Raw genomic sequence first — 102,392 nt, 5'->3', positions numbered from 1 at the left:
AGAAGCTCTCAGCAGACTTTGCTTTTCGGAGTTTGATGTCCAAAGCAGAGGCTGAAAAGGCCTTGTTCAGACTGCTAGACTGAATCAGTTTTTGGGCTTGTCCTGATTGCCCTCTGGATATCAGTCTTTCTTCATGGCATTGGCAGTACATGTAGATGCAGCTGCCAGCAGTTCCTTCAAACTTTGATACATTTTTGTTTTATTCTGTTTTGTTTTGTTTTTTTGGCTTATACTGCTGAAACATGTATTACCTCTCATCAGCTAACCACCAGCACATGTTGTCACATGAATGTATTCTGAAGTGCACCAGCTAATATGAAGCTATATTTATTATTTCCATTATTTGTAATTCCACATTGGGCGCTATTTGGTCCTAAACCAACAGTACATGGTGGCAGAATATCTGACCACCCTGACTGATGAGACAATAGAGACACAAGACATACATTTGGTACACTGTAAATTATTCTTTCCACAATTCTACACAGATATCAAGAATTTGAAACACTATCAGAAAAGGATGAATTCAAACACCTAATAGGTGAAAAACAAACTTGCCCAATACTCTTTATTTGGCCTCTTATCCCAACAAGGACACGCATTTAAATCAGCCACAATTTCAATATTGTTTTTTGTGCTCACATTGACTATTTGTCTGTTGATTGACTGTCATATCCGAGTTGCTATTGTAACTATTTATATATTTGTTTTTTCAAACTGTTCATCATTTATAACTAATGTGGTTATTATTGCTATTATTATTGTCAGAATTTATTTTCTTTGGTAATATGAGCACTTTTCTTGCTTTTCATGTAATTTCATACCAATAAAGCTTATTGAACTGAAAAACTGTCATCCGTCATTATGTGCAGGGCTCTTGTTTGCAGACAGTAATGCTGACCAAGAGCAACACCAAGCATCACAGAACCTCGTTTCATTTCAGCGCCCATGTTAACAGGTGAAAGCAGCCGTACAACCTGTGTATGCAGTCCGGCTCGTGTGGCTGTGGTGATGCTTCATCTAGAGACTCGATGTTTTAAGGTTGTGGGTTAAATCCTCACATGAATCTGTCAGTTTTGAAGTGGGATGTCCAAAAGAAAACATGAAAAGCTTCAAGAGTCAAGTAAAGTTGTCTGTTGAGGTCAAGAGTCCAGTCCTCATGAGGCGGTATCAGATCTGAAGTGGGATGTTCAAAGGAAAAAGTGAAGCGCTTTAAGAAACAGGGCCTTAGTGTCTTGGATATGATGGTTCAGAGGGTAAGAGGACTTCTCCTCCAATCAAAGCTGTAGTCACCTGTACATGTGAGTCTTTGTGTGTGTCTGATTCCAACACCTGAAGTGTAGTGTAGAGTAAAAGCAGCTGTAAAAATTGATAGCCTTACTCCAGAGATTCAGTTTCTCCTGAAACTGGACTGAACAATTCCCTCATTTAATTCCATGATGACAAATAATCAAATATTTTAAACTAACAGCGTGAACAGTGTGAGTTGAGTATGTTAGATGTAGAACATGTTTAGTTTCTTGTCTCACCACCAGAGGGCATCAAAGTTCTCTATGACAAGTGTATCCTGTCCTGTCTGCAGTTTGGAGTATTTACACCAGAATAATTACTATTATTAAGAAGCAATGTGAGGTTTTCTTAGATGACAGTTTGATTTCTTTTGTGTGTTTGTTATGAATGTGACATAAGTCAGTGTTGTGTCTTAATATGTCTGCTCACATTACTACTATTATTATTATTTACAGAAGGAAAAAACATCAAAGAAGTAGTTCCAAGCAAAAAAAGAGAAAGTATTGTTGTACTGGAGTAACTATTCAGATCATTTACTGAAGTAAAAGTACAAATATCACACTGTAAAGATACTCTGGTACAAGTAGAAGTACTGTATTGAAAATGTTACTTAAGTAAACCTATCAAAGAATAATTGAGAAAATGTACTTAAAATATGGGTAACACTTTACAATAATCATCATATATAAATGGTAAAGAGACCATTTATAAATGATTAACAGATAGTTTATTAATACTTAATAATCATTTATAAACAGCATATAGACCATTCATAAATGGTAAATACATCATTTATTAATGTTTAACAATCATTTTTAAATGGCAAATATTTATTTTAATAATGTAAGTTAATAGTTACTTTACCACTGACAAACAATTCAATTATAATTAGTAATGTTTATTAATTATTAATGGACTATTTATTAACGGTTTATAGTTACACTCATTATAACATTTTTAACACTATATTAAGCATTTGTTAATGATTTATATACCTTTAAGAAATTGGTTGTAAAACATCTATAAAGATTAAATATATAGAAGACATTTTATTTGTAGCACTTTGTAAATGGTTAATATTTGGTTTATAAACCATCTATAAACATTACTTAGCTGGTTATTGTAAAGTTGCAACTGATGTTTATAATAATTGTTTAATGATTAACAAGCTGTTTGTAAACCATCAAGTAACATTTATTTGACTTTTATTGGTTATCTAAAACAGAGTGATTATTTTGCATTGATAAAAAAAATAGGGTCTGATCATTGTATTGAACACATTTATGAACAGAGGGTCAATAACATGCAACACTATACAACAGATAAACATGGTGGTAGACAAGAATGGTGGGATTACAACACAACAATGACAACTTAGTTTTAAAATCAATTAACGATACAATATTCAGGCATACTGAAAATTAAAATATTTCATACTAACCCCATATATTCAATGAATTAACAATAAACAACAAAGCACTCTGGAATGTCAACGTGTTGCCTTCTTGGCATCATTTATTTGTCTATTTGTATTGCTCTGCAATATCATGGAGCAGGCGTCCCAGTGGACCATTACAGTGTTTTTTACCCAGCCATTCATTCCACTCAATCATAATCAGGTGATCTCTTAGTAGATCCTCGGTGCGATTCCCCCGGAGTCTCCCGATGGTCTCCTTGTAATTCCTCCAGGCCTTCTCAATGTGTCGAGTGTGGCAGCCTGTAACAGCATTGACACACTCCACACTGTGGTTGACTGTATAATGTTTGTATCCAAATTCAGGCAGAGCCTGACGGTAAGCCCGCCACTCATCAGTCAGTATTGTGGATCCCGTCCAAACGTGGTGCAGAACCAGTGGGATCAGCTCTCGTCTGGTCCGTCTTTCCACCAAGCGGAGAACAGGCATCGTCTTCTGTCCTGTGTGCTTCACACCCAGAATTCCAAACACCCACTTTTTCCGTGTCACCCACCAACCATTCTTTCACGTCCATACTGTCAAAATATTCAAATAGAACACATTAAAAATGGTAGTTATTCACATGATGATGGCTGACTAATATATGGTAATCATTTGACCATTAAAACATCAGATTTGAGTTATAAAATTATTATATCCCTGTAAGTATGGATTCACCCCCACCATTGTATCAGCAAATCCTAGTTTTCTCATGACAATGTTTTCAAATTTGCTGTCAGCATTAGTGAGTCTCCTTACCTCATATTCATACAGTGACAAAACCCACAGATACAGCTCCAATCTTTTCCTACTCATACATCTGTCTCACCCAGTATTAAAGCAAAATATATTTTTCCTCTTGCCCAGAGTGCTGTCTGTCCACCTTGATAGTTTTGGTGTGATTTGCCGTTTTTTTTTTTTTTTAGATATCTGCCATATAGATGTCTGCCTCCACTCCAACACGACGGAGCTGAAAGGTGCTGGGTTTGTGGCACAAATTCCCACAGAAATTTTAGGTGTATGGCTGTTTCCACTTACCCTCCTTTAGTGTCTGAAATGGCTTTCATCGATAACCACAAACTCTTTCTGCCCTCCCAGTCTCTGTCCTTTTCTTCTCTTCTTTCTCTCCATTGCCTCAACACAGACATTTCATAGCTTTTTGTCCATCTTTGACAGTGTTCTTCAACTCCCAGTAATGTCCTCTGTCATCATGTCGATTTGTCTCAATCGTAGGCCTTGTGCAAACCTTAAAAATACATAAAATGAAAATGTTGTGGCCTTATGCAGACAATACTTAAACAATTACACTTGGGAGGGCATTCTTTACTATGACAATGGGCATGACAGTGATTCAAGGTACAGCCCAGCAATGTCAGCATTACCGATGTGCCAAAGTTTCATGATGATGGAACAAACTGCATGGAGCTATGATCAATATTGCCTCCCTCAGTAAAATAAATGAAATAGACAATAATTGGAATAGAATTCATCTGGAAAGAAAGCACATCTTCTCTATACATCTCAGAGGGGGCCTCTACGAAAACGCTCTGGAATGGTTTTCTTTTAACAGACTGCTTATGCTTAAAGCATATGTGACTATATACCATAACCCACCTCTGGCTTTTAGAATAGGACATAGGAAATCTAAATCACAGGCAATGTGATTCTTTCTGTTAATTTAGATTATTTCTATGTAATTAAAAAAAAAACACATCCAGTAGATATTTTAGCATTACTTCCATACCTGTACAAGAATCGCATCCAGTTGAAAAGGCTCATCTTGGATTTGCTGAAGATAGACTTATGCTGGACTGATTTTGTGACAACGCCTTTGTGGTTGGTCCTCTGTTGACAAACCAGCATGAAATTCAAAAGATAAACCATTATTGCTGTGATCTATGTTTAAAACCTTTCCAAAAATTTGTTACAATGTGATGACTATCTAAAAATGAACATTTCTGAAGAATTAACAAAATATGTAGATAGATAGATAGATAGATAGATAGATAGATAGATAGTAATATTATTATAGATAAGGCAGTAAATACATAAAGAATAAAAAAAATAAAAACAAACAAACAAACAAACAAAAAATAACCTAATGAATTCATACTGTGATGTAATCTGGTGCAGATTAAGTTAATTCAAGGGAGATTGGGTAACTTTACTTACCATTTACATAAATCTCCCGACTGCAGTCCTTCATCTTCATTTTGTGTTGGCAAATGTTGCATTTCATTTTCTTTGTTTTGAGAAGCTTTCTTTTTTGTAGCCATTTTATACAAGAAGTGTATATTTTAGATTAATTAACTCTCTCATTTCAGTGGCTAAACCCGGCATTTTTCCGTGAGCTTGAGGTATTCAGACTTCCTGTTTGCACCAAAAATGTGCCATGAGGTCACAGGTCACAGGCAAAGCACAGGTCATGCTGCGTTTGTTATAGTCAGAGGTGGGAAATACGTCATCATAGTCGGAGGTTGAGGTCATTAAAATTCATAAAAACTCATAAAATGTAACATTTTCTCACCGTTTACGATGTGGGCGGCCATGGTAAAATTACGTCATATGAAGAACTGGGGTTGAGAAAACATACCGGCTGTTATTCTATTTTTCCTACTCAGAAGTGGTAATTTATGACCTCTGAGTTGTACTTGAACGCAGCATCACTTTTCATGCAGATTCAGACCGATTCTGATCTGTCTCTTGCCAACAACAGCCTCCTTTTTGTCTTCTTTTGTCTCACCATGCCCAAAAGACCTTTCACCAGATCTGGAAAAGCCGTAAAAGAAGACATGTTGGTGACACCGCCGTCATGGAGAGAAAAAACGCAGCTAACAGCACCTGACACTAGCACCATGGCGGCCGACAGTAGCGATGGCGGTGAATGCAAGAATTTGACGGAGACTATCCAAGATGACGAAGAGGATTTTTATATTTCCAGCGACACCCTTGATGCCGATAGGAGAGACGAATCTCAGACTGTCGGTAAGTTAGCTAATGTTGATTTGTTAGCACTTGTTTTAGCCTAACTAGCTTAACGTTAGCTGCTGATGTTTATTTTCATATCTGGAGGTTTGCGGTAAAAAAAAGGAGAAAATTACACTTTGTTGTAAATTAGTTTTGTCCGGTTCACACTGTTCCTTGTTAAAGGTAGGGTCTGGAGGTTTGTTTGATGCAGTTTGTAAACAAAACATTCATTCATTCATTCATTTTCCATTGAGGTGTGTTCTCAATTGTGTTCTGTAGACTAACAAATGTTGGTACGCAAATGAGCCTTTTCATGTGTTGTCTGGTGCACATTTTTTATTTTGACCACTCATGTGCCCCTGCACACCAGTTATGTGCACCCCTGGTTGTTATTATTGTTGTTATTGTTGTCATTATTATTATTTACACTACACAATTTTCTCTCCTTTTTAGGCCATGCCAATGCTGTAGTGACTGAGTCGTCATCATCATCTACAACCCCCTCATCACCCGGGATTTACACCAGGTGCGGAACGGCACAGCCGCACAGTTTTGCTCCGTCATGCACGCGACTTCAATTTACACCAGCAGCGTTTCACGGGACTTTTATTTTGAAAATTAACCGGATTCTCCTCTGTTTTCCTTCTGTTTTCTTTCTGTTTTCACTCTGAGTGCTTTTCACTTGAAAAACCATTATGGAAGTCGGAAAATTGATAATTAATAAAATTAAATGTAGGATGTTAGAAATTCCGACCCTCAAGTACACCTGAACGCACCATCAATGAGATCAGGAGAGCTGCGCCCCGAGGAGCTCCTATCTCTTGTATTGAAGAGGAGCTACTGCACCTGTACAAATTATAATGAAGTCTATGGGCAAAGATTTCTCCGCCCCAAGGCGTAAACACGTGAGCGATTGGTAACTTTAGACAATGGAGAACATGTTTAATCTACATTTTTATTGAAGGTGACACATTTTACTATTTTGGAAGTTACATATGTTATCCAAAAAGCTTAAACATGACCACTAGCCACTGTACCTTATTTATTAATACAGAATAGTAGGCTACTGTTAAGTCATTTTCACTGTTATTTTTCCTTTGATTTTAAGACAAACATTTGTCAAATTAGAGGTGCACAAATTCACTTCTGATGTGTCTTTTCCTTTTATCAGGCCATAATTTTTCTTTCACATTCATGTTAAATATTTTAAAAATTATGTTTGCATGGCAATTGCAGTTTTGTAATAAAAGTTTTACTGATTATTTGTTGTTGACTTTTTACGTCTCTCTCTTTCTCTCACCCTGTTTATTTGTAGTGCAGTGCTGCAAATCAACATTGACTTTAAGGTTTGTTCAGAAATGTGTTCAGAAAAGTTGATCATAAAAATTAACTGCAATTCTGTTATTGATGAACAAATGAGCTCTCTAAGAGATCACCAATAAAAGTTTTAATGGAGTCAAATAAATGTTACTTGATGGTTTACAAACAGCTTATTAATCATTAAATAATTATTATAGACATCAGTCACAACTTTACAATAACGTCTAAGTAATGTTTATAGATGGTTTATTAACCAATTAATAACCATTTACAAAGTATAACAAACATCTGTTGCACAAATTGGTTGTTTTACAACCAATTTCTTAAAGGTATATAAATCATTAACAAACACTTAATATAGTGTTAATGTTATAATGAGTGCAACTATAAACCGTTAATAAATAGTCCATTAATAATTAATAAACATTACTAATTATAATTTAATTGTTTGGTAATGGTAAAGAAACTAATAACTTACATTAATAAACTAAATATTTGCCTTTTATAAAATATATCATTAATAAATGATCTATTTACCATTTATAAGTGGTTTATATGCAGTTTATAAATGATTATTAAACATTACTGAACTATCTGTTAATCATTTATAAATGGTCTCTTTACCATTTATAAATGATGGTTATTATAAAGTGTTACCAATGCTTTGGAATATCTTCTGTGTTCATTTCATTTTAAGATCTCTGGATGTGCACAACCTCGCCTTTTTTATGACATCATTTGACCTTGTAACCATTTGCTTTCGTTTTAAAATATACTTTAACCCAGATAGCACACATAAACTGAATAAAGTTGCATTGGTGAGACATCTTATGGAGAATATTTGCTAATTGGTAAAATGAGACATCGGCATTTGGTCAAAAATGCCCTCCAGACAATGTTTGGAAGATAAATCAAAGCTGCACAGCAAATATCTCACTATCTATGATCCAAATTAACATGTATTTACTTATAATGTGATAGGAATACGGCAGTATGACAATAAAAAACAAAATGCATGACCATCAAAACAGCTTCCTAATTTTGTGTGTGAATAAAATAAAGAGACACTTATGATTCAAGTTAATGATCATACATTTATTTGGGACTGCATAGTCAAAAGAGCTCCAGCACAGAAAAGATAAGACAGAACAGATAAAAATATACAGGTGGCTGGTCGGGAGACGCACACGGACAGCACAGTCTGGAATGCTGGCAGACTTATGAACCTGCAAGGGGGAGAAAAAAAAGACAAAACACATGAGCCCAGGTTGTTCAATTAACTTATACTATATCCATACTTCACAAATAAACACGTACAAATAGACACACCAAGGAAGGAAAATGTCACTGTGCCTTTTTTCTGGCCGTTGTCTGAGCTTACAGAGCCACCGTAGATTACGAGAGACCTATGGCTAATAGTGTTAGCCCTGTGCTCTTTAGCTATTAAACATGTTAAAAAGCACCACAACAAGACCTCCAAATAACCCATGTTTAATACAGTATCACAGGCAACACTGTATGAAGCACCAGCAGAAGTATGAACCACGAAAAGTTCCCGTGTATTACTTTGTGGTGTGGTCTGACAGCCCCGGCTTGACTGCAGGTAGCTGCTGAACTCTGGCCAGCTCTACAGGAGAGGCAGAGGCAGAGTGGAGCTTTTCACCAAATACACATCATTTACAGACTTTAGGAGCAGAATGCCGACGCACCATCTGAGGCTGACGTCGGTGAGAAAATATTCACATTTAAGAAGCTGAAATAAGAGATTTCAGCTTGTTGAGCTCAAACCTCTACAGAGGCCTGATAACAACCTGTTTATCTGAATGAGGTGTGTTGGAGCAGGGAAACACCTAAAATATGCAGAGCAGAGGGTCCTGAGGACCAGGAGTGGGAAACACTGAGTCAATGCAACTTTATAAAAGTACTGTAAATGTCATGATCCAATCAATTTAAGACCTGTCAGGATTCTGTTTAAGATGTTTTAAGGTCTAAAACTCATATTATTGGATTATTGACTTCAAGACTTTTTGAGGAGCTGCAGAAACCCTGTTAATTGTTCAGACTGTCACAGCCTGTGTCAGGCAGCACAGCAAAAACAAGACGACAAGAACGAAGCAGAAAAGGCAAAAGACTGGCACAATACTGTCCTGAAAGTCGCCAGAAGTCACTAAATGATGTCATTGCCTAATTTGCATAACCAGCAATTTGCATGCAACTGTAATGGACACTGTAGGAGAGAGGAACAACACTGTGGGAAAGACAAAAGTGAATAAAAACCACCCTAAATAAGTTTAGAACTACAAATGAACGTTTTTCTGTTATATTTTGGATTTTTTAATTTTGCCATTGAAATAGGCCATCACTTCTCAAAATAACTTGACATGACTTAAATGCTTTGTCTAGACCCACATTACATGAATCAATGTTGTCCTACATTGTTAAATGTTAGAATATCAAATTTAATCAAAAGACTGTTATGTGGGGTGGAATTGCGAGCTCTACGTCCAACCCTCCTCTTTTATCTGGGCTTGGGACCAGCAAAGTGACCCAAAACAGACACTTTGGCAGAGTTACTTTGACCTTTTTTTTTTTTTTTTTTTTTTCAATATTTTAATTAATTAATAATAAAATAATCATCATAGTAGGAGTTGTTGGATCTCTGAAAATAATATTATGAAGAAACCATATAGAACCACTGAAATTAAACTTTTGTTGAAATTTGGCACTGAATAAAATTGGCAACACCTCAGATTGTATCTCATTGGTTTAATCCATACACAAAACAAATTTTGATCTTCAGCCCACATAGATTCATTTGCAAATGTGATGATCATGTGTTGCTCTACTGGAAACTCTTGGAGCCACACCTCTCTTCCTCCTGAAATCGTTTTCCAGCTGCTCAAAAGCTCTAATGAATCTGCGCGGCGGGTGTAAACCTTTAGTCCATCTGTGAATACAGACTTCACCTTCAGTTTGACCTTCAGAGATTTGGTGATTCTTTTTGGGCCACCACACACAGGCATGTGTAAGCCCTTGGGATAAACAGTTGACTCAGTTGGCCTCTCAGATCTGAGCACAGGAGGTCACAAACAGGCTGTGACAAGTCGCTTACTTTCACAGCACAGGTGGGTTCAGTTCAAGACCTGCTGTGGCTGCAGCAAAGAGGTTTGAGTGGAGGAGCCATGAAGCGTGTAGTTATTGTTTTTTGTTTTTTTTCATTATTTAAATTTCAGTTATTTCTGTGATTTATTTATGTAAAATTCCTTTTGACTGCTTAATGAGATTACAACCTGATCATCATCAAATCAAAAACCATATAACTTTTGTTAAGGTTCAAAGATTAGGGGTCTATTGGCAGAATATATCAGAAATGGAATATAATATACATAAGAGTACATTCATTAGTGTATAATCTCCTGAAAATAAGAATTGTTGTATCTTCATAACCTTGAAATGAGTCCGCCCTCTTCCATGAAGACCGCCATGTTGTACTGCCATGTTTCTGCAGCTGTCATGACATAGTGATGTTTAAGTTTTTTTTTGTTTTTTTTTTTGTTTTGGTTTGGTTTTTTTTAAAGATTATTTTTTGGCTTTTTTGCCTTTATTGTGATAGGACAGCTGAAGATATGACAGGAAATGGGGCAGAGAGAGAGGGGATGACTCACAGTAAATGGGCTGCAGGCAGCAATCAAACCTGACAGACCTCAATACATGATGCACACACTCTACCAACTGAGCTATAGGGACGCCCAGTCATGTTTAAATTCTTTTGTCCATTGTTTCTTATCACTTTAAGCTGCATATTACATATAAGAACACATTTACAAACACTGAATACTAAGCAACCAAGATATGACCCAGGTCTAAAGACAAGGAAATAACAGACACAAGTCATCTTGCTTTTATTTGCATTTTTCAATTTATTTTTCAAGTGTCAGGCAAAGGTAAAAAAAAATGTTAGCAAAATGTTACTAAAGAACAGACTGGCTGTAGTGTATGGCAAGGCGTTTTAACATTAATATCTAGGCTGGACAGTGGGTGAGAGGCGGGGTTCACTCTGAACAAGTCGCCAGTTCATCGCAGGGCTGACACATAGAGACAGACACACACTCACACTCACATTCACACCTACGGGTAATTTAGAGTCACCAATTAACCTAAAATGCATGTTTTTGGACTGTGGGAGGAAGCCGGAGCACCCGGAGAGAACCCACGCAGACACGGGGAGAACATGTGAACATGCACACCACCGTGCTGCCCGTAATTCAGTTTCAATTAGTCAAAACTGAATTACATATACCTTTTGTTGTCAACTGTCCTTTGACTGGTCAGAATGAGAATATAGTCAAAATGAAGTTGTTGATGTCTATAATGTTAATTCCGGATAGTGAAGCTGAGCCATTAAATGTTAAAACAGTTTGCCATATGTGGAATTGTTACTGGGGAAGACAGTTTTTCAATTTAGGAGATTCTCTGTCATCAGAGATTATGGAAACATTCAGTACATACAAATAATGGAAAAAATCTTGATCATGATCTGCAAGTCACAAATGAGGTGCTGGTGGTGGACAAGTCAGGATTTCCAGAAAGGAAACCAATGTCTTGCCCTGCTCTTTTTGCACACATCTGCATCGAGTTCATCACCCACAAGTCTGATTTTAGAAGCGCACTCTTCTGGAGTGTCATTAATGGACAGGCTTTCTCTCTGGACGACCTGGTCTTGATGAACATTTTTCATCTCCTCAGCTACTTTTTGAAGAGCTTCATGCTTTTGTTTCATGTCTCCTTGTCTATCATGCAGCTTCTTAAGGTCCTTGATTTCTTGTGTCAGGGCCATATTTTGCTTTCTCATAAATATGCCTTCATGGTTTTTGACATATTTATGTTTGAGGTCTTTCAGAGTGTTTTTGAGCTCCTGAGCCTGCTGCTGAAGAGCCTCAGTCTCTCGTTTACTGGCCTCTTGTCCATCACACAGCTTCTTGGTCAGGTCCTTGACTACGTCTTCCAGGTCCTTGTTTTGTTGTTTCATAGACATAATTACATCATCCTTGACATCATCGTTGTCTGTGAGGTCTTGCACAATGGATGTGAGCTCCACAACCTGCTGTTGAAGAGCCTCATTCTGTAGTTTACTGGGCTCTTGTTCATCACACAACTTCTTGGTAAGGTACTGGATTTCTTGTACCAGGGCCAGGTTTTGCTGTCTCCTGAATATATTGTCTTTGTTTTTAACATCATATTTATGTTTGAGGTCTTTCAGAGTGTTTTTGAGCTCCTGAGCCTCCTTGGTCAGGTCCTTGACTACGTCTTCCAGGTCCGTGTTTTGTTCTTTCATAGACATAATTTTTTGTTTCGTGGCATTATCGTTGAGTCTGAGTTCTTTTGCAATGCTTTTGAGTTCCCAAGCTTCTTCTTGAATAGCCTTGTTTTTCTGTTTCATGGCATTTTGTTCATCACTCAACTTCTTGTTTACCTCCTCAAGTTCTTTTTCCAGGGCCTCATTCCGTTGCTTCATAGACTTGTTTATCTGCTTCAACACATTATAGTTGTGTTGAACGTCTTTGAGGTCTTGCAGAACATTTAGTTCCATGGTGGTGATTTGTTGTATCGCTTTTTGGGTCATTGCAATATGGCTGTTTTCAGATTCTTGCAGAATATTTTTCATTTTCTGAGCTGCTTCTTGAAGAACCTCAGTGTTTTGTCTACTGGTCTCTTCTGCATCACAAAACCTTTTCTTCATCTCCTCAAGTTCTTGTTTCAGGGCCCTGTTTTGTTGGGTAATAGTCTCATTGTCAGGATTGGTTGTTTGATATTTGTCCTGCATGACACGACGCTCTTGTGCATTCAGCTCTGTCTGACATTTCAGACTTTCATTTAGCTGCTGAACTTGCTTCTGCAGAAGGTCTTTTTCTTGCTCCATGGCCTCTATTTTACGGTGCAAGGTCTTCTTCTCTGTTTCCAGGCCCCCATTTTCCATGCGCAGAGAGTGGTTTTCACTGCGCAGGGTGTCAACCTCCTGCTGGAGTTCCTCTTTTTGACGGCGAAAGGCTTCATTCTCTATTTGAAGAGCTCTTTTGGACATATTCTTAGAGCGGTAGACTTGTTGGCGAAGTCTCTCAATGTCTTTGAGGTAGCCCTCACTTTGTCTGGTGAGGTCGCTGTTTAACATGTAGAGGACACTGAGCTCGTTGTTGAGGGCTGCAATTGTCTCCTGTGACTCCTGCTCACTCATTTTTTAGCTTTCTGTCAATCCAAAAAGTCTGTATCAAAGTAAAACTGTGTTGTGTGTATTACACGGTATATTCTCAGATGTATTACGTCGTTATGTCTCAACCCTACTTATTCTGCACTACTGGAAGACTGATGGATTCTGTGCCCCCTTACAAACTAAAAGTGATGATGTCATAGAATGCAGTGATGTCATCACAGACATCAAAAGCAATGTGTCATGCCCCCATGCAAATTCAGTATGATGTCATAGAATGCAGTGATGTCATCACAGACATCAAAGGCATTTGTTGTCATTTGCATATAACAATATGCAAATGAGTTGCTCTGTTCAAAACTGATTAACATTTTATTTATTTATTTATTTATTTATTTATTTATTTATTTATTTATTTATTCATATAATGTCATTATTCTCAAAAAGGATGAAACAAGTTGTAGCAGTTAACAACTTTTATGCTTAAATAATGAAAATAAATCTGTGTAGCTGAGACTGAAGAGCAGTTAGCTAATGGAAATGACAATTAGATTAGCAAAAAAAAAAAAAAAAAAGACTCCAAAAATCATCTCCAAAACACCAAACATGCACAGAATTACTGAGGTCAATAATTGTAAAATTAAAATTGAAAAAAATCAACTGACATTCTACATGAATTATAAAAGGAGCAAATGAAACCATTCAGGTAGCCTGTAAAAATAAAATACACTGTCCAGACTGCCTTAAAATTTTAAGTTGACTGAACTTTAAAAGACAAGTTGAAATAATTTTGTAATGATTCAAAACAAAGTCAAATATGCTGATCATGTTTCTGCAGAAATGTAATTTAATGAGTTAATTAAACTAAACAGTGCATTCATTCAACTCATCATTTCAAGTCAAAAGACTTCAGCTCAAGTTTATGAGTTTTGACGTGTTCTGACTGTAAAAACATCAGCAATGTTAAGTTTAAAAAACTTGAACAAATAAAATTGAATATTGAATATTTATGTTTAGTTAATGAGAAAAGATTAGTTGATTTTTTTTTTTTTTTTTTTTTTTTTTTTTACAGTGTATAGTGTTTTGACATTCACATGGTAAAAGTGTTAGATGTAGTTTCATTTTTTAAAATACATTTTGATGCTCATGGCACCATTGATAATTTCTGCTCTGGGTCCAAAGCATCATCAGAATCTTTTGCCCTACAAGGAGCTGCAACAGGTGACATAAAGCAGATGTGTGATAAAGCGGGACAAACCACTGACCCCACCCCCGTCTCCCATCTAGGCCTATCACTATCCTCGAAACCGAGGACAGGCAGCACACCTCTGGACTCATCTCTCAACACGTGGCCTGTCTGAGATCCCCACTGTGTTTTCTACCTCTTTCCTGACCATGGCGTCATCAGCTCTAAGGATGGTACCCAGACTCTCTGTCTCTATCAAAGGTAACGGTGGGACCCCAACTCCTCTCTGTCTTATCAGGAACCATTAAGATAAGGCAAGAATGTGCAGAAGTACTGTAAGTCAAGTCAAAACTCCTTCAGGCTCATTTCCTCTGACAGTTTGACTTCCCATCCCATAAAAAAAGGACAGAACATACAAGTATAAGCAAACAATGTCCACGTAGGTTTTTCAGTGAGATGCTGAGCAAGGCTTGAACATACCAGAACACTTGGTAACACTTTACAATAACCATCATTTCTAAATGGTAAAGAGACCATTTATAAATGATTAACAAATAGTTTATTAATGTTTAATAATCATTTATAAACTGCATATAAACCATTTATAAATGGTAAATACATCATTTATTAATGTTTAACAATAATTTATAAATGGCAAATATTTATTTTATTAATGTAAGTTAATAGTGTCTTTACCATTATCAAACAATTAAATTATAATTAGTAATGTTTATTAATTATTAATGGACTATTTATTAACAGTTTATAGTTGCACTCATAACATTTTTAACACTATATTAAGCGTCTGTTAATGATTTATATACCTTTAAGAAATTGGTTGTAAAACATCTATAAAGATTAAATATGTAGAAGACCACTTATTTGTAGCACTTTGTAAATGGTTAATATTTGGTTTATAAACCATCTATAAACATTACTTTGATGGTTATCATAAAGTTGCAACAGATGTTTGTTATACTTTGTAAATGGTTAATAATTGGTTTATAAACCATCTATAAACATTACTTAGACGTTATTGTAAAGTTGTGACTGATGTCTATAATAATTATTTAATGATTAATAAGCTGTTTGTAAACCATCAAGTAACATTTATTTGACTTCATTAAAACTTTTATTGGTGATCTCTTAGAGAGCTCATTTGTTCATCAATAACAGAATTGCAGTTAATTTTTATGATCAACTTTTCTGAACACATTTCTGAACAAACCTTAAAGTCAATGTTGATTTGCAGCACTGCACTACAAATAAACAGGGTGGGAGAAAGAGAGAGACGTAAAAAGTCAACAACAAATAATCAGTAAAACCTTTATTACAAAACTGCAATTGCCATGCAAACATTATTTTAAAATATTTAACATGAATGTGAAAGAAAAATTACGGCCTGATAAAAGGAAAAGACACATCAGAAGTGAATTTGTGCACCTCTAATTTGACAAATGTTTGTCTTAAAATCAAAGGAAAAATAACAGTGAAAATGACTTAACAGTAGCCTACTATTCTGTATTAATAAATAAGGTACAGTGACTAGTGGTCATGTTTAAGCTTTTTGTTTGGTATAGCCCCCCCTGGAGAAAACTTCACCAGCCACCACTGCTCTTACATCATCACAAGTATTTATATTTGTATGTATATCTAACTGCTATGCTTACTACTGCAGTAATCTAATTTAGTAGTAAAAGAAATTAGCTCAAAACTATTATGACAGTCATCTTTGGTAGAAAATAGTTCTCTATGAAACTGCTCACAACAATGACTGTGGATAATCTTGAATTACCGGGTCATGATTTCTGTAAGGAAACATTGCCTTCAAGTTTGTCCAATGTATTTTTTCACACTTCAAGCACAATGCCATTCAACTCCATTGTATTGGGGTGATAGTAGACGTCTCTACGGCAGATGAAGAGGAGGAGGTGGGTGATGAGGGGGTTGCAGATGATGATGACGACTCAGTCACTACAGCATTGGCCTGGCCTAAAAAGAAGAGAAAATTGTGTAGTGTAAATAATAATAATGACAACAATAACAACAATAATAACAACCAGGGGTGCACATAACTGGTGTGCAGGTGCACATGGGTGGTCAAAATAAAAAATGTGCACCAGACAACACGTGAAAAGGCTCATTTGCGTACCAACATTTGTTAGTCTACTTTACTGAAATAACGTCATCACTACTGTTTACAGACTGTCTGTGAACACAGAATTCAGAGCCGCACCTCTCCAAAGCGGCAATGGTCTAGCGAGGCAGACGATCAGTGGAGAGAGCATTAACAGAAAGAAGCAGTGAAATCAAAGAAATCAAACTTTATTTTCCCCACTGTTTCACCGTGGTTACGTTCTAAATCATAAATTAACACGTGTGCACCTCCACACAACCTGCAGGCTGAACGCACCACACTGCTGAGTCTGTTAATTCAGTTGAAACTGTCGCTGTTGTTTCTCTGTTTTGGATGCGCGAGCGCCCACATGCGGGTTTGTTGTTCGTGAGTATGTGTATGACCACCATCACGCACACACATGCAGACACCTTCAGCTCTTTATACATCTATGGCACAGACAGACGTGTAATATGGTTGCTACAATTTTTACAGATTCCTGCACTCACAGCCTGTGCATTATCATTGGCTGGTGGCTACACACCTGCTGCTCAGAGGCTGACACCCAGAAACATCAATGCCAGTTAAAAAAATATTATGAACATTAATCTATTCTAACAACAAGTACTGAAGTATCATATTTAGGGCTGTCAATCTTCCCCCCAAATCAGATTCAAATTTCTAATGCTTTTTATGTTAAATATTCAAATTATATTTGAATTTTTAAGAACGTAGAAAGTAGTTTTTTAGGAGAAAGAAAAACACTTACCTGCAACTTTTTGACGAAGGGAGGCCGTCTCCTTGTTCAATTTCAGGATTTTCAGTCTCAGCAGATGTTCTTTTTTCTTAGCCTTTTTGATCATGGCATGACACAGAAAAAGTGGGTGTTTGGAATTCTGGGTGTGAAGCACACAGGACAGAAGACGATGCCTGTTCTCCGCTTGGTGGAAAGACAGACCAGACGAGAGCTGATCCCACTGGTTCTGCACCATGTTTGGACGGGATCCACAATACTGACTGATGAGTGGCGGGCTTACCGTCAGGCTCTGCCTGAATTTGGATACAAGCATTATAAAGTCAACCACAGTGTGGAGTGTGTCAATGCTGTTACAGGCTGCCACACTCGACACATTGAGAAGGCCTGGAGGAATTACAAGGAGACCATCGGGAGACTCCGGGGGAATCGCACCGAGGATCTACTAAGAGATCACCTGATTATGATTGAGTGGAATGAATGGCTGGGTAAAAAACACTGTAATGGTCCATTGGGACGCCTTTGTTGTTTATTGTTAATTCATGGAAATATGGGGTTAGTATGAAATATTTTAATTTGCAGTGTGCCTGAATATTGTATCATTAATTGATTTTAAAACTAAGTTGTCATTGTTGTGTTGTAATCCCACCATTCTTGTCTACCACCATGTTTATCTGTTGTATAGTGTTGCATGTTATTGACCCTCTGTTCATAAATGTGTTCAATACAATGATCAGACCCTATTCTTTTATCAATGCAAAATAATCACTCTGTTTTAGATCACCAATAAAAGAAGTCAAATAAATGTTACTTGATGGTTTACAAACAGCTTGTTAATCATTAAATAATTATTATAAACATCAGTTGTAACTTTACAATAACCATCTAAATATTATTTATAGATGGTTTATAAACAAATTATTAACCATTTACAAAGTATAACAAACATCAGTCGCAACTTTACAATAACATTTAAGTATTATTTATAGATGGTTTATAAACCAACTATTAAGCATTTATGAAGTATAACAAACATCTGTTGCAACTTTACAATAAAATTTAAGTATTATTTATAGATGGTTTATAACCCAACTATTAACGATTTACATAGTGCTACAAATAAAATGTCTTCTATATATTTAATCTTTATAGATGTTTTACAACCAATTTCTTAAAGGTATATAAATCATTAACAAACGCTTAATATAGTGTTAAAAATGTTATAATGAGTGTAACTATAAACTGTTAATAAATAGTCCATTAATAATTAATAAACATTACTAATTATAATTTAATTGTTTGTTAATGGAAAAAGTAACTATTAACTTACATTAATAAAATAAATATTTGCCATTTAAAAATGATTGTTAAACATTTATAAATGATCTATTTACCATTTATAAATGTCTATATGCAGTTTATAAATGATTATAAAGCATTAATAAACTATCTGTTAATCATTTATAAATGGTCTCTTTACCATTTATAAATGATGATTATTGTAAAGTGTTACCAAAGTACGTATAAAAGTAAAAAAAAAAAAAAAGAAAAAAAAAAAAAAGATAATGTCCCCTGTCACCTCACAGCAAGAAGGTCCTGAGTTCGATCCCCCAGCTCCCCGGCTGGGTCAGGGCCTTTCTGTGCGGAGTTTGCATGTTCTCTGCGTGTCTGCGTGGGTTCACTCCGGGTTCTCTGTCTTTCCATCCGTCTTTTTCACTTCAGTCAACGTAAAATTTTAAGGCAGCTCAGACATATTTTTACAGTGTGACTATTCATTCATCACTCATGTGTTTCCTACAGCTGACATCCAGCCTACATCATTTTCGTTTGGTTTGCACCTTAAACACCTTTATAACACATCAAACACACAACCATACACAGCTTTCACTGCTGATATTGCTGCACACATTGTTTGTTAAAGTTTAAGGAGAAATCTGTAATATTTGTACTGTTATAAATCATAAAATGATCACAATGTATCATTAGAGATCAAGGAAACATCATGAGCTGAAACACTCGCCTCACTTGACATGAACGCTACAGCTGCGATGTGCCCCTTTCAAATTTCAATTCCGGACTGGAGTAACTGTTTTGTATGGCAGTTTCACATTAATCAGTGTTCAAACTAATGCTGAAATTTTGCTGAATGAGTACATGTCTGTTTATGAGTCAGAAGAAATTATTAAAAGTCTTTTAGAGAGTACAGATGTTTGTAACTGTTAAATTGAGCAAAACGAGAATGGAGTTTGGCAGCAGTGAGACAGACAGCCACTTAACTCATCATCCAGAGTGTGTTATTTCAGAGCAGTGGGCTTTAGTTTTCAGGATGACAGGCTTAACTTTACATTGATAGACCATCGACAGTCAAAAGCAGCTGATCAACTTTATGAGGTTGAGTTTCTATGGGGAGGGAGTTGGGGGAAAGAACTTGCTTCAACCATATATTGTATATTAAAAAGCATTTCAGCCTATTTTATACTCAGTCTGTGGCTTCAACTTGCTACTTGACTGCACCAGTTTTGCATGTGCAGTGGCTATATATTGCTCCATTAACCTGGGTTTAAATTTATTCGATTTGCCCAAGTCTATCTTTTGTGTGGACTCCCTCTGCGGCTCACTGCTTGAGGCAATATAAATCTTATTTTTTTTTACTGTTATTTTTTTGCCATATTTATTTTATTTATTGTATTATTTCCTGTATATATTTACATGCAATTAAGCTGTGGACGTAGGGCAGGAAATAAGCAGCCACCTTTACTTTCTAATGTGTTTTAAATTGAGCTCAGTTGAATATTTTGTTTCTGGTTTCACCTCAGAGACTTTGATTGTTGCCACAAACATGTTTTATGACCTAGTTTTTAGGCGGCAATCTTCCTCCACCTGCCTTTAGTTATTCACAGCAGTGCTTCTTGAACTGTTTGAAAGCACGGTGCCCTTCCATGCTGCAGTTTTAGGGCTACATCGCTGTGCACATTTACATATCAAGTACAATCAAGTAAAATTAGTTACATTTTTAGGTGTCAAGGGTAAAAAAAACAAAAAAACAACATCATGCATTAATTCAGTTTTTCATATAGTCATTTGACCTATTCTGTATGTTTTCTACATACCCCTATGGGTTATAATATATATATATATATATATATATAAAAAAAACTCAATCATGCTATATAAAGAGGGAAGTACATCACACTCCTGATACAATGATGTGTAATGATAAATAAAACTCCTTCTATCCTTTAATAAAATAAAATAAAATAGCCAACTATGACCTAAGTATACCTAGACCGATATATCAGTCGACCAACATACCGTGCCAATATTTACCTATCACAGCAATATTGGCCTATTTTGGTATTGGCAAAAAAGTTGTCCAATATGTGCCGATATGAAAACTTTTTTAAAAACTTTTTTTAACAGCACATAATGCATTGTGTTTATTTGTTATATTTATAAGCAGCATTTTATGTCTATTTTATCATTTTTCTTAATTCAGGATTATGTATATATTGCTCTATTTGTTTTTTTTTAAGTATAGTTACTTATAATTGTTAAAAATATTGGTAAATGTTTACTGTGTCAGTGGCCTGATATCATTTTGGATAATGAGGTTTTGTAAAATATACTGACTCCATTATGTATCTTTGTCATACAGTACGTGTCAAGCACATTTGGGGGATCATTGCAAAAAATGTCTATATGTGGATAATATAAATATGTATATGTATATGTATATGAATGGCTATATTTTCTATATTCTTTATAAAGAATATTGGCCAGTACATCCATATCAGGATTTTTTTTTTTTACCTACTATCATTTAGATTTTTCCAGAAGATGCTTCTCATTGCTCTCTCCCTATTTGCTCCTGGGATCACAGTTCTCCTATATTTCTCCTGATTTATGACTCACTTTTTTCCCCTTTTCACTATCACAAGCTTATGACCTATAACACAACCTCTGTCCACTGTTTCCACTCAGAAAACACAGCAACACCAAATCAGACCAAGAAGAATCCCCGTTTCTCAAGGAAAGTTGTACAGGAAGGGGTTGTGCATTTTTTAAGATACGCCACGTCAATTTTCATTTAGAGGCAGGGAAAAAATAAATGAATGAAAGAAAACGGATTCATTTTAGTTCATGCCAGAGAGACAACTAATTCTGTATTGCCCCCCCCCAAAATTACAAGCAAAATTATAACATAAAAACATATTCTGTTGCTGTGCATTATTTTCTTATTTTCATTCTATAAAACTTTTCAAAACAAAGTCTCTGAAACTCAAACAGGGAATCCTCCTTATTTTGGGGGTCTCAAGGTTGGCATGTATGTCTAATATCAGTATTGACATTGGTCAGTCAGGTCCTAATCCTAATGAAAGTCTTAAATATGTACAATTGCAAAACACAAACAATAAAAAATAAGTTTAAAAATATTTTTTACAATTTAAAAAATAAATTAAGTCAATTTAAGAAGTAATTAAAAATTCATATTGTCAGTGAAGATCATAGTTCAATAGTAGGATAGTAGAATAGTTCCATGATCCACATCACCGTGAGCAGACAGTGCACAGCGGCGGACTGATACCTGACAGCTGCAGCAGAGGGCGCAATAAGACAGCGAGGCGTCAGGAGAGAGAGCGGGTGAAGGAGCGAGAGAGGAGGGGAGTCTGTTCTCCACTAACGCACCTTAGCATCCTGGCTCTCCGGCTATGCACCTGCAGCCTCTCCTTGCAGCCCTCCTCCTCCTCCTTCTCCTCCTCTTCCTCCTCCTCCTGTCCTCCTCACCTGCGGTCGGGCAGCGGTAGAGTGCGCACTGAGCAGCGGGAGTGCGCAAGGCGGCCGGCATGCACCTGGAGAGAAACCGCCCCGCCAAGCCGTCCAAGGGCTCAGCCGGAGACGCAGCAGCATGCAGAGCGATGCTCTAACAGCAGGGACACAGCGGCACAGCACAGGAGCTGCAGCATGGGCGTGGGAGACAGGCACAGCCGGAATGAAAGCGATGTAATTCCGCGGACATAAGCAGGGTGGGTGGGGGGAACCCGAGTAGCGTTTGGATCAGAGTTGTCCCGGGTGTATTTTGGAGCTTGGTTTGGTGTCTTGTTCTCTGAAATTCGCCAAGCACAGTACTTTTTTTTTTTTTTCTGACAGCCTCCTCCGGAGATTCAAAGGATGGAGAAAGGCGCGCAGCAGCAGCCGCAGCTGTCCAAAAGCGCGGAGAGTCCGGCTGAGGACATCTCCAAAATGAACGATGAGGAGCTGCTGAAGTGGGGCAAAGATGAGCTGGTGCGGCGGCTGCGGAGGGCAGAGGCGGAGAAGAGGGGTGTGATCGTGGAGCACGGCAATCTGATGCGGGAGGTGAACCGGAGACTCCAGCAGCACCTGAACGAGATACGGAGTTTGAAGGTGAGACATGGGCCCCGTGGAGCCGGGTTGTAGCAGGTTCTCTGGGGCTTTATACCCGGTGTGTAGGCCATAGAGAGCGTGCTGATTTATACTTGGAAGCCTTCTGAGATATGGCCAAATATACAGATTGTCAGGTAAAGGCAAAATGGTCACTAAATAATCAAATATATAAACTCATTAAACCTGTTGCATATGGACAGAATACAGAATGATGGCTATAACTGTAAATTGATTTTCAATATGTTCATTACATAAGATGTACATTTAAATAAATTGTAATTTTGATAATTGCATTTGCCTTATCATTTTAAAAAAATGATGAAATTTCACCCATTTTGTCAAATAATATGGAAATATTCACTAGTGGAGCCCTCAAACAGACAAGAATGGATGAAAAATTGATTGAACACAATGGTGTGTAAGCAGTCAAGGCTGCAACTGATGGTCATTTCATTTAGAGCTGAAATCTTTAGTTGATTGATCGATTAGTGGATCAACAGAAAATTAATCAGCAACTATAACAGTTTCAAGAAAACTGACTAATAGTTCAGTCATTTTTTAATCAAAATTGACAAATATCTAGAGCCACAATGAACTAAGTAGTTCCACTATATTTAGCTAAATCAAATATTAGTTAATTATTAAATTAACCACCAACTATTTTGATAATTGATTAATTGGTTTCAGTCATTCTAATTCTAAATTTAATCCAGTGATTTTAGCCAGCATCAGCTTGGCATGTCCCTATGTTATAATATTGATTGTATTGTTAGCTCATTTGAAAATTGTTTTCTTGATCAACTAATTAATTATTATGCCTACAATATGTCACAAAATGGTATAAAAGGTAGGGCCCTACCTGAATAATGATATTAGAGAGTAAGAAATTACAATAACAATATATCAGCAGATATTCTTTATATATATGGGTAGTTGACAATTCAATTCTTCCAGTTGTTTTTGAACCATAAATGTCTCTTATGGTGTGATATTAAAAAAAATGAGAGAGATTTATCTTCTTCATTAGACTTATTTTTACATAGTGTTATTTATTTCATATGACATTATGAATTACTATTTTTCCCTATGACTTGTTAGACTGAAAATTATACCAATGTAAGATGAGTGATGATTATATCTCCCATAAATAAATACCCATACCGTTTTTAAAAGATATTTTACATAGGAAGTTATATATATACATTCTATTTGAATTAAGAATAATCAAATATACATAAAAAGCTGCTTACAAAAAAATAAAATGAAAAATAAATCCAATCTGCATTATGATCTTTAAAAAAAAGTTTTCATATCAGTGCATATAGACAACATATACACAGATAGCAATAATAGGCCGATATAGCTGTGATAATATGTGTGTTAATATCGTCCAACTAATATATCAGTCTGGCTGTAATAAAAGGCCCATCACATTTTCCCACAATCTAATGTGACATTTTCACATTGTGATTTGTTTTGCAAACCAACAATCCCAAACCCCCAAAAATATTCTGTTTATTATACCTTCATATTAGACAAAAATCCTCACATTTGACAGGCTGGAGCCAGAGAATGTTTTGTAAGTTTGCTTAAAAAGTATGCAAAAGTGTAGTTGCAGATGAATATTCTGTCGATCTGTCAATAATCATTTCAGCTCTACTTCAGACACCTCTCATATAAACACAACTGCATGATGGGAAGATCCTTCACACTGATCAAATGATCAGTCCCAGCAGGGATGTGCATGTAATCCCTCACTGTGCTGCTCTGTGTGTGTGCTTCTGTAAACCAGGACGTGAACCAGAAACTGCAGGAAGACAACCAGGAGCTGCGGGACCTGTGCTGCTTCCTGGACGACGACCGGCAGAAGGGGAAGCGGGTGTCGCGGGAGTGGCAGCGTCTGGGCCGCTACAGCGCCGGCCTGATGAGGAAGGAGGTGGCCATCTACCTGCAGAAGCTGAAGGAGCTGGAGCAGCGGCAGGTGGAGGTTATCCGGGAGAACCTGGAGCTCAAGGAGGTGTGCCTCATGCTGGAGGAGGAGCGGGCTGCAGCTGCAGGGGGAGGAGGTGGAGGCGTGGGCGTGCAGGGGGGGCCCAACCGCAGGAGCTCCATCGATAGTCAGAGCAGCTTGTCTCAGCTCGGTGGAGGTATCCCAGCACCTGGCCTGCTGCGGGATGTTGGCGACGGGAGCAGCACCTCCAGTGCGGGGAGTACGGATAGTCCTGATAACCCCCACCTTAAACCCCCTCCCGTGGGCTCCAGTGCCACCCCAGGATCTGGGTCAAGACCAGGAGAGGTGTGTGAATCCATGGGCAGGAGGCACAGCTCCACCCCGGAGTACCACACCTTCCCCCAGTCCTGCCGGCCCCGTGGGGGGTCCCTTACCAACCTGGACCCTCGTGGCCTTCGGGGACACAGCCCAGAGAAACACAGCAAGTCTCCCACCAGGCCACCATGTGACTCCCACCCCAAACCCTGCAGCTCTGACCTACTAGCCCAGAAACAGCTCTTGATGTCAGGGCAGGCATCAGCAGGCTGTGGGAAGGGCTCCGCCAAGTCCAGCCCAGAGCTGAGTCAGAGACATCGGCCGGTTCACACGGTGGGGGCAGGCTGTGGGAGTCCTGAGGCTAAGCAGGTGGTGATGGGGACGCCCGAGCACCTGAGGAAAGGCAGGGTGATCGTGGGCAGTCCAGAGTCTATACGGCGCCACCATCACTATCAGTACAGTCCTGGGGTGGAGCATGGCAAGGGGAGGTATAGCAGTGGCTCTCCTGACAGGGACGGGGACCAGAGGAGGGCAGCAGGAGAAGAAATGGCCCCCCACCACCAGAGTCTGTACAACGGTAGGCACAGGGTAACTTTTATCTTGTATTTCAATCCATAACACATTCATGACCCAAAAAAAGGAACGTTTAGAGAAAGTTAAACCAGAGTGTTGTTTTAAAAATATCTGGGCTGATTACTTTACTTTTATCATAGAACTGATTTACCTTATTGTCTAATGGCAAAATGTAGCTTAAATGACTTTTTGATCAAGAGAGGAAAGGAAAGTTCTGATATTTTTTCATTGTGGGTTTTATTACCTGAATTTTGCCATTCACTGTCTCTCTACGATGGCACAGTGCAGAAGAAAGAGCTGAAACTTTTCAGTCTGCGCAGCTAACTGAAAAAACAGAGAGAAAGGTTGTTTTTTTTTGCTTTCATTTTATGACTTTTTAGGTTGATTATTTTATCCCAAAATGCAGGTACTGCACTCTGCATTTTACCACACGATTTTGTTCACTCAGCTGATCAATAATAACTAGATAAAATTTTGCTTTCTAAATTTCTGGTTTACAGCCGGGTATTAGTGTGGGAAAAGGAGATGTGTAACATCTTAGATGCAAAAGTTAACTGATGTTGTAGTTACATTAATAAAGTATTTATTTGGCTGTCTAGTTTTCCTGGTGTTGACAAGCAAGTTGCTATGTTTAATTGACTAGCTAACTAATCGTGCTCATTTCTAGTCTAAAGCTTATAGGAATCAAATGTTTCTCGACATGGCCAAGGTTGTATCTGTCTCAGTTCTAATAATATGTTGAAATCAATACACTACAGAAATGTATGATTTATGTGGTTTATTGGTAAGTTAACCACCCAATCGACGCTAGCTACCTTAAGAAGTTCAGCTGTTTTTTTCTTCATCATTAACTGTTGATGGTTTTAACACCATCCTCCTCTTGAAAACTACATTGGCTATGATCTGTCTGACTTCCCACTTCCCAATGGGGATTGCATATGTACTTGCATATGTAATATATAAAAAATGGACACAGTCTTTGTGCCATCTTTCAGGTTTGTGAGAAGCCATTGTGAATCAGTGACAGAATCTGGCAACTAATTATTCATAATTTTAAGCCTTAATATAATTTAAACAAGTGAGTTATACAAGTATTCACTCTGATGCAGTTGTCATGAGTGGGGAAATAAGCTACAGAGACCAAAACCAGGCTATAAACATTTATATTTCTGCTGTAAAAGTGTGCATTTTAATATAGGAGTCTATTGGGATTATCTTGTTATTTTTGCACATCCGTGTTGGCTTAATTTTTCAGCTCTGGAGTAGGGCTGGGCAGTATACCGGTTCGTACCGAAAACCGGTCTTTATTTCCGTTATGATGTGAATTTTTCATATACTGCCATACCAGTGAATAACCCAAACAACGTCCAGAACGTGCGCGGTGGGAAGGTGTTTCAGCAGGGACCCATTTCACTGCTGCACACCAACACCACAGGCGCGCTTCCTTGAGCGTGTGCACTAGGGATGTTCCTGGCAACTAATTTCCCTGTCAATTTAGACCAGTCAACTAGTCCAACACTAAGAAAACACTCAGAAGGCAGTTAAAACTTAGCAGAATTTATTAATTTAGCTATAATGTTAAATACTGTCTGAAAAAAATTGTGTATTAAGAGCCATTTGAAGACGTTAATCACAGTCTACAATGGCCAAATCGTACTTTAGATGCTGCTGAAATGCTACTTTGCGCTGTGCAATACAAACCTTACACATTAATGTACAAAACATGACAACTCAATAAACGCTTCACCTTTTTTAGACCGAAGAGGGTCACAGTGTCTGCAGGTAAAGGACAGAGCTAATGTTAGCTGCCAGCCTGACACACAGTGTGGCTAACGTTAGCAGCTAGTAGCAGCAGCAGCAGCTCCGCTTGCAGGTTTATTTCTGTGTCTGTGCTTAATGTGGTCACGTTTCTCCAGTCGAGTGAATATATATCAGCTTATTCTGTCACAGTCTATATTAATCTGTCCGACTTCGCTGATATAAACATCCGGTGTTGCCACGGCGATCGGTTCACACGCGCTGGGTGAGAGGGGCTGCTGACAGTGCTGCAGCCCCGACCAGTGGCGTGCGGCTGCACAAAATCTTAGAGGCAACAGATAGCTGGCATCATGCATGAATGAATTATTGATAAATATTTTATTTTTAAATATTTTAAACGAATAGTATTTCTGGTGCCGACTAGTGTGGGTGGGGACATTTAATTGTAGAGTCGTCCCCACCGTGTGATGGTGACCCTTCTTTGAAGGGGTCATGCTTTTACCTGTGTCTGGACATGAAAAAAAAAACATGATACAGTCCTTATGACAGTAAAATGGGCTATTTAAAGCCAGTCAACTTCTTTTCTCATTAGAAGAAAATGTGGGTAAGAACACTGTTGCATGAAAAAAAAATACCGTCAAATACCGTGAAACCGATATGATTTTTTAAAAAAACGTGATATGAAAATTTTGTCATACCGCCCAGCCCTACTCTGGAGGTTGCCTCATCTATGCAGATGAGTGGCAGAGTCAGAGAGTGAAAGTGGGAAATGGAATTTTCACAGGCAACCAACTGAGACTCCAGCAAGTCACCACACCATGGCCAAGAAAAAGTCGGGCACCAGCAAAACCAGGGGCAAGTAAAAATTGACTTTAGGCAAGTAGATTTCTGACCCACTTCCTTGACAGGGCAAGTAAAAAAAATTTTAAATTAATGTTGAACCCTGCAAGTATGAAAATGCTATCAATCTTTTCTTTGCAAGGTAGCAAATAAGTGTGCTTCCCACCACTGTTTTTGTGAAACAAAAATCTAAAATGTCTAATATGTCATTCTATACCTTGGAAATAATAGTGTGGCAAAGTAATGTTAAAGGGACAAGCCAACAGCTGACAGCCAATATCACCAAAGCTCGGCAACTCACATCAAAACTATCTAGATGGAAAAATAGCACTACAGGTAAGAGGAAAAATGTATTTTTGATTTGAGGGCAAACTGTCCCTTTAACTCAAGGCTTAAATTCTAGCTTTTTCTCATGTTTAGATGACCTTGGTTTAATGTACGGGAGGAAACACAAGGTCAGGTTCACCCACACAAAGTCTCAGGAGCTCAGCTAAGCTTAGACCCAGCTTAGGAGCCAGACATACAATCGCACGCGTATACACACAAGCGCACACAGAGCTCATGTGGATTCAATAGTGGTAAGAGAGTGAAAGAGATGTGTACTCGTGTTTGTGTGTTTGTAAGCAGGGGAACGTGGGTGATGCAACCCAGGTCTCCAGGGCGGATGGCTTACAGAGGTACCCTGGAGATGTATTCAGGGCCAAGATGCACGCACATACACACACTTACACATGCATCCACTCCTTTGAGAAATAGAAGTGAAAGCAGAGACGGTATTTCAAAACACTTGCGAGAGGCGGTTTGGAACGTGCGCGCACATGCGTGTAGAAAGACAGGTCAACACACAAATGTGCAGGGTGTGTGTTTGTGTGTGAGGGCTGTCTCAAAGCTGCCCACTCCTTTTAATTAGCTCACATTTGACAGTCACTCAACTCCTCTGAAATGCTCACATCGATTTTTCCCTCATGCACGCTATAAAAGGCTGCAATTTGACAGCTGAGGCGACGAGACGACAGAGGACACGTGAAACACGTTCACTTGGCTTTTAAGCCTTACTAAATTTTGCTGGCATTAAATATTCCAAAGCGCTCCCTTGTGGTGTTTCTGGTGTAGTTGTTACTCTCTGTTTATGTGTTTCTGAGCGTTTACTTTGACGAGTGTGACTGAATTAATACGCTGCATCTGGGGACCGCCTCAACTTACTTTACCCATCTTTTGAACTGTGGAACACATATTAATTTAGGACTGTTTTTTGGGGCTGTTATCACTCAGCAGGCTTGTGTGAGAAAAGCTGTTAGTGTATAAGGTATTTGAGAACCAGGCTTCATGCATTTCTTTCTTTGTGCATGTTGTTTTTTGTGTTATCATTGGCTCTTCATGTGTAATGCTTTTTGCAGTATGCAGTGGTTAGAGGAAATACTACGCAGTAGAGCCCCAGAGCCCTGTACAAGGGAAATCCAGTGTGCACTCATTAACAGTAGGAGTCAAACAGACGTCAGCCAGCTGCAGGCTGTACTGTAGCACAGTGCATCCACATAACAGGAAGATAATTGTCAGGGTTTAGTAGGGCTGTGATGATATGGCTTTTTTCTGACCATGGTGACAAAGGCTATAGGGATAGTGGTTTACCGTGACTTCCTTAATAATTACATTTTATTGGACTTTATTGAAGCAAACTGTCATCAATGTAGCATAGTTCCTTTAAGGAATTGGGCAGTATGCAAGTGTGTGTAGCATGCAGTGAGGTAGAGTGAGTAATGGATGATTGACGGCGCTGCTCAACTTTGCAGCAAATTGTCAATCTGGCAGTAAATGTACAGTTTAGGTTACAGTGTGTCAGTTAATATACACTGCACTGTCTGAACACCAAGAAAAGTTTTATCTGTTATTTCCCAACTGCTGGAAAAGGTACAGTAAGCTGAGCTGGGCTCATGTTAAGCTAATTATAGCCCCAGCATCATTTACAACTCCTTCTCTTAGGCGATTGTGTCCCTTTCTGGAGCTTTGTAATCCAGCTTTGAACTGCAGCATCTTTTTTGGAGACATGGTAAAATAAATCCATAATAATAAATCCAACACCTAATGTCTTCTGTAGTTTATTTATTGAACTAGCTCTAGTTTGAACACAGGTCTATGTATTTCCAAGGATCACTTGCAAGGGCACATTCTCCACTGAACACATTGTTGATGGGCTCCCCATCCCCTAGGCCCCAGTACAGCCACACTGTCTGCACTATCTTTATTTATGCCCCTGGCTACTGAATATATTTGTCGAACTGTTATTAATGTACTGTATTAATTTTTGCTTCAGTATTTTGGCTATGGGGTTATAATTGCATTATTTAACATTAATAAAAACAACAGACCATAGAATCTGTAACTGCAGATGGATTGGTGGTGTTGGTACATGAAAAGTGAAATACGACAGTATTGGCAACCGATACCAGTATTGGATCAGATCAGGCCTGAGACCTCATTTATCAAAACATGCATAGAAGAAGAAGTTCAAAATGTTTACATAGGAACTAAATAAGCAAGAAAATTGTTTCATCACCTGCCGCCTCCTGTCTGTCAGGAAGTTTGTGATCCACTGACAGGTGGAGGCTGGCACAGGGAGAGTTTGGAGCAGAGTCAAGCTCTGGCTAGCTAATGATACTGTCATTGTGATTGTTTCACAGCAAAGGCCTACCACTGTCATCACATTAAAAGACATTCATTGTGAAGCAGATGTTCATACTGTTGTGTTAGCATGAACACTTGCTTCATCTTCAGCTCCCTGTGGCAAATGAGCAATGCAGAAGAAAATACTGTTACTGCTGTAACAATGCAGTGGTTAATACTACGCATAGTGGATCACCATGCTGCCACACCTGGATGAATGTAGTGAAAACTGTAAATACACAGTATACAGCCACATCAAGTACTGTAAAACTGGAGTTATTGGCTAAAATCTTATTATCCACAAGCCGTCGACTTTGTTGAAGTTGACTCCTCCGTGATCAATGCAGTTTACAGCCCACTCAACCCACACCCTGCTCTGAGTCGACCACCACAAATACTCCTGTGGAAACAGTGCAACACTTAAATAAGATGTTAGTTCTCTCTTCTCTGTGTTAAAGTGTAGTGCAGACAGTTTCTATTCAGAAAATGCTTGATTCGAACAGATAATCTTGTCTGTTTTGATTTTCTGCACTCTTTGTTGCCTAAAGGTTTTGTCATAGCAACCAATATGTCTCCGTTGATGTCTAAACCATGAACTGTGTTGACTCTCATGACGTCAATAGTGAGCTGGAGGATATTTTACCACTTGGATATCACATTGGGTGCAGTAGCGAAATCAGATATCCGTAAAATCGTTAACTTGCAAAATGTTACTTTGTGTAGCATAGCAACCAGAATGATATGATGCTCTTTTCATCCATGAAACTCTTTGCAGCTACTGTACCATGACTCCACGTTTCCATATGTCCTGCTGCATCACAGGCTGTATCTGATGCTGTTTGCTGAAACGTGAGCCTGGCGGTGCTGTACTATGGTAGTCCAGCAGCAGTAATGATTTCTATAGTGCTGAGTGGAAGCGCTCTATATTACAGCTGAGGCCATGGGAAATAGCTTTGTACCTCGCAGGATCCCTGACTCAGCTGTTACCTGAAACAATAGTGGCTGGATGTACTGTACCGTAAACTGAGACGATACATACATATACATCTTAAAACAGTTGCAACATACTATAGGCTTTCAGTGGAAGTCCATGTTTAGTAAGTCCCCAGCTCTCAGAAAATTTAGGGAGTCTTGAAAGAAAGCACAGCTTCTAGTTCTGTAGAAAGTAGATGCATAAATCAGCAAATGACTCAGACTCCTACATACGTGGAGAACAATTTGGATTTTAATGGTTTCATTTATAAGTCAGACGTCATATGCTTTTGTCTGTAGAGGACCAAATTAACATCTTCATGAACAGAATGGGTGGCAGAAACATTAAACTTAATTTAGTTTAATAAGATGTGTCACTCGCCATAACTTAGCCTTGGTGAGTCCAAATGTAATGAGCTTTTTTTTAGCAGAAAGCTATTTAGAAGCCATCTATAAAATAAAAAAGGCATTAAGGATCGATATTCACTGATTGTTCTATGTATTTGTCAACCCTCGTGGTCAGAACAGTTTAGTTACAAATGTGAAATAATGCTCTTGGCTAGAGAGGTGCTTCATGTAGTCCATCTGCACACATCTTCAGTTTGTTTCTCCTTCCCTTTGTTACTTAGTAGAAAGCTAATTTCAATCAAAATCTTTATAATTTGCTTCTCCACTGCAGTCAGACTGGAAAATACTTTGCATTTACTTAGCTGATGCTTTTATCCAGAGTGACTTATAATAAATGCATTCGACCATAAGGATAAAACCCCAAAATTGCAAGAATCATGCAAGTTAATGAACCGCTTCAAGTGCTACATTCAGCAACAGTAAGAGACAGAGATAGAGTTGTTTTATGACTTAAGGTGCTGGAGTATGTGTAGAATATCAACAGTCTCAGTCAGAAAGAGTGGCAAGCCAATCAGCAGTAGCAAAGTGTGGTGGATGGGCTGGGATGAATGTTTTGACCATGTCCTGGATGTAGGATGGGCTTCAGCGCGCTTGAATGAGTGTGAATGAGTGTGGGTGATATAGCCATGCTTGTCCAACTCAGCTGGCTCCTTGCAATGTGAGGGAGCAATCGGTTCTACTCCAAGATCTCCCCAAATGTTCGAGTCCCTCGACCTCTGATAGTTGTTGTCCTACTTAGAAATCCTAAAAACTGCCACACCGACAAGCTGACCTGCACATTTGCACACTGTTGTCTCACATGTCACTCACGCTGCTTGTTGTCTCATGTCTGTGAAGCAGCTGAACAATACATATTTGCCAACTGCATGTTGCTTCTAGCACCTAGGGATATGAGTGGCTGTTTAAAAGCCAGGGCGCGAACAATTGTGGGGTTTGTCTGTTAAATGATTGGCATGTCACTCGTAGCTGACTCCTTTATCACGGGATATGATGCTGGTTATGAGTGTATTTTGTGCCGTCATGGTTTGTCGTATTTAATGCATTCAAGTGAAACTATCAAACATTTTATTGAACTACTTTCTTATTGCTGTTGATGACGTGTCTACCACTGACAGATATCACTATTGTTTTATTGCCCGGGCCAAGTCTTGAATTGGATTTGAGCAGCCACTGGTAGCTGGTGCAGGGTGTGGAGGAGTGGTGCAGTGTGGGAGAACTTTGGTAGGTTGAAGACAAATCTGGCTGCTGCATTCTGTAGAAGTGCGATGGAACATGCAGATACAGGGATGAGTTGCATTAGTCTAGGCACATTGTTAGAACCTGTGCTGCCTCCTGGGTGAGGAATGGACTAGGGTTGGGCGATTAGATGATTATATCGTCTATCGACGATGGGCTGAATTCATCGCTGATTGCTTTTTGTGCCTGATTTTTAGGGTGATATTTGTCATTTTATTTTGCTAATGTAATAGTCTGCAGAGTGACAGCCTCTGTTACGCATGCTGCGTATGTTCACTATGTCCAGTGGACAAAATAAACTCACAAAGTGTCTACAAATTACATGTTTTCACACTTATTTTCCATTTTAAACAAAGAAATACAACCATTGTCCCTATGAATTCAAGTTTCTTTCTTTTAACGAACTAATGCAAACTTAATTGGCTCGTAATGCCAAAAATGTAAAACTCACCAAAACCGTCTTTGTTAGTCTGTCCACTCTTCCAACAATCACTAACTCTGGTTTGGTCAAAATAAATCCTCACTTTACCGCATGGAAAGAGTTTAAAGAGTCTGACTCTACAGGCTGTTTTCCTCTCACTCCTCATCCAGCTCAGCGCACTCATGGTCAGCTGAGTGGGTGTGTACTGTGCCGCTGGATGAGAGTGTGGTTGTCTTAATGGTGATTGTGGTGAAGGGCAGCTGGTCATCTAGAGTCACACCAGCCAGGTTCCTTGCAGAGTTCTCAATGGTATTGTGAGGTCATGAACGTGAGATGCCACCCGAGGAAGGAAGAGCAGCTGAGTCAGCTGAGATCTCAGTCAGGCATTAATTTTCTCACTTTGAAACCAAGAGAACCAACAGAAACTCCCAGTTAACTGTCTCTCACATCTGTCAGTCTTGTTTCGACTTTCTCAGACAAACTCTAATAAGAACAGATTTGGGTCGACCTTGTCATGTGTGAGTGCTCAGGAAGTGTTTTTTTTTGTTGTTGTTAATTTCTCACTAATTGGTCATCTTTCTCTTCATTGCATCTGACTAAGCTGCTGCAGTTAGTGTAGATAATATCAACTGATGCACTACTGGGTTACTGGTACTCCACTATGCTGACCTTATTTTAGAACTATAGCTTACATTCACTTAGTTTTAGTGACGGAGGACATTGCATCAGAATTGTGTTGGTGTTGATGTTGTTGATGTGTTGTGTGTGTGTGTGCTGGGTGGGATCGAGGGGTTGGGGAATTTGGACTGATACCAGGGGTAAGTCTAGGGTTAGTGGAGATCCAAGGCTTAGTCCTGAAATTTTTGAATGAGTCTTGAATCACACAATGTATCGATAAATAGTGGGCACAATATTGCAGCTAGTGCTATATGAATAAACAATGATCATTAAAATAGAAACCCAGTTAGCACAAGATTAACCCAAAATTCAAAATCAATAGAAATTAGCTTTCAATTTCAAGCATTGAATCAAAATGTAGAATTCTCAATTCTACCAGTATCTGTTTTTCTCTGCCTACTTGTGGCTCTGGCACGCATCCAAATTAAAAAAACAAAACAAAACATTGACACCATGTGGCTTAATTTATCACATCTGATATGACATGTACGTCTTTTTTAAATAACATTTAAAAAATGTAAATGACAGCAGACGTGGTATTATACTATTGATCTAGAAACCAATGATTTATGAATCAAAAAAAGTATAACATTGACATAACTGTCATTGCAAAATTATAAAAATGTTTAAATCAAAAAACTGAATCATGACCCTTAAATTGAAAGTTATGTTGAATGGTGGATTTAGGGAATCGTGACACCTCTACCCCTGACTAATTTTAGGATCTAGCTGAATTACCATGAGACCAAGATTCAAGGATTTATTTCTCAGATTTCTCAAAATGCTCAGTGAAATGTGGAGGTAGCATACTCTGAAAGAGATGTGCTAAAAGGTTAGTATGCAATAATAACAGTAGAGAATATAGAATGGAGATCTGCAATTTTAAAAGCATGTCTCAGTCTGTAGGACTTTATTCCTTCACATATCAGCAAGTCCTGAGCCGTAAGCAGCAGCAACATGGATGAATCCATCAACCCACGTTTCCTGGTTTAGATCTGACTGCACACCCACCGTAGGGATGATATGGTTGGCCAGCGTTTCTATGAGGCACTGATGTTGTCAGAGTTGGACTGGATCATGTTCAAGTTGATGTCACTCAATGTGTCCTGCAGCGTAGCAGGACAGCCCAGCGCCTGACCTCTCTCATCACCACAGCTTCTTGTATCGTCCTTTGTTTATATCCTTGTGTCGGGAAGATGGCAGCGTGAACTGACTTGCTGAATGGTGCGAGAAAAATTGCCATGTAGCCATCCTTGAATGCAGAATAGCAATGGTCCAGAGTCCTACCCCTCTGATGGGTCACATGATGTGTTGAGAGAAGTTCTCATCTGTCTACTGAGGTTCAGTTTGATGGGCTTTTCAATGCCGGATTAACTGCTCAAATCATAAAGCATCAGAAAGCTTTATTGGAATTGACAATTGTCATAGCAAAGGCCCCGTGCTTCTGTTCAGTGATTGGTCAATCCAAGCATGCAGGGTCAGTGAAGGAGGTGGCTTCACTCATATACTGAGTTCAAAGCCTGAAGGGTGTGCTGTGGACATATTTTACTTCGTTGAAAATAAAATATGGTGAAATGATTAGTCAGTAAGTTGGTCACCAGAAAATCAATCAATCTTGATTAGCATGCAAATCAAAAATACCAGACAGGGTCTAGCTGTCATATATGTGTTAAACTAAACAAGACAATAAACCCAAATAAACAGACTGGGAAGAGCAGTAGAAGTTCAACTAAATTTAATAAAGAAAACAAATCCAACAAGGGCAGATGAGGAACACAAAGTCCAAAAAACAAATCCAAATGAGACAAAGATCCAAAACACAGGGGAAGACATAAAAGGGCGAAGATGAACTTACACAGGAACAGAGAAACATGGGGACTAAATAGACAAGGACCTATTCAGACACGGGTGAAACAAACCGTCATCAAAAATGGCAGGGAAAGGACAAAGACAGGAGGTAAAGTCAGAAAGAGGGAAGGACAGAACTAGAAAATAAAACAGGAAATGACTGACAAAAAATGGCCCGTAAAATGTGCAGATTTGCTAATTTTATTCTACTTTACTTGGTCCTAAACTTAATATTTTTGGGTTCTGGACAGCAGATAGGTAGTTGTAATGTAGTTTTCATATGCGAGGGCTGTCCAGCAGTCGGTGGTCAGAGCTAGCTTACCAACCCTGACTAGCTTGACTTTCTTCTTTCTTCTTCTCAAAGTGTTTTTTACTGCATTTAGTCACAATAGCTCTTGATAGCATAACTTGGGCTCAGAGGTACCAAGCTAGCACTTGGATTCCCTTGCCTTGTAGCACACTGACTCGCAGAATAATGCTGGCATAACTTTCATCACATTCTCCTCCTGGCTAGCAGTGATGTAATTTTTGGCTGCAAGGTGTCCATAACAGCCGGATGCTCCTTCTAAATATGGTACAGCTACTACTGCTACTAAACTAGTAGCGCCAGTAGCATCACACAGTTTACATTTGACTTTGTTGTTGGAGAAAATGTACCATGGCATGAGTAACAGGTCAAAAATATTATTGGTGGTTTCATTTCATTTATTAGGATTCCCATTAGCTTTAGCTAAAGCAGCAGCTATTCATCCTGGGGTCCACACCAAATGCAATGCTCGTGATCACATAGTCACAAAAACATCCCTCCACCACTACAACAACGACATACAAAACACAATACAACACAAGACAGGACCAGAAACAAAGATTTCTATGGATAAATTACAGATCTCTCATATTTAATTTATCGCACAGGTCATGGAATATTATAAATCAACATCAATGTCAAAATCAAAATGGCCACACAAAAGAGCCTCCAGGCACTTCAAAAACCTCTAAAAGGGTTTTATAGGTGGTTAACTGATTAACAGTTAACTGTTGACATCCCTACTCTCCACCTCTTGCTCCAGCCCCCCAACACAGCCAGTGTAAATTCATTAATTCATTAAGCTGCCTCCACCAAGGCCAGCACTTTTACAAATTGAGGTCATTAACTTCTCTCTGCACTGCTGCCTTAGTGCACTAAATAATTGAAAAGGCCCTGTGTGATTTTGCCCTTTTATATTAGTGCTAGTAGTATCAATACATGCTGTTTCTAAAACTAATGCGACCCTCAGGCGGTCGGCCTGGGTTTGACTGGGCTTAAGCTGAAGGTTCCCTTTTCACAAGCTACTTGTGCATCATTGGTTATAATTCAGGATGGATGTACAGTACAGTGCACAACATATTAACAGTACTGCGTTTAATAGAGAGGTCTCAGTACTGAGTTTTCTACAATGGCTCATGCACTGTGCCAAAAGAGTTCTTGCTCACAGCAGTCTGTTGTATGTAGTCAACATTTTCGAGAAGTGCTGTGACTGCTGTGTTTCCATGCCAATTGGGAAGCATTGCAGAGTCAAAAGTACCATCATCAGCAAGTGAAGGACAAACCTCCAGAGCAGCACTGGGCTGTGTGGCGAGTTTGCATCAGTGATGACAGAACTAGATGATATAGTCAGTGTTTTTGCATGATGTTGATAATGTCTAGAGAGGTGCTGATCATGTACATATTAACATATGATAGTCTCAGGTTAGCCAAAAGATTAAAGTCTGTGTAAAGGGAGAGTTTTTCTTCTGTACATGCTAGAAATAGTTGCTGAAGACTTGAAAAGACTGAGAACTGTGTAGCAGTGAAATGTGATTTTAGACCGTTAAACTGTTGTTCATATCTGTGTGATTTTTTTTTGGGTGGACCTGAAACATGGCTCGGTGATGTGCTGGAGCCATGGTCCCCCAACACTATATAAGCCCTGTGAGCCAGCTCACGAACAGTACTGCCTCCGCTCATCCATTACCCTCAATAATGGTCCGCTATGAACGTACCTTATTGACTTTCTCAGTCCAAATCAGCCCAGCACTTCACTTCAGCTCACTTCATTTTCAACAACCCAACATTATGGATACATTATGTCCAAGAACATCTCCATATATATATCAACAAACATCTTAACATTTGAAAGGGATGATAAAATTGATAAAAGCTCCTACAGTTTGTCAAAAACCCCTTGAAACAAAATGAGGGGACACGCAACCTCAAATACAAAAGCCTTTTCACAATGTTAAGATTGTTGGGCTCAGTTGTTGGCATGCAAGTGAACTCTTGATTTAATCTAATGACATCTAGTGATTTTTCAAGCAAGATTTAGCTACTTTTCATTGAAAATAGTTGTCAACACAGCTTCAGATGGCAAGCTGGCTGCAGCTATCTTGTAGTGAATGTAAAGTAGAACTGTGTAGCTTACATGTGCTTGAGGAATAGACTGAAAAACAGCTCTTGATCAATGTATTATTTCTGTTAATGAGAGGTGGTCCTAATGGATATCCAGGCCAAAACTTCCTCTTCTGTGTGTGGGCCATTGTTTACAGCCCAGTTAGCAACTTGAGATGTAAGAATGGAGTTTGAGGCAAATCTCTAAATAGATATCTACACATGAATTCAGATAAAAACTCACAAAGCTTAATTGTTGTGAGGCAATAGGCTGATGGGTTCCAAGATTGCATTTCGTCTGATGCATTCTGCCTCTTTTGCTCTCCTCACGGACTGTGTACCTGCACTTGACTTACCTACAGATTCTGCATTCACATATAGATGTCTGTTCATGGAGATTATGCGAGGTGAAATGTTGGGTTTCAGCTGAATGGTGAAGACACTTGACACAGTTTGCTTTCCCTTTGCGGTGAAGCTGTTCTCTTGAGCCCAGCTGGTGTTGTTGCCAGCCCTGGGTGGATATGTGCTGAATCGGATGGGATGAATTAGTGTGCAAACTTCATTAGGCCATGGATGCAGGCTCAGTATGTAGTAGTAAGTCTGCATGCACACACACATCCACATGTCAACATAAACAGTCAAACGCACTCCATGAACATCATGCACTTGCACATGCTCACATACATAGGGGTATACACACACTCCTATGCCGGTGTACTCATCAGCAGCATACACACTCACACACACAGTCTTCACATGTATTCCCCGAGGGGGGGAAGCACCGTACCAAACTCCAGGGTGCTCATTAGATGGGTGAGGATGTGATAGGTTGTGACTCCCTCTGACTGCTTGTCCCATGCCAGGCGAGCTGATCTGGAGCGGTGACTCGACTGTGTCTGCTGCTGTGAGGCTTTTTTCTGTATCATCACCTCTCTGTCACGGCTGTGAGACTGGAGAGTGCAGTTGTTCAGTGACCGGTGAACATTTGCATTGAATTTATAATGAAGTTTGAGGATATTTAGTTGCTGTGTCTACTTGGACACTTACAGCAGTGTAGCAGTTTCTGGGTTACTGACACACAAGGTCTCCTGCTTCCAGGAAGTTATGATGTTGCTGTTGCAGCCAATAACACAAATTCAACCAATCCTAATCTGCACAACCTTGCAGTCTTTTCCAATCAGTGCAACTTTTTTGCAAATTTGACCAATCATCATAGTTTCCTGTGATCCCACCAATCATAGCAGTTCCCTACACATGTTATACATGTATGTTTAAGTGAACTGCCCCAGTGTTTTTATTATTTTTTGTAATTTTTTGTAAGTTTTGTCATTGCCATGTATCAATTTTTGCAATGTTTTTTTTTGCAGCTTTGCAGCTTCATTAAAAAAAAAACCAAACTATCTCAGTGTTTTCAAAGCTCTCAAAGCTGCCATGAAATCAGGCATTTTAGGCCACGGCAATCACCAAATAAGCCTGCGAAATCCTGCAAAAGCCTGCAACAGTTTAATATCTAGAACTGCTTATGTATTTCTGTTAAAACTTGGTGGGTGTTGGTTGGAGAGTTCTGCTTTTTGGGCTTTATAAAGCATCCTGCTGATGAAGAAAGTCAACAGACATACAGACACACACTGTACTGGGAGAGAGAAACAGAGAGAGGCGGGGTGGGGTGACCCCTGGTGTGTGTGCAGTAACAGACCAGAGTTGTGTGAATGTGGGGAGAAGAGAACTGAAGAGAAAAGCAAGATGAACAGATTAAAGTAGAGTGTGTAACACTTTATAATATGGTGCTTGTAATAAGAGTTAGTTATTAGGTAATAAGGCCCTTATTAATGTTAATATGCATTAATAAGACTATATAAGTGTTAATAATAGCATAATAAACCTGTTTATTATTAGCTTATGAAATATTTATAAACAGTTGTTAACAATTTACAGTCTGCTTAAGAATGCTTATAAAAGCCTTATGAGTTTCTTATAATTGTTTATAATAGCATTACAAACATTTTAATCTATTATGTCATTGTTAAACCTTTACTAAGCTTTTGTTCTTCCTTTAATAAGATTGTTCATTATATTGTTCATCTTTATTATATATCTATTACTGTCTAACTATGCATTTATCAATGTTAACTACATACCTGATCTAAAGTGTGAACATTGCTTATAAAAGTTAATTAATCCTTTATTACGCATTTATTAACAGTTAACATTACATTTTTGGGGTGCCACATCTAACATGTAAACAGTACTTCTTAATGTTAATTAATCCTTTGTCATTATTAATATTATTATTATCAGTAGTAGTATTAATACATATTGTTGTTAATAAGCACCTTACAAGACTATAACGCTTGTTACAAGCAAATGTGATTAAAAACTTTGATAAACACTGAGTACATAGAACAAATCTGATTAACATATCACATCAATTGCTTTTGTAATAGATTTTTTAAATTGTAAAGAGACTCTGTGGACACCCTGTACATTGTCAATACTCATTTATTACAATTGAAGTGACATTTTTGTACCACAGACAGTAAAGTACTAAAAAGAGGCACCATAGGGTATTCTTACTGAATTCCAAGTATTGGTATCAGTTCAAATGTGAACTGTGCCCAACCCTGCTGATCATGCATTTGCCACATCTGAGTGTTTGTAGATCCGTAGTATCTGTGCTGCTGCAACAGGCAGAACTGAACAGTAGCAGCTTTTAGCATCTTACTGGAATTGTAACCCCAGCAGCAGCAGCAGCAGCAGCACAGCAGCTCCATAAACAAAGCCAATAATGCTGCCATAAAAGGGTAGGTCAGTTAGCTGTGAGGTGTGAATGGACAGAATCATTCTGCGTTCATGGTTTCCTATTAACACTGAGGATTTGACACATTACATGCCCCCTCATGCCAGTTCAGATTTTGTGGTTTCTTGCTTTAAAGCTTTCTCTCCCTCTCTCCCTCTCACACACACACACACACACACACACACACACACATGCATGCGCGTAGGGCTTAAGGGCTCCATGTAACAAGCTCCCACTGTTCAGATAAGCCCATTTAGGCGGTGCTGGTCTAATTGAATTTGTCTGCTCCAGACTGAAATGAGTGTGATTTGTGAGGTGTGTATGTGTGTGTTTCTGTGTGTGTCGGTGCATAACGTGAACCTCAGCTGCTTTGGTGTCAAACTGGAATGTAATTTGTGCCCTCCAGAGATCCTGACTGTCAGAGGGAGGGAAGGGGCTGGCAGTGAAGCGCTGCGTTCGTCCATCTACAGACTGACATTTTCCATCCATCCACTGTTCAATGATAACTTCCTCCTCCTGTCATGTTTTGCCCCTTTTCTATAAATCAGCTCATTTTCCTTTTGGCATAGCCCTCTTTAGGACAGTTTATTTTCTCTCATGGTGCTTTCTGTCAACACTTTGGCTATTTAGATTTTTATGTTGTATTGTCAACTGTGCAGGATTTGGTGAGTGAATTGGGGATTTTTCACTGTCACTTTTGGCCATGCTGTGTCATAACAACACACCAAGCTGTGCCGAGTTGTGCCTGACATCAATCGGGTTTCTCTTTCTCCCTCAAACAAGACTTAAAGACTCTGTAAACCCAAATCCATTATAGTCTTCTAACCATGTAATTTAGGGTCTCATAAAAACTATTAGAAATCACATTTAATCCAAATGAGAAATATTGTCATTTAAATATTTGCACACTTTCCTGTATTGGGTTTGAATTGGGTGTGTTTGTGCTGAGAGATTTATTACAAAAATTACTCAATTAATGCCACAAACCAATCATAAAAAATCCATGTCAGTTGCTATGTGGATGCTACAAAACTTATCTTCTCCCTCTGCTGCAGCTGTTCTCTGAGTCTGAGCCAACTGAACTACGTTACATCACTCCTTTAATACAAATTATGATTTAATCTGAACAAAATCAACATCGGATAGTACTATATTTAGAACATTTCCCCCGCTTCACTTTGCCGTTAGACAGTCTGAACCAACAGGAAACTGAAGCCACCCATCTGTCACCCATCTCACAGCCCCAAAACTCCAAGAAAAGTTTTCCCTTGCAGGACACAGGAGTTGCTGGTTTACTGCGGCCCACAGCAAGTGACCCTAGTGCAGACCCAAACAAACATGTTAAAACACCTAAGTCACACAGTGAAGTCAAACAATAACACAAACTAACTAACAAACACAAACCCCTACAACTCCCATGTCCTGTAAGTCTGTTTCTACCCATGGAGTCTGGTGGTTGTAAAGACAGCAGAGATGGCAGCTTCAGTTCCCTGTTATAAACTGCTGTCTGATGACAAAGTAAAGCAGCAAACATGTTCTAAATGCAGCGTACATTTACATATAGATTTTCTCAGGTGCTAAAGTACTTTTTGCTGCTGCCCACGTGTACAGTGGACCACAGCAGGACAATATTTAGCTTCTGTGTTGGGACACCTGAGGCAGCTGTCAATCAAGCGTGAGCTGACACGTCCATACATTCTTGAAAAATGGTCAGCAAAATTAGCTGTTTTTGAACCAGGTTTTCTAATAAGTATGAATGTTTACTTTCATTCAGATCTTTGTGGATGCTTAATGAGAAACTAAACTTTGATGTCATATCTGTATTTTTACTATTTCAAGCCAAGTTTTCAGAGGCTTTAACTCATATATGTGCAGAGAGGCCTTTCAAAAAATCTCTGTGTTCACCTTGCAGCACTTTTGTAACTTCTAACTGAACCTCTGTGGTTTGAAGTTTAGTTTCTTCCCCTGTTTACACTTTATTTTACTGTTCATGTTCGCTTTCAACTGGATAGGAATCATGTTCAAGTTACCGCTGATGAGAACCAATTCCAGATTTTGCTGCTTGATAATCAAAATACTAAGAAGTATGTTAGAGGAAAGACATACCAAAGACAAGCATGTGTCAGTTAAAAGACGTGCCTTCACTCAGGTACCCCTGTTTTAATTGATATGTAAATCTGTGCCATGCTGGGCTTACATGCCGAGTCATACGGAGTCAGGGACGGCGCTGAAGTAGCAAATGCATTTGTAACTTGTCAGTTTCACCTTGTATAATACTCTCTAGACTATACTATGATGATGATTATTTAGAGCTGCAGTAATTAGCTGATTAATTGATTAGTTGTCAGCTACTAAATGAATCGCATACTATTTTGATAATCCATTAATCATTTTGAGTGATTTTCCTTTTTATAAATATCCAAATTCTTTGATTTAAGCATTTCAAATGTTAATATTTTCTGGTTTCTTTGGTCTTCTATGACAGTAAACTGAAGATTTTTTGGGTTGTTTTAGGATGTCATCTTGGGCTTTGGGAAACACTGATTGACATTTTGCACCGTTTTACGGACCGACAACTAATCGAAAATGATCCACAGATTAATGGATAATGAAAGTAATCACTAGTAACAACCCTGTTATTGCTATTATCATTATTACTATTATTATTGTTATTATATAGTTTTTCTGCTCTTCTGTGGACAGCTCACCTACTTCAGTCCCGATTCCCATCCCTGCTCATCGCTCATGTCCTTCACTAACATCACTCTTATTGCCATTATTACAGCCTCCTAGAAGAGGCTTGAGTCCTGTCTGTTGTCCACAGATGGTGTGAAGCAGCAGACCTCTTAGCCTCCTCTTTACCTTGTACCTAGCAGGTAAAGTTAGGTCACCAAAAAGTACTTGATTTATTATAAAGAAATATGTGTCATTACATCTAAAATTCCAGCAAATGGCTCAGGGGATTTGTGGCTCTTACATCACACCCGGACAGTATCAGTCTGACAGCCAATTTAGGAAATGAGAAAGGCCTCTTTTGTCATCATTCATCTGCTAATGGAGCCAGAGTTAAACAGGCTGAATCCTCCACAGTGGCCTGTGATTACCTTTGCTACTGAGTGTGAGTGGCGTGCGTACATCCTTGGTGTGCTGTTGTTTTCTTCACAAGGGTCAGCAATGGTGTTGACTGCAACAGATGGCCTACATGCATGTTTGTGTGAACACAGCAGTTTCTGTTGGGCTCAGCTGGTCCGAGTTCACATTACTGTGCATAGGCAGAAAGTATCTTCAAGCTGAAAACACACACGCACACACACACACACACTTTCACACAGTCAGTCATCTAGCCTCTGTCAAGGGAGCACATAATGTATTACACTGATGCTGCTATTAATAAACATAAGCCACATACTTCTGGATACCTGCAGCTTCTGCACTGTCACTAAAATAAACCTGAGCACAAACACATTTGGAGATGCACTGACCATTTGAACTACTTAAGCAGATCTCTCTGCAGTATTTAAAATGTCACATGTAGCATTTTAACATTTCTAAGTCATTTCCATATTCAGTTGGAGACATCAGTGTCACACCACAAACAGTTGGAGAGCCGTCACTGAAAGGTTGGCAGTCTGCACAGCTGTTCTGTTGGATGGTTCTTCACTACAGCACAGAAACAGGACACCATTTTTCCAATGCAAACTGATTCTTTAAACTTTACAGAGCCAGTTCACCCAAATCACAAAAACTAAAGGTGGACTTGTAGTACTGTACTTAAACAGCATAGGGTAACTTTATTTCAAGAGATGTGCATAAGACTGTCATAACAATGTCACGACAACCGTCATGAACATGAAAGAATCTTTATGAATGTATGTGACTGGTATCTTAATCAGTAACATTCTGAATTAAACACATCTTGTTTTTCCAGAGATGATTATTGAAGTAACTGTGAGTTGCACTAATGCAGTACCGATCGTTTGGCACTTTCGCCCAAGCCCCAGCCATACAAGCTGACTCTAAGCAGACTCAGCGAACATGGCCGATGAACACAGCCTCTGAGGCCAACAGTGGTCAGTTTGATGACGGGGAATGCAGTACCAAGGTGTTTTTTTCTTGCCAGGTTTGGCTCCTGGAATAGCTCCTGAGACAGCTACTTAGGCCACTAACTTTTTGGCTAATTGAGTACCTAGCTAACGCCAGCTACAGATAACAGCAGACATTGGTTAGCTTACTTGAGCAACAAGTAAACTAGCTAACCATCAAGCCCATCAGGTAACTCTGTAAGTTGAATCACCTTGATACAGTAGTCTGTCGTCAAACTGGCCTTAAAACATTTAATGCCATCTTCATGACAAGTCCAAAATCTACCACTTTTGAGGTCAAGGAAAATATTTAATGTCAGCTTTGCATGAAAAATTACATAATTGAGCAAATAGCACTCAGTAACAACAGTCGTAAACATTTGTGAAGACAGTGACCTGTGTAATGAGAGTCTACACATCTCTTTAAAGTAAGTATTACCCAACATAGCATACGCCTGCATCTGCTGTTGCTGCTATACATACATTGACACTGTAACCCACAGCAACAGAGATGGGATATGAAGCCTGCATGAACTGTGATTGCTCATCTCGAGCTGCTTGTAATTTCCTCATCAAGTTTCTGATGCCAGTGGAAGAAGCTGAGAGGGAAGACGACAATAAAGAAACTGAAGAAGGGCTCAGTAATCTTCTCATTTCCAGCAACACACACATACATTTCCACTGACTGACTGCAGTTGCCACTAAGGTTCAAGTTTTCAAGCACCTAGTGGTCTCCTGTGTTTTCATCAGTTAATCCATTTTTGTCAAGATATCATTCACTGTTTTATCTGATATACAGTATAATTGTATCACTGTATTTCATTGCATCTCTTCATGCTTACATTTATTCATTCGTTTTTATGTTTAGTGGTGATCAGTTGTGGGTGTAGTTAGTAGTTTCCACTCTGAAACTCTGTGTGCCTCTCTCTGAGGACATCAGGAAGAGGGCTGCTGACTGTTTCCAGAGGTCAAACCAAACATGGAGAAGCAGCGTTTAGTTACTGTGTGCTTCAGAGCTGAATCCACCTTCCAGAGGATGAAAGATGAAAGATCTAGGCTAAAAACTCATTGTTCCACAGTGTCTTTGGCTAAACTTTAAAGGGATGATTCACCCCAAAATCAAATTGGCATGTTTCTCCTGGCCTGTAGTGCTGTTTATCCATCTAGATAGTTTTGTTGTGAGTTGTAGTATTCTGGAGATATTGGCTGTAGAGATGTCTGCGTTCTATCCAATATAATGGGACTAAAGGCACTGGGCTTGAAAAAAATTAATCTGACAGTGATGTTGTTTTCCAAACATTATGATCCGGTTGCTCAAGATAATCCTCAGAACTTTTTGTGGGCAATTTCATGTAGGAACTCACTTTATCTCTTGGAGAAAGACATTCTCGTAGATTCTAAGGTAGTTCCGGTTGAGTTTACTGCAGAAAGAAAGTTTGATTTATTTTGGTCCAGAGATATTGTGAGATTTCTAGACAAGCAACAGTACATGCAATAAGAAAAAGTCCAAAAAATACCTGTGCTGAAGTAGCATGAGTATAATAACTATTCTTTGTGTTGTCAAGAGTGGACTGAATATGATATAACAACATATAATATAGATATGCTAATACAGTTCATGATCTGTTCTGTCTAAATGTTGTTGCTTTACTGAATCTGAGAAAATACCAAACAACATATCTGAAACAACAGGCTCCATCTTTCTTTCTCATTAGTGTCTACCCCTGCCAACACTCTGACAGCCAGGCTGATTCTTTTCACCACAGTCTGGCACAGCAGCTTCTGTCTGTCAACCAGGCAATTTGCTGTTTTTATGCACAGGTTTTAGTTCATTGTTTAACTACATGTTGTGTGCACACAATTTAGAATGAAACGGTTGCAGTATGTTCAGTGTTACTATCTCATATTGGAAAAACAGCTTCTTAATACCATTTATTTTGGTCCAATGGAAGAATCCCTAAAATGGAATAAAACCACCAACATAATGATTCGGGTGCTGACCTTCTTCCTCCATAATGCATTCCTGCCTCAACGAGCTCATCATACAGATAAAACCATATCTGTAAGACGAGCCCTTTAGTGGATTGAAGAGGGCGGCCACAAGCTAAATCCCTCAATAATCAAATGGTCATAATTGTCCAGCAATGGTAGATATCTTTAAGTGCCTCTGAGACAGCACGGCCCCGTGCCGTCATAAAAATTATTTCTCTAAATCATGTTGTAATGACAATGAGTTTGTCCTCCAGACAATGATGCCAGACAGACATATCTTTGACTGCTGCAGTCGTGACCAGTCATAAAACAACATTGCTGTGTCTCAGTCAGCTGCAGCTTTGTTATAAAACTGCAAATGAGATCATGATAGTGACTTTTCAGCTCTATCGCCCAGGCCTAGCTTTTATTCCTCCTTGTTGTTCTGTATAAAACTACTAAACAAGTAATTGGGGGGGCATACCACTGTTGAGCCAGCAATGGAGGTAGCACCAGTGCAGAATAAACATCTGTGAAAAAATGAGGGATCTTGCTTTTCTTTAAGTTTTAAGAAGTCATGACAAAGTCGTGACTGATTGAGTCTACATTAGGGCCAGGTATCAGTGTTCCACACCTTTAAGGTATCGATTGAAATAACCCAGTATCAAGCAGTATCACAACTTCTCCAGTCAGACGATACTTGCATTCAGTTCTTTTGGTACCCACATCTATGTTAAAAAAGGTCTCTGCACACCGGAATGTATGACAGGTGCGTCGGAGGAAGATTCAACTTGAAGAAAATCAGAAAAGACACCCGCACACTGTCTCTCTTTTTATCAAAATTTCCAATGCAATTGTTAAAAATATGTAAAAAAATATAATTTTTTACTTAACAGGTCATTAGATCCTATTTCCTGTCTTTAAATAATTATTGCTTAAAAATGTTTTCCCTTTAATATTTATCTGACATAGATGGTTATCTAGATATTGATATACCTATTTTCCTTCTTTGGAGATTGATACACTTTGTAGTATGATGCACAAGTTAATATTGATACGTGTTAGGCTTCATTTGTCTATATGTATATATATATATATATTTATATTTATATTTATTTATTTATTATTATTTTTTTTTTGGTTTTTTTTTTTTTTGTCTACGTGTGAGGTGTTACATGACAAAATGTTTACTGTCATCTCTGTGGGCTTTATGTCATTCGATGAGTTTCTGGCCCTGATGCTGGGCTGATGACACCTGAATCCGTTTCAGGTGTTGATCAATCTCAGCAGTCCTCTGATTGGATGTTTGTAAATGGAGGCAGTCTTTGTTTTTATATATGTGTAGAAATGTTTGTATGCTGCCAGTAAACCTGATGAAGGTCGTCCAGACTGAAACGTTGGATATTTAATAAATGAACAGAAAGCAGGAGTCTTTTCTAATTTTCTTCAAGGTACCCACATCTAGAAAGAAATGACCTGCAAGCGTTCCTCATAAAGAAGAACCTTTGAAAAACAATATCAAATTAAGTACTCCATTGGTATTGGTATCACTTTAAGGGTACTGGTTTTGGAAGGGTTTGAACGATATCCAGCCCAGTGTGGACTTGTGGATGCATGCCAGGTACTGTAGTTGGGGTTGTCCACCATATCAACTCCAACATGGTGTGACAGTTGTGGTTCCCTTCTATTGCATCACATCCATGTGAAATACAAAATGCAGTTTTTTATAACATCAACCACAATCATTTTCTAAACCAAGTAGTAATATTGCCTAACCACACCCAAGTAGTTTTTATGACCAAACTTAACCAAACTGCAACCATTTTATAATGTAAATAATGTGTTTAATGTCACATGACTTACATAACATAATTGTGCTCTGGTAAGCCTGTCGCTGCTTGTGCTCTCCATTGGTAATATATGTAACTTTGGGAGTAATTGGCAATCAACCTATTCAGCCATGTTGGTATGATAATTTATGGTAAACAGTCTGTGTGGAGAGCAAAAGAGGGAAAACACAAGTGGCCAAAATGCAATTTTAGAACCCATTGGCTATGGTCTGAAGGTAATTTAGCTTTTTATTAGTTTTTTCAAAATTTCTCTGCAATAATATGCAGGTATCTGTTTATAGAGATTAGACTCCAATTCCATTATTGCATCTCAGGTTGCTAATCAGACTGTAAACAATGACTGGCCCAGGGAAAAGGAAGTCTTGGCCTAATATCCATTATCTAGATACCCACTGGCTACACCAGGAGCCCGGAAACTTTGGCTGTTGACCAGAGGCTAAAATATTGTCAGACAATAGCAGATGGGCATAAAGATTGTGCCTTTTGAGCCACTGAATGTCTTTTATTATGAAACACCTATCCAGAAAGTATTGAGTTCAACTAACTGCTTAACATTGAAGAAGTCTGTGAAAGTGATTTGGTGAATGAAAACATTATTTTTCTTGGTTAATAAAAACTCAGCAACAGAGTGGTGAGAATTACATGACAACATTACATGATGTTTCTGTACATGTAAGTACAAGTAGCTCTGTGCGAATATATATTACACTAAATTTTCTAAGACGATAGGAAAACATGAAGAAAGTGTTGGACCTGCATCAGTAGCAAAAGAAAAGGGGCAGATCAGAAAACATGAAGAGGCTTCTTACAAAACTATGATGAAACACACTAATAAAGCAGGAAAATTAGAAATAAGACCATTAAAGACTTTTTTCTCTGTGAATCTGAGATAAATATAGGCCCCTGGCCAGTAAGTGAGAATTTACATAAGGTTTCTAATGAGTATTAATAGAAGCACCCTGAACTGTAACTAAACAGAGTGATTCAATGTTCCAATAAACATTCATCCTCCAATATTACTTTTTTCGGTTCATTTAGCTTCAGAAGCTTTAGCTGTGTTGTTAAGACGAATTTGAATCACATCAATTAAATTCCAGTGATTATAAAGCAACCGGCAGTCTCATTCCCAACTCATCACATACCAACACTTTGTCACTGCCCCTTGGCAGCTCACTGAGATGCACGTGCACATGGTAGGTTTTTCAAGTGACTTCAGTGTAAACCCATCTGTGGCTGTATAAGACGTCCCAGGCTGTCGACATAGTATGAAGTAGAGGGAAACACCGGAGTGGATTTTCTCTACTGTCCTGTTCCAATCCTGGAAGAAGAATGCCATGTCCCATCTCGTTCCCATCAACCCACTCTCAACACACAACATTACAGGCTTTTATATGTATATATAAATTGACCTATTGTTATTATGATTCCCACTCCCGCCCACAATTTTCCCTGTCCTATTCCAGTCCTGTGATGAAAAGTGAAATTGACTCCAGTCCCACAGGAATCCCAAAAAAATGTCAGCCTCTAGTATAAAGAGGGAGAAAGTTCACACATAAAGGTGGAGGGGTGGATGTTTGGCTCAAACAAACACACGACTTTCACCCAGGAGACTGGGGTTCATGTCCCATTTGAAACCAAAAAGTTATTAACAGTGACATATGTAACATAACGTACATATTGTAATATAATGTACATAATGTAACGTAACAAAACATAATGAAGAATTATGAAATGAAATATGAATGAAATGAAATATAATGTTAACCTAAAGCGACATCTGCAACGAAATGAACCATAATGTAATGCAATGTAATTTAACATGATGTAACGAAACGAAATGGATTGTGTCATAATGAAACGGAATGGAACACAACAGAATACAACGTAATGTAAAATAGATATTGTGACCCCAAACATGGTCTTATTCCAAACCTAGCCAATTCATTTTTGTGCTTAAACCTGACCAAAATTGCGACCTTCTCACAGCATTAATCATGTGTTAAAAAGGTTTTCTGACCACGTCCGATACAGCCACTAAACTGTACCTTATGCTTCAGTATCGGACGGCATTCAACGGTAACAAATCATTGGTATGTGATGAGCTGGGATGAGAAAATGGCATGGAAAATAAGTTGTGTAAATTGTTTATGAAGAAGTAGGAAAAAATGGTTGATGCTGGTCTAATATTGAAATTATTCGGGTCCTAAACATCCATTTCTCTTCTGTTATCCATTGCTATTTAGTTTCAATTAGTTGATTCCACGATTTAACATAAAATCTGCTGCTCCAATGATGAAATTTCCCCACGGGCATCATTAAAGTTACATCTGATGTCATCTGCACCATGTGGGTGCGTGGTCCCTCATCCAGCAGCGGGCTGCTAGGATGGCGGTCCGGCAAAACAGAACAGAGGGAGCGTTCACTGGCGCTTACCTCAGCTCGAATCCCCTGTGGTTGGGGGTTTGGAACAGACGCTCATGACCCTCGATGCCAACTAAGTCCCTGCAATCTGTTCCCACAGCTAGAGACAACTGGTGTGTCTGCATGTGCGTTTGATGGAAAACCGGAAATCAAATTTGGTGCGTGTGTGTGTCAATATGGTACTGTACGTATGTGTGGCCAGAAGTATGAGCTTCTTGGTTTTACACCAACAGAGAAAGCAATATGTCGTGTAACTCCACTGCTGAGACTTTTGAATTGAATAGAACTGAATAGGGGGACTGTGGGACGATCAACAATGTGTGTGACGCATGTTGACAGGCTGACGCAGACTATGAGTGTGTGTCTGTGTGTGTGTGTTTGAAGAACAGTGAGTATTTACCTTGGTGATGTGTCATAACAGCGATGTGCCAAGCTGAAGGTCGCTGCGTCTTTCAGGATCACTGTGAGTAACTCTGGGTGAAGCACGTACATCCCTCCCTCCCTTTCCTCTTATTCCTCTCTTCATTCTTCTTCTCTTTTTTAAAACCCTTTTTATCCATTCCATACCCCTCTTTTTGTCCTTATTCAACAACTCTCTCCCCCTAAAAACTCTCAATTCACAGACAGACACGCTTTTTTCCGTCTTGTCAGAAATGGAATACAGTATTCATAAGTATGTTTTCATTTAACTGGGCATACACTGTATGATTTTAGAAATGTTGTAGTATCTGATTTAAAGGCAAAGCTCATGATTTTGCTCACACAGTATGGTCTGATTGTCAAGTGCAGAGACTAAAACAGCCTGGCCTCTGCGGGTTGTTCTGTCAATAAAGATTTGTCTGAATGCTCTGAGGCAGGGAGGTGGACATCCTGCCATGATCATCTGTGTCAATCTGTGTGCCCAAACCTCTAAAAAAAAACAAAAAACAAAGCAAACAAACAAACAAAAAAACAGAGGTGCCAGCGAATTGGAGAATTGGTTAGCTATCTGCATTTTACTGTCCGTATTTCCAGCCCAGTTGATGCATCGTCTTGCCGTGGCAATTTTGGATGCTCTGTTTGCCACTTCACGCGGGTGCAGTGAGAAAAAAAAGGCGCTGACCTTGGGAATCAGCTCTGCTTCAAATGTGACCTTTCCATTCCCGTTCTTGTTCATGTGATATCTCCGGAACACATGGATGGAATTCATTCAGATTTGATACAGATGTCCACTTGGACTCAAGGATGAACTCAAGGATTAGAATCAGGAAGTGAAAAGTCAAGGTCACTGTGACCTTACAAACCACATCTTTGGCCATAACTCAAGAATCCATACGCTAATTTCACACAAATGTCAGTCCTCTGTACTGGAACACAGAATAAGCACTAGAATCTCTTTTTCACAAAAATAGACTTTATACCTTTTATTAAATTCCTTCAAAGTCTTCACTACATATATTACATGAGTCCGGACAGACAGGGATGTAAACTGCTATTTGACTAGTTAGCAGAAGCATATAACCATGAGGCTGTATGTCTAGTTTTTTGTCAAAAAAAAAGAAAAGAAAAGAAAAAGAGAATACCAGTTTCTATACATTTCCAGCTGTCATTCTTGCAAGCTGCTTACAGTATGAACATCCAGAAAGACACTTTCCCCTGTGCACCAGGTGCCAAACATGTCAACAGTAACTAAATATAGCAGTCAGGGAATATTTATGTAACATGTCTCAATGACAAATGCCATCACTTTAACAGACACATGAGGCTGGCGATGTAATTTTTAAAAAATGTACATGTATTTATTGATTTCTGTCAATGCTTTTCTTTGTTCTCCTTCATACCGAAACAAAACTATAAGATCCAAGTCTCACTTCATCTTCCCTACCCAATTAACAACCATGGCACATATAGAGGGCACACACACTTTAATAATAGATGACTTCAACAGACCTACGAGTCACAAGTTCAGGCCTGTTAGCATCGTAAAGAAGCAAGCAGTGATTGTAATATTTTCAGAAAGGTGTTTTGAGGAAAAAAAAATGTTCAGATGCATTGGTTTGTCAGTTTACAGCAGCTTAATGACTGAAGAGGTCTAACAGTTAACACATCAGCCCCCACTGTGTGACTGTGTGCAATTAGTCTGAAAAATCACATGATTGATTTCCTGAGAAAGAAAGTCACCAGCTGATTTTTTAAAAATAGAACAAAGACACAATAAGGATACACACTTTTGTATGTAGTAACAATTTTAAATATGCTTCAATTTTGGTTGAATTTTTCTTAGTTATTCAAATATCCACTCTACCATTTTAAATTTGCTCCATCTTTTTCTTGACTTGATGTTCCGATAAAATCAAACATATTTAATCTAGGGATGTGCGTGATTAGTCCCTACATGATTAAACGTTGCCAACCTTGCTAGTTGGCACCAGAAATACCAGTCAGTTACACTATTTATTAATATTTTATTCATGCACAATGCCAGTTAATCATTGTCCCTAAGATGTTATGCAGCTGCTCACCACTAGTCGGGGCTGCGGCCCCATCAGATGGCAGCACCTCTCGCTGTACATCATAAGTGTATATGCTCCGATGGCTCAGGCTACCCCGCATGTTTTTGCCAGCAAAGTCGGACAGATGAAAGTTCATAAAACCAGCTCGGTTTGGCAGTGTTTTAATCTAGAAAATTGAAATAATGTTGAATGTGGACTGTGACAGAATAAACTGGTATATAACCACTTGACTGGGGCAACGTGACCACATTAAGCAGAGACATGGACGTCAACCTGCAAGTGGAGCAGCAGCTGCTGCTAGCACTGCTAACATTAGCCACACTGTTTGTCAAGCTGGCAGCTAACATAAGCTCTGGGTTGCTTACCCACGCATACTGTGTACATCCTCTTTGGCCTGAAAAGGTGAAGCATTTAATGAATTGTCATGTTTTGTAGGTTAATGTGCAACGTTTTCATTGCACAGCGCAAAGTGGCACACATTTCAGTGGCATTTAAAATACAATTTGGTGATCGTAGACTGTGGTTAACAGCTGTAGATGGCTCTTAATATACACAGTAACTTTTCAGATAGTGTTTAACATTTTCAATTAATAAATTGTGCTCAATTTTCACTGTGTTCTGATTGATTAAATTTAGCATTTAATTGACAGGGAAATTAGTCACCAGGAACATCCGTAATTTAATCTCATCAGGCGGTAGGTGTGCGCTCTCCAGCACCAAACAGGAAGTTGGAAATCAGGTAATTACTTTGGTAACATACATGATAGACAATTTAATGAGTCTGTTCAGGAGTTCAGGAGACAAAATCCTACAGGTAAAGTTTTTACCTAAATTCATTTTATCTCGTAAGGAACAGTTCATATGTCATATTTCTTAAAGGGAATTTGATGTTGTTGTTTTTTTATTTAATTAAAACTGCTAATATGTATATTTTTGTAAACATTTTGTCCTCATTACAGAAACAGGTGACTGCTAAAGTATGATAAGCTTGTCTGACGTGGACTGCTGTAGGTTATTGATTTGATGAATAATGTGTGGAATTCAGGGTTTCACAGAGAAGTCAACTAGTCCACTGTGGACACTGTGGATCACTGTAGACTGTTCACCTGTGGACAGCCATGTTGAATGATCAGAATTTAGGGTATTTAGAGAAGGAAAGACTCCCACTATCTCTCTGAGAAAGCAGTCACATTGTTACAGCAGTCGGACAGTATCTCCTGCTCAGACAAGCATGCTGTTTTGTCCAATCAGATTGAGGTTTATTTGTAAACTAGTCAAGTAGTTGACTACGTTTTGGCAGTTGTCGATGACTACTAAAATGCAGCAGTTGTGAATGTCCTTGCTTGTATTGATTACTGATTACTGATCAGGCTAATTTTCAGCCAGTAGTAATCAGTTTCTAACAGCAGCATGCACTATATGGTTACCTTTTATCTCCTTTGGATATAAATGTACTGGAACATGGTGACTTTCCCTTGACATCAAAGGGTTAAAAGCACCTGCATCTGCTTCCTGTGCTGCCTGCAGCCCCCTCAGAGACGGAGAGACAAGCAGTGTGTGTGTCTGCAGGCGTGAGTGACAGGCACAGACTGAGCAAATGCATCTGTGTGTGACTGTAGTTTATTCTCCAGGGTTTCAGCCTCTGCATTGTGTCAGGATATTTTAGAGGCTGTGATTGCAGCCTGGCTGAAGCGGCAAAGCTGTGAAACAGTGATGTGTTAGGGAGCGGTCCACACACCTTTCATTTCCTGTTCTTGCTGTCAGTCAGCTCTCCAGCTGTAGGTGCGCCAATGCAATGATGTTGAGCACAGATGGCTCAGCTGCATTCAGGATCAAATTGGGCCTGTTTAATGCACATGTACATAATTATAGCTTTTCTTTCAGAAAGGCAGATACAACCACTGGGATGCACACTGCAGGTCCTTTTCTCAGCTGAGCTTACAAAATCCTTTAACATTAGGAGAAATTAAGACATTAAGGACCCAATCACACAAGGTGCAGCGAGTAAGCTTGAAAATGAGACCCCAAGCTGAGAAGTGTCCTTTTGTTGCTAGGCAACTGCAAGATCAGTCAAACACATGTTCTTACGCGTCTATCTTAAGTTATGGGCTAAGATAATTTCTCTAACCTGTATTTCTAAAGCTGAAGCAATCAATATTTTTGTTTTAACAATTTAACAGATGATCAAATGTCTGTTTAGTGTGAAAGGTGTCTCTTTAGGGCTGTGTGACATGGCTTACAAATCATATCTCGATAGTTTAGGCTATTCCACGATACATATCTCGATATAGACATTTTCTCTAAAATAACACTGTAGATTCTCAAATAGTGTTACTTGTTACCTGTGTTACTGGATGAGCCTTTCTCTCACAGGAAGGTTGGCTTGTGGGTAACCTGGGTGACGGACGTCTAGACAAGTTTGTTGTGAAAGTGAGCTAGTTAGTGAGCTGCAACAGTCAGGCTAAAGATGATTAAAACAGCCAGAAACCGGAGGTCTTCCAGATACATTTTGGAGCTGGAAGCCATGAATGGAAGTAACAAATGTGATTAGATGTTTTTCTCTAGATGAATGACTGCTTAGTTTTTAACAAACCAGCTCTGCTGTGAAGAGTACAAGAAGACACTGTAGTCACGTTACATAAACAGAGACATTTTATTTAATTTAATTGGCAGCAAACACAACAGCCTGTCAGTAACTATTATTGCAATCTGAGCTGATCTACACATTTTATGGCTGACTGATGTAAAGTAACTGCCCCTCAGCAGCAACCAGCAAAATTAGCAGCATGTAACCACTGCTGGAGTAAAAGAGACGTGGTTTGGGAAGTGAGTTGCTGCCCTAAGCAAAGGCCTTTAAGAATCTCAGGTTCTTGTTCACAAGTGATGGTAAAAAGACTGTAAAAAGATTGACAGGTGGATTGATGCAGCGTCATCAGTAATACGGGTGTTGTGCCAGACTGTTTATTGCCTGATCTATGTTCCAACCCTCACCTATGGTCAGGAGCTTAGTGACCACAAGAACGAGATTGTGGATACAAGTAGCTGCAGTAAGTCTACTTTATAGGGTGGCTGGGCTCAGCCTTAGAGAGGAGGAGAGAGGAGCTTGGACTTTTGGGGAGCTCGGTGTGGCATCTGACTAGGATGCCTCCTGGATATCTCCCTTTGGAGGTTTTCTGGGCACGTCTGGGCAGAGACCCTTGGGTCTTCAGACTTAGAATCCACTGGGGGGGGGATTACATCTCTGAGGAGAGCCACCTCTAGAATACCCTACTTAGCTGCTGCCACCATGACCTGACCCTGGAAAATGGAAGAAAACTCCCAGAAAAAAGTATTTTCTGCTGCTATCACAGTGTGATTGCCACAACAAGTGTGCTGCAAAGCAACAAAGCTAAGATGTAGTCAGTACCATCGATAACATGATCCTTAAATACATCCTCATAGATGGTTAGGTGTATTTGCTTTTGGGCACTTCCTAATATAGACTGATTTTACACCTGGGTGTTGCTTACTATTCAGCTCTATCTAGCCTACTGTGCGGTGCTTTTATGCATATGTATTATGAATACCCTGCAGAGACACCGCTGCTTTGTTGTTAATTGAAGGGAACATTACCACGGGACAATTAATTTGATAGTAGCATCAATCAATGCACAAGAGACAGAGTTAGTGAATGCAGTATGTGGGTGTATGCCCTAGTGATGACACTCTTTCCTGCTCTCTTTGTGCACGCGCGCGTGTGTGTGTGTGTGTGTGTGTGGTATACAGTAGTTTATGGTTTGGTACTTTATGTCTGTGTAACTCAATCCAAAGGAGCCTATTTGTAGTACTTACCACATGAAGGGAAAATCGAGATAGGAGATAGTTTGTCAGGAGCAGGAAAGAGAGAGGAGCCTCTGTGGACTCCAGTATTTGCTACAATACATTTTCTCAAACTCCAGCATAAAATGAACCATTATGCACACGTCAGCAACTTTGTGTGAAGGTTCATTTAGCAGTGATGTTTGGTTTGAACCAATTTGACCTGCGAGTATGACGTTCTCTCTCTCATGATAACTCTCAATGTGACATTACTAAGGCAGTTTTGTAAATTTGTGTGTATTTAGGCTGCTAATAATAATGAATGAACAAAGGGGGGAGGGCCCTACTGCAGACAGACACACACAGGGCAAGACGGGCAGGATGAACAGGATGTTACTTGAGGCAGTGGTCATGAAGAGTCAAACATATCCAGAGGGTGCTGCACTGCTATTCTCTCTCAATGCATTTTTGTTACACTGATCCACCAGCAGAGGTAGTGACAGAGCCAAATCAATGTGTAACGCATGTTCCCTACTTTAGGAAAGATTTTTCTCGTCATAGTTCAAGACAACAGACAACTAGTTTTGCATGTTTTTGATTTTAATCTAATTATTTAAATGCATATTTTTGTGACACAAAGTAAGCTGCCTGTTAAATGTTAATGGGAAAAAGGGTAATGACTGAATGTGCTGGAACAATTTGCAAGGAGACTTTGTAGTAGGACTGCTAACTGAGCTAACTAGCTAATGGCACAGATAGCAGCAGTGCACCAGTGACTACTGTGTTATGAGAGAAAATGTTCCAACAATTCAATGCCAGCATGCTGTCTAAAATTACATACTGTGACAGCATTATAGGAGTATTGTTCGGTTCAGTGCAAAACTAAAGACAGTGTAGAGACAAGCCTTCGTTGTGGCAGTGTTGCATGATGTTGCAATCCACTAGGAGAATCCAAATGCAGAACACAGACTCAAAAGGCAGTGACAAAAAAGGGGTATTATTGCAATGCTTTTTGTTTTCACCTTGGATGGAGCCAAGCTAGCCGTGTCCCTGTTTAGCCTTTATGCTAATCTAGGCTAACCATCTCCAATCTACAGCTCTACCATATAACTGTAAAATTAGCACATATGCAGATTTTTTAAAACTTGGCTAACCCCATAAAAACCCATTGCCATTGATGCATTTGCCTTGTTTTTGTTTTCTGATGTGCGTTTCTGAAGTCTCTGTGTTCAGCTCTCAGTACTTTTGTAGCTCCTAACTGAATTTCTGTGGTTTTAAGTTTAGTTTTTCTTTTGCATTCCTGTTTGTACTTTCAGGTCTCTGCTTTATTTTACTGTTTCATGTTCACTATTGGCTGGATAGGAGTCGTGTTAAGTTACTGCTGATGAAAACATTTCCTGATTTTGCTTTCATAATAAATCTTTTCGGAAAACAAAAGGATACAGGCCTGCATATCAGTTAAATACACAGCTTCAAATGGGTGCAAACTCTGCTGTGCTGGGCTGATGAGTCAAACCAAGTCAAGCCAAGCCATACATGTATGGAGAGGGGGAAAAAAGCTGCCATTATCGATGGAGGTGACAAGCCTTCTTTGCCTCTGCTAGGAAAAAGGTTAAAAATTAGCATGTCCATCCAGGTGTCATTTTCCCATCACTGCAGATCCTGGAGCCAATAAATACAGACTGCTGCACAGATCTTGTTTTAGTTTTTTTTGTCCTATGTAACAGGGGCTTTAGAGGTGGTTGTGTGCATATATTCCACTTTGGGCAGAGGTGTCTCTTGCTCACTGACCCTTTACTTGGCATAAGAGTGGTGTCAATTATCTCATCTCACTCTCTGAAAAGAGAATAAATAAGCATATTGTTGAACTGCTCTGTTAATTCAGAATTTTACTTTGTCCAGAAAGATTTAGCTCACTGGAGGTTATTTGCTTTTGTATTTTACATGTACAGTATCTCACAAATGTGAGTACACCCCTCACATTTCTGTAAATATTTAATTATATCTTTTCATGGGACAACACTGAAGAAATGACACTTTGATACAATGTAAAGTAGTCAGTGCACAGCTTGTATAACAGTGTAAATTTACTGTCCCCTCAAAATAACTCAACACACAGCCATTAATGTCTAAACTGCTGGCAACAAAAGTGAGTACACCCCTAGGTGAAAATGTGATTTCTTCAGTGTTGTCCCATGAAAAGATATAATTAAATATTTGTAGAAATATGAGGGGTGTACTCACTTTTGTGAGATACTGTATATTTGATTCATCATGTCCTGTTGGTGGAATAGCTTTCCTACCAGTAACCATGCTTGACATCAGAATTAATCAGGCAATCTACTACATGTCAATTAGCCTTTTCTCTTTTACAGCCACACAGTCATGACGTTGGCTGATCGATCTAGCGATATTTTTTCGACATAAATCTTGCCTGGTGCAGGTTTACTGTGTATGACTTGTAATGTGGATCCTCTTTTTTATGACGAAGTGGGTCAGGAAGGTGGCAGAGCCTTGGAATATTTGGCAAGAAAGTCATTAAGTGTTGACCTGAGGGCCTGGTGGATTATGGGATGCTACAGTACAGATAAATCAGTGACGCACACAGACACACACACAGACCTGGATGAACAAATGCAAGCACACGACACATGCACAACGTGGGGCAGTTGGGGCAGTCAGCAAAGGTCTCTGGCAAAGTTCGGCAGAAGCTAGCAGATTGTGTGGGTGTGTTCAAGTACAGGCTGTGTGTTAATGTGTGTGAGCATGCATGAGCTTGTGTAATGAGAGGCCGTGTGTGTGTGTGTGTGTGTGTGTGTGTGTGTGTGTGTGTGTGATCAGAGGTCCTGTGTTAAGGACAGGCCTGCTAACTAGGCCAACAGCTGCTTCCCTGGCAATTCATCTTTGAAGCCCTTTTTCCCTATTATTGCAACACAGGAACATTTTGCATATTAATGCAGCCAATATTCTAATACACTGACCATCACACACCACACTGACATGCACACACACCTATTTAAAATCCCTTTGTAAAAGCGTACACAAAAAAATACGAATCTCCAGGTGTCGGCTCCAAGCCTGCATTATGTGTCATGTATTCAAATGTATGCAGCTTATTCACCTTGTGTGTGTGTGTGTGTGTGTGTGTGTGTGTGTGTGTGTGTGTGTGTGTGTGTGTGTGTATGTGTAGCAGCGTGGGTAGTTATAATTGTGCATCACAGAAATAAGACTTCGTTTAAATTCAGAAAAGCCGCCACCCTGTCCCTCAACCACCTATTGTGTGTGTGTGAGGTGTGTGTCTTCCCTTTGATGGTGGACATGAGGCCAGTTCTCTCACTCAAAGAGATCCTAAGTTTCTGTTCTATTCTGTCTAGGGCCTGACTGATACCAGATTTTATGGGACTGATGCAGATACTGATATTAGGTAGTAAAAGAAAATTCCAGCAGATATTCTGTATACAGAGTATAATATACTGAATATAAAATGGAATGGCTGCACATGCAGATACAGCAGCCAGTGGCTCCCTCAAGCGTAGCTAATTTTCTCCCTCAATTGTTTTTTCAGCTTTATTGCTGAAATGCGCATCACCTATGAAACAAAACTCTTGTAGGCACTGGAAAAAGAAAGCGTGAGGTTTGGATTAAAGAGCAGCGGACCCTGGACGGACTGACAAATGCTGTCGACATCTTTCGAACAAGCAGTCAGATCAGCTGGATGCACCGCTGTGGGTGACCACCCTAGGAGGAGAGGAAGAGAGCGGATAAGAGCCATGCTGCAGCAAAATGCGACTCTGGCTAAACAACGAGAAATCAGAGACCGGTTTGCTTGCACAGAGAGACCTGCTCCATAGCATCTTGGATCAAGATGTTGCTGACAGGACGTAGCGTGCAGGACTCTAATAGGACGAGGGAAGGAGGACTGTGTTCACATTGACCAAAGTTGATGGACAATGTTTCCCAGAAGTTGAACTTTCAATTTGAAGATGTCGAGCATATTATCAAGACAATTCAACCTGACACAGATTCAAAGAATGCACTATAGAATTATTTCCTGTGTGTATATGCAGTGTTGTGCAGTGTTGTGCATGAACACGCTAACAGTGTGGCGTTCATTGAAGATTCTCATATTTTTGGTGAACGATGAACTGAACGGCTCAGTTTGCAGTTAATGAACGTGAATGTTGTTCATTCCTGAGAGAGATAAGGGTGCTCAAATATACATAAAAGACAATCTGTGTTATGTTCTGTTAAAAGAAGTTTTCATATAGTTGCGTATCAGACAACATATATATGCCAATACCGATATTCACCCATTTAGCTGTGATAGGCCAATATCAGGCCGATAATATTGGTCAACTCATATGTTGGGTGGGCCCTTAATTTGTCTTTGCTCAATATAACAAGAAAAATAACAGAAATTGCAGAGCAAAGGGCTGGGAAACTAACGCATGTATATGTGCACATACACACTATATACACACTATCCTCTCATTCACTTCCTGACACACTCTTCTCTTCCTCCATCCCTTCCTTCCTTCCGTCCGTCACTCTTTCTGACACACAGTGAAGTGCATTGAAGCGAAGCAGAGCACACAGCTGTGAACCAGCCCAGAGGCCTGTCCTTCTGTGTGTGTGTGTGTGTGTGTGTGCGTGTGTGTGTGCGTGTGTGTGTGTGTGTGTGTGTGTGTGTGCGTGCGTGCGTGCGTGTGTGTATGCGTGTGTGTCTGACAGCCTGGACCACTGAGACACAACCAGAGGCGTAAGCAGGTCAACATGAGAACGAGGGCAGGAAGGATGCATGTTTGGGGAAGAAACAGAGAGATGGAATAACACAGGTCGCTTCAAAGATCTGTCAGTGTTTCCTCTTTAATTAGAATATTCATCACTTTCACACACACACACACACACACACACACACACACACACACACACACACACACACACACACACACACACACACACATGCACTGACTGGTTAAGCTGTGCTTGAGGGTTGATAAATGACCACAGTCAGTGGTCAGCTTGGCTTCCTCTCCACAGCTGCTCTGCCACATGCTCACTTGGAGTTGTACAACATGTACAGCAGGCCTCCAGCTTCACTGTGGTAAACTGGCGGAAACGGCTGGTTATGCCGCAGCAGCGTGTGCTCACTGCAGTCTAAACAGAATCTCCCCTCAGCACTGGCACACACTGACATGCTGGGCTTGGTCATTCTGACGCGGGGGTGTTGAATATGAATATTCCACCTACACTGTTTAGCTCTGACTAGTGCAATAACAGCTGTGACATATCCTCCCTGTTATCCGGAGAACTTCTGATCAGCAGGTCCAGACTGACAGTTCCTAACACATATTATTCTGAAATCACATGAGAAAAAATATGGTTAACTCACTGTACAGCTGTGATTGAAACTAGGACCAAGGAGAATATAGTAACAAACAACAAATAAAAATGCTATGGTGGTGACAACAAAATATAAGTTACTTTAGGGATATTATACTGATGTTAAAAATTGAAGAAAAGAGTGTAAATCATTGTTGTAAGTCCCCTTAATGGCATTAAACATAGAGGTTCTACAATAGGGCTGGGCGGTATGGCATAAAATTTAAATAATGGTAAAATTTGAAGCATGGACCATAACAGTATGTATCATGGTTTATTAGTTTTTCTTGCATATTTAATATAGATGCTTCTGTAGGGGTCAAGTACTGGTATAGCAACTGAACAGCAGCTATTACTGTATTATTACTACATATTTCAAGGGCTGAGACCTTGTGGTTGGTTGGTCAGTTGATTGGTTGATATAGTGACAGAGTTCATTTAAGCCCCACCCACACCTTAGGGGTGTGGCTCCCTGCTGACTTGTACTGTGTGACTGCACCTCTAATCGCTTTCTGTCTGCTAGCAAACAACAGAAAGATGTCTAAAAGCTGCTACATGCTGAGATGCACTATCAATAAATTAGAGAACACAGAAATACATTTTTATAAGCTAGTGAGCCAAAAAAGTGAGTCCTTAGGAAGACAAAAGTGGAGACAGACTGTGGGATCCTGACACTAAGTGACATTATGCCTAAATTACAGTTGCTAATTTGACCAGACAAACTAGAAATTAAAGATAACTTGGCTATAAAAGGCCTGGTTTTGATCTTTGTTTGGTTAATTATAATCTTACCTCTTGATGCAATCACATGGTTGTTCATATTAAAGTATTTTGCCTCTGGCCACTCACCTCTCACAGAGTCGAGTTTGTCAGTTTAATTTTTCCTCTCTGGTACACACGGGGTGCTAAAATAATCCAGTGACGTGCTGGATTCTAATGTTTTTAGCGAGCTACAGTCACTTTGTGAGCTTTTAAGCACTTGGTTTCATGTTGTGGTGCTGATTTTTTCTCCCCCGGTGGGCGTGGTGTTCAAAGTATGATGCGTTGCGCTCTGTCTCTATGCTCTTTGACCAAATTCTCATTGGTTGGTCAGTCACTGGTGTTCCTTTAATAAGAAGAGAAGCACTTCTTAATCCATTATTGTCGAGGGTAGGATAATCTGTATGCAGACCAGATGTATTTTATTCCTGAGTGACAGGCTATTTACTGAACATTTTCTTGGCTCCAAACTAATCGACTCCATGTCAGCAAGAAGAACCAGTGCAAATTGTTACATCGCCCCCCCCAGCCACAGAGGGCAGAAGAGCTGACTGGATAAAAAGTTTATTTGATGACAATATGTGGGTGGATTTTACTCTGTCAGACTGCTTTATTAACGAGGGCTGGCCAGTAACCGTTCAAGCTCAGTGATGGATATAATCCAGGTCTCTGGGTTAAAATTTGAGAGCTGTAAATTGTGCCATGTTTTATGTTGTTTCAGTGGTTATTTTGTAGGTTAAGCTGTTGAATTTTGCGCTAGCATGTTGCTAATGTAGCTCTTCTCACAGGCAGAGTAATGTTGGACTAATGTTGTAATATTTAAGGACAGTCAAGTGAAACTATATGAATGTTAAGCCTCATCTGAAACAACTAAATAACAACAGTAGTAGGTTGGATTTGAACATTGTCGCTGGTGAAGATATTAATGTGTTTGGCAAGACTGTAAATTTTATTAGCACTCATTTAGACTATCTGATATGATGCATTCAGTGCACTGCAGCTTATTTAGTTCATATAGAGATAACTTGCAGATTTTTCTCATCGACCAAGTGATTGGTTGAAGTAGGCAAAATTTCAGTTGACCGAAATTTTTTTGATTGACTACAGCCCTACCTATTTTACATAGTACGGAGGTATTTTAATGTGCAAAACTGAAATAAAAGAAAAAATACAAAACCTTTCCTCAAGTATAAGTATTACCACCCCTTGTTAGACCTGTCATTTGAAATGATTTGCGGATTATTGTTTTCTGCTCATTGTCTGATGTTTTAAATCAGAACCATGTCCATAAAATAGAAGCTGCACCATTCCCTTTGTTGTGTGCACTGTAGTAAATTATCTGTACTTTCAGTGTTTTGGTGTATCTTATTATTAAGGATGCACCAATTGACCATCCAGAACCCAGAACAGCTGGTTTTCAGCATGACCGGCCCGTCAGCGTCACATATCTGATTCTGTACTGGTCATATTGACACACATGCTCTGCACAATGGTTATGTTATATGTGCAGCGACACAGACAGTACATCACAGCCACACACACTCAGACACATACTTGTGTGAAGCGGGTCTTAGCGATAGAGTCCAAAAACAGGATAAAGATGAGACAGACAGTCTACAAGGAGACAGAGCAGCTGAACAGCTGACTGTGTCGCTGAACAGCGGTAAACTTTCTAGCTCTTCATGCTAATGTTAGCCAGCAGCAGACTGCTGTTCACAGACTGACGGTTAAAATCTCACCTCCTTTTCTGTCCTGGCTGAAGAATAAACAACCTGTGTTGATGCGTATCCTCAAACATTTTTTCATTCAGACTTCTGCTTCTGTTTTTCTCACTGCAAAGGTTTCCTACAGCAAACAGTTGCACCACGTCTGTCTGCAGTTCATTTACATCTGCTTCCACTGGAGATCACATGTTTCTTACAAGATCTTATAAGACTGTGTGCGTCTTTAGTACAAAATGTTTGAGTATTCTGACGATTATAGTTCTTTGTAAGACTGGAATTGGACAAAACTCCAATCAGTTGGTCAGACCCATAAAAAAATCAGAATCAACCAAGAAAATCGCGATCGTTGCATGTCTAGTTATTATTGCACTGCAGCCTTTCCCCTGCTCTCTGTGTCGGTGCAGCTCCTTCACACACACACACACACACACACACACACACACACACACACACACACACACACACACACACACACAGACGGAGCGAGATAAGCTGACGGACTACAGCTAAGTCAAGTTGCAGTGAGTTAAGCTAAGGCAGGCCTCTATACTGGTCAGCGTGGTACAGTCAAAATTCATACGGTGGGGCAAATCCATACCATCCACCCCTACTTATGAACTTAAGTCTAAGAAAAGGAAAATTCCCCACCCCTGCCTTTCTCTTTTCTTGTTTAAGTTGTGACACCAGAGTTTGACTTTATAAAGACTTCATCTGTTTAGCTCCCAAAATCCAACTCATCATCAAGTTTGCTCCTCTATGATGTTAAAAATACTCGAGTCTCAGTAATTCAGGAAAAACTCTTCATCTCGCAGTCGGCAGTCACAGCAGTGTTTCCCTCAGCAGTGCCTGTGCTTTTTTTAAGAGCCAACTGCCAACATCCTCTGAAAGCTGCAGCCACCAGCTAACTCAACCAACTGAAGCCAATAATCTGTAAACAAGACATATTGCAAAAGAAAAATGTGGCAATGCGGGCCTGAGTATATATCACTGAAAAAGAGAAGGACCCCTACTGAGAAATGAGCATTAATATCACAGTTTCGTCCAATTTGGAAAAATCCGATCACCGTCAGCACATAGAAATGTTTGGGTGGAGAAACACCGACCAGTTTGTTTGACAGATACTGAGATATTGTCTTCCCAAGCTGACATCCTTGTCTCAGACACTCTGCCTCTGTTGCTACGACAAAAGAGCTTCTGGCATTGAGACGGAGCGGAATTCACTATCAATTTGGATTATGGCTTCTTTTTCCTCTAATCAGTGTAATTATGTGTTTGGTAGACAGTGACAATATTTGTTCCTACAAACTGCCACATCATTCAGCTGCAAGCGTGCTGCTGAGATACAGAAAGGGTCACAACTGGAGAAAGCAGGGAAAACAATGCATCTGCTTTTCCTTGTCAACGTACTGGATACATTTACTCTTTGACAGTTCATTTTTATAATGGTGTTGCATGGAGGAGCCTCTCAGATTCTGTGACTGAAAACGAAACTCCTTTCTTACCTGAAAGCATAAGAATTTTAAAAAGATGTTTTGCAGCCAGAGCAGATTCAGGCAGACTGACATGTATGTGGTAACTGTCACAAAAAGAAAGGAGAGGAGAGGATGATGGGTAACAGGAAGCGCGGCCAGTGGCTGCCCATCCATGACAGGAATCAAAGTGGATTGACAGAAAGAGAAACGAGTCTGTCTTACAGTACATGAAGCAGTTCAGAGTGAGGAGGTACACCTTTCACTGACTGTGTGTTTGGAATAACTAGCAGCAAACTGGCGTAGATGATGAAGCTGCCAGCCAGTGTTTGAGAATCACACACAAATAAACACGCCACATGTTTGACAACAATTGCCATTGATCTGATTATTAATTATTTCTTCTGATTTCTTTTGCAGCTCTGATCTCTGCTGGTTGCTGCACCAACTCCTGCAGGAGTGTAAACCTTTGGGAAAGGTGAGTCACATCCTCACACTCATGCAAACACACATTAATAAGACAGATAAAATGCTACAGTTGCAAAAATTGTAAAAAAAAAAAAAAAAAGAAAGAAAGAAATAAATTAAAGAAATTTGATTGTTAAATTGGTCCTAAATTTATTGCAAATTAAAGCTGCACTAATCTTTTTTTAAACAATGGATCAAGTGCAATATGAGAAAGGATCACCCACTGACAATAATCCCCCAATTCTTAAAGGGACAGTTCACCCCCCAAAAAAATTACATATTTTCCCCTCTGGCTTGTAGTGCTGTTTATCTGTTTAGATTTTTTTGGAGTGAGATATCGGCCATAAGAATATCTGCCTACACTTTTTTCTATTGTCTACTGTTTTCTGTATAGTAAAACTGTTGGAAGAAAGTAGTTCCTGCATGCAACTGCTCATAACCCACGTCTGTGGATTAACTTGAGAAACAGAGTCATGATTTTTGGAAAGAGACACTGGTTTACAAATTTTTGAAATGTCTTTTTTGGTGCATTGAGCACCACAAGCTGAGTGCCGTTTAGTTTCATTATATTGGAGAGAAGGCAGACATCTCTGTGGCAGATATCTCCAAAACTCTATAGATGGAAAACTATAGATGGATAAACAGCACTACAGTACAACGGAAAAATATGTATTTTTGACTTCGGGGCATTTAGGAGATAGTTTTGTTTGTTTCTTATGTTTTACAAATAGGGTGATTTATCTTGACAAATATGTTCTATTCATATGAATCTGTCTTTTCAGACATATTTAAATTTTTAAAGAAAGCAAACAAACCAAACACTGTCTTTTGATACCACCTTTCACATTTGTGCGATTTTCACATCCAGTGTAGGTTTTCTTACACACTTGGAAGCAGAGTGAGACCAGGTGTTGCCACTAAATCCTACACACTGGTCCTTTAAGAATTGTCATTGATTATTCTAAGTGTTCACCATTTCATGTGACCCCCCTCACACTACACATAGTCATTTGATTGTATTGTTAAAACAGTATTAAAAAAAAGGTCAGTGCAGCTTTCATTTGCAATCAATTTGTGATTAATTTCATGTTATTGTTATTATTTTTTTGTATTAGTTTAACTGTTAACATTTATTTTTTGTCAATTTTATTTTATAGCAATTTTACTATTTATAAAATTTGAGACTATGTCAGACATTTTTCTAGTGGAGTATCCTTGATGATACATACACACACAGGACCTACAGACATGCATTAGCTGGAGAGACGCACAGCGGCGGGGCTGCCACGTTGTTGGGACTCCCAGCAGTCAGAGGTCCAGAAGGTGAACTGGCACACAGTTGTATGTTTCTGGAAAACCCCACCACACATAGTAATGTCATGTGTAAGGAATGTCCAAAAATGAATACATTGGTCCTGAATTTATATCCCATGAACAAAAATCATGCAGCTTCATGCAGTTTGTCCCTCTTTTACATGAATTGTTTTTATCTATTGTTTGTAGTGTTTGAATATTTTTTTAACTGTATGTATATACTTGTTTTAATTACTTTCTTTTATCATGTACCTTTTTTTTATGCTGTATCTTTCAAATGATTTAAACCAGGGGTGTCAAATGTATGGCCTGTGTGCCAATCCAGCCCTCTGGATGACTTTGCAAGGTGCCTACAATGCAGAGCAGTCATTAATTCCAGACCAGAATACAGTCCCCTGAAAAAAAGAATCAGTGAATACTTATAGAGGTCATATTTAAAGATATTTAACTTTGTGCATGATCAGCAGCTTCAGGACAAAATAATCAGTATCAGACTTCTGTCTTAAATCAATATTGTTGGTGTGTGTTTTACAAAGCAGGGGGTAACTGTTCCTTATTAGTTTTGGTGTTGTGTGGTGATGCCAACATGACTACACAGGATTGGAAATGTCTGGAAAATTTAAATACAAGTTGTTTGAATCACAAAGAAATAAAATCCTTTATCGCTGTTCAGCCCCAAAATACATAAATGTTTTGTGCATTTGTAGATGTGCTGTGATCTGCACATTGTAATACACATGATATGACAGCAGACTGACTGACTGACATGGTTGAAACTGGACATTTTTCTTAGAACATCTCAGACTTTTCTTTAAGGGGCTATTTAAGCTTTAATTTATTCTGGCTCTCTCACATACATATATTCTACTTTAACATAGTACAGAAATTTTCACTCTTGCATACAATCTTTGCAAGCCTAAAACTAACCAAACTGACAGAAAACTGAAAAAAAAAAGATAATAAGTCAACCAAGTATAAAAATAAGTCAAGAATATGGGAGTGAAACCCCAGTCTCCAGGGTGGAAGTCCTATGATCTATGACAACCTGCTCCTAGTGGGGACTTTGTGGCTCTTGATATCACCTGACTTACAAAAGTGCCTCTCTAGAAAGTCCTTTCTGGTCCTCTTCCTGACAGAAAGTCCTGAGAGCTAACGTCTCCCATGTCCTGGTATTGATCCTCTGTTTTTTGCACCTCTTACTGTGGTGAAAGCATTTTAGACATTTTACATAATCTTTGAAACATTTAAATTTGTGAAATTTGATCTGGACCTTGTCCAGTGTGACACTGGTTGACAAGTTTCACAGATCTGAAACTGTATTTTAAGCTTTTTGCCAGACAGGGCTTTCTGATAGAGAAGTTAACCATATTCCACCATGGTTACAGAAAAAAATGTGATATGATTACAGAGACATTTAGTAAAAATGAAGATTATTAGTTGTTTTAAAATAAAGAATGATATATGACCATGCACAGTGCACACACAGCTGCCAATTCAATATCATGGTCTCCAGTGAGAAAATGCTTCACTGTGGAAATATCAATATCATAGTGGAAATTTCAACATTTTTTATCTTTAAATCAATCAATCAATCAGTTGTGCAAAACAAAGGCAGGGACAGCTGAACAACCAACAGACATAAAACACTAAGAGCTGCAACAATCAATCTATTATTAATCAAGTATTAAATTAATCTGCAGTCATTTTTTTTCAGTGTCTTAAATATGAATATTTTATGGTTTCTTTTTCCTCTCTGACAGTAAACTGAAAATGTTTTGAGTTGTGCACAAAACATCACGTCATCTTGATAGACGATCATCTTGATGTTCATAGACTAAACAACTAATCAATTAATTGAGAAAATAATTGATTGATTAATCAATAATGAAAATAATCATTCATTGCCCTGAAAACACAATATCAGGCCACACAATTTAACTCTATTTTACGCCGAGGTATTCCAAAAGTAATGGAAAGTAATCAAGTTCCATTATTTTAATATTGTGATTGTGATTGTTTAAACAGGTAATTAGTAACTGTTTCTGTGAAAGGAGAATGTATGTGTCTGAGAGGGAGAGAATGAATTATGACTTGTGCAGCCCCTCATACTGCAAACAGGTGTTAAATATCAACATTTTGACTTGTTATGCAGTGGTTTTACTGGTGTGGCCAAATTGAGCTGTATGTGTCCCAAGAACTAAAATGATTCAAATTGTTACTTGGCATCATTGTAAGTGAGGGCCAGCCCTCAATGACTTTTCACATTTAAATAAAGGTAGTATTTGTAGATTATTGAACCACCCCAGATTCCTACAAACCACTGAGGACATGACCTCAGTGTCCTCAGTGGGAGCTGCAGCCCTGACACATGAGGCAAGTTTTGGTAAAGGTGGCTTGCTGCATAGGGAAAAGGCAAATTTTGTGTGTATGTGTGTGCGTGCGTGCATATGTGTGTTTGTGTGTGTGTGTGTGTGTGTGTGTGAGGTCACCCTGTTGTGACCCCTGCCTTAATGCACTGGCCGCAGGGTGAGTGATGGCCCTGGGTTAATATTTAATGATGAAGCAGTTCTTAATGGGGGAATAAATCAGCCTCCATCTTTACCTGCAGAGGAAGGATCTTTACATTCTGCTGAGCACAGGCTACACACACACACACACACACACACACACACACACACACACACACACACACACACACATGCACCCACATGCACTAATTGCGCCATTTCCTTCTTGTCTTTCAGCTTTGATTCCTCCTGACCATGACATGCCTCTTGATCAGATGCTGCTGTGACAACACACACCCCAGAGAGAGAGGAAGAGGGTTATTAGCAGGATGGATGGATGGAAAGACGAGCGGATCGATGCATAACTGGACGGATAAATGACGAAAATTCAAAATCGAGCAGTGAAGTGGGAGGGAGCAGATGAGTGAAACAAGGCGACAAAGAGGCAAAACACTGGAAACACTTGAACACTCTTTCTGCCCTGTCTGCTGCTGCCACCGCTGCTGCTGCTATGCATTATCCTGTGGACCACCAGAAAAGACTGAATGTTGTTGTTCGGGCGGGCGGACGCTCATCCCTGTGTTGCCAAAATGAAGAGAGGAAAATAAATAAGACAGATGAGAATCTTTGTGTTGCCAACAAAATAGTCCTACCTCTTTGGAAAGACAGAGACCTTGTGGATGACAGGAGCTGTACATGGAAGAGTAACTTCTCATGCTAACACTGGAGGCCCCCCCCCCTGCTCTTTACAATCACAGCGCCAGTGATTCTTTGAAAACTTAATGGTAACTACTTTTACAAAGTCATTGTAGACCTGGAATTAAAGCACAAAAGTGAGGAGTTTTCCTACTTAATTAATTTAATTCTGTTATCTGACAACTTGGTTGTTATTTTTGTAGCATTAGCTGCAGTTTTCTATCATTTCTGGTAACACTGTACTCACCAAGGTAATTTCTGAGATCTAGGAATAGGACAAAAGGGCAAGAAACACAGGAGATCAAACAATCAGACAGGCTGTGGATCAGGCTATCAAAACTTCCATATTTGATGGTAATACTGAAATTGAGAGCCCCCGAGAATTTATATGAATTAGGGTTTGGAGTTTAGTTTCACAACTAGAACTACAAAAAAACAGTTGATGAGTCAGTTGACAGCAAATTAATTGACTTGTTTTAAGTGTTCTGTGATTGGGATTTAAATATCTTTGGATTTTGAGCATTAATAGGATGGATTTTTCACATTTTGTGACTCTACAAACAAAATGATTAATTGAGAAAATGATTAATACCACTGCTGCCTCACATTAACACTTTGGCAGATGGTATTAGCACCCAGGTGTCAGTAGTAGCAAACAATGCAAGCCAAAACCTGTTTCACACAGGACTACAGACGTATAATATGAACTCGACAAGGCATTGCCACCCAGCCCTGCTTCCAATTTTTCCCAGGGGCTAATGGTGGGAAAATTCCCCAAACAGTATTTTTCCCCATAAGCCACCATTATAAAAGAGACATCTGTAAAACTGTCACAACAAACAAGACACGCCAAACTGCAAACAAGATCAGTTATGACTCTTTCTGTGATTATTTTTTTTATCCATGGAGGCTTTATATTTGTAGAACTTAACCAGAGGAGAAAAAAATGGTCATCACACATCATCACATCCAAGAAGTAAACTAGGAAGCTAGAAAAATTTTTTGGCTTATGCACCAGTCGAGGAACACTCACTGGACTAGATGTGGACATTCCACATCTATGCACAGGACTCCAACCCCAGTCTCCTCAGTGAAAGTCCTGTTAGACCCATTCATTCATGGCAACGTCCTCCCTATGTTCTTTGTCGCTCTTTATTCTCTCCTGGGTGCAAATACACACTCTGTAAAAGAAAAAATGTCATCAGTGGAAGGCTTTTATTGTGCAACATTTTCATAAATGCAGTGTTTGTAATCAGTTGGATGAAAATAAATAATAAAAATAATTGTTAGTTGTAGCTAGGGCTGTGCAATATGGGAAAAAAAAATCATATTGCAATTATTATGACAAATATTACAACTTCAGTATGATTCATTATTACCAGGAATGATAATTTTTGTATTATAATTTTAATTTTCATTGAAAAAACCTGATGTCACAGCTTTGATAGCAGCATCTATAGCAGTCACCATTGTTGTTATTAGTCCTCCTTGGTTGCATTGCACAGCTTGACAACTCTTGTGGCACTGGTTGGCTAATCATTAGTCTCCCCACTGTACTGACTGGTGGATTATCTTTTGTTTTGAGAAACCATTGTTACATGTTGTAATGTCAGACCAGAAAAAACAGCCAACTCAGTGTGACAGGTGGATTTGAAGGTCTGGTTAGTGTAGCCCGAATTCTGGCCCTAAACTTGATGAGTACAGTGTTACTATTACTGATAGTAATTATACTCAAAACTACAACACTAAAAGCCAGGTTAAAAAGGCAAAAAAAAAAAGACCTCTGACCATTTTTTTGAGCATAGAGTCTGTTTGGAATTAAAACCACACAGTAACTTCAGATGAATAAAGTTTGACTCAGCCGTTACCAGCACAGTTAGGATTTACCTCCAGTTCAATCAAGCAGAGAAGCAAACCAGTTCCAGTTGCCATATTTGGAAGTATACGTAGCTTCTGTGTGACATTTTGTCCCGGTGTAGTTCTGAGGCATTTACCCAGGGTCATTGGGTAATTGAAAGGTTTACACAGAGGGATGTGTGTGTGTGTGTGTGGGGGGGGGGGTTAAATATGTTCTTGTTTAGGGGAGAAAAAGAAGAAGGGTCGGCTAATTTTCTGCTCCTCGTTCAGCTTTTGTGTCAGGGTCCGTTTCTATACCGACAGTGTTATAGTATTCTAAACCTTGTGTCAGCGTTCAGTCATATATATGGTGCTGTGTGTGTGCTTGTCGTTTTCCACACTCCTGAGCATCTAGACATGGACAACATGCCTCGTGCTACATTTTATTACTGCGTATACGAGATGTGGCGATTTCAGATGAGTCAGAAAGATCTGGAATGGATTTGTAGGCTGCACAGTGGATATCCCGCAAGACTAATTGACTGGAAAAAAAAGTATACCAAAAATGAAGAGCAAACATTTATTTGGTACTGACAATACTGCATTTAAATTGGTCTTATTTTCTACAAATTAAAGTATAGGCCTGTATTTGTGGTCTACATACTTTTGAACATGATATTATTGAAATCAAATAGAAGCATTAATAGAATTAATATGTTTCATGTTGAAGTCCTCCCAGGGTTTTTTTTTTGATGAGACAGTTAACTTTGCCCAAGTTTATTAGGATATCATGTTAGCAGTTTACTTTAGCCTGCTCATATGCTTAATAATATTCAGATATTATCATGACATTTGAGAGTGGCATTATATTTACTCTAACCAGCTGGATAGTTTGTCAGTTATGATAGATACAACAAACTGTGAGAAAGTCACATCTGACAATGTCTCAGTATTTGACAGACACCACCTAATGATCTTGAATCTCTTCACTGTAGGTGTTTAAACTAACTCTAGCTGTTTAAGCTAATGTTAGCTAAAGCAGCTGAAGCTTTGAATCCTGGAAATCTGAGTTCAGAACTTTTAAGGTGATATTGTAAACCTAGATCAATGATGCAAATGTGCAGAAACTTGAACATGGAATTCTTATGACTTTTGATCAACTGTCTGTCATCTTCATTCGATAATATTGAGCTATGTAGCTCCCGGTTGTTGGTAGTCTTTTATGAACAACAAGAACACACAGCATAATCTCTATTTTGTGGGGGGTTTTTCTACAGACATCTGGCTATGTGGACATTTGCAAACAAAGGAATGCAGAAAGCACAGCAGTCAAGATTGTCAGTTTTGCTAATTCAGAGAATTGATGCTAATTAGCTAACATTACAGCTGATTACATTTACCGGTAACTAGAGAGCCCCAGAGTCATAGAGAAAAGAGAGACAGAGAAAAAAACAAAACAAAACAGTATATCAAGGCCATGGTGTACTACATTGAGCAATCGAAATACTACACAATTTCCACATTTTTGGTTGATTTTTGGACACAAGAGGGCAATTTGTTTCCACATTTTAGCCAGTTTGTGTGCATGAGATAATTGTATATGAGTCAGCACAACAGACCAGCCGTTCTCCCCAAAGCATGAAGTATAGTGAGCTTACTTCAAGTATAATGCGAGGCATGTTTTGCACAACTTCATATTTGTACAGGTGAATGCAGTGAGCTCCCAAGTACACTAACTGTGCAATGACAATTATGGACTAAACTATAAGTCAACCTAAACTTGGAATTATTTTTTCACAATAATAAAGCCTATGTTGAACATGTAGGTATTCTAACAACATGCAACAACAGCTGTGTGTTAAGACGCACACAACTCAACTAATTGTATCTTGTGCACACAAATTAATTGCAGGAAATAGCATTTCTAATGCTTGATTAAGTAAAATGCAGACTTGACATACACATTTTTCTCTCCATGGCTAATCTGGGGCTCTGTAGGTAACACTTACTACAATTTACTAAGACATGGGGCTGGGCAGTATATTGATATTATGTCGATATCGTGATATAACAACAGACGTCTTTGGATATCGTTATGTCATCATATGACATAAGTGTTGTCTTAAGTCAGTGGTTCCCAAACTTTCTCTGCTGGGCCCCCCTTTGGTTGATAAGAAAATTTTCGCGCCCCCCTAAACCTGTCACACATACACATATTTTGTTTTCAGACTCCATTGCAGTTTATTTCACACATTGTAATTAATCCAAACCTCATAAACTCTAATACAACCCTCATAAACTACAGGTTGCAATAAACTACAACCTCTTTTGGAATAAGAAGTAAATAACGAAATAACAAACCACCTTAACAGTGTAATTATGTTCAGTGTAACAGGTTTCTTTTTTTTTTTTTACTGTGTAACAATACTCAACATTGCTATCAATGCATTTTTCAAAAATTGCAATTGGCTTGTGTGTCTGACTTCACACAAGCCACTCAGCGAGTCTATTTCCGACGGATGGCGCGTCAATTGACACATAGCTAGTCGAGCGGGCAGGAAGTCAGGCACGGAAAACAGGGGAGAATCCGGTTGATTTTCAAAATAAAAGACCCCGTGCAGACTCGCGATCATAAAGACAGACAGAAAATAAACAATTTAACTATGTAGCCTGCTTATCCATGGTAGAAGCGGGCAACACGCTCCGCTGCTGAGACGCTTCTGAAACGCTGCTGATCTTAATTGAAGTCGCGTGCATGTCGGAGCAAAACGGCAGCGCAGCCGCGCCTGGTGTCAATACCAGGTAAGCCTTACCGCGCCCCCCCTGCAATGGCACCGGCGCGCCCCCCACTTTGGGAACCACTGTCTTAAGTGATGTTCTTTTCTGAACTTAACTGAACTTAGCTGTTCCATGTGTCTTAGACATTACATCCACATTACTGATGATTATTTAGAAAAAAAGTCATTGCGTTAATATTTTGGGAAAGCGCCATTAGTCGCCCCTTCAATATTGCTGCATTATCAATAAATATCAGCACCAAGGTATTTGGTCAAAAATAACTATAATACTATTTTGTCCATATCACCCAGCATTATCAAGACACTTTGGTATCTAAATTTTGTCATGACAATGTTAAACATTGAGCCCTACCTTCATTTAAGCCACTGGATGTTTAAATGTGTTCTAAGGTTTCTAAGTAGAAGAAGCATCTTTTGTGTCAATGACAGAACTGAAGCGTTATTTACCGTGGGTGGGTAAGTGGAGACCGCTTTGGATTAATGAATAAATAAATGCTCCCACATAAACATTACTTCTAAACAAGTATTTTGTGCTTTGCTTTCAAAGAGGAAAACACAATTCACTGAAAGCACAGATGCACAAAATCCAAGGTCAAGATTTACTGAGAAATGACTCACCGACGTAGCAAAACAGAACTTGAGGTTTGTGTCGTGCTGAGTTTCAGCACAATTAGCATAAGGGGATGTCTGCCCTCACCAAAATACGTGGGGTAATTTATGCCAGGATGTTTACTTTATCTTTATTAGCAGGATTTTCACCACCAGATAAAATTATCAAGATGTGTTGTCCTAAAAAAAACTGGATGCTTGGGTGTGCAGAAAATGTGACATTTTACTTGGTGCACACACAGTGGCTCTCAATAATGTACACATACAGACATACACACATATACATTTATCCTGAATCCATACTGTATAACCTCTTCACCCTGTGAGTTTTTTTTAGAAGTGGTGACAGATGAAACAAGACAAGTACTATAATATATTATCAAAGACATCTATGTTTTTAAAAGTCAAGAGTAGTATATCTGCTTAGTTTTATAAATATATAACTACAGTTATTATTTTTGACTTCTTGGTATTATATAACTAATTATTATAACCAGAGATGTATGTATAAGCTAATAAAGTGTCTTTATGTAAAAATGACTTCTTCACAGGAAGTGTTCATTGTATTATACACACATACAGTATTTATACTAAACCTAATTCCAAAAAAACAGTTGGGACGCAAATAGTTTTTGTCAATTTGAACATTAAATATCTTGTCTTTGTGCAGTATTTAACTGAATATATGTCAAAAGGATTTATAAAGAATCACATTGTTTTTATTTTACATTACATTACACATACATTTTACACAGTGTCCCAACTTTTTTTTGGAATTGGGGTTCAAACAAATAATGAGCTGTTCATGAATGTAATTTAAGGGAAACAGTGTGTCAATACGGCAGCTTGGTCTGTGCCCCTACGCTTCAAACTATGATGCTGTAGGTACGACTCTAGCATCATTTCTGGAGACACTCCTATAGTGTTAAGTTTTGATGCGCCATAGTGCCATGTGCTATAGAATAAAGAGGAAGAAAGTCACTGTATGGAGGATGAGGGGTGGATGGGTGGGTCAAACAACCACAGCACTTTCACTGAGGAGCCTGGGTTTCAATCCTTGGATGACACCAATAGTTAATGTTGACTTCTTTTTCAGATGTTCCAAAAGTTATGTATCTAATTTACATAACATAACTAACACATACTATATAACCCAAGCCATGATCTTCTCCAAAACCTACCTACCCATGTATTTTTTGCTAAACCTGACCAAGTAGTTGTTGTACCTTTAGTCTGAAAGTCTTCCTAAACATTGCATATTTATTATTGGTAACTTGACCACGGAGCATTGCGTGTGCAAACTTGATGCTAGAGGCCGTAGACATGGGCACTGACTTGGTTGAACAAAGAGTTGAGAAAGTCAGTCGTTCTATTGAGCTGAGACAGATTCCATATTCTGTTCGTGTTCAGAGGCTGCTGCTCAGCACAGCAGACGGCTCACACCGTGCACACTCCCATTTTCAATACAGTTGGTTTGATGAAAAAAAAGCAAAACTCTGCAAAACTGCACACTCACTTGATGTGAGGCTTCAAATGGATTTTGGCCATCGTCTCCAGTGAGGAGCGCTTTTTACCACAGGCAACTGCTGAAGGTAAAACAGTCATATGCTGCAGTATTTCACCCAGAAGCATTTTGGATAAAGCATGAATCCAGAGTTCTTGAAGTTCTGGGCTTCACCTGGAATTTTGTCAGCGATTCCAAGTGTTGCAGTAAACCTCAGTCAAGTGCATTTTATCCCTCCAGTACAACACGCAATTTCCATCATAATTGCTGGCAGACAATGTGCTGTGTCTAATTCAGATGGTAGAGCCACAAGTTACTGTATTAAGTGCATCAGTGTCAGAAGTGTTGTAATTCATGGCTGTTTATGCTTGTTGACCAATTAATTAAAGTGTTCGGTGTTCTTTGCCAGTAACACATAAAACAAACAAAACACACACTTAGCCACATGTTAATTAAATCTTAAGAATAATACAGCTGCTACAACTTTATTTGTGATCCTTTCAAAAAGTTTATGGCAATTTTACAGCTGCATTTTTTTTCCTGCTTTGCCTTTTTATGTGGACTTTCTCGTTCTTTATACTAAGTCACATAATTTCAATGGCAAAACAAAACTTAACGCTAGCAGGGTGCACCTACAGTGTCACAGTTTGAATCCTAAGGCCACTGACCAAGCTGTTGTGCTGTTGGGTTGGTAGTGAGAACATGCTGTTCTGACAGACATTATGGGGTAATTTATGTGTGAAAACTGCTAAATGAAAAAAAAAATTGGATGATTTACGCAAAACGTCAGTTGTACATTCAGACAAATGCTGCAGAGAACTCAGCTCTAGTGATGCCTCCAGGGTAGCTTGGCAGCTCTTCATCAACAGCTCCGTTAACACACAATTCAGGACCCGACTGCTGCCATTTACTATATGCTAGTTTATGATGATCGCTCTTACCGCTCTGTGGCAGCACACTGTGCTTATAGTGCACCCACTCCTTCCCCATCAATAACATTACTTGTTGTGTGTTGCACACACTGCTACCCCATCAATAACATTACTTGCTGTGTGTGTATGGTAAGCATATCAGGCATTCTTTATTTATTTTATTCAATTACAGCAGTTGTAGGTGTGTATTCTGTGTGTGCGTGCGTGTGTGTGTCTGTGTGTGTGTACTCCGTGTACAGTGAACAGATGGCTGGCTGGCTGCCAGAGGAAATGGTCCCCTATTATTTATTAGCTGGGATGGCAAAGGATCAAACAAATTTGAATATGAGCCACCCACGCAGCACTCTGTATCACTCTGTGTCTCTCTCCCTCTCTCCCTCTCTCTCTCACACACACAAGCAGCATAACACACCAAACCTGCTCTCCTCTTTAGTCTGTTTTTCTCTGCCTCTCTCTCTCTCTCTCTCTCGCTTTCACACACACACACATGAGTAGAGGAAGTGACTTGCTTGTTAAGGTGTGTCACTGTAAGCACAACAGACTACAAATTCCCACTTTCTCCGTCTCACACACACACGCACACAGTACATGTAGCTTAACCCTGCAATGCAGCAGTGTTGTGCTCCCGCTGTCTCTGTCTGTATGCCAGTACACTATATTCTAATAAGTTAGTTTAAAGAACTCTTGGAGTTCTACGTAGTCACTGAGAGAGTTGACAGGAAAGACAGGAGAGAGTGTGCCTCTGCTCAAACTGGGACAGGGAACCTGCAGGAAAGCTTTATACCCAAAATAAGAAGATGGTGTTGGCCTTCAAAAATTTAACCTTTGAGAAAGTCTTAGAAATTGGAAGACAGTGATAGGCAGACAATTGCACAAGTCCCTCCAATCCGAGTCCCAAGCAAGTATCAAGTAATTCGGTCCAAGTCTCAAGCAAGTCCCAAGTTTTTTTGTCATGGGCAAGTCAAGTCAAGTCAAGTCAAGTCACAAGGTTATGTCGAGTCAAGTCGAGTCAAGTCACAAAGTTGTCGAGTCAAGTCAAGTCAAGTCAAGTCGCAGATTATGTCAAGTCAAGTCTCTCACTATTGTTCACCATAGATAAAGAAACTATATACTTCTATTTCTATATCTATGGGACCCCACCCCCCAAATGGTTTGGCCATCAAACTTTTGTTCAGTATGCTCTATGTGCGGTCGGTAGAAGTCCGATGCACAGAAAAGAAAATAAAAGAGAAGAAGAGAAGAAGAAAATAGAGGCTTTAGAGATTTATTAAATATTTTTTAAAAAGGTGATGACCATAAAGCTGAGACCTTTACAGTCTATGGCTGAGACGAGCAAAGTCAAAGTAAAAAAAAAAACTAACAAAACAAAAACAAACAGCGAAGCTATATGTTTACCAGCCTTGTAACATAATACTGTCCAGCTCTAATGTTAACATCCATAGGTATAAAAGCCACGACACGTCATGTTTTTGACAGGAACAGCTGACTGACAGGGATGACTGTGGTCAGGTGAAGGAGGGGCTTGTTGCACCGTGGTGAAGCGGGCGCGCGCGGGGGGAGGAGAGAGAGGAGAGAGCAGCAGTCAGGTGAAAGAGTGATGCGGGAGGGGCTCGTTTGTCGTTTCCCCGTTGCGGAGTGGGGGTTGGGGGCGGCACTCATCTTGTCTCAAGTCGAGTCGAGTCTCGAGTCTCTGACCCTCCAAGTCCGAGTCGAGTTGCAAGTCGTCAAATTTGCAACTCGAGTCAACTCGAGTCCGAGTCCCTATGACTCGAGTCCAATTGTCTGGTGATAAGTGATACATATTGATAGAAATTCTCACTCCCAACTCATCAAACGGTGCAGCTTGATCAGTTGCCCTAAACTTTTATGCCTTTATTTAGTGGGTTGAACCCCTGGCCGCTGCAGAGGACTCACAGTCTATCAACTGAGCTACTAGGCCACCACTTTAGCAGACACTTTCATCCAAAGTGATGCACGTCTGAGAGTGAATACAATAGAAGCAAGGATCTAGTCAAACAACAAAAGTAAGTTCTGTAAAGCAATGTTTGATTCTGATAGGACGTAGGTGCCTACAGGTAGTGCATGAGGTGATGCATAAGTGCATAGTTTATTTTTTTAAATATTTTTTGCAGTCTATCAAGAGCAGAGGTGTTCATGAAATTGGCAGAGCGTTGTGAGCAGGACGGAACATAGACCTGAATGAGGGAGTTCAGGTAGGCGGGAGCTGTTTTAGCTGTTTAGCTGCTTTGGGTTTTAAATTTGATGCAGGCAGCAACTGGAAGCCAGTGGAGCAATCAAACAGCGGTGCTACATGTTCTTTTGAGCTGGTTAAAAACCAGACGTGATGCCACATTATGGATCACATGCAGAGGTTTGAACATACATGCGGGGAGGCCTGCCAGGAAGAAGTTGCAGTATTCAATGCGTGATATTACAGGAGTTGTGCTGCATGTTCAGACAGGTAAGGTCTGACCTTCCTGATGTTTTCCAGGGCAAATCAACATGACAAAGCAAAAAAGGCCATGTCAGCCTCGGAGGTTAGATGGTCGTCAGTCATGACACCCAAGTTTTGGGCAGACTGTGTTGGCATGAGCTGGGTTGATGTGAGCTGGGTATTGATCTCTTGTTGTATCAAGGGATTGGTTGGGAGAACAAGGAGTTAAGTCTCGGAGAGGTTAAGTTCAAGCATTCTTTCATCTATGGTGAGATAAAGGCTTGACATGGTGAGATCCGAGCAGAGAAAATGTGGTCATCTGGAGTGAACAACAGAAAGAGCTGGGTATCATCATCTTAGCAATGGTATCACAAAACCATTGGAGTGGATTATTACGTCAAGTGATGTGGTGTATATTGAGGAAACAAGGGGACCGAGGATCAACCCTTGAGGAACCCCTGTGAATAAGAAAAGACTTTTTTATTTACAGAGCTCTGTAGTCAAGTTAGCAATAAAAAATAGGCAGTGTCCACACAAAAACTACTTGGTTGGGTTTAGGAAACACAACTACTTTGTTAGGTTTCACAAAAAATAACATAACTTACATAAAACAAGGTCTGTATTTGTTTGAGCCATCCATCCACTCCGCCGACTTTTTCACAGACTTTTTCTCTCTTTATACTACGTCACCTGACTTTAATGGCATATCAAAAGATAAAAATACAGGGGTGTCTGCTGAAATTATGATAGAGGGGTATCTACAGCATCATAGTTTGAAGCATAGGGGCACTGACCAAGCTGCCATATTTGACGCACTGAGAGTGAGAATGAATGAGTAACAACATTTTCTTCACCCTCCAGGTGTATGGGAAATTTTCCAAATACGTGAAGGAAAACTCTAAAGTCACCTTTGCTGATTTAAATGCACTAATTGATGGATCAGTAGAAAACACCCAGGAAGCCAGGGTTTGCGTCCCGTGTGAACATTTCACAATATCTCAAGTTTCATCCAAACTTACGTAACATTATGCTATGTGTGTCATGTGTAGGGCTGGGTATCAGTAGTCAGTACCTTTAAGGTATCAGTTGAAATAATGTAGTCAAGTAGTACAAGTAGTACAACAAGTAGTACTGAAACATCTCCAATCAAACAATAGCTGCATTCAATCCTTTCAGTACTCAGATCTAGAAAAAAATATTACTGATATATATATTTTCACAGCCAATCACCGCAAGCATTCAAATAACAAATGAAGTACTCCATTGGTATCAGTATCCCTTTAAGGGTACTAGTATTGGTATTGGTACTGGTATTGTAACCCAGCCCTAACCATGGGCGTTGCTTGCATAAGTGACATAACATTACCTAAAACCTAAACCTAACCAAACTGTGACCATTTCATGGTGTTAACCACCTGTTATAGCAAATATATTTCCAACGGTGGACAAACACAGAGAAATCCATAATTCATTCAAAGTAACAGTGCATTTCCTGCTAGCCATTGCTTCCAAGCGGGCTAAACGCAATGTGAATAAAACGTCACCACATCTATTAACATGATTTCTGCCTGAGTCTTGTCAGACAGATTTTCATCAGCTACGGTTGTTTAAAAATGAAGATAACAACTTCATGATCCCATGCTACTTCACAACGTCATTAAGCTAAGTCATATGCTGTGCAGGCTCTCTGGCAGCATCTGGATGCTAAAGGCTACCTTGTGTATCGGTATGAAACACCATGGGGCGTGACAAAGCAGTGTTGTATTTGACGACCTGGGTTGAGAATGGGTTGTATTTTCAGGTCCTATCAGGTCTGTAGAGAGTTATATAAGCCTTAGTTTTGCACAAATAAAGGGAAGTGTATTATATAACATTGTAATAACAATGTAAATATGACCAAAATTGCATGTGCTGTCGTTTTAATACCATATGTTGATATAATACAATATGGCATGCCAGCTGTCTGACTTAGATTGGAATCCACTTTATTTTACAGGACAGATATGTAAGTCATGAGTTTGCTTGGCCCTCCTACTGCCAGCCCTGAGGCTGAGGGGCCTATTTTGGGTTTTGTCATGGAGATGTGGGGGATTGGGCAGTTTTATGTCATTTAAAATGCTCTTTTTCTATCTCTTTGTTCTGATTGGGCAGTCATAAGTGAGCAATGGGCAGTGAGGCAGATAGTGAAGCTAAATCTAGGCATATATCCTGCACACATTAGTCCCTCACATCACTGGCACACACAGGCACACAAACATGAACACACACTCCTTTCCGCCTCATTGGGCCTGCTTGTTCTTACATAATTGTCTGCTGAGATGTGAACAACTGCTGGCTAACATGACCCCGTCACGATGGTAACAGACCTAAACTTTCCTCCCAAGCCATGATGTGATTATCTGTGTTTTCACTGGTTCAGTCTCAGTCGCTGGGCTCCACTAATCCTGGATTGTGAAAGCTAATTTTCCCAGCAGTCACTGCAGGCGCTCTGCTCCAGGCACTCAAAGAACCTGTCAACAAGGAAAACCATTTTGGCTGAGAAATGGTGTGCATCATTTGTCAGGAGAATGTACTTTGAAAAATTAAACTTGCTGAAACTGGTTTATAGTGCCGTTTTGTTTCTCTCATTATGCAACATGAGACCTGGTGTGCTCCCGTCCCTCATCATATCTTCAGAGGAACCAGCAATTTACAATGCAGGACAGCTTCTTAGCTTAGGGGAGTGTTCATTTTGGTGTGTTTTACGTGTGTGAGGGGGTTGTTCAGTGAGTGGGTGTGTGAGAGCCACATCAGTTTGTCAGTTTGTATCAGAAATGTAAACTGACAAGCAGTCAGACACAGTGTGTGCTACCAAAACAGTAATGATATGAAAGAAATTCTCAGATACACTGACAGTTCTGCAGAAGAATAAAGTGATTTTTCTTTTTCATAATTATAAATTTGAATTGCTACTGGGGTATAAATGTGTGTGTTACCTAACCTGAACTTCAGTCAGAGATACTTATTGCAGAATGAAGGGATGAAAGTAAGTAAACTTTTTCATATTTTCTTCTTTGCACAGAGATTCCCTTATTTTGAGTAACACCCATTCTTTAGAATTGGGGAAAACTGAAATGTTTTGGTTTGCTTTAATTTTTTAATTTCTAAACTTGCTCTATACCAGAAAATAGCCTTGTCACAGACAAGAATTCACAACTTTAAACAATTTAAAAGTGTGTTAAAGCTCTTTAAAATCCAAAACTAACAAAACCTATTGATAACACAAGCATATCAATATGCCGTTATAATCATCTTTGTTTAAAATACTAGTTTTTTCAATGAAAATATTGGTCTTTTAAACGTGTGTCCCAAATTTCCATCAACTCTGTCAAATTTTACAAAGACATGATTTAATCAGGCAGAAAAGGGATTAGCTAAACCCTGAGGACCCCGTCTCACTTCCTGGTTGAAAAAAGGTGGTAATTCTGTTCAAGCACTGGTAAAATTTCTATTTTTTGACAAATTCATTAAATATTAATGCTATCAGACGTCAACTCTGTAGCCCTTCTAAATCAAAGCTAAATAAATAAATAAATTATGGTTTAGAAATGTGCATTTTGATTAACTTTAGGAGAATAAAAAATGCATTTATCTGTTGTCAAGTTGTTTCACAATAAAACACTTACTGATGCAAAACTATACCTCTGAACTAAGATGGAATAATAAATTAAGTGTAGAATAAAATAAAGAATGTGGTGATTAATTAGACTTACAACAGGCTCCATTCATGACAACTTACAACAAGATTTATAAAGTATTAGTGGTGGATTAGTGTAAGCGATGGACATGATGTATTATATGTCCAGCATTCATAATGCATCATAACTGTATGTAACATTGTAACACAGCACATAACTACCATAAGCCAGTCATAAAGACAAAGTGAACTGCCCTGACATGTTAAGACAGATTACAAATTAGTTTCTGACGTGCAAAATTGTCTGTAAACATGAATAAAATGCTATAGCATGACTTTGTGAGCTTGAAGTGAAGTAACCTCACAGCATAAGGTTATTAGCGACCGAATGATATTATAACAAAATTAGGAGCACATTGGCATGGTGGTATAAAGCATTATGAACTTATATTATTCCACCACTTATAAAATGCTTTGTAATGCTTGTTTTATGGTGTCATGCACTGTTATAAACATTTTCAGATATACGAGCCTTATGAACAACTTGTGTATGCTTCATCAGTCATTCTTTATGTGCTCCTAATGAAGTGCGCACTTTTAGAAAGTTATACACTCCAATCACACACATTTGACCTTCCCTCTGTCTCAAGTCTCATCTGTGTGACTTCACAGCCAGGTGTGTGGATGTTTCGTTCCTTGCGGCTGTACTGAGATCAGTGCATTCATACTGCAGACTGAACAGAAGCAGCTCTGAGCGACACAGTCTTTGTAATCACACGTTCCCTCTGCAGCAGCCTATTGAGTCAGTGGTCGTGCAAAGAAGTGATACCGCCTGCAGACTGCTGAATGTGCTTTCCACCTTTAAGCTTAGTCAGATTATTTAGGAGTGTAGATTTAAAAGTCAGAAAAGCCATCTGGATATTATACATTCTCTAGGGTGTCAAAAAAGGTAAGGAATCCTGTCTTATAATGAATGTATAGAACTCACTCAGTTTCTAAAGACAAAGAAATGAGGACTATTTCTCAGTATGTTTCTTTTCTTCACTTATTGAAAATACTAACAATCAATTAATTATTAATATTTATTAGATACAAAACATGTTTTCTCCCCTCATCTTCAATATTTTTCTGTTGGTTTTGTAATTTTTTTTCTCATTTTAAGTAGAGGTTTAATTGTGCTTATTCAACAAATGGCTTGGTGCAAATTGCTGCCACATTTGATTAAATATACTATTTATTAAATATACATGAATACATTTTTATTGGTTAAATTCTTAACAGCAATTAATCATTAATGTCCTTACTCCTTACTGTGCTGCTGCAGTGTTTTGTGTTGTTTTTCGTTTGTATCTCATTGTTTTCATTGGCCCGTTTGTGATCAGATCACCTGATTGGCTACTAAAATGCAGGTATAAGATTTGGATATTAATTTAAATTGTGCTCAATACTCAACTATGATTTTAAAAGTAACCAAGTTGATTACAGCTTGGAAAGCATAATTAAGTTCAAGTAAAAGTACAGACTTGAAAATGTACTCATAAAAGTTCAAGTGGCCAAAGAACTACTTAATACAGTAAATTACAGTAATCTGAGTATTTGTAATTAGTCGTTTCTACCCCTGGTTAGAGTAGAGTAATGTTAGCATTTAGCTCAGAACACTACTGTGCATAACTGTACTCTCAAACAGCTGTTCACAGATTAATATTGGTTGGATTTGGCATTGGACGGGTACAGAGGGACCACAGGGGCCTCCTCACCTTTTAATCCATCCCTGAACACACACACACAAACACACACATGCAACAGAGCAATTGAGCGTCTTACTTCATTAGCTCTCCACTGAGAGATTATTCCTGGCAAAGACTAATCTTCATTCTAGTAGCTCAGACCTATAATAGGCACCCCCTGACAATAGAGGGAAGCAACACTGAAGAATTATCATCAAGGAATGAGTAGAGCAATTACTGGCAACACACACACACGGGGGCATGGGGACAGGTTTAACTGGTTGTGGAATCAAAGCGAGTAAGACGATCTGGATTTAAATGTTAGTTGTGACTTCTTGAGCTGCTGTCATATATATTGTGTGTATTTTTAGTGTTTTTTTTTAAGTCAGCTGGTGGTGTGAATTGTTAATCCTCGCATGTGTTGAATCTTGTCACTTGTCAATAGCAGGTGCTGCTTAATCACTTCAAAAATGTCTATTGTAACACAACATATCATTTTATAGTGTGCTACATTCGACAATAGCTGATAAAGTCTTGTTATAAAGTCACATGTGCGGTGCAGTTTCTCTTGCTTCATTTTGTTGAAACCAATATCAGAGTGTTGGATCAAGACAGAGTGCAGCAGACAGAACAAACAAACACAAACAAGCTCCTCCGCTTCAGGCCCAGGAGAGATTCTCATTCTGATGGCAGGTTTTTGCACTCGCTATGTGATGGCTGGATACTCTGCACTCTCTCGTCTCACATTGTCTCACAGTTTTAAAGGTCTGTATATTACACACAAACTTTGCACACGCATTCATGGGTGTTTACATTGATGATGCTCATATTCACACTTTGCACAGTATTTTTGACAGACATTTACATTTAAGCCAGTTATTGTTTATTGGACATTTGCATATAACGTGTATTTTTGCTACTTTATTTTGCAATTGTACAGTGTTCATCAGTCACTTATTTATGTTATTTCTCTCATCTTCTCCTGATATCTTTATTTATCTCTCTTGTATTTCTATATTTTATAATGGTACTTTCAAACTTTTTGTACTATAAAAATATACTACTAATAGTAATGTAATAAATTTACTATAGTTTCTTCACATTTATATTTGTCTCAGTGCTCAACAGCATTCAGAGTGGAAGACAAAGGAAGAATTTCTTTGCAGGAAAACTTTAACTGTTCAAGTTCAAAGCATTTATTGTCATATGGACTTAAACTTTGAACAAAGTAACTGACTGAGGCAGCGGTAAACCAACAACTGTTCTGTGTGTTCTGCAAGTTAAAATATTAGGCTCATGTAACTGCAGTTTTCCACTGGAAAAGGTGTTCTGACGGTGAGTATATCGTATACTTAAACCGATATTTAGGGGTACAAAAATATGTTTTGCTGCTGACCCTGAGCACAGCAGTACATTGCTTAGGTTCCTGCACCGGTACTCCTGCTGCTGCTCCTGCTTCAAACTGGTGAGTACTGACCACCATCTATCACACAGACTATGGATAAGTACCTCATACAACTTTCAGCATAGCCTGAACTATCCCTTCATCTGATGTTTTTCCTGGTTTGTTGATGCAAGAAATCCCTACTAAAAGTCATCTCGCTGTAATGGCCCTCTGTTCCTTCCTTTAGCAACACCATGAGGTTGACGTTGTTGGTTTTTTAGCAAAATATCTCAACAACTATTAGACGGGTTGTCAGGAGACTTTGTGCAGACATTCGCAGTGTCCAGATGATGAATCCTGATGACTTTGGTGATTGGTTACTTTTGTGCCAGCGTGGGGTTCACATTTGTGTTTTATGTATAATATTGACGTCTATTGGATGGATTACCATGAAAGTCAGTACACACACTAATGTTCTCCTCAGGATGAATTGTAATAACCAGTGTCTAGTAATCAGGGCGCCCTACGTTGGTTTATGACCAAATATCTGCAAAACTAATGGCACTTCCATTAGCCTCAGATTTTGTGTTTAGTGCTAACTGGTAAATGTAAATTCAAAACTTTAGTTTTGCAAAAAAAAAAGTTCTTGCACTCCTTTGAGGTGGTTTTTGGCTTTTGGAAAAGACTTAATGTATTTAATTGGGCATGTTCAACTAGTACAGTGGACCAACGATGGGGCATGGAACCACTGCAGGTGGGACGTGGAAGACCAGGGGGAAGATATGAAGTGAAACTAAGTTAAATGAGTAGGATTTATGTAGGGAAATCAGCAGCAACAAGTGCAACAAGACTTTACTAATGCAATTTTCACTAATATTCCTCTAGGATCCTTTTTTATTAGTTGCGCCCACTCTCATTGTAAAAGTCTGTGTAAAGGTAAAAAGAATTTTTCTTCTAAACACATTATACATGTTAGAAAATACTGAGAACTCTATAGTTCTGAATTATGGGGTTAGACCAGTAAACTGTTGTTCATGATTCAGATTTTTTTGTGTGAAGCTGAAACATGGCTGACATGCTGGAGCCATGATCCCTGAACACTATAAGCCCCATGAACCAACACACGACCAACACTGAATCCCCCTCCCCTCACCCTCCCTAACGGTCAGTTATGAACATATGTGGACATTAAAGCTGCTAGACAGAGTTGTTTTAGTTCTGAATTTTTTGATCATTCATCTTTGGCTGTGTGGTTACTAACGCAAGTGTATGTGTTGTGACAAACAATTTATTATTGCTTTACACAAATTTAAATGATTGTTTTAAAAAAGTCGGCCGGGGGTTGTGAACTTTTTTCGACTTTTTTTGACAGAAAATGTCTGAGAACCACTGAACTAGTCGGAGTCCCAGGGGCAGACCCTGAACTTGCTGGAGGGATTACATATCTTATCCTCCAGAATACCCTGAGAGCCTGCTCCCAACGCCACCCAACCCCAGATAAATGAAAGAAAATGGATGGATGCTTTTCATATGTTCAAACCTGTCAGGAATGGTTTGTAAAACACCACAGAAAGGTCATCCAGTGTCCAAAAACACTGTTGTGCTGTTGCACAACCACACTTTAGAGCAAGTCAAAGACTGCTACATTTTTTAAGAATTTTTGTTAGTTAAAATATAAGCACTAGTGTAAGTTTTAATTCAAAATATATATTTTTTTCATGCTTGTTATACATGCAAGGATGTAATGTTTCAAGCAATACTCTTGCCCATAACAAGATTCTGTGGTTAATTAAACAATGTCTCTTATCTTTAAGGTTAACTGTCCAGTTTTTATTGTTTTTACTGTCTCTTACTGGGTGAGAACATTAAGAGTTAACCATAATGTCAGTCTGTGTGCTGTTTCTATTCACTGTGTTAAAGACGTATCAATCTGTAGGGCCAGACCTAGAATCTGTTGTACTGTACTGAGACAGCTACATCAGAGTACATAAAGACCACAGCAGTTGGCACAAGGTTACATCAGAATACATCCAGTGTGTGTGGAGGATCAGGTCACATCATTAAGATCACAGAGGGTGAAACACATCGACCCTGATACTTAATCCTGCTGAATGCAGCCTGACATGATGCAACACACCCAGAACACGCTTGGAAAGTGCCAACAACAAGACATATCAGCACACCACCATCACGCACAAATTATTAGCATCAGCTATATTAGCCCAAACCCATCAAGTGGTGGCCATAAATGAGACAGAAAGAAGAAAATAAACACAGAGAGAGAAACCTCTCAAATATCAATCTTAAGGATTCTGATGAAAAACAAGTGAGGCAAGGAGTCAATTTGAAAGTCAAACTGGCAATTCAATTCTCCACGCATTTTGTGTGAGGGAATTGAAACTATAATGATACTGCAGCTGTTGTACTTCAGTTTTCATTTCTCAGAGGTTAAACCAGTTGTGGTGATGAAAAATGACTAAAAGTTGCAGCAGCAGGTAGTTCTCTGAACTCAGCACTCTGTTAGTCAGCGTAAACAAAAAAAATCAGAACTAAGAACACTGATGCAGGGAAGATCTATTCACAATAAAATACAGCACACAACTTACATTTTTTCTTTGTGGTAATTGTAATTTTCACCAAATAAGTACAGAAATAAAGGAATATATGTGGTAATTTCTTAACAAAAGATTTCAGTGAAATGTGACCATAAATGAACTGTCACAAGTGAAGGTCTTCTGCATATTAGTCTGTCGATTGAAAAGAGAAAATGAAATCACACTTTTCATGCTGGAGATGCAGTTGACAGTAACTCCAGTTCAGCCTTCAGTGAATGAATGGTTACACTCTTGGCACTTATTAATGAAATTCACATTGAGTATTCCTCAGCATAACCAACTGAGGAGTCAGTGCGATGAACACAGTGTGATGAATGATACTCAGTTTTCATTCTGGTTTTGTGTCATCATATATTATCTAGCTCTGCACTAAATGGTGTCTAATTAATTGATAATTCATGTTTATGGATTGTTAACTTGTACTATGCAAAATATTCTTCATGATGAACGCTGATTATTATGAGAGGCTTGGTTCAGGATGTGTGTGGAGTTTGTATGTTAGCCCCATGTCTGCAGGTTTTCTTTGCCCAGTGTCAGCTGGGATCAGCTCCAGCCCCCTGCAACCCTCAAAGGACAAGCCGTTATAGATAATGGATGGATTTATTATTGTAATACAGCCCTATCTGCACCCATTTTACATCATTATAATAATCCTGCAAATAGAATATTATAGCCATTTTTCACAATTTGCTTGAGCAGTTAGGGCACGTTCAAACCTGCAGTTATTTTTGTGCTTTTACTAGTTTGATAGAACAGCTGAAGATTGATAGGGAAGATGGGGGGACAGCATGCAGCAAAGGGATGCAGGTTGTGCAGTATTCAAACAAATAATGTCTCTTTACTGCTCCTATGGCTGGCCAATATATCAATATCATATCAATATTGTGAGATGAGATTTTTGACATTGTGATATCGTGATATGACATATGTGTTGTCCTTTCCTGGTTCTAAGGGCTGCATTACATTAAAGAGATGTAATTTTGTGAACTTACCAGACTATTCTAGCTGCTTCTTTACCCACTTAGTCAGTATATCCACATTACTGATGTTTTTTAAATCAAAAACTATTGTACATATCATTGTAAACATATTTTGTGACAGCACCAATGTCCATATCTCCCATCCCTAACTACCTTATATACTATTGGGTGGTTATATATATATATATGTACATGTATATGTATATATATATATATATATATATATATATATATATATATATATATATATATATATATATATATATATATATTTATAGTATTTTCAACATAGCTGAAAAATCCTGAGATATTATTTACAGGCCATGTTGTCCAGTCCTGACTGCTCCCTATCACCTAACTAAATTACTTGACACATCCCCTTTCAAACCAACACCCACTGTAGGCTGGGTAAGCCCACCCACTACCCTGACAGCCATGCAGGACCGCCAATAGGGAGAGAGTGTGCCATGACACAAATAAAGCCTTTGCTTTTGGTGGCACAGCAGGTTCGCATCTCCTCTTTGCATGTGGTTCAACCAGTGATGTAAGTAAAGATGGACGATGCGTCTCTACTTCCTCCCACTGTATAAAAATGCAGCCAAAGTATCCTGAATACAAGTGCTGCCATCTTGCGCTGGTGATGTCATTTGGAGCCAGCACAGTAATGATCAGGAGGATCAGGACAAATACTCTCAGTTTTATATTAAATATATATTGATCAGTTTTTTTATATTTAAAAAAAATGATCATGATTGGAGCTGTGGTACCAAGAACAATCATGCCTTCAAACCCCCTTTTCATATCATCAAATAACTAATTAAAATCAAACTGATCAGAAAATGAACACTTGAACAAACATCAGTTTGTTGAACTACCCTCAAGTGACAGAAGCCATCTCTGGGGAAATTTACTGGATGTGTACTTTGATGTTTTAGTTTGGTCCATGTCCCATTTGCTAACACAGAGGGGGCAGGGTTTATGACCTGTACTGCAGCATCTTATATATGTTATATATGTTTATAGCTTCAACGCTGATGAACTTAACCAGCAAAGTCGCTGCCTCATCCTATATAAATAAGTGTGTGGTTGGCCTCTTAAAAGGAATACAAACCAAAGAACAAACATTTTGGCTCAGACAGTGGTCACTTGTCTGCATTCAAGCATGGGTGACTGTGCTCTTACATGTGTGAGAGCATTTGTAGGCAACTGTACACATGCACAAGCCTGCACAGGACACTGAGACAAAGAGTAATACAGCATGCTTTTATGTGTGTGTGTGTACGTGTGTGTGTGTGTGTGTGTGTGTGTGCTAAAGACAGGGAGAGAATGAAAAAGTGTCTCAGTGGCTTTATTGCTTTCTCATTCTTCAGTGTCAGCCAGGTTGCCGCTGTCTTGCAATTCTCTGGTCTAGATCTCTCAGCAGCATGCTATAAACTGTGTGTGTAAATGAGTGTGTGTGTGTGTGTGTGTGTGTGTGTGTGAGGAGGACGGTGTTTAAGGAATCAGATCACAATCTGTATGCCACTCTGCAGGGATGGGAGACTGAGCAGAAAAGAAAGATGGAGCGGTGCACAGAGAAGAAAAGAAAGTTCCCTATTGTTCCCAAGAAAATCATTGAAACAGCAACCTGCAGAGGTCATGAAAATAATTTCAGAAACATACAACACTGCAAAGTCAAAGAAAAGAGAAGCAAACTGGTGCTAAACTGCCACTCAAATCTCTGCTGAACTGCTGATAAGATACATGTACTATCTCATGATAAATCAGCTGAACAAATCATCTGAGTTAAGGGAGAAATCTGTATTATATTTACTGCACTAAATCATAAAGTGAACATGATATGTCAGACATCAAGGAAACATGTCAAGCTGAAATACTCAACTGATATGGCTGCTACAACTACGGTGTCCCCCTTTGAAATTTCCATCCCGGATTCGAATCATAATAAGTTTTATATGTCTCTTTCACATGAATCAAAGTTCAAATTAATGCTGAATTTTTGCTGAATGAGTAAGTGTCTGATTACAAATTGTAATAAATCATTAATAATCTTATAGAGTGTATAAGCGTAGAGTAGATGTTTATAACTGTTAAATTGAGCAAAATGTTAATGGAGTTTGGCAGCAGTGAGACGGCAGTGAGCCACTTAACTGCTTTTCAGAGCAGTGGGTTTTTGTTTTCAGGATAACAAGCTTAATTTTACATTGACAGACAATTAACAGTTATAAACAGCTGAACAACTTACAGTGGAAGACTCTGCTTGTTATTGTCTACGAAGACAATAACACGTTTACGAAGTTGCATGCATCCTGTGCTCCGGTGGTGCTCCTGCAGCCTGCCTGTTGTGCTGTGTCAGGGAACCACAGATTGTATATTAAACAACATTAAAACCTATTTAATATACATGGTGTCCATAAAGTCTCTTTACAATTTAACAAATTTATTACAAAAGCAAATGAATAGACAAATCTGTGGAAATTATTACAATATGAAAAGTAGATACTGAAGTTTATTTTGCCTCATTTAATACACCTCTATATGGGCACCATTAGTTGCACAAAGCACATCGAGATGGTACTTGATTTCTTGCCATGTTCGCTGTAGCACAGCAATGGTGGCAAATGGCATCAGTGATCTTTTGCTTCACGTGTGAAGCATGAATGTGATTAAAAACTTTGATAACCACTGAGTACACAGAACAATTTTTTTAAAAATTGTAAATAGACTTTGTGGACACCCTGTACAGTCTATGGCTCCAACTTACTATTTGGACTGGTGTTCTCATTTCTGCATGTTTAATGGCTAAATATTGCTCCTTTAACAACCGAAAAATGTACGTTTTCAGTATCAGATCTAAACTTTTTCTAGCAACATAACTCTTGCTGAATATTAGTTGTTGTCACTGTTTACTTTGCAATAGAGGCACACAGTGGAACCAAAAATGAGTACAGCAGTCGAAGTAGCAAGTTGGAGCCATTGATGGTATACTGAATAGGTTGAAATCCTATTTAATACACAGTCTGTGGCTGAAGCTAGTTGTTTCCCCATGCCACCTCCTCAGCAGACTCAAGGAAGCTAAGGCAGGTTGCAGGAACACTGCAGGAGTGCAGGATGTGCACAACACTGTAATTTGACAATTGACCAAGTCCTCCACTGTAAGTTGATCAGTTGTTCATAACTGTCACTTGTCTGTCAGTGTAAAGCTAAGCCCTTTATCCTGAAAACAAAAGCCCACTGCTCTGAAAATACATACTCTGGAGCTGGAGTTCAGTGACTGCCTGCTTTACTGTCTGCCAGACTCCATTAACATATTTCAAAATTTAACAGTTATAAACACTTTCTCTTTTTAAATCATTATTAATGGTTTCTTACAATTCATTAACAGACACTGACTCATTTAGTGTACATTCTGCATTAATCTGCACAAGTTCAGCATGTTTCTTAATCTCTTTATTACAGTAAATATAATAGAGATTTCTCCTTTAAAGCTGTATATTACAGGCTGAAAAGGGCATCTTGGATGGATGCATTTTTCTACAATGTTTTGGAAAGCACAGCTGATGATCTCCTGCTGACAGGGCGTCAGATTAGAAAAAGGCTCCTATGTGACATTCTAGAGGGCAAGAACCAATGATTGAGTCTTACCAATGATGGTTATTTAATTTGCAAAACTTTTAGGACAATCTGTCATAAAGAATGACAGACGGGTAAGGACAAGGCAGAAAGGACCTAGTCTGTTATTGATCTTGGATGTTCAGTCCAGATGGTGTGTCACGTGCCAGTATTTTCAAATGTTACAGTGTGGGTGTTCGAGATTAAAGAAAAGAGAACCTGTGAAGTTTTTCCTTATGTGTGTGGTGCAGCCAGATTTTAAAATCTGTTAGGATTTTAAAACTAGAGTTGAGCCAAGCTATGTAGTGGAAGTTGAGTTACAGGGGCTTCTTATTTCTTGGGACAATGTGGTGAAAAGTGCTATAAAAAGGCTTCTTGTAACTGGTGAAAAGGTTATGCAAGTACAGAGAGATGAATGAATTACAATAGAGAGACATCCGTCTTCTTCTCTCTCCCTTTCACCCATCTTGACTCCCTCTGTTTCTAAATGTTAGAGATAAAGTCATAATAAGCAGAATAAATGCTGTATTGTATTCACTAATTCCTTTCAATGAAAGTACTGCAATTGCTCATAACCAAAAATAACTCTGCTAACAACTACTAATAAAAGGCAAACAGTGACTGTGTTCCCAGCCTGGCTATGCAAATGTGAATTGAGCCCCTCATCAGAGCAACGCTTTGTTTACTCAAAGCCAAGACGGATGAGCTAACATCCCTCCTGCTCTTCTGCCACTATTGGCAAAACAACAGCCCCCTGATTGCGAGTGCTGTTCATTTGCATTGGACACATGGTGGAAATGAGATTCCCATGGTGATGGATGAGCTCAGTCTCCCTGCTATTTAAACAGACTAGCTGAAGACCTGTGGGGGTGCACTCCCAGCTCCACGCAATCCCAGTTTGTCCATCCACCATACCCTCACCATCCCATTTACTGCTAATAGGATGGGGATGGGATGGGAATGGGATGGGAATTGTCGCTCTGGTGGATTAATGCCATGTTTCCATGCTGGTTCTTGTTGCAGAGTAACTTCAGAATCGTGAAGATGGATTGAGATGATGCACATTGATCATTTCCCTTCGAAATACAACAAGCTGCTCTTCTCAGTCTGTGTTGATGACTCATATCACTGCATCTGAGGCTGCCGTTGGGGATTTTAAATCAATATAACGCTGGTGGCTGTTTGTTCCCAATGTTTGCATCTCAAAATGTTTCAAATGTGCCTTTAAAGACTGTGTTAAGCAAAAATAAATGCCTGTTCTGAGTTTGTCACACCACAGAAATGTCAGATTTGAATGATTAAAATTAGGTCTCAAAATCAGGAAGAAATCAGCAGTTTTCTCTGCTCTGAAACACTGAGGGCATGTCCACTCTGCTGTCAGTGTCAAAATGAAGTTTCCCTATCTCAACTGGAATTAATCTTTTTTTTTTTGTTTGCATATACATATAGTTGTGCAAGTAGTTTATAACAACCTGTTGTAGTAATCAGGTTGTAAGTGTGCAATAATTATGATGGGAGCAAAGAAAGAAGGGATGGGATGAGATGAATGGATGAATGGCTCAAACACTCAAGACTTTCACTCAGAAACAGTATCCTTCCACTGTGACTGTGTTTGTGCACAAAGCATCATTGATGAAAACACCTCCTCCGTCCTGCCTGCCTGCCACAGCTTGATCCTGTGGTTAAGCAGGTCTCTCTGTGTGGGAACAACAGTCTTTGACTTCCCGTTGGTTGTCCAGCCTGAGCCCCATGTAGTCGTTGTTTCATTAGCCAGAAGCAGCCTTCAATCTAAGCTGGGTTAGCTCGTCTCCTATCCCCACTCTCCTTCTTGCCTCCTGGGGTGGTCCTTGGTGCGACGTCCAGCTGGTCTGTCTGGTGGTTGAATCATTGATATTTTCTTCCTTTTTTCATGGTCTACGAGTGTATTTCTGTCATAGGTAATACGTATTTCAGTTATAAAGCTGAAAAAATAAGACATTAAAAGAGAGAAGGAACTACCAGCAGTATCATCTACACATGCAGCCGTCACCATAGTAATTAAATGTATGTGATATAAATATGCACAGTTGTTGTATAATGTCACATCATTAGGAGACATCTTTGCTGTCCTTTTCAGCCAAACTGTATTATAAACATTCTCTATTCACTGACAGCTGTATAAACTGGAGCTGGCAGAGTACCAATGTGCAAACAATAAGGGCATGTCTACATCGATTTATGCCTAACTCTGGGAGTGAAAATCTGACGAGTCAACTCAGCAACATGGTTATCCTCCTGCATATGATGTACAGTTTTTCATTCTGGTTTTCAGCAAAAGTTTAACAAGTGGGTGTGGCTTGGACGGTGAGTGGGTCCATAAATCACAAGAAGTGTCCTTGATGTCCTGAACGTCAAGTTGCTCCTGATGGACAGACAAGTGTCTTACATGGCAGCACCGCTGACATCGGTGTGTGTGAGTTTGGGCGAGAATGGGTGAATGAGAACTTGCAAAGGACTTTGGCCGTTAAGGTGTAAAAGCACAATATAGATGAAATCTTTCTAAAGCTGCTTGTGGTCCACAGGTTTTCCTGACACAGACAAACAGAACATTTAGAGAAACACTGTAGCTACAGTATGTCTTTGTCTTTACAACACCCTGCCATTTAAATTGATCAATTACACCACTCACCTTTCTGACTGAGTGTGTGGAGTGTGGCAGTGAGAGAAAGAGGGTCAATATACTTCAGTGATCCACTGAGTGCTGATATTGTCATGTTTTGTGCTGACCACAGGCCTTACAACCTGGCTCACTGGCACACACTTGTTCCTTTCAGCTAGTTCTATTCTATCTCTGACATCAATGGGGTTTTTTTTAACAAAGGAGACAAATGAATTACAAGATAAATAGCTGCCCAAACATTATCTGTTGTTAATGTTAAGCCCTGCTATAGTCAACAGCCCAGTAATGAGAGAATCCATTCCATTCAAACTGTAATCAATAAGAGCATTCGTGAATGAGGCCAGTGTGGCTGCAGGCCAAGATGGATAAATACCTCTGTACTAAGCTGCAGACTCTGTGGAAGCTCAGAATGAATGCATGTGAATAACTAAATTTTCCTATGTATAAAAATGTACTGACCATCGAACATACACATGCCTTACATCTGCACATCTGCTCAGTCACCTGCACAAACACAGTCTGTGTTCCTGTAACACTGTACCACCATTGTTTAAGGCTAAGAATAATGAAGCAGAGAGCACAGTAGATTCACACAAACACCCACACAAAGAAACACACACTCATCCTGTTTGTTGGTGGTGAGCTGCAGGCTGAGGGGAGGACAATTGAGACGGTTCATTTGAAGAAGATAAACAATTGTAATTAGCACTGTATCACTGAATTAGCCAGGAAACACAGTGTCATACACACTAGTACAACCCCAGAGCCGAAAAAGTTATAACGTTATATAAAACCAAAGTGGAGGAAGACATGCAATGGGCCAGCATCCTCCCTCGGGTCTGGGTGTGGCCCAAAGCAACAACCCCCTTTTATAAACATATGAATGAATAACTTAAGTGTAAGTGTAAGAAAAGGGAGGAAAAGTGAAGAGGAGGAAGAAAGGGAAAAAAGAAAGAAAGGGAAGGAGGATATACAGACTTGCCCCGCCTGTCCCCTGCTGGGGCCCCTGGGCACATTGCTCTGGGCGTGGGGGGGCTGTTTGCCTCTCTGCCGATGCAGTCTCCCCCTCGCCCCCCACTGCCGCATCATTAATTATATGTGTGTATATGTGTATATGTATGTGTGTATATATATATATATATATACATATATGTATATAGGGATGTAGACGTGTATGTATGTATGTATGTATATGTGTGCATATATATGTATATATATTGATTATTATTTATTTATTTATCTTTCTTATTATTATTATTATTTATTTATTTTTATTATTTTTTTCTTTTTCTTCTCCCTTAACATTAATATTTTTATTCCATCATATATTGCAGCTATTCTGATTATTATTATTATTATTATCATTATTATTACTATTATCATTATTATTATCATCATTAGTATTATCATTATTAGTTAGTTATGATTGTATGGCAACATCAATAATTAATATTTATTTTGAATGTTTGATTCATTTATTTTCCCACATATACCCCATGTCTGCGTCATTTCACGGAACACTGGTCCACTCATTCTCTCTCTCTCTCTCTCTCACACACACACAGACACAGACACACACACACACACACACACACACACACACACACACACACACACACACACACACACACACACACACACACACACAGTACAGTCAATCGTTACCCCTAGACTTAACAATTACTTCTCTGTTCTCTGTATCTATATGTTCTATGTTATCTGTATTTGTCTGTGTACTTGTTTGTCATATGTATGTATCTATCACTTTTCCCATGCGTTTCTTCACCAATAAAAAAAAATAAATAAATAAAAAAGTAAAAAAATAAAACCTAAGTGACAACAGAAGGCAATGATTTGCAATAAACCTTGATTAATTTTATTGTTTTTTTGTAAATATACATTCTATAACATGATCCCAAAAAAGTTGGGACAAAAGCATGTTTATCACTGTGATACATCACTTGTTCTCTTAACAACACTCAGAAAGTGTTAATGAACTGACGACACTAATTGTTGAAGTGCTGAAAGTGAAATTCTTTCTCATTCTTGTTTGATATACAACTTCAGGTGCTCAACAGTCCGGGGTCTCTGTTGTCATATTTTGTGTTTCATAATGCTCCACACATTTTCAATAGGAGACAGGTCTGGACTGCAGGCAGGACAGTCTATATTCTGAACTCTTTTACTATGAAGACACACTGTTGGAACACGTGCACAATGTGTTTTGGCATTGTCCTGCTGAAATATGCATGGATGTCTTGTCTGGATGGCAGCATATGTCGCTCCAAAACCTGTATGAACCTTTCAGCATCAATGTGGCCTTCACAGATGTGACAGTTACCCATGATGCCATGGGCACTAACACACCCCCATACCATCACAGATGCTGTTTTTTGAAGTTAGCACTGGTAACAATCTAGATCAGGCATCACCAAACGGCGGATGTCGGTCCGGACCCGGATCAAGTGATGATTCTGTCTGGACCCGTGACCAATCTCTGATAATTCACGAGAATAGATCATTTTCACGGAGCATTTTTTCCGACGGTCGCGGCTATAGATAGCGGGCGCTGCTACTCCAGTTAATACGATAATAGCTTCACTTAGTTGAGCCAATCAAATCGTTTGTTTACCCTGCATGGCCAGTGCACCAGAGCAGAGAGGAAGAGAGTGATGACAGCATGGCTTGCTCCAATAGAAGAAAGGCTGATGCGGAAAACCATTGTTTTAAAGATGAATGGACGGAGAAATTTATGTTCATTCTTCCAGCAAGCAGTTCAAAACCAGTGTGCTTCATATGCTCCGAAAACGTAACTTAAATTTATTTGCCTGGGACTACTTTTATTTATGATAAAAGAGCTAGCTGTGCACTCTATTAAACATTTCCTGCATTGAAAATTGACAAATATTGTTGAAACCATACGAAAATGTGGACATAGGGGAAGGCTATAAGACACAAGCTGGACTTCGGTTTGGACCTTTTAATAATTAATAATTTTAATAACTGGACATCAGTGACTTTTAATTGAATACCCCTGATCTAGATGATCCATCTCTTCCGTTTGTGAAAACAATCTGAAATGTGGACTCATCAGACCACAGAAGACTTTTCCACTTTGCGTCAGTCCATCTCA

General features: G+C 39.1%; 1 protein-coding gene and 1 pseudogene across 1 annotated transcript; one reads left to right on the top strand and one right to left on the bottom strand.

The window, feature by feature from the left end:
- Positions 1–2,813: 2,813 nt before the first annotated feature.
- LOC146315849 (uncharacterized) lies at positions 2,814–4,371 on the bottom strand (annotated as a pseudogene).
- Positions 4,372–21,967: 17,596 nt separating this feature from the next.
- On the top strand, positions 21,968–72,839 carry LOC146315848 (uncharacterized). The gene is made up of 4 exons (XM_084735952.1): positions 21,968–22,695; positions 24,488–25,538; positions 67,929–67,986; positions 72,035–72,839. Exons 1-4 carry the CDS (start codon positions 22,462–22,464, stop codon positions 72,048–72,050), a joined length of 1,359 nt encoding a protein of 452 aa, XP_084592078.1. The 5' UTR covers positions 21,968–22,461; the 3' UTR covers positions 72,051–72,839.
- Positions 72,840–102,392: the final 29,553 nt, after the last annotated feature.

The sequence above is a fragment of the Lutjanus erythropterus genome, chromosome 14 (genome assembly GCF_056507025.1).
Source record: "Lutjanus erythropterus isolate fLutEry1 chromosome 14, fLutEry1.hap2, whole genome shotgun sequence".
NCBI lineage: Eukaryota > Metazoa > Chordata > Actinopteri > Lutjaniformes > Lutjanidae > Lutjanus > Lutjanus erythropterus.
Note: the sequence above shows the minus strand (reverse complement) of the source record. Positions and strands in the feature narration are given on the sequence as shown.

Coding starts and splice junctions, on each gene's coding strand:
- LOC146315848 (XM_084735952.1), top strand. CDS start 22,462: ATGGAGAAAGGCGCGCAGCAGCAGCCGCAGCTGTCCAAAAGCGCGGAG. Junction 22,696..24,487: donor ACGAGATACGGAGTTTGAAG/GTGAGACATGGG, acceptor TCTGTAAACCAG/GACGTGAACCAGAAACTGCA. Junction 25,539..67,928: donor CCACCAGAGTCTGTACAACG/GTAGGCACAGGG, acceptor TTTCTTTTGCAG/CTCTGATCTCTGCTGGTTGC.